Source organism: Crinia signifera, chromosome 7, assembly GCF_055691185.1.
Source record: "Crinia signifera chromosome 7, ASM5569118v1, whole genome shotgun sequence".
Taxonomy (NCBI): domain Eukaryota; kingdom Metazoa; phylum Chordata; class Amphibia; order Anura; family Myobatrachidae; genus Crinia; species Crinia signifera.
Genome location: NC_139223.1, coordinates 43461907 through 43606085, shown reverse-complemented (window position 1 = coordinate 43606085; position 144179 = coordinate 43461907). Strand labels below are relative to the sequence as shown.

Below are 144179 nucleotides of genomic sequence, written 5' to 3'. Positions count from 1 at the left end.
CAATATAGATCTCACTTTGAAGTAAAATGCAGTACTTGTTTCCTAGCACGGCGCCAGCGATTTTAATTGCATCCATCGGGACACAAAAAATCGCGTCGATCGCATCGCATGCAACCAAATTGCATGCGATGCGATCGACGCAATTTATTACATTGGAACCAATGTAAAATGGTCCCTGAGACCCCAATTTTCATTGTAAATTTCATTTCATTGTATACCCTCATGGGTAAAATGCCCCCCCCATTGTTAACGCCACCCCAAGATCAACGTCAACCCGAAGCGTGGCGAGCGCTGCGAGCCTGCGAGGGGCGGCGGTACGCGTCCTCCGAGCTTTTCATACCCCCACTATCCACGTCGGCGTGGAGTTGATTTGATATAGTGTGGCGAGCGCAACGAGTCCCGTGAGGGGCCACGCATTACTTCACAGGCACTACGCGTCCCCTCGTGGGGCTCGCTGCGCTCGCCACGCTTCGGGCTCGGTGGCTCGATGCGCTCGCCACACTATATAAAATCAACTCCACGCCGACGTGGATAGTGGGGGTATGAAAATGTCGTAGGACGCGTACCGCCGCCGCTCGCCACGCTTCGGGTTGGCGTTAATCGTGGGTTGCCGTTAACAATGGGGGGGGGGCATTTAACATTTATTTATTTATTTATTTGCAGTTTCTTATATAGCGCAACAGATTCCGTTGCGCTTTACAATAGTAAACAGTGATAAAACAAACTGGGTAACAACAGACAGACATGGAGGTAGGAGGGCCCTGCTGCAAGCTTACAATCTATATACACATTACCCATTAGGGTGCCTATACAATCAAAAATCGGGGCCATTGGCCCATTTAACATTGTTCCCTATGTAAAATCGCGTCGGTCGCATCACATGCCATTATAATGGTATGCGATGGACGCGATCAACGCGATTTTGTAATAGCCAGCTAATTTAACATTGCTCCCTATGTAATATCGCGTTGATTGCGTTGGTCACATCGCTTGCCATTATAATGGTATGCGATGGACGCGATCAACGCGATTTTCTCATTGCTGGCAATAAAGGCTAAAAATAGCCAAATATCGCGTCGGTCGCGTCCATCGCATACCTTAAGTTACCTTAACTAAAGGTATGTGATCAACCACGACGGGCGCCGTGCTAGGAAACAAGTACCTAAAATTCCACCCAAATCTAATTCTCTCTGCACATGTTACATCTGCCCCACCTGCAGTGCACATGGTTTTGTCCATCTAAGAAGGATTTTGTCAGAAAGAGTGAACCAGAAGGCTCAGGAGCACAGTTACATCTGTTGAGCATTTCACCATTTATTTTTGGTATTCTTCTAAAACAAGTCACTGCTAAAACTTCCAGAGTGGGATTTAATCCCCGTGATCCACCCCCTGGGTACAGCGAGGGCTTATTCTTGTATACTACAGTCATTGGTAAGCGCTGAACAACAAACAAAGGCTACAGATTTACCATCTATTTTTGGAGGACTTTTCCGCATTCACCTGTAGTCCCTCTTTGATTGGAGAAAAGTGGTGTTTTATCTTTCTAAAGGTAAGTAACTTCTGACAGATGTACCGATTCCCTCTGAGAAAAGGGTGCACAGTCAGTGCTCTGATAGTAACTAAAAAATTCCAAAGTGACCATCTCAGAGTGCTATAGTGCTATAATACATTGGTCCACTCGCATATGAAAAAACAATCACACTGGTCCTCACAGGAAAAAATAAAAAATAAAAATACATTTGCCCTCAAATGAAAACAAGAGACCAGTAAATAATGCAAAAACATTTTCACAAACTGGGTGGCTAAAATCTAGCACGCCCCTCACGTGTCAGGCTTCAAATGTGTTTGTTTGTGCTAATAGTCTCATTTTCATAGTGCACATAAACGTGCGAGTGAGCTAGGAAGTCAAACACCGATTCCCGGCCAGCTCTGGTGAGATCACCCTTAACATTGTTTTTACTGATGCACCTGTGACTATTAAAACTGGGCAAGGAATCCAGTGTTTAAACAAGGTTAATTAACAATTGCAATCTACAAAGTCCAGAGACATGTCTTCCATCATTTACTGGAGTACATCTGGCAAGGGTCCATTATTGTTACTTACTTTGCGACTAGAGGAGACCGACATGATGTTTATTTAGATTTTGGAACTGAATTGGATTGTTTTTGTCTTTGTTTCCTGCAGTATAATTTGGAAGCCCCCCCATCCCCCGCAGGCTTACCTGTCTGCGCGTCCCGGCTCCCCTCCTGGCTTTAATTAATTCTATGCAGACGGACCACGATAAAATGGGCGCCCCCATACCGCAGACAGTTTCAGAGAACTGTCTGCTTTATGGGGCGGCCATTTTATCGTGGGCCGTCTCCATAGAATTGATTGAATCCAGGAGGGGAGCCGGGACGCGCAGACAGGTAAGCCTGCGGGGGATGGGGGGGCGGGGGCATTACTATAGCACCGCAGCCCCGGCACCCCACATGCACAGCGCTCTCCTGCGACCGCGGGGGCTGCGGTGCTCTAGTTACGCCACTGCACACACACACACAAGATTACTTTTTTTAAAAGATAATGCTCAGAAGGGCTCCTGAGCGATATCTTTTAATTAACCATTTAGTGTGTACACTCAATATCATTGATGATGGCGCTACCACATGTATGCTCAATCAGTCCGCCAGTGGCCTATATAGTTTACCATATTGGCTGCGGTGCAGGTCGTCTAGTGCAGTGGTTCTCAAACTCGGTCCTCAGGGCCCCATGCAGTTCACATTTTTCAGGTCACCCGACAGGTGCACTAATAACACATTTTAAAGGATCCACAGGTGGAGCTAATTATTTAAATTGAATATGTGAGGAGACCTGCAAAACATGCACTGTGTGGGGTCCTGGGGACCGGGTTTGAGAATCTGTAGTCTAGTGTGTATGGGACTTTAGACAGTGGAATGATTTTATCAATGATAGAGCAGGTACATCAATACCAGTGACATCAGTAGGGGTGTGCAGGCTACACCATGGTTGCAGGAGACTCCCTGAAATAGCAGCAATCTCCCTCTCTCCCTCATTAGTCTAGCAATCTCCCTCATTTCACCTAGCCCACATTACACGGTTACATTTTGGGGGGAAAAAGGAATGAGAGATAGAAACATTTACATTGAATCATCAGCACCATTACCAGCACTTTACCAAGTATAGTATATCTTACTAACTGCTTTGGGGCTCATATACATGATGAGCCCCAAGAGGAAGATTATAGTTGGTAGTAGAATTTTGCACAGCGCCCCATTGAGGGGGCGTGTCATGCTCCACCCAAAGGGCTCTCTCTAGTTCCATGGAACTAGAGAGAGCCCTTTGGGTGGAGCATGACACGCCCCCTCAATGGGGCGCTGTGCAAAATTCTACTACCAACTATAATCTTCCCTTGGGGGAAAATTCGGTACTTGTTTCCTTGCAGGGCGCCCGTCGGGTCCCATCGCATACCTTAACTTAAGGTATGCGATGGGACCCGACTGACCCGATTTCGGGCTTTTTAGCAGCTTTCCCGACAATGTAAAAATCGGGTCCATTATAATGCTGTAATTGGTGCGATGCGACCAATGCGATGGACCCGATTTTACATAGGAACTAATGTTAAATGGCCCCCCATACCCGATTTTTCATTGTATAGCCACCCAGATGGGTAATTTGTATGTCAAATGCCCCCCCATTGTTAATGCCACCTCACGATGAAAGCCAACCCGAAGCGTGGCGAGCGGCGTCGGTACGCGTCCTCTGACTTTTTCATACCCCCACTTTCCACGTCGGTGTGGAGTTGATTTTATATAGTGTGGTGAGCGCAGCGAGCGTGGCGAGGGGACGCGTAATACGTCTGAAGTAATGCGCGTCCCCTCGCGGGGCTCGCTGCGCTCGCCACGCTTCGGGCGCAGTCATATGCGATCTATTATCCTCTAGAAGGTGCTAAATAAATAAGTAGATTCTGATTGGTTGCCCTTAGCAACATCCCATGTTAAATAATACTCCAATCTTAGTAAATCTCCCCCATTGGGTCCCATTTATCATTGTATATTTGGGGATAGTTGTGTGTTTACTGGGGTTAGTCTCCTTGGAATGTATGGACCCCTGGACCCGAGCAGGTCTTTGATACCTGCTGCGATCCCTCCATTCCTGCTTACAGGTTCCTATGGGGTTTGCAATGCTGCCAGAATGTGAAGCATTCCCGATATTGGTCCACACAGCCTAGGGCCTTCTCAATGCATTGCTGTCCGCCAGTGGCCGGTGTGCATTCCCAGACCCCTCAGCAGCCTGGGGAACACAGCATAGGGATGACCTTGTTTCGGAGCACCCTGTCTATTCCGATGGGAAATAAAGGAAAGAGCTTTAACCAATGTGGTTAAACAAGAAGGTAAGGGAAGTAATGTCAAGAACGAGGCGTGTATTTCAATTGAAATGGTCGACATACACATAAGAATGGTCAACACACACTAGGTTGACATTGACAGAAAATCAACACAAGCAAAAGTTCAACACGAGTTTTCCACATTTTTGGTGTCTACGTCGACATGGACACTGCATAAGTGTAGCGCGTCCTCTCGCATGGCTGGCTGCGCTCGCACATGCTTCGGGCATGGTGACTCACTGCGCTTGGCGCACTCTTATAATCCCACTCTATTCCCACTTGGATCGTGACGTAAGAACAAGTCGGTTAAAAAGAAATCATTAAAAAACGTGTGTCGACCTTTCCTGTGTCGACCATGCCCATGTTGACATTTTGCTTGTGTGGACCTTCTGTCAATGTTGACCTAATGTATGTCAACCATTCTTAGGTATGGCCCTTTTCACTGTCGACCGAGTGAATGTCAACATAGACATTTGGCAACCCCTGCATTAGAAAGTCCAATTAGTTTTGACAGCTGATCTCATTGTCACACGAGATGTTAGTTTACCACGTGTCCTTACTATCTTTGCACGGATAAGACTTTTTGGGAAACATGTTGCACACCTCCAGCATCTGAAGAGCAAAAACCGGTAAATATTACTATGCTAGTGGTTTATGTGCCCATGATGTTACCACGCTCCCGGCCAGATCATACGGAGTAATGTTTTGTTTCCTATCACCTCCTTTAATAAACTTTCCCATGGATGCTGAGACTTCCAGGTCCAGATGGGACAACACAAGGTGCAGCTGATCCCGGGACTTATCTGACTTGGGATGTTGTCTGAGTGATAAGACTCAGCCAAACAGATGTTCTGGTCATCTGTGCGTTCTGTACTTGCTTATCTCTGGTACACTTATGTATACACAGCCAGTTGGTAAATCTTAGCGTATCACAGAGAAACAGGGCTGGTCTGCTAAGTGATCTCGGGCCATGGTAAAACAGGTGTGCAATTTACTGATGTCTGGAATATCAAATCAGTACTTCAGGACCTGGAAATTTATAGAAGAAGTGCACCGAATATTATTTAAATTACTTGCGTTTTTAAAATTGTATAAGCACCCTAATGGGTTTTTTCAATGTTAAATGCACCCCCACTATCAACGCCAACCCGAAGCGTGGCGAGGGGCGGCGGTACGCGTCCTCCGACCTTTTCATACCCCCACTATCCACGTCGGCGTGGAGTTGATTTTATATAGTGTGGCGAGCCCCGCGAAGGGCTGCGTATTACTTTACATGCGAGTACATGTAAAGTAATACGCGGCCCTTCGCGGGGCTCGCCACACTATATAAAATCAACTCCACACCGACGTGGATGGTGGGGGTAGGAAAAGGTCGGAGGATGCGTACCGCCGCCCCTATACCATCGCATTGTATGGCATTGTATGCCATATACAATGGTATACAATTTTAAAATTGTATAACATTGGGTGCCATCGTGTCGCATCACGTAAGGTTTATGGTATACGATGCGATGGGCGCCGTGCTAGGAAACAAGTACCCTGCAGCCTAATTAGGTTATTGGTTAATCAGGCACTGCAAAGATCAATAACCTTGTAAAGCCATGCACTCATTCAGTTATTAGCCATGGTTATATGACCACTGGGTGGCACTGTTTCAGTAGAGTATATCAATGTTACAATACATCATTTTTAAGCCAAGAGAATTCATTAAGTTTATGGAACATTTATTTGCGTTGGGCACCACAATTCTCTTCAGTGGTGGGAAACAGGGAAGGCACAGTGTACATGCAACGTGAAGCAAGGAATTACATAGCAGGCTAGAACGACTGGACAGAAATTACTGTTCTGTACCTAAAAGCTTACAATCTAATGATCTTGCTTCCTTGTATGGCACGTGTGTGTGTGTGTGTGCTGGAATTCAGAGCTAACACACCTACCTGGGACCATTATTCCCTTGTGGTTGTCTGAACCTTTAAGAACCTACTGCTGGGCTGTTTAATCTGTTCCTGATTGTATGAAGGAATTCACTGTTTTGATGATCATCGATCTGTTTTGAATTTCATATCGGATTCTTGTTTAACTAACTCCTAAGAAGGAGATGCTCCCACCTACCCTTATGGTTACATCCATATTGACATCTTACTAGTATCATTCATTTTGAAACTACTATTCGCCCCTGATGAAGTCACCTAGTTGATTAAACGCGTTGGGCCAGATTCATATGTTTTGATCACATGCTGTGAATGAACCACATACAGGATACGAACTGAATTGTATTTGTTTGTTTTTATCTTTTATATACAAAATATTATAAAGGTAAAACCTGTTATAAATAAATATCTTTTCTATGATATGCATATTAGTATATCATAAGCGCACTCTGTACCCTCTCTTTGTTCATCTCTAAATTCCGGGTCCCGTCTAACAGGGGATCCAACACGGTTGCTGCTCCAGGATATCAAGGCGCAGATTGGGGTACACCCCCCCCCTTGTTTATATATATATATATATATATATAATATTATATGTGTGTGTTAAGAATATTTTTTTCTTTTACGTACGGTAAGTGAAAACAAAGCAATTTCCAAATATCGTGCATGTTCCGTGCAGTGCTGCTTATGGAAGGGACACTCCTTAAATGTGTTTGTCCTCTGTAAGAGTTTTTCTGTAAACACCTGTGCCTCTGTGACACCCGATAAATAGGGACAGGTACTAGACATTAACGTATGTGTTTTTTGTTTTAGGTTCAGCAAATCTTTGTGTTTTGGTTGACTTAGGAACAGCAATTGAATCTCCAATGACCCAAACAGGATCACACAGTTCTCATGTGCTCTGGTTTGTTCCTTTGGTTGACTCCACTTGTTCTTCCCCAGTAGAACAAAATACAGCATTTCCATAAATAGACCTGCACACTCCTGTGTGTCAATTGGTCATATTCATTATATTACATGGTGAAACAAACAAGTTTGTAAAAAAAAAAAAAAAGACTCCAGATACACAAAAGGGTGTAAAACACAGTCACTCCCGATCTGCATGTGCAGGAACCCCTGTATAATAAAAGGATAATGCTGCTCCTCACCTCTATGGGGTAATTGCAAGTGATTATTGATTATGTAGTTGGTTTAGTAATGCAAGTTTATTACGTAGTTGGTTTATTTTAAAACTTATATTTTATTATATCATCCCTCTAAAAAGGATTCTGTATTGCGGTACATAAACCATTTTTTTAAGTATTAAATATATCTCTGATTACAGAGAAGTGACCTTAATTTGTTGGAACAGTATTTCCCATAAGAAACATAGAATTTGACGGCAGATAACCATTTGGCCCATCTAGTCTACCCCTTTTTTTACCCTTCAGGTAATCTCAACCCTTTTTAATCCTTATTTCTTTGTAAGGATATTCATATGCCTATCCCAAGCATGTTTAAATTGTTCTACTTGGCCTCTACCACCTCTGATGGTAGGCTATTCCACTTATCCACTACCCTTTCTGTGAAGTAATTCTTTCTAACATTTCCCCTGAACCTACCTCCCTCCAGTTTCAGTGCATGTCCTCGTGTTTTATTACTTGTTTTCCTTTGAAGAAAATTTCCCTCCTGTACTATGTTAAAACCCTTGATATATTTGAAGATTTCTATCATGTCCCCCCTTTCCCTTCTCTGCTCCAAACTATACATGTTAAGATCTTTTAGTCTATCCAGGTAAGTTTTGTGATGTAGGCCATGAACTATTTTAGTTGCCCTTCTTTGTACACTCTCCAATGTATTTATATCCTTCTGAAGATATGGCCTCCAGAACTGGACACAGTATTCCAGATGAGGTCGTACCAATGACCTATAAAGTGGCATTATTACGTCTTTCTTTCTGCTACTGATTCCTCTCCCTATGCAACCAAGCATCTGACTAGCCTTCCTCATTGCTTTGCTACATTGCTTTCCTGCCTTTAAGTTCCCTGAAATAGTGACTCCTAGATCTCTTTCCTCCTCAGTAGTTTCCATTATAGTACCCTTAATACTATATTGGGCCTTTGGGTTTTTGAGTCCCAAGTGCATAATTTTGCATTTTTTAGCATTAAACTGTAGTTGACATGCTCTTGACCAATTCTCAAGTTTACTTAGATCATCAGTCATTTGTAAACGGGACATTAATTTCACCTCGTGATAAAGCGAATATATGATCAAAATATATTCAAGAGTAGTTGTCTTTACTAAATTATTTAAATCAAAAAGTTATATGTTATACAGGTCGAGTTTCTCTTACCCGTGTATTCTAGAAACCAAAATATTCCAAAAACCGTGTTTTTTTTAGAATATTTAGTTTTTTCCCTCCCCTTATTTTATACCTACCTCGTCCCCCGATGTCCATGGCGGCCTTCGGATCCTCTTCAGGGGCATCTTCGGTCCCTGGGGTGCATTGTGTGAGTGCACTGGCGAGCCGGTGATGTCACTGGCACGCCCGCGCACTCGTGCAATGCAGCCATGATTTAGACCAGAGATGTAGCTCAAGAGGATCCTGAAGGCCACCGTGTAGCCTGGGGGACACCATGGACGTCAGGGGACCAGGTAAGTATAAAGAAAAATATATATATTCCAAAATCTGCAACAATCCCTTATCCAAAATGCTTGTGGTCCCGAGCATTTCGGATACGGGATACTCAACCTGTATACTTCAAGACAGGAATATTAGAAGACAACTTATTCTAACTGACAGACCTCAGATCTGTGTCGATCCTGAAAGGTTTATTACGACGTACTTTAATATAAAGTAGGTAGTAATAAATACTTTCTCAGTGTTATTTTGTACTTAAGTTACAGCTCTGTACTTACGTGCTAGCAAGGATTCTGTTATATATTATTTTATAAGTAATACAAGTCTTGAAGTATATAATATGGAATGCTATGATTGAAATAGTTTTGTGCTATGCCTCAGCCGTCTTGCGCTGTGTAAATAACACAAATTTCTGAGTTCTCGAAACTAGAGTGTTATGGAAGATGTGCCCCAGGAACACGGTCTTTAGACTGCCCGCCAGTGCAAACACACAGTTTCATTGTTTCGTGGAACAGGCACGCCAGCCCAACCTACACGTATCTAAAGTTAATATCTTTTTGATTCAGGTTATTTTTGGTTGATCATTATATACTCTGGAAACTACTCATTTAAACTGGCAACTCCCCTTATAACCAGGTTATTGCTGGGTCAAGATGCATTGTGAAAGAACCAAAGTGAATAACCTGGGTCGAGCAAGCCGGCAATTCAACCTACGGGTTAAAAGAAGGGTTACATCCAGGTCACCCTGTGTATAATGGGCGACCCGCGTTCAGTGCGAAAAGGTGTGACCTGAATTCATCCCGAGCTCAAAATCCCGCGTCCGACCCAGGTTTGCGATGTGAAAGCAGTATTAGCAACTAACTCCGTTCCTGCTGCTCCTTATACCTGGCATTCTGCCCCCCTTCCATATTAGCTCCTCTCTCCAACAATCCATAGCAGTGTATAGAGTACTGTGATGCATGCGCAGTCTACAGATAAATGCTCAGCTGTGTGACCATCGGCATTGCGTACAAATCTCAATCAGGCTCTAGGTGTTTTCCAAGTAGACTTAATACCTGTGTCACATTTAAAGTAAACTGACTGCCCACTTTACATTTTTCATCCTATCAAAGAACACCAAAGGAGTGTGGGCAGGTCCGTGTGATGTCATAAATGCATGCAGTAGTCACTTAGTCATTGGGATGGCCAGGAAATCTCTGTGGGGTTCCTTTGGACCTTCTGGGTCCTAGGCAGGCGCTTAGATTGCCTTGTGAAAAATCTGCTCATTAGGTGTCGTAACAGGGACATGTGCCTTGTCCGTCCCCAATGCTTTCCAACTGCTGACCCATAGGCCATCTTGTGCCCCTTACCGGGTATCAGCGCCATTTTGGCTTCCTTAAAGTCACTGAGGGGAAATTTGGCTACAGGTTTTCTTCTAGCGGCCTTCCATTAACTCCAGCTAAATCCATAACTCTAATGGGTGCAGTGGGAGCGGAATGGGTCCAAGGAGGCCCCTACCACACACTGTGCGCACAGTTCAAAAGAAAATAACCTTCCTAGAGACCCACATAGGCTATAATGGGTTACCAAAATCCCAGAATGGCGGGAGCCCAGGGACAAGATGCGATGCTGCTCTATATTGATACAACAGACAGCATGACCTATAAACCTATGGGGGATGCGGCTGGTGGCGGAGCAGGAGGGATCCCAGCAGGGATTGGAGATACTTGCTGCGGTCCCTCCTACATTCATTCGGGGGATACCTAATATTTGCTGCTAACCCACAAAAACTATTTTTTTTTTGGGGGGGGGGGGGGGGGGGATTAGCTGCAAATATTATGTGATAATATCTGGGTTCGGTGTTGGGTACATTTTACTGCTATAGTATCTTTTAAGAAACGTCTAATATTCTTCGCATTAATGTAGACTTTGTATTCTACAATATATATTATAATATATTTATATATATATATTATGGCTGAGAGGAATGCCATGGTGCATGGGTCTTCAAACTCAGGCCCTCCAGATGTTGTGAAACTACAAATCCCAGCATGCCTTGCCACAGTTTTGCTATAAGGGAGTGTTAAAACTGTGGCAAGGCATGCTGGGATTTGTAGTTTCACAACATCTGGAGGGCCGCAGTTTGAAGACCCATGCCATGGTGGTTTGAGAAAATACCTTTTGCCACCCACCACTGTACTGTGTCCTGTTTGTAATTTACCATGTCTAAAAAGATTATGACAGAATGTACTGGCTGAGGCTATTACAGCATTCGTAGAATTTCTCTTTATCAGCTAATCCCTGATGATATCTGTGGAATGATACCACGAAAGAGGGAGCTGGACATTGTCGCCTTGTTTACATGATGCAAACAAAGAGGTCTGGCAAGATGTGAGGCCAGTTTCCGGTTATTTACACTTGTCTTCTCCTTCCCAACTTGCTATTGGAGAAATTAGTACTTGCTGGCCTAAGTATATATACTATGAGATATACACAATCGCAGTGCACATGGTTTTGTCCATTAGAGAATCAGATTAACCCACCTTGTTTGAACTGTTAACATATTGCGCACTGCAACCCGGGGCCTCAGTGACATTGTGGCACATTCACACTGTGACCCGGTGCATGTAAAGTCCCAAAACCATCTGTTAATTGGCTCTGCGTCCGGGGTCTTTGTTCTCAACTGCCTTTTAGATCTCTTAATGTGTGTATATATAAATATATATATATATATATATATATATATATATAAACAGGGCCAGTGCAAGGCGTCGAGATGCCCCAGGCAGCTCCGCGCGGGGGGGGGAGTTAACGCTCTCTGTCACCGCTCTTCTGCTCCAAGGCTGGTGCAGGCGCCATCCGCTGTTACCAAGGTCCATGGGACGGGACGGGGGGGCGCTACCCAGGGGCGCCGATTTACGTTTTTGTCGGTGGGTGCTCAAGGGGGCATGCTCAAAGGGTGTGGCCCTGCAATGGGCTCCCACAGACCCCCCCCCCAGTCCTGGATGGAAGTAGACGGGGATCCTGGCAGCGCCGCAGTGGGGTCCCGGCAGCGGATATGCTGTCAGCAGCAGGGTCCCTGCGGAACATGGGAACTAGCAGAGGTATTAATACAGCTACTAGTTCCCATCCGCCAGGATCCCCGACGGCGATCAGCGGGTGAGCTCCGGCCGTGGCACGTAGGTGCTCCTCACTTTCCATGGGTGCTCGGGCCCCGGAGCACCCACGGTTTCGGCGCCTATGGCGCTACCCCCCGTCTATGACACTGACCAGCTCAGCTCCACGTGACCGCTCTTCTGCTACAGGGCTGGTACAGGCGCCATTTGCTGCTACCAAGATCCACGGGACGGGGGGCGCTACCCCTCGTCGATGACGCTGACCAGCTCAGCTCCAGGAGGGGGGTGGTTGCTCCTCACCGTGACCTCTCACATGCTTCAGGGCTGGTGCGGGTGTCATCCGCCACTACCAAGATCCATGGCCGTTACGGGTGCGGGCGCTACCCCCTTCAATGATGCTAGCCAGCTCCAGGGGGGGGCGGGGGTTACCTGCTCTTTTCCTGAGGATGCATTCTTCCTGCTTTCATCCTGCTCCTCCGGCTACTTGGATCCTAAAACTCAGTACCGCCCTCTAGTGGCCTGCACCCGTAGGCAAATGCCTGAAGCTGCCTAGTGGTGGTGCCGCCGGCCCTGATTAAGCACTAGTTACCTTCCTGCCGAAATGACGGAACAACATACAGTAATGTCAGCAGATTATGTTTCCGTGTCATGTTTTAGCTGATGATCTTTGTTCTTTGATGAGTGATGTTTCCATTGATATAATTCCTGTATTGTGCACATAGATTTTACTGCAGAAGCTTGTGGGAAACCAAATGGATCCCTTTAATTGATGTGGTTATCTTCCAGTTTAATGATAAATTCCAGTATATCACCATTACCAGTATATCACCATTACCATTACTTACTGGGGGAAATGGAGAATTTTGCTCTATGGTTATTTAATTGCATACAGATGTAGCACCTAGCCCTTTATATATAGTTGCTGAATACACCGCACTTGTATACAGGATAGGCAGAGCCGAATTTCCCATTAGGCACGTGAGGCACGTGCCTAGGGGCGGCACATGTTTGGGGGCGGCACTTGGATGCCTGTGATGGTACTGTCAGCCCAAAGTGTACCAATAACTGCAAAATATCCACTGTGCTGTACAGTATTCCATCTTAAATAGAGTGTAAATGATAGGACATGCAGATACTGCCCCTGTAAACTGTCCTACTTAGTAATATGTATACACAATAAAAGAACGTCACAGTTAGTGGCTTTTTTTTTAAATAATCGTTTTTTATTGTTAGTGTTTTTTTTTTAAATAAATCCATTATATTGGCTATTATCAAATGAGGGCTTATAAGTAATCAATAAAAATAATATAATTAGACAGGGGGTAGCATTATTGTTGTGCCTAGGGGCGCCGTCATCCCTAAATCCGCCCCTGGACGCAAGGTGTGTGTATGGTGTGAAGAGAGCAGAAGAGGAATAAGTATGGGGAGGTGGGAGAATGGGAAAGAGGAACAATGAGTTATGAGGGTGTTGTTGGAAATGGTTGAATAAGGATGTATAGATATGATAGATGGGGCACAGGGAAAAAAGAAGGGGGACAGATACTCGGCAGAGAAAGGCGGGACAGCCAGATCTAGGCAGATAAATTGGAAAGCAACCAAATTCTGGGTAGATAGGGGGTGGCAGCAAGATGCTGGCCAATGAAGAGAGAAGAGGACTGATGCTGGGCAGAGAGAGGGAGAGGACAGATGCTGGACAGGGAGAGGGAGGAAATATCCTGGGCAGAGACAATGGGCAGATGTTGGGCAGGGAGAGGGAGGGCAGATGCTGGGCAGGAAGGGGGGGCAGATGCTGGGCAGGGAGAGGGGGAGGGGCAGATGCTGGGCAGAGAGAGGGAGGACAGATGCTGGGCAGAGAGAGAGGGAGGACAGATGGCCCTAACCTTTGCACAACTTTTGGTATACTTTATATAGAATAATTTATGTTTTGCAAATGAAGCTGAAAGTTGTCAGTACAGTCACACAGTAAGTCTGACAGCACATTTACACAGTTCTAACTTAATAACAACAAAATGAATATTGCGTTGGTCCATGGTGGCTGTGCCACTACCAATTCTTAAAGAACTGGTAACCCCATCGCCAAGGGGCCACGCCCGATAGCCATGCAATAACAGCCACGGGTGGGGGGGGAGGGGAGAGGGGGAGGGGGAGTGGGAGTGGGATGGGTTTCTTTTGTCTCAGGTTCCCAAGCCTGTATGTGGGTCTCTTTGTCTTAGGTTCCCAAGCCTGTATGTGGGTCTCTTTGTCTTCGGTTCCCAAGCCTGTATGTGGGTCTCTTTGTCTTCGGTTCCCAAGCCTGTATGTGGGTCTCTTTGTCTTCGGTTCCCAAGCCTGTATGTGGGTCTCTTTGTCTCAGGTTCCCAAGCCTGTATGTGGGTCTCTTTGTCTTCGGTTCCCAAGCCTGTATGTGGGTCTCTTTGTCTTCGGTTCCCAAGCCTGTATGTGGGTCTCTTTGTCTTCGGTTCCCAAGCCTGTATGTGGGTCTCTTTGTCTCAGGTTCCCAAGCCTGTATGTGGGTCTCTTTGTCTCAGGTTCCCAAGCCTGTATGTGGGTCTCTTTGTCTCAGGTTCCCAAGCCTGTATGTGGGTCTCTTTGTCTTCAGTTCCCAAGCCTGTATGTGGGTCTCTTTGTCTAAGGTTCCCAAGCCTGTATGTGGGTCTCTTTGTCTTTGGTTCCCAAGCCAGTATGTGGGTCTCTTTGTCTTTGGTTCCCAAGCCAGTATGTGGGTCTCTTTGTCTCAGGTTCCTAAGCCTGTATGTGGGTCTCTTTGTCTCAGGTTCCTAAGCCTGTTTGTGGGTCTCTTTGTCTCAGGTTCCTAAGCCTGTATGTGGGTCTCTTTGTCTCAGGTTCCTAAGCCTGTATTTGGGTCTCTTTTTGGTTCCCAAGCCAGAGCTGTTGCTTTAATTCAGACTATGATCCAGTGCCAAGGAAAGGTGAGAGCATTCCTGTGACTGGCACATCTCTCCTGCCAGGTTAGTTACTGTATCTGCAGGTTCAAGTTCTTCAGGGAGTCCAGCTTCACTATCAAGGTCCTGTGAAGCTTTATCAGCAGCAGTCTTAAGGCAAAATCGTCTGATGATGCCCAGTGCTATTGCAATGAACGCTAGACTGATAATGCCCAACGTTGAGCCGGTTATTATCAAATTATCGGTGTTCTTCCTATTCAGGGTTTTTTTCAGCTCATCGCTCAGGTCACTTTCTTCTGCTGCTTCTTCTGTAGGAGTTTCTTCTTTATAGTCTGAAGTTGGATTATTCTCCTCATGATAGATGTTAGTTATAGCTTCAGCTGCCCGAATTGGAGCTCCATTGCCCCCAGTAATCACTAATATTAGCAAAACGAATATCTGTATACACAGCATTTTCAATGCAGGTCTTATTCCTTGAACAACTTCCTTTCAAATGGTTCCTGATGCAGCCGATGACATCACAATCAGCCACAGCCTCATGATGAAATGTTCTGTAATGTCATAATGGAAACCAGGGAAGTGGCTGGAACCTTATTAGGAGGCAATTTGTATTATACAAAAGAAGAACTAGGTTTTGTCATCCATAGTGCACAAACTATTAAAGTTAAGTAAGTGAAATATTAAAATAAAGAAAAAAGTGTAAATGATAAAAGTTAATTATGTTTTATATATATATATAATAGTTATTTTTACAAATGTATGTAAAAGCAAAAAAAATAATCTCTTAAATACAAGTACAAGACCAGGCTGTGCAGCTATGGTCCTAACAATATAGGTGTTTTGTCAGTCACCCAAATGATGTAGAAGTAGAAAAAAATTGTTATTGTTAAACACACAGCATACATTTTATAACCACCGACTTGCTTTCCATTGTCCATTAAGTATAATTTGATTGGGTGCTATGGGTGACATCCAGTGACGGTTTTTACCTATGGGTTGCAGGACTGCAACCCCGCCCCCTGCCCAGGTAAAATCTGCCACTGTGCTCTGTCTAAGTGAAGCCAGATACAACCTGTGACATTACTCTGGCTTCACTGCAGCCCATATTATCTGCATACCCTCCAACATCTGAAGATTAGAAACCGGTACAAATTCGTAAAGGGGGCGTGGTCATGGGTAAAGGGGGCGTGGTCATGCTTCCTTCCTACACCTACAATGTACAGTTGCAGACCCAAAAAAGATACAGGCCATAAAAAATGGTGCTGTACATGACAAAGTACAGTGGTGGGTATGTATCAGAGGTATGTGCAGTTCAGATGCCGTTACTGCACATTCACCGTGCCTGTCATTTGCAGTGTACAGGCGCCGGGACAGTAATTTAGCATCTGTGGTCTGTTGACCAAACATGGCCGATTCAGTATACCATAACCACTGTCTCAATTACAGCGGTCACACTGAATTGCACAGTCTCGATGTCGCAGTGTCAAGGAGGGGAACGCGAGTTTTGCCCAGCTGTTCGGGGAGCGCTATGCATGCCCCCAAAATGTTGACCAATCAAAGGCATTATAGATAAGATCACAATATATACTCAGCAGGAGGCCATAAATGTGTATTAAGGTAGGACAATAATTATCCTAAAAGAATAAATTAGGATTCCATAGAGTGGTGGCGGGTCAGAGGACCATCCAGTGCTTATAGTAGTAATAATTCTAATTTCACTCTCTGGGCCTTATCGTTATTACAGTTTTACGGCCCCCACGGACCACCTTGGCTGCCGTCTGTTGGAGCTATGAAGCAGGGTTAGCTGTGCCTCCTGGATGAGATTAGCTCTTAGATACTTATCAGCTGTCTGAAGAAACTATTGTGGAAGCAGCCTCTATACTTGCAGTGAGATTGAGGTCAATGTCTCGGAGCGGATTCAGTCAGGATTCTGTTAGGCTCTCTCCTTGCCCATGATCCGGCCATCTCCTGCTCCCGTCCATACACTGACCTTCTGTTATACAGCACATATGGAAGCAATGTCAGATACTGTATGTTTCTGAAGCACAGATTTATGCTATACAGGGGCGAATTTAGGGGTCAGGCCTCCCCTAGGCACAACATTTTTGTGCCCCCCCACCCTATTTTAATGTAATCATATATGTATATACATTGTTATTAATATATTTCATTAAAATTTAACTGTAGCCCACCTTAATATTTCTTTAAGCACTCTGGACTGCTCACTGTACGGAGGACCCGGAGGGAGGGAGGCACTTTTTTCGTACAGTGATTAGCACAGTGTCTCCGTCAGTCTCTCTCCGGCTCACACACTGTGACTGACTGAGTGCAGGGAGGATCTGCGCGCCGCTCAGCTCAGCTGCTGGATACACAGCAGCCAATAGACTGTGTGTGTGTAGAGTAGCCAATGGGCAGGAGCCGGCAGCAGTGAGCCTGAGCCATTTCTGGACACGCAGGGGGACCGTCGGACCCAACCACTAAGCGGTGATGTAATGTGCATGACAGAGTGGGTGGGCAGTGGCGGGTGACGAGCGGCGCTGCCGCGACATATGATAATTCATGTCTGCGGCAGCGGCGCTCGTCACTCACCGATGCCCACCCGCTTTGCCATGCTGCTATTTAAGAGAATGTCAGCCTGCCTGCCGCCCTTAATTGGTGCCGCCCTGAGGCCGGTGCCTCACGGGCCTAGGCACAAATCCGGCCCTGATGCTATAGCACAGTATATAACTTGTAAGTAGTATAGGATGTATTATACAAGATGACCTTTGTTTTAGGCTTAGTGACTCGAATACTTACATGTATTACAGTACGTAGGGCCTTATTCTAGTTCCCTCTTTCTGATAAAATCCTTCTTAAATGGACAAAACCATGTGCACTGCAGGTGGGGCAGATGTAACATGTGCAGAGAGAATTCGATTTGGGTGTGATCTATATTAAAAGTGTAAAAATAAAGCAGTCAGTATTTACCCTGCATAGAAACAAAATAACCCACCCAAATCTAATTATCTCTGCACATTTTACATCTGCCCCCCTGCAGTGCTCATGGTTTTGTCCATCTTAAGAAGGATTTTGTCAGAAAGAGTGAAGTTTTATCGTTTGCATTGATTCTTAGATATGTCTTTACGGGTATGGAATGTATGGTCGACCTAAAGATGGTCAACAGTCATTAGATCGACACCACTAGGTCGACATACTGGAAGTTCGACATCGGTCTAGGTCGACATGGCACAAGATCAACAGGTCATTAGGTTGACACAGGCATTAGGTCGACATGGTCTAGGTTGACAGTCAAAAGGTTGACATGGGGTTTTTCACTGTTTTTTGACCCAAATGTCGACATAGAAACAGTTTTAAGTGCAGCGCGTCCCCTCGCATGGCTTTCTGCGCTCATAAAAACAGGGAAAAAACCCATGTCGAGCTTTTGAATGTCGACCTAGACCATGTCGACATAATGCTTGTGTCGACCTAGTGTAGACCCCTGTTGACCTTCCAGTATGTCGACCTAATGACTGTTGACTATTTTTAGGTCGACCAACTGACCGTATCCATCTTTACAATATACAGTAACTGAATGAATGACATTCCTATTCAATGTAGGGTCTGTTCTTCCAACTGGCAGAATATATGGTACTTATGTACTAACTGGGCTGCCGATTTTGAAATCGGGTCCATCGCATCGCATCCGACCATATCGCATGCGAATACCGATATGCGAATACCGTTCGCTCACCACGCTTCGGGCTCGGTGGCTCGCTACACTCGCCACAGGTTTATATCCAACTCCATGCCCACTTGGAAAGTAGGGGTATGAAAAGGACCCCTTTTTCCCATTGAATTCCATGTTAAAATGGACTCAGTCCATTTTAACATTGAATCCTATGGAAAAATCGGGTCATCGCATCGCATGCGATATGGTCATATGCGATGCAATGCGATATCGCATCGCATCGCATCTGATTGTATGCCTTAAGTTAAGGCATACAATCAAAAAATCGGCAGCCCAGATAATACATAAGTACCGAATATATTCTGACAGTCATAGGGCTATTTCACACGCTCCGGCTCCTGCCAGGTGGCAAAACCCCGCACGGCCAAAAGCGGTGCCGCACACAGTAGTTAATAATGGACATGATTCTGTCCATTCACACGGGATGGCCACGGCCCGGCCAACCGGTTGCAGACGGATCCCACCACTGGAAGGGACGGCTGCCAGGCTGCCATTGAAAACTTCGACGTGCGGGGCTTTGCCGCCCGGCAGGAGCCGGAGCTTGTGAAATAGCCCTTAAAGTCCCGGCATCGGCGAAAATGGACACCGATAGTCTGAAACGACAATCCAGGCTCTGTTTCCGACAATACAGATCCACCTCCATAGTGAGGCAAACCTGTTGCAAGCGAGTCCTGGACGGGATTGAATACTGCCAGCTGCTATTTCCACCTGGTGGAAATATCGACTGGGATTTCATATTTCCATTAATGGTTAATGATGCCTTTCATCTGTTTTACACACTATACTGTACGGTATATAGTGAACGATGGAGTCATTGGTGACAACTTGCAGTGACCTCTTTTGGTCACAAATTCAATTATATCGTAGCTGAGCGATTATCAACAGACTGTGTATGTCAGGCGTGTCCAAACTGTGGCCCTCCAGCTGTTGTGAAACTACACATCCCAGCATGCCTTGCCATAGTTGTAGCATTCCCAAATAGCAAACCTGTGGCAAGGCATGATGGGACTTGTAGTTTCACAACAGCCATAGTTTGGACAGACCTGGTGTATGTGATAATAGATGGAGTTAACCACTGCGCTGTGTTTGAAAAAGCTGCTCAATAGTTAATAATACAATAAAATATTATCTAATGGTCGATAGTGACTAAGTTGACACTAAGAATGGTCGACATTGACCGAAGGTTGACACAATCTTTAGGGCAACATGAGTAAGGTCGACATGAGTTTTTTGTGTCTGTGTCGACATGCAGGGCCGGATTTGTGCCTAGGCCCGTGAGGCATTGGCCTCAGGGCGGCACCATTTAAGGGCGGCAGGCAGGCTGACATTCTGTTAAATAGCAGCATGGCACAGCGGGTGGGCAGTGGCCAGTGACAAGCGCCGTCGCCGCAGACATGAATTATCATATGTTGGCGGCAGCGCCGATCGTCACCCGCCACTGCCCACCCACTCTGCCATGCACATTACATCACCGCTTAGTGGCTGGGTCCGACAGTCCCCCTGTGTATCCGGAAATGGCTCAGGCTCACTGCTGCCGGCGCCCGCCCATTGGCTACTCTACACACACACACAGTCTATTGGCTGCGTATCCAGCAGCTGAGCGGCGCGCAGATCCTCCCTGCACTCAGTCAGTCACAGTGTGAGAGAGACTGACGGAGACACTGTGCTAATCACTGTACTAATAAGTGCCTCCCTCCGGGTCATCTGTACAGTGAGCAGCCCAGAGTGCTTAAAAAAATATTAAGGTGGGCTAGAGTTAAATTTTAATGAAATATATAAATAATAATGTATATACATATATGATTACATTAAAATAGAGGGGGGGGGGGGGGGGAGGACACAAAAATGTTTTGCCTATGGGTGTCCTGACCCCTAAATTCGCCCCTGAGGATAGGTAAATATTACTGCTTCTATAAATACTTCCTGAAGCTCTGGTTTCTAAGAAAAATATCTAGATGACTAATAAAAGGAACAATTGGCCTTGGCATCCAATGTTATTTTTTATTTCCACCCTAGTTGGCAATTGGCACATGTTTTGTTTATTACTAAAACTGTCTACTACACACAATGGAGACAGACTTTACTGAGGATGAACAACAGTCATGAGAATACAGCCCACCACAGTGGTTCTGCTCATTGTCAGGGGCTCCACCCCTATCCGGATGCCTCCACTGCCGATTTAGGCTGCCTAGGACACCAGGATCTTTGCTGAAACACTGAGCGCTCCCCACTGGGCAAATTTTTTCTGGGGAGCGCTCCCTAAAAAAAACCTCCACTGTGTCCCCGGGTGAAACACCAATCAGGTGCTGCCCGGCCCTGCGCCCTTTCCCTGCCTGTGGCAACCCGACTTGTCACAAGCCGGTGCCGCTGGCTGTAATGGGGGGGGGGGGGTAGTGAGCCGGAGATGCAGCGGGGGAGAGGAAACCGGGCAGCGCTGAAACAAGCTGAACTCAGCAGCGCTGCCTGGCGCTAAACACTGGTAATCCCGAGAATTTTCTGGGTTTGCCAGTCTGGGCATTAAGGCATAGCCCAGGAAATTGTCGGGATTACCAGTGAATGGGGTTAAACGGATTATGGAGCAATTTTCAGGGGCGACGCAAGTGCAGCCATTACTCTGGGTATATGAAATATACTACAATAAGCAGTGCCTTCTTTTCCATCGGGCTTAATGGGCAGGGGCCCAAGGATTCTAGGGGCCCACCCCAATGGGGAAGAGGGCACTGCCATGGGGAGCTGCTGAGGCTGTTGTGGGGGGTGGCGGGCAGCGGGATTGCTATTTGCTGGGTGGCGGGCTGTATTGGAAAAGTTTAGCTGGATGCTGATTGGCTGAGAGAATTCAGCCAATCAGCGTCCGGCCAGTCTTTTAAAAATCAGCAGCGCTTCCCGCCTGCCACCCAGCAAATAGCGCTACAAGCTTCCCAGATGCATACCTCCCAACTTTTGAAGCTCACTAGTTTGGACGCCGCTGCTGCGCGCCGAAATTCCGGGGGGGCGTGACCTAATTTGGGGCGGCTCACCCGCGAGGCCACGCCCCCATTTTGCCGCTATGGGGGCATGACCCAGAGGCTCTGTGAGCCTTTAGCCATGCCCTAGCCCCCTGGCTGCGGGAATAGACGCTGTGCGCATGCGCACAGCGTTTATTCCCCGCTGCTTAGCAGCTGACAGGGGGGACTCCCAACAGCCCCCCGACACCGCGGGACACTGCCGCCCGCGGGTGGGACAGCGGGACAGGCCCTGACAATCGGGACTGTCCCGATAAAATCGGGACTGTTAGGAGGTATGTCAGATGCCGCTGCCTGCACGTAGGTGAGAAGGGGTCCCAGGTGACTTATTTTGCCATGGGGCCCAGGCTAATGTTAAGATGGCCGTGCCTATAATGCTGCCACGTGGCATCACAGGGATAGGGCTTTCTCTCAAACTCTGTCCTTGCATGACATAAGTGATACATCCATGCGATTTAATCAATTATCTGCCCGATATTATTACATGACACCCGTATCTGAGGATGCGGATTGTAAAAAATCGGTTCCTAAGTCCAACCGCCGTATTTAAATAGGGGCGGGGCTAAAACAATGTGATTAATGTAGATGTGCATTGTTAGGCCCCACCTCCTCATGGATTCACTGCATTTATCTCCCCCTTCTTCCCACTTCATTTGGAAGTAGGTAGGAGGGGTACCGACTATTTTGGGGGTGCGGGGGACTATCCAAAAAATGGTGTGTCTCCTGCAGGTTCCGGAAGAGTAGTCAAGTATGCCTTCAGCTTGTGCAGTGTCCCTGGGATGCTCCGGGTAGTGCTCTACTTACCAGATCTGGAGGCCCCGCCCCTTAGGTGATGTCATATGTTTAATGTCTAGGAGCAGACACAGGACACACCTGCACCACCAAATGAGCAAGTGGCGGAATAGTGCACTGTGCAACATAAGAACTACATACAATTAGACTGGATTACAACTGTTGGCGATACTGTGACATGTATTTATACTAGATATATTAGCGATATCACACAGATTACAGGCCCTCAGGAGATCCGGCCTAACAGCTGAGCTAAACATAGCATAATGATATTTATATACACACAGCTGGTCTGCTGGAACTATCAGTATCACACAGATATCAGGAGTTTATTACAGGTGTTTCTCTGTTGGGTTTGTCTGTTATATGTGAAGGGGAGCCAGAGGAATAAAGTTGCCATAGTAATACAAACATTCAAAGCCCTTATGATTAAAATAAACATAAGCCGCATGATCATTGGTTCTCAGTCTTCCAAATTCAGGGCCCTATTCAGTACTGACCGCTTATGTGATCAATGCCACATTTTCCCAATTATCTGGAAACTGTACATGCGCAGGACCCGTTCTGCACACGCCTGATTGACAGGCAAGATTGTCACAGCTGATCACCATACCACCATGGAAGAGCGGAGGATGCTGTCACCACCTCCCACCTGCTAAGGCGAGAAGCACAACTTAGGGGACTAATAGTGCCAGCACTGGCGCATTCATACTATATCTTTCACCTTTATTGTAATACCACTTACACCACTTATACCGCTTTCAGACCGCACTCCGAACACGGCATATTGCCGTGTTCGCGGGGCCTAAACACGGGTCACGGTGCGGTCTGAAAAGGGCAACACGGGTCGAGCAACACGGCTATTCAACCCTGGTATTGACCAGGGTTGAACACGGCTATGACCCGTGTCAACTGCGGTGTGAACGGGTGCCTGGGTCGAGCGACCCGTGTCCCGTTCACAGTATGGAGGAGGCAGCACTGTCAGCTCCAAGTACTGCCTCCTCCCGAGCCCCCGATGACGCGCCGCAGCCCAGCACCGCCCCATGTGACGTCACCGACTCGGCAATATGCCGTGTCGGTGTCGGAACTTTCAGACCGCATTGCCGTGTTGCTCTGGGGATGGGACCCGTGTCCTTATCCCATGTGCGACACGGCATTTGCGGTCTGAAAGTAGTATTAGCTGGGTCGCACCCGGGATTATGTACCCAGCTCCAACCAGCTTGTGACCCCCTTTACACTGCCGTCTCAACCCCCGTTTATTGGCGGCTGGGTGACGTCACCGGAGGCGGGTCCTGAGCCGGCACTGGGAAATCATTTCCCAGCGCTGGCTATTTCATTGCTGTGAACGGCCAGGTCGCACCCTCAATGGTGATATGGAATGTCACCATCGATGGATACAACCTATGCAATGGAGGACCACTGATGGTAATAACTGCTCTTTAACTGACTGGCCCATGGCCAATAAGAACCTGGGGGTGGGTTTTGCTTTTGTGCACCTTGTAAAAAAATAAAAAAATAAAAATACTGGGTTATGCTGTGCCATCGATATAGGGAAACCATCTGGTTCTCCCCCTTTTATGGCAAAAGTATTGGACAACTCCCAGAAACCATCGATGATTATGGAACATTGATGGTCGATGGTCATCCCATCACCCAAACAGTTGGAGCAATCCTTAGTAATATTTCTGAACATTATTTGTGTATGAGCTAGCGATCTCAATGAGGTGGAGCAGCAACAGACACTGACTGAGCAATACTCATAGGAATGCAGCTTATCAGCTTACTATGAGCCAGTGAGAGCACTAATGCATGAGAATGTTATTGTCAATAGGACACTGGTGACTGCAGGCATGAGAATGTAATCATAGCCCCAAGGGGCTGATTTATCACCATCCGCATCCTCAATCGGCCTGTGACATGTGCCGCCGCTGACATCACCACCGATATGACAGCCACCGGTTGTGACCTCTGGTGCTGTACTTGTGATCACAGAAGAAACAGTGAGCCCTAATAACTTGTAGCCCTCCCGGACCACCAATCACCAGGCCCTGAGCAGGTGGGTATATATTGTTTTCATCAGCTTGTGTGTCTATCGGACTAACATACAGTAGCTAATTACACTGGCCCCGTCCCTGCACTGCTTGCTCTACCTAGGGGCAGAGAAAGATGTGCACGAGGAGGGAATTCACAGCGAGTGCTGTGATTTGCCAGCTGAAGCTGCGTTATTATCACAGGGCTCACTGCAGCCTTTTTTTGTTTACTTTTTTTTTTTTCTTCTTTATTCGGCCAGATCGCATTTCCCATTCTAAGTATGGGAAATGCGATCTGGTTACTAAAAAAAATGTGAACTTAAGGGTTTGGAGCAGTTTTTCCAGAAAACAGCTCCAAAGACCCTTTAATGCCTTTAGGTGATAGTAAAATAATGTAGAATGGTGTGAAAACATTCATTTTCACAATATCTTAGTAAAAATTATTTAAATAAATTGGCTCCTAAGCTTCAAAATATGATAAAGTGGAAAGAGATAAACTACCAGTCATTCAGCTCCTAATTGCCATGTTACAGGCTGTGTTTGAATAATGACAGGAGCTGGTTGGCTGGTAGTTTATCTCTCTCTCCACTTTATCACTTTTTAAGTTTAGCACCTCTGGCCCCAAGACATGAGAATGTTATTACAGTTCCTCTGTGACTCCGCCATAAGCCCACTCACTGAGCCCTTTATGCTTAGTACTCAGACCGCACTATTTGCGCTGTATAGAATCACAGTTTGCAGAAAGGGCAAGTGCACTCCATTTAATTTCTAAGTATTTCCAATGGTTTTAGTCTATTATTGAATCAAGGAGTATCCACCTATAAAACACACACAGATAGTCACTACTACATTGTACATGTCTGGTGTGTATTGCTTCACAATGCCCAGAACTTTGCCCAGCAAGATCATGTGGTTAGCAGGTGGCCTGAGGAAGAAGGTTACTAGAACGGGCACAGGCTGCATTTTAACTATTCATGTGCGCTGAACTCTGTAGGTGTTCTCCCAGCAAGCTGTACCCATTTTTACATTTGAAAATCGGGATTTCCCTAAATGAGTAAAACAGTAGAGAGCAATGTTATTGGTCAAATAGATCTCCCTGCAGGACTCACATGTTCCACATACATAATGAGAGGTGCACAATTTAATGGACAACATATAAAGTTATCTTTAAAATATAAAGAAAGAAGCCTAAAGGACTCTATAGGGTAATAAAAGGAAAAGCTGGCGTTACCCTTCGCACTTCCGCATGTAAAGAGTATGTGAAGTTGGGGGACCGGGCATGTAAAGAGTATGTGAAGTTGGGGGACCGGGCATGTAAAGAGTATGTGAAGTCAGGTGTCACAGGTGGTGGATTAGATGGTATCGTGTGGTGCACAGGAACAGATGATTGACCAGAAGATGTAAGTGTAAGGTTTAATGAAAGAACTCATATATAAAAGACATGAACTTGAATCAAATACTTATTTGATGAGCAGTCACAAATCATAAATAATAAGTCTTTGCAATAACCTGAAAGAACTGAGAAACAAGTCTTTGCATAAATATTGGAATTGGTGTTTGAAGATTGATTGGACATTTGAATGATTAGACGATTGGATGATTGAAGATTGGACAATTGGATGATTAGAAGGTTGAACAATTGAAGATTGGACAATTGGATGATTAGACAATTGGATGATTGGACAATTGGATGAAGGAAAGATTGAAGATAGGATCTGGATCAGGAGGTAGAACCGTGATGGTCCAGTGGCTCCCCGGGAATGGAGGTGGATCAATGGACCAGATACCAGGAAGAGGCTGAGATGAGGTCAGAGGCCAGCAGGGACTACTGACTGACAGGACACAGTGAGCAGAGGCAGGATCAGGAGTCAGGATCTTTCCAGAGCTGTGTACTGCCCAAGAGACTCTTTGCACTGACCCAGGATAGCCTAGGCAGATCCACTTTATGGCAAGGGGGTTGCACCATTGGCCACCTGGACAGAGGAGGAGGGAAAGACCCAGACCTGGTCAATCACTGTTTTGCCCTTTTCCAAGATGGTGGCACCGGCCTCCCAGCACCTACCAACACACAGTCAGATTGCCACGCCTCCAACAAGCCTTTCAGAGCCAGCATCCTGAGCCGCCATGACCTACTGCCGCCAGCTCGACCGAGGACTCCGACGGACACATGACACCCGGCGGCAGACACGGACGGGTGAGTACTGTGCCCGCCATGTTGCCGCACGGTGGCGTGTGACAGTCAGTTGACCAGGCATGTAAAGAGTATGTGAAGTTGTTAGAACAGGCATGTAAAGAGTATGTGAAGTTAGGGGACCAGGCATGTAAAGAATATGCGAAGTCTGTGGACCAGGCATGTAAAGAGTATGTGAAGTTTGGGGACCAGGCTTGTAAAGAGTAAGTGAAGTTGGGGGACCAGGCATGTAAAGAGTATGCAAAGTTGAGGGACCAGGCATGGAAAGAGTATGCAAAGTTGAGGGACCAGGCATGTAAAGAGTATGCAAAGTTGGGGGACCAGGCATGTAAAGAGTATGTGAAGTTGAGGGACCAGGCATGTAAAGAGTATGCAAAGTTGGCGGACCAGGCATGTAAAGAATATGTGAAGTCAGGTGACCCGGCATGTAAAGAGTATGTGAAGTCAGGGGACGAGGCATGTAAAGCGTATGTGAAGTTGAGGGACCAGGCATGTAAAGAGTATGTGAAGTCAGGTGACCAGGCATGTAAAGAGTATGTGAAGTTGAGGAACCAGGCATGTAAAGAGTATGTGAAGTTGAGGGACCAGGCATGTAAAGAGTATGCAAAGTTGGGGTACCAGGCAGGTAAAGAATATGTGAAGTCAGGTGACCAGGCATGTAAAGAGTATGTGAAGTCAGGGGAAGAGGCATGTAAAGCGTATGTGAAGTTGATGGACCAGGCATGTAAAGAGTATGTGAAGTTTGGGGACCAGGTATGTAAAGAGTATGTGCAGGGGCATAGGGAGGGCGGAGCTGGTGGAGCACGAGCTCCAGGCGCCGAGACATTAAAGGGCGCCGGAGCCGTACAGCCCGCTCCCCTGCTCTGCCAGGTTGAGCTCAGCTGACGCCCTGTCTGCCACTATTAAGTCTCCCGCTGGACCACTAGCCAATAGCCACTTGTGCTCCAGCAGCCAATCAGAAGCAGCATTGATGGCTGCTGGACTGCAAGAGCCTATTGGCTAGCAGTCCAGCAGGAGACTTAAGCCGGGTAGAGCAGGGAGCAGGCTGGGAGGGGGTACCCTTGGCAATGAGCAAATTTTGTCCCCCTTGGCAATGAGCTAATTTAGTTCCCCTTGGCAATGAGCAAATTTAGTTCCCCTTGGCAACTAGCAAATTAAGTCCCCCTTGGCAATGAGCAAATTTAGTCCCCCTTGGCAACGAGCAATTTTAGTCCCACTTGGCAACGAGTAAATTTAGTCCCCCTTGGCAACAAGCAAATTTAATAACTCCTTGGTAATGAGCAAATTTAATCCCCCTTGGCAATGAGCAAATTTAATCCCCCTTGGCAATGAGCAAATTTAGTCCCCCTAGGCAACAAGCTATTTCAGTCCCCCCTGGCAACGAGCATGAAGCCCCTTGGCATCGAGCATGAAGTCCCTGGCATAAAGCATGAAGTTCCTAGCAATGAGCATGTAGGTAAGTGGCTCTTATGTGTCAGATGTGTCAGATGTGTATGGGCATTACGGTTTGTTATATACTGTAGTATGTAATGGGCATTACGGTGTGTTATATAGTATGTCATGGGCATCATGTGTGACCTTATGTGTAATTGGCATTACGGCATGTGGCTTTATGTGTAATGGGTATTACAAAGTTTGCTAAAATGGGCAATGGGCATTACGGTGTGTGGTATAATGTTAGGCCGCACGTCCTTTTTGCTGCTCAAGAGCCCCGTGTACTACAAATAGCTACACCACTGAGTATGTGAAGTCGGGGGACCAGGCATGTAAAGAGAATGTGAAGTTGGGGGATCAGGCATGTAAAGAGAATGCGAAGTCAGGGGACCAGGCATGTAAAGAGTATGTGAATAGTATGTGGGCCCTATGGAAGTGATAGTCTGCTAGGTAAGCCCCTCACATGGCCACCTATAATAGGATTTCTGTGTTACCAATTGACCTTGCATCGCTCTTGCCTAATGTAAAATCCTTGTATCTGCCTAACAGGCTGTGCTGGAGCTACGGTGATACGGTCCCATGGCACAGGTCCCAGCAGGATGTCTGTAGGTGCGGGCAGAGGACCATTGTGATTCCCATGATACAGACATATATGCACAGAAGCAGAGGACTATGGACGTGGTGTATGACTGGTCACTGACTGTATTACTTCCTACTCATTACGGACTGTGTTTATTATTTTACCTGGATGATCTCATTCTCCTATTCATAGATGTGTTGGCACCAGGTGCCTGTGGTCTGGGAAGTGACTAATAATAGATTATATTTAGGTGAATCATTTTTCTTTATGTCACCTTTATTAGATGTGATACTGAATAATAATGAGTATACAATACAAGGGGGCGGCCACACAACAGCAGGACTGTCCAACTTTACAGTAACCCGTCTCATTATTACAGTATGAGATACTGAATGACCACTTACCTTATACCAGCAGTCCTGTGCTGGCTGCCGTCTCTGCACCTATCCCAGGCAATAAGCTGCTTGTTATGTGCATGTGGTTCCTGGACGCCCCTCGCACCCCTAGGGGATGTAGTATTCACAGGGCCGGATTAACTATGGGCCTGATGGAGCTACAGCTCCAGGCCCGCTCTCCAAATAGGCAAAGATGGAACGTTTTCCCCATAGGATAACATGGGACCCGCTAATTCCGACCCCATCCGGTTCCAACGGTTGCCAGTTCCCCCTCCAGTATCACAGAAGCTTGAGGTTGATATCAAATTGCTTGGCCTTCAATCTGATACCAGGCTGGTCCATATGGGTTCATTGGTTCCAGAGATATTGCGGGTAAACCGATTTGTTCATTTCTGAACTGTAATTTCATGGCTGCTCATGTTGTTTGAGGACAGATTTCTCTGGAACCAAACGGCCCAGTTTCACGGGACCAAAACCATTCGAAGCCCACATGAAAATGGGTCAGTTGGTTCTAAAGATATAGCTAGTTGTTTAAGGGGGGGGGGGGGGTTCTCTCCCCCTCACACAAGACATATGTTAGTGCATATGTGATTAATAACAATGCGCTACCCTGGGATGTGTGGTGGGATGCACCGGCAAATATCAGTGCATCCTGCCCTAAGTATATAGTGTACTGAGGTATTGGGGGTAGTAAATACATACAGCGCTCCTCCGATTCTGTACATGTACCTCTAGCACACCTTACACTTAGAACACTACATACAGAGCTCCTCTGATTCTTTATATGTGCCTCTAGCACACCTTACACCTAGAACACTACATACAGCGCTCCTCTGATTCTGTATATGTACCTCTAGCACACCTTACACCTAGAACACTACATACAGCGCTCCTCTGATTCTGTATATGTGCCTCTAGCACACCTTACACCTAGAACACTACATACAGCGCTCCTCTGATTCTTTATATGTGCCTCTAGCACACCTTACACCTATAACACTACATACAGCGCTCCTCTGATTCTGTATATGTACCTCTAGCACACCTTACACCTAGAAAACTACATACAGCGTTCCTCTGATTCTATATATGTGCCTCTAGCACACCTTACACCTAGAACACTACATGTAGCGCTCCTCTGATTCTGTATATGTGCCTCTAGCACTCCTTACACCTAGAACACTACATATAGCGCTCCTCTGATTCCGTATATGTGCCTCTAGCACTCCTTACACCTAGAAAACTACATACAGCGTTCCTCTGATTCTATAAATGTGCCTCTAGCATACCTTACACCTAGAACACTACATACAACGCTCCTCTGATTCTGTATATGTACCTCTAGCATACCTTACACCTAGAACACTACATACAGTGCTCCTCTGATTCCGCATATGTACCTATAGCACATCCTACACCTAGAACACTACATACAGCGCTCATCTGATTCTGCATATGTACCTCTAGCACATCCTACACCTAGAACACTACATACAGCGCTCTTCTGATTCCATATATGTGCATCTAGCACACCTTACACCTAGAACACTACATACAGCGCTCCTCGGATTCTGTATATGTGCCTCTAGCACACCTTAAACCTAGAACACTACACACTGCGCTCTTCTGATTCCATATATGTGCATCTAGCACACCTTACACCTAGAACACTACATTTAGCGCTCCTCTGATTATGTATATGTGCCTCTAGCACACCTTATACCTAGAACACTACATGTAGCGATCCTCTGATTCTGTATATGTACCTCTAGCACACCCTACATCTAGAACACTACATACAGCGCTCCTCTGAATCTGTATATGTGCCTCTAGCACATGCTACTCCTAGAACACTACATACAGAGCTCCTGATTCTGTATATGTACCTCTAGCACTCCTTACACCTAGAACACCACAAACAGCGCTCCTCTGATTCTATATATGTGCTTCTAGCACACCTTACACCTAGAACACTACATACAGCGCTCCTCTGATTCTGTATATGTGCCTCTAGCACACCTTACACCTAGAACACTACATTTAGCACTCCTCTGATTATGTATATGTGCCTCTAGCACACCTTACACCTAGAACACTACATTTAGCGCTCCTCTGATTATGTATATGTGCATCTAGCACACATTACACCTAGAACACTACATACAGTCTGTCTAATTCTGTATATGTGCCTCTAGCAGCCCCTACACCTAGAACACTACATACAGAGCTCCTCTGATTCTGTATATGTACCTCTAGCACACCTTACACCTAGAACACTACATACAGCGCTCCTCTGATTCAATATATGTGCATCTAGCACACATTACACCTAGAACACTACATACAGGGCCTTATTCTGATCGGAGCGGCCAAACGTGCGTACGTTCGCTATTAACGTACGCTAGCCGTACGCGGCCGTTAGGGTTAAGTCCACCCACAAATCAGCCGCTTACGTACGGGCAGAAATACCGTAGAAGGGGAGTGGCGTACAAATGAGCGTACGGCAACGTACGCGGACGGGCCAGCCCTTGCACTCCGACAACTGGCGTACAACTGAGCGTACGGCGCCGTTTACGGAGTCTTTCGTCCGTCTTCCCACCGACTTCTTGCGGAGATCTGAGCGTACGCCAGCTTGCACGGACGGGTCCCTATTGTTTTCAATGGAAAACTCAGCTTATGTCACCACTCGTGAGAGTGAGCGTACGTCCGTGCACGCTGGCATACCCTTCACATATATGGACCTGCAAATCTTGCCTCTCAACTACTAATCTGACAATTGATTAATTAATCTATTTGTTATTCAATTATTGTTTTCTATTAACTCAATTGTCTACCTTAATAAAGACCTAATAAAACTACATTTGAACCCTCATTACATGTATATTTGTTATGTTCTAATGTGGCATTTTAATCACTATCTATGTGTCCCCATATTGCTGTTACTTTTACATCAAGTTATGTTGGTGTTTCTGTATATGTACTAAATTATGTCCATAATTACTTTGTCCACAATGTGTAACATGTATACCTACCCTGATGTTATGTGTGATGTTTTAATCTAACAACATTAAACATGCATGCATTTTCATTATGTGTTATTTTACTCAAAAACACACACATTCACACATCAATCATTACCCCTCACCTCAAATTACAAGTATAACGTACAGTACACATCTGTATGTACCTACCCTTACAAGCCCTCTAACATATTTATTAGTAAAAACACAGGCAATTTCGAACTGTACATAAACGTTTATTTTGGGCAAAAATAATAAGGGGGGGGGGGGATAAAAAAAAATTAAATGAGGTCGTCCAGTTGGGCAAAAAGAATAAATAAATATAGCAGGGTCAGGAATATTTCCCTCCGGATCCATGCCACCTCCTCCTGCTGCTGTTCAGTGTCTGTAGTGAAGGGATAAAACAAAAAAAATTAATATATAACATACACAAAAGTTTGTTGTATTTGTACATAATAAAAAGTTCAGAGTTATGTGTGAAGGCCACATACATTTGTAAACTACATTGAAGATGGGTCTGCTGTAAACACAGTACTAAAAAATAATATGTTAACACACACATACTGTACATAGTAAATAACATTAATTCAATTACTCCTTCATCAATGAATGTATGCTGTATCCCAATTGGTACTTTGGTTTTGGGGGACTCTCCTCTAACCTCACAATTAGCCTGTGCTATTTAAGGGTTATGACATTGTTGTGGCTTAAGCACTCCTTAGTATTTTAAATTTAGGACATTGCTGTACAAATTATAGGCCTACAGCTATGTTTGTAAAGCATGCATCCGCATGGCCTCACACACTATTACCAAAACAATCTCTACATTTAAGTTGCACCAGTGGCAGATTAAGCCTTTGGGGGGCCCGGGGTACTTTAGAGCGGGGGGCCCCCTTGCACTTGTCATTACTGGCCGCACACTGCATGGGCGAATATTATACTGTCAAAACACAGAGTAAAGGCAGAATAAACTTGGTCAATGGTTACCTGCAGGGGATATATATATATATATATATATATATATATATATATATACACACACCACATGAAAAGCCTGTGTTTGTCCCTCTGCCCCTTACTCTGGAGGAGACCTCACAGTCCTAGTGCTGCCTCTGATTAAAAACCCTCCTATGACTAAGCTGCTGCTGCTGTTCTCCATGGACCTGAGAAGCATGTAATGAGCTCCACCAATCAGAGCTCAGCACAAACTTCTCAGCCTCTGTCCTCTGGTGCAAAGTGTCATGGGACTTAGTCAACTCCCAGAAATGCACTGCACACTTGTGCAATCAGTGTGCCTTGGCTCCCGATGCTCAGCACCATAAATCATTGTCACATTGGCAGATAGGTGAAGCTGCAGCACTACCCCACCCATGCACAAAACATTTAGCTAAAAAAAAAACAAACATAACTTAAACATTTTATTTTTAAAAAATACACGACAACCACAGGGGGCCCCTAGCTAGAGGGGGGCCCAGGGGCACTGACCCCTTGCGCCTCCATTATAATCCGGCCCTGTGTTGCACATCATGCTGGGAACTGGAGTTACCCAACACCTGGAGCCACATAACTACCACACCACTAATGTCGGATATCTCATTGGATGTACTGTTATGTCAATTATTCAAGGGGTGAGGCATGGCCACACTCAAAAAAACCACCAAGGGGAGCCTTGTTCCTGGAGAAGGACAGGACACACCTCATGGTCGGCCGGCAGTGATATGTTGCAACTAATGTTGATGTTGGATACACATATGTGGTTGTTGTGATTGTTTATGTGTAGAAATGTGTAGGTCAACATTAGACACATTATTTACTTACGGCTACTTGAGCCATCCTGGTCGCCGCTGGTTGGCTGTGCAGTGGTTGGGGGGGTCAGGAGCAAGGGGGATGGTCCTGGAGTTTGGACCGAGGTAGTGGGTGTGAGTGGGGAGTGGAGAGGTTTAGGGGTGGGTGGTGGAGAGGTGTAGGGGGGTTGGAAATGGAGTGGGGAGGGGGGGGGTGGGGGTTGGGGAGGGGGGGGGTTGTGGAGGGGGTGGGGGTTGTGGAGGTGGTGGGGGTTGTGGAGGGGGAAGGGGATGGGGAAATTGTGTGGGTCCAAGCTGCACCCAGTGTCTCCAGTGTTGGGGAGGGGGAGGGGGTGTGGGTTGGGGAGGGGGTTGTGGAGGGGGTGGGGGTTGTGGAGGGGGTGGGGATTGTGGAGGGGGTGGGGATTGTGGAGGGGGAAGGGGATGGGGAAATTGTGTGGGTCCAAGCTGCACCCAGTGTCTCCTCTTCTTCCTCCTCCTCCTCTTCCTCCTCCTCCTCTTCCTCCTCCTCCTCTTCCTCTTCCTCTTCCTCCTCCTCCTCTTCCTCCTCCTCCTCTTCCGGCTGCTCCTGGGCTGCCTGGTCCCGGCGTGCCTGCTCCCGGGCTTCTCTGGCGGCTCTTGCCCGTGCTGAAATGTTCATGTTGATGGCATAGAAATCGAAGATTGGGTTTCATAAAAAAGGGGGAAAGAAAAATTCACATTAGTCATGCTCATAACCTTCAAAATTATCATTGCTGTGATATTTCAGACATTTATCATGCAAACTAATTGATATCCTACACCCAAAAACTGAGCAACTACTTAAACCCCCCCCTATACACCCCCTATACACCCATATACACCCCATATACCCCCCATATACACCCCATATACCCCCCATATACACCCCATATCCCCCCCATATACCCCCCATATACACCCCATATCCCCCCATATACCCCCCCTATACACCCATATACACCCCCATATACCCCCATATACACCCCATATACCCCCCATATACACCCCATATACACCCCATATACACCCCCATATACCCCCATATACCCCCCATATACCCCCATATACACCCCATATACACCCCCATATACACCCCCATATACACCCCCATACTCAGGAACATATTTATAAAAAGTACACAAAACATTGCTAAAAAACGCTGACATACTAGTAATCAAAACTTACATCGGGCAATATGGCGGCGAAGGCTGCTGAGTAACACTGGCTGCCGCCTGCGCAGGTCTGACCAGCGCCGCTCAACCTGCCCCAGGCTTCTGCAGACGCCGGTCGTCGAGAAGATCAGGCGGCGGGCAGCAGTATACGCCCGCCGCTTGTCCGCATTACTGACATATGGGCCCCTGGGCCCCAGGTGACGGTCCATAACTTCGACCAGGGCCAAAAGCTCAGAGGTGGAAAAGGGCCTAGCTCGAGGACAAGTCATAGTGGCAATGGCGCAGTTATTAATTGCAGGTACATATATCACTTTTGGTGCTTGCTGATTGGTCGAAAAAATTGTTTGTTTGGTATTAACTTTATTAATCCCTCTTACATTAACAAACTGGATGCGAATAGAAACTTACGCGGACCGTTCCGATATACACACACCACAACCAACAGCATGCATTCAATGAAGAGAGAAGTACTGTATTTACAGTGTGCGGAAAATAATACACGCAACCCTCTAGTCATAACTACGCTGCTTAAAGGGGGCACGATACACCGATATGCATGGAGAGGAGTACTGTATTTACAGTGTGCGGAAAATAATACACGCAACCCTCTAGTCATAACTACGCTGCTTAAAGGGCCACAATGCGACATGTTGCTGTATGACAATTTCATACACATTACATATGTAAGGAAAGCATTGTAACGTGATGTTTTGAAATGTGACTCACAAGGCATACACGAACTCCAACAGATACCAGCTGACAACACTCATCATTGGAATGACAGGTGCACACATTTCATGATGTAGCCCACAATGCTCCACAACCTGTGTATGTGCATATACAGGTGATTGATCAGGTGCGTTGAGACCTGCGTAATTTAAGCGGGAATTATCGGCGGGAAATATCGGCGTAAATTTGCATCTACATTGCGGGAAAAAATATACGCCCCCTTGTTCATGGCGGGAGATTAACATATAAATATTCAGTCAGATGCAGCCCACAATTGCTGCAAACATGTCTGACTCAGACGATTCCGCAGCTGAGGACGCTCTGCAGAGAGCTACAGCACAATCCCTGCTTGATGCACTGAACAAGAGGGAACAGGAGCGGAGAAGGAGGGCCCAAGAGAGGAGTAGCCTGCAAGATCAAGCGGGCCCCTCAGTAACAGGCCCTGGTGAACCTCCACCAGCTCCACAAGGGCCAAGCAACCAGCCAGAACAAGAGGTTACATCTCTCCAAACAGGTGTGACCCAGCAGGTGCATGGTGAGAGAACTGGGGCCACCAGAAAACGAGCTGCAACATCTAGGGTGAGGACTGAGCAGGATACCACCACCAGAAAGAGAAACCCTGCATTTGTAGAGGCCGAAATGCGAATTCTAGTGCCCAGGGCACGCGAATGGATTAAATTGGCAACCAGGAAGCCGGGTGCCAGTGCAAGGAGAAACCTTTGGGACAAGATCACAGAGGAAGTGAACCAGGTGTCACCAGTGGTCAGAACTTGGGACGCGGTGAAGAAAAGGTTAGTGTGTTTGTCAGGGCAATTTTTCAGCAGTCTCCAGCAGGAACTGAGGCCCTTATTCTAGTTCACTCTTTCTGGCCAAATATTTCTTAGATGGACAAAACCATGTGCACTGCAGGTGAGGCAGGTGTTACTTGTGCAGAGATAATCAGATTTGGGTGGGGTTTTACACCTGCCTCACCTGCAGTGCACATGGTTTTGTCCATCAAAGAAATATTTGGCCAGAAAGAGTGAACTAGAATAAGGGCCTCAGTTCCTGCTGGAGACTGCTGAAAAATTGCCCTGGTCTTTGTCCCCCTGATGTCATATGTGTGTATATATGTTACATGTATGTTTTGAGACTAATAGAAAGGTGTGTTTGTAGATAGTGCTACACTTCAATGTCACATGTGAACACAACCATGTCTAATAACCCACATTGATATATGAAACATGCACCATTGGTGTGATGTGAGGTTATGGGCACAGTTCTGCTCATGTGAAGTATGTGATGGGACAAGAGAAAGTGTGTTTTTGAAAGAGTTGTTGTAACATGTTCCATATGATGCTACTGAAACAAGAATGAGCAAACTGTGCACATGTAGCTGGTGAGAAACTACACATCCCAGTATGCCATTCCATAGTTAAATTACTCCATAATAACCACATTGTCAAGCTATGGTGGAATGTGTAGTTTCACACCAGGTGGAGGTGCCTAATTTGGCCATGGATGATGTCATTTCTGCATAGTGATGTATGTATGTGCATTTAGTGGCCTAATGAATGAGATGAGACACTGAAATGCCTCCTAATTTAGACATGAATGTGTGTGAGGGACACATATGGCAAAAAAACATAAGAGCACCCACACTAGGAAATGTCACGTAGCTAGGGGTACCACATAGTCTCTTTAATTCCGGACACATATTAATTACACAGGTTCTGTGGCTGGCTGACTTCAAGACTCCACTTCACCTAATTTTAAACTGCCACAGAACCTGTGTAATTAACATGTGTCCGGAATTGAAGGGACTAGGTGGTAACCCTACACGTAGCACAGTGGTGCACATATCTCATGGTGATATTTGTATTTTTAAACTTGTAGGTGGACTGACTTCAAAAGTACACTGAAGAGGAAGATGACTGACTGGTACAACCACAGCATGTCCACCGGGAGCGGTCCTATGCCTGACCATTTGGAGTATACCCCCCTGGAGCAGGACTCCGTGGACGTGATTGATGTGGGGGAGATCAGGGGGATCTCCAATATGGACAGTGAGCTCCCGGCGGAGGTCTTTGATGCTCCTTTTGATGGTAAGTCACAGTAATGCATTGTATTTAGAAAGATATTATTTATTGCGTATGTGATGGTGACATTGTTTTCAATTCTTATCCTAGCAGAAGCAGAAAGCCAGGATGTACCGGCAGCATCTTCCTCTGCAGAGCCACAGGTGGAGCAAGTGGTCCAGCCTCCACCAAGACGTCGCCCCCAGCCCCAGCCACAGGAGACATGGGATGAGAGCCTGTTGGTGACGCTGGAGAGGATCGAGCAGCAAGGGGTGGATGCTGCGATCCGTCAGCAGCAGGTGGCGGATTTTCTGGCGGAGTGGAAGGCCACAAACAACCTGCAGGTTGAGGCCTTGAACCGCATTAATGAAACTCTGGCGGCTGGCATAGTAAGCATTGGCCAACACCTCAGCCGCCAGAATGAACTTCTTGCGGAGCAGCTGTCCACCGCCAGGTCCCTAAGGGACAATCCCCCATCTGCTGCCCCACCCCAAGCTGCTCCCCAACCTTCCACCTCGGCTGACCCTCCTGTGTCGACTAGGGGAAGACGCCGAAAGCCAGCTGAGCCAAAGGCCCCTGTCCCCAAGGCCCCATCTAAAAGGGGCAAAAAAGGGCCCAAATGAGACCTGGTTCACTTCCTCTGTGGTTGGAGCCCAAAGGTTTAAATTGCACTGGACATCCGCTTCCTGAGTTGGCCATCGATCCATTTGCGTGCCATGGGCATGAAAGTTCGTATTTTGACCTCTACAAATGCAGGATATTTTTTTTTGGTGGTGTGTATCTTGCTTAGTATTCACCCTGGTTGTTGCAGTACGTAATCTGGTGTCCCCATTTCTTTCACCATTGCATTTGCAGGGTAACACATGTTTGGAGATATGCAACCTCTTGTTCTGGCTGTTTTATTATTTGTGTGTCTATTTTATTTGTTTATTTGATTTCTCACATTAAAGTGTCAAGCTGTGATGCTGAACAGCAAATAAATTTATTTTACAAATTAAATCTAAATTGTGGTATGTGTCATTTCTTGTGTGAAACAAATACTAGATTTATGTGTACTTACTGACTAGGGTATTTTTGAACATTTGTTGAAGTGTGGTCAAAGTTTCCCATGTGTAACCCTCTCCATGGCCATTCCCATGTTCCTATCCAACTTTTCCCTGCTAATTAGTTTGTGTCAGCACATGTGCAGAGCAACTTAATAGGTGAGAAAGCAGTTTGTGTGCAGGTGAGGTAGCTCCTACAGTAGTAGGTAAAAGCAGGTCCAGAACAATGCTTTCTTCATGGAGTGGGTGAGGCAGACAAACAAGGGTGAAAAGGTACATTTGTGTAGGAATGCATATGTGTCCTCCCTAAAAAAAGATGTGTGAATGGGCCAAACATGATAAATTAGCTTGTGAACAAACATGCATAACTTTTTAAATATATATGATTTTACAGTGTCATAAGCAGATGTAGGAATCCTTTGTTAGAGAGATGAGAGTGCAATAATGTGATTGGTAGCATCTTACATCCAGAGTGTAGTCAAATCCAAATCATAGCAGATGAGATAGTGGTACAGGTCATTATTTTGGGTACTATACAAAGATTGTGTGGAAAATAGTGGTCATGGGCTTCAAACATTGCTGAAACATCCTTTGTAGGTGTTAGATGTGGTTTATGTTATTCTATCCTAAATACAAAACCTATGTTAGTATTAGAGTGAACACGTTGACACATGTCGACTTGTGTAGATTGAGTGTGCTACTGCGTAAAGTCTATGAAAGCACGTAGTGAATGTGTCTAACTGTTTAGCAAATACCTACCTTAGCGTATAAAAAGATTCTTACCTTAAATTAAACAAACCTTTAAATGTGGAGAAGTATAGAAACATAAGCTTCCAATGTGTTTGCGTGCTGTGTGTGTGGCTTGCAGGCAGTGAAATCATGGTTTGGACTTAATAGACTGCAGCATTGCTTATTACATTCAGGTGTATGTGTTTGAGTAGTAATCAGCGTTAATAAGCCAACTCAGCCGCACGCTGGCATGCGGTATCTGTAGGGGTGGTTTGAGATGGCGGCTGGTAGCCGCCTGTTTTGTGTCCGAAATGAACGGTGCCTTAGTCGATCGTGCGGTAGTAGCACCGCTCATTTTTGGTGCACACCCCCGTGTACGCCCATATTTACGCCCATTTTCCCTCATTATTTCGGCCGCTCCCATCAACACGCCCCTATGCCGCCCCATTACCCGTACACTCGCGTACAGGTTTTTTCGCACGTTGAGACCCCGGCCGTAAGCGTTGTGGAGTGTTCGCGCCGGCGCATTAGCGTATCTGCACATGCGCAGATCATGAAAAACCCCGGGACGTACGCGTACGGCCCGGCCGCTCCAACCAGAATAAGGCCCACCAGAGTCTGTCTAATTCTGTATATGTGCCTATAGCAGCCCCTACACCTAGAACACTACATGTAGAGCTCCTCTGATTCTGTATATGTGCCTCTAGCACACCTTACACCTAGAACACTACATGTAGAGCTCCTCTGATTCTGTATATGTACCTCTAGCATACCTTACACCTAGAACACTACATTTAGTGCTCCTCTGATTTTGTATATGTGCCTCTAGCACACCTTACACCTAGAACACTACATGTCGAGCTCCTTTGAAACTGTATATGTGCCTCTAGCATACCTTACACCTAGAACACTACATTTAGGCTATCTGATTCCCTTACCTCCTTCAAGCGCTCCCTCAAAACCCACTTTTTTCGACTAGCCTATCCCTCCTCCTAACCTCTTTTGATCCTCCTATCCTGCCTCCGTTCCCCTCCGTTCCTACTTATCCTATTGTATTTCGTTCGTCCACCCACCTATTTTTAGTATGTTAACTCTTATGAGCAGGGCCCTCCTTCCTCACGTACTCACCCTACCTCATTACCTCACCTGTGCTCCTGTCCTGTTCTTCCCTTCCTCTACTTCATCTTCGGTCTCCTTGACTATTTTGACACCTACTTCTGAACTGATGCTGATTTTAGTTCTACCAGCTATACCCCTATTTATACTGTATCTTTCTACACACCCTGTACGTTACCTTGTAATTTTTTTTTTTTTATTTTGTTTGCTATGTACGGCGCTGCGGACACTTTGTGGCGCCTTATAAATAAACGTACTACTACTACTACTACTTAGCGCTCCTCTGATTATGTATATGTGCCTCTAGCACACCTTACACCTAGAACACTACATTTAGCGCTCCTCTGATTATGTATATGTGCATCTAGCACACATTACACCTAGAACACTACATACAGTCTGTCTAATTCTGTATATGTGCCTCTAGCAGCCCCTACACCTAGAACACTACATACAGAGCTCCTCTGATTCTGTATATGTACCTCTAGCACACCTTACACCTAGAACACTACATTTAGCGCTCCTCTGATTATGTATATGTGCATCTAGCACACATTACACCTAGAACACTACATACAGAGTCTGTCTAATTCTGTATATGTGCCTATAGCAGCCCCTACACCTAGAACACTACATGTAGAGCTCCTCTGATTCTGTATATGTGCCTCTAGCACACCTTACACCTAGAACACTACATGTAGAGCTCCTCTGATTCTGTATATGTGCCTCTAGCATACCTTACACCTAGAACACTACATTTAGTGCTCCTCTGATTATGTATATGTGCCTCTAGCACACCTTACACCTAGAACACTACATGTAGAGCTACTCTGATTCTGTATATGTATATGTGCCTGTAGCACACCTTACACCTAGAACACTACATGTCGAGCTCCTTTGAAACTGTATATGTGCCTCTAGCATACCTTACACCTAGAACACTACATTTAGCACTCCTCTGATTATGTATATGTGCCTCTAGCACACCTTACACCTAGAACACTACATACAGCGCTCCTCTGATTATGTATATGTGCCTCTAGCACACCGTACACCTAGAACACTACATATATTGTTCCTCTGATTCTGTATATGTACCTCTAGAACACCTTACACCTAGAACACTACATGTAGAGCTCATCTGATTATGTATATGTGCCTCTAGCCCACCTTACACCTAAAACACTACATACAATGAAAACACTGTCTGCTTCTCCTATATATTAGTCTGAGCTGCCAGAGAATAAATACGTTGGATGTTTTACCGATACCCTTATACAAAGACATTTAGAAAAATAACCTGCTGTAGTGGCCAAATATATTTACTATGGAATTACTTGTTAATAGAAAATCATCAATCTTCTTTACAGGACGACTGATCCTCTTCTTGGTAAGAACACCCTAATAAGTGTAGTGAGGTCCTACTCGGTTCATAAATAAGCAACCTGTCCCACCCTTGGTACAGAGAACATCAGAGGGTGGCGGGGTAAAGGATACAGTGGATATAACACATTGTGCCAGGCTATTGTTCCGTGTGTCCTCATCCAGATCCAGGTAGCTGACACATGAAACACTCGTACACAATACAAAGAACTTGTGGGAAGCTTAAAACAAACACACGAGTGAGTCCGAGTCAGCAAGTACTGGTGTGTTTTACAATACACAACCCGGATGAGTGACAGGGGAACATTTATGTCTCCCAACGTCTAAGAACTTAATCCAGGAGTTAAGGTACAAAGCTAAAGTTAATGTATAGTGATTACAAAGATGAGACTATTAGCAAAGAAAATGTTTGGGCTGCAAATGCCCAGAATCCCATGTTTACTATTGGCTCTTGTGTAGCACAAAGGAATAGTGGTACGGATGGTCATCGATAATTAAAAATCATTGATGTAGAATAGTTTTGCCATCGAGGGGGAGGGGGGAACCAGACGGTTTCCCACCATCGATGTCAGAATAGTTTTGTTTTTCTTTTTTCCCCAAGGGGCCGGGACACGGAGCAAAGTTCCGCCCCCGACACCCCTGAAGCCCCACCCCTGTGTCCCTCAGTTCAAAGAAAATGTATGACCATCGATAGGTAAAAACGTCAATGGTCATCCATTGCATAGTATAACACTACTGATTGCACTATTGGCATCGATGGCAATCCCTAAACAATGGAAGTAAATGTTTATATGTGCATGCATTGTTGGTGAATATGGACTACCCACTAACCACACTTCCGACTGCAGATTATATCGTACTTTTATACCTTTATTATTTTGTGTTGCATGACAGCAATCAGTGGGCCAGATGTATCAAGCTTCAAAAAGTGCTAAAATGGATAAACAACCAGCCAATCAGCTCCTACCTATCATTTTTAAAGCCCAGCCTGTAACATGGCAGTTAGGAGCTGATTCACTGGCTGTTTATCACTTTCCATTGTATCACTTTTTGAAGCTTGATACATCTGGCCCACTGGTTGTTAATATTAATCCTTATTGACTTGATTTTTAATAATCAACGCAAAAGACAAAAGTTTAACTTTGTTGAGGTTGGTTTTAACCTAGGTTCTCCCAGCATGAGACAAATACAAACAGAAGCAACACAGAGAATCGGAAGATGTTGTTGAGATTTTTATTTATTCCTGTACAGAAATGTGTGTCATTGTGAAAGTACATTCTTTGCTGTCATCACAGCTTAGTAAGGTGCCAACAGAATACATGGGCTGCCTGCGACTGCCAGGGAGAAGACTGAGTCACAAATCATGTCAGATTCAGGCCGATAATAAAAGCACAGACTCCGTAGCGCAGGCACTGTGCAAATATTGTTACTCTAGCACAGAGTACCATCGTACATTTCCAATGGTGTGTAATGATCTCCCTGGCATGGTTCAGGCCAGCACTGTGCGACTAAATAAAGGTGTGCAAGTTATCATTGCATCTTATTAACCCTTTGAATTTTAGACGGGTATTTTGCAAATATCTCACAGCAACGTTGGCACTGAAAGGGTTAAGCCCACTGTAGGACATAGAATGGATTAAGAACACATTGTACATATAGTATAAAAGTCACACATTTTGATTGATGTTGCTTTGATACAAAACCGCTCTCTGTACTTGTCTTCTGGTGTCTTTTCTATAGCCTGCACATTGCTATAGGCTGTCTTCCCTGCATTCAGCACCTAAGAACATGGCTTACTGGCTCCCCAGCTGTAGAACTGACAGCATGCCCTATCGGATGCGTGCAAGGCCATAAGTTGTCGGCACCTTGGCATAGATTGAGCAGCAATGGTCCCTGGCAGGGGCCCTTAAGTGTGCACCCTCAGGCGTCTAACAGTTCTATGGCTCCTCCAAGTGGCCCTAAATGTCCTCACCAGTGTAACAGTTCTTAGTATCATTCAGGTGGCCCCTAAAAATGTCCATTCTCAAGAGTCTAATGGTTCTTGGGCTCATCCACACATCCCCTCAATGTCCACCTTCAAGAGTCTAACAGTTCTTGGGCTCATTCATAAAAAGTAAAAAATGTTTGGGCTCATGCAGTTGACCCTTGACTGAAATTGGACCCTAAATATCCACCCTCAAGAGTCTTACAGTTATTGGGATCATCCAGGTCGCCCCTAACAGACAGAGGGGTGTAAATGTCCATCCTTATGCATCTAACATTTCTTGAGATCCTGCAAGTGGCCCCTACACAGACAGGGGCCTCTAAGTGTCCATCCTCAGGCATCTATCAGTTCTTGGGCTGATTCAAGTGGCCCATACAGAAAAAGGGACCTCTAACTGTCCATCCTCGGGCGTGTAACAGTACCTGGGCTCTTCCAGGAGGCCCCCTAGGACAAGATACAGTCCTGCTGCTTCCTACGGGGCTGCCGCCTCCTGGGCTCGGGCTGCGCGCTGGCTCTGCGCCTCTCCAGCGCGGGGCTTAGCAAGCAGGGCAGGTTGATCCTGCGGAGCAGCTCCTCGAAGACTTCCTGTACCTTATGGTTGACTTTTGCCGAGGTCTCCACGTAGCCACTGTCCCACTCCAGCTCGGCAGTGGCCGCAGCCTGCAGAGCCATCAGTTGGCCGGCCTCTGCCTCCAAGCCCGGGAAGAGGTCGGTCTGGGTGCCTACCACCACGATGGGGACGTCGACCTCCCCTTTAACCCGCACGATCTCCTCCCGCAGCCTTTCCACCTCCTGGAAAGAGTCCGGCTGGGCGAGGGAGAAGACCAGGGCGAAGGCGTCCCCCTGTTGGATGCGCAGCTTCTGCATGGCCGGGAACGAGTAGCTGCCGCTGGTGTCCACGATCTCGATGCGGAGTTGGGGCGAGTGCGGCTCGGGCTCCAGGCAGTACACCTCCTCCACCGTGCGCTGGTGCCGGGGCTCAAAGTGGTCGCAGAGGAGCCGCTGAATAAGAGCCGTCTTCCCTACCCCAGCTGCGCCCATGAAGACCAGGCGCACAGCGCCGCTGGGGGTCCCGGAGAGGGACATGGAGGTCCCGGCAGTAGCAGCCTTCTTATGGAGCATGGTCTATGCAGACTGCGCCTTGTAGTTAGGTGATCCGTACACAGCAGTAATGGGAACGCTAGTGGCTCTGCGTCTGGATGCTGCGCTCTGTGCCTTGCGTCTGAATGCTGCTGCGCTCTGTGCCGTGCGTCTGGATGCTGCCCGTCCTCTACTACAGCTATGATTCAAGCGCAGTACACTGTCCACTCTGCTCTGCTCCTTTCCAGCGGCTGATCAGCCTTATATGCCTCCCTGCAGCCCTCCCCCATGCCACCAGCAGCTTCTGATTGGAGGCTGGCACAGGACAAGTGCCAAGAGCAGGGTGTTGTGGCCCCCACCTTCCCATACACGTGTCTCCTGCGCTCAGTGCAGGCTGCAGGTATGGGAGGTGTCAGGCTGGGAAGGGTGTAATAACATCCAGCAGCAGCAACATCCAGCACTGAGAAGTCACGATTGCTTTCTTGTCTTTCGTTTGTATATACAAAGCCAGTGGTGTTCTATTTCCATAGGATAGAACTGTATGCAAGCTCAGTCCCAAATATACGGGAATTAAATAAGTAATAATAATGATAATGGTATAAATACTAAATCATAGTGAAACATTGCTCATACTAGTGCAAATTGTGCATGATAGTCACATGATATTCCCTTTAATTACTATTCTATTTATTATTAGAATGAAATGTGGTTACTGCATTGGCTGTAGTATTTGCCATCTTGCTTTACCAACATGAAGGAAGTTATAAAGCCACGCAGTTACAGCGCTTTAAATTGCACCACTGCTGTGTCGACATACTGGGTTTGACTGTTACACAAGGCGGCCCTTGCCGACAGGACTAGCCATCTCCTAGGAATGACTTGTAGATTTTGCTGAACAAACTTTCTGCATCCTGCAGAGTAGAGGACAATGCCAGTCTGTGATTGGTCGAGCACTTGTCCCTTTGTGCTAGGATGCACATGAAGTGTTGCAGTGTGCATTGCCCACCTTGGACCTTATTCTGATTGACTCGCAAGGCTGCAAAATTCGCTGCCTTGGGAGTCCAAAAGACGCCGGCCGCTGCCCGCAGTGCCGGGCGCCCCCCTCGCTCGCATGACCCCCTGCACGGCTACGAATGGATTTACATAATCATCCATTTGCAGGCGGGGAGAAATCATTCGATAGTTGCCGACCATCGAATAATTAATCCAGGGGCCACAGTTCAGAGACACCTATATAGTGACTCTGAACTGCGGGTGCCCTGTGCGAGGACAGGATCCGGTGATGTCAGCTGCCCGCCCCCCGCATGTCCGTCACAGCCTCATTAGCCTGAGAACGCCCAGCATTGTCATGGGAACGCCCATGATACACTGGGCATTCCCATATGCTAATGTTTACACATCTCATGATTGGCAGCCACCTGCAGTGGTTTTGTCTATCACATTGACCATAAATATTATGATTTGGTCCTTTACCACCAACCCAGTGCACCCCTGCAAGTACTCTGAGGCACCCCACGGAGCCATATCGCACAGATTGGGAATTATTTCGATAATCCCTCTCTGTGCTAATAACCACGAGTTGATGTGGGAAGCTCAGCATCCATTTGACGCCTGGATTCCAAGGCGCAAGTAACTTTGCATCTGGACAAACCAAATTGCAATCTAAAAGGGAAAAATTTGTTCTTCATTTTGCCTCCAGAGTAAATACTGTCTGCTTTCGCATGTAGCCCACAAATGCTGGGCTGCTTTAGATGGGTGTTAGGCATACTTGCCTACTTTGACATCACTTGGACCCATCCCCATGCTAAAAAGCTCTGTGATTCGTGAACTGTGGATCGGGGATTACATGACGCAAAATGCAGCTACTGCATAATTTAACCCCATCCCTCTCAGCGGACCTGTGATTTGTGGTAATCGAACCAGCGGGAATGGGGGGCGTGGGGGCTCTGGCCAGCAAGCGGGAGACTTTCCCACCTTCTCAGGGGGCTGGGAGGCGGACCCAACTTTCTGCACAGGTGACATCTGCCCCCTTCAGTGCAGCATGGTGTTACTGCTTTATTTTTTTCTTTGCTCTGTACTCTGACTTTGCCCAATGTCTTGTAACCTCAGCAACTGTTGGATATCTGAATATACTTTATAGATGTAACCAGGGGTCTAACCTAACATGTGTCAGCGGGCAGTCAGTGCTGGTTGCTACTGATGACTTTGATTTCCACCATATTCATTTATTTTGCACCAGTTCTTGCAATACATCTAGGGACTGTATTATTGTTATCCCTGTGTTATAATTAATTTGTACACCAATAAAATATTCTACAAACCTAAGAGTAACAAACATTTAGCACAATTTGCAGTGCAATCTAGGCACAAAACAGCATGTTTGAGCGGCTTTCAGCTCAAAGCCGCCCAGTGTGTATGGCCCGGCAATGAGCGGTGAGCGCTGGTACGCGATACCGCAACATCGCCGGGAAAGCCGCTCATCTGCTATTAATACCAGCAGATGAGCGGCATTGAGGACGGCTTTGCAAAGCTCTGAGGTATGCAACGCCGTCCTGCCCCCACTGTCGGCGCCGGGCAGGGGGAAAGCCGCTCAGTGTGTATGCACTTAGCGGCTTTCCCCGCAGCGGTGATTGACATCATCGCTGTCCATACACGCTGGGCATAGTCGCCCAGTGTATATGGACCTTTACACCTGAAAATGTTTGTTTTCAGGGAGATATCCACAAATATTGGTTAATTGATATTGGTTGGGCCCCACAGATTGCAAATTGCATAGATCCCAACATGATCCCATTCCAGGAGGGACAGAATGTTCTGTTCCTGGACTTCCCACTTGTTGTCTCCTGTGTTATGCTGGCCACACGTCAGACCAACTTTCCTCTTACCATACAACTGGTTGGTTGGATGGAATAGAAAAAATACCAGGTTTTTATTTGAATTTTTATAACAAATGTGAGCGATGCTGGTATTTTTAGAGGATATCTTGAACATCTCTCAAAGAGATGTTGGCACTCAATGGGTTAAACAAGCCTAGTTAGACAGTAGTAGAGGCTGGCAGCCTATGTCACAGCCCAGAGGTACAGTATGAGACTACCGTGTAATTAGCGACCAGTCTGGTGTAGGACTTTGCTGATAACCCAAACCCTATCCAGTACAGAATTCAGTCCTCTGCCTGGGGGAAGGGCTGGGATGGACAGAATTGATTAGTAATGCCTGGTTTCATCATATTTTTTACTGATCGCTGTATATTATATTTAGAAAATAAATAATGTTGTATAGTAATAGTAGATTTAAAAAAAAAATGTTTTATCATTTAATATTTGCAGCTAATTCTCCAAAAACATCAGTTTTCGGTGGTTAGCCGCAAATATTAAGTACCGCCAGCATGTATATAAAATGGGCCGCAGCAGAAATTTCCTATACCAACTGCGATCTCTCCTGTCCCGCACACAGCCGCATCTCCCATAAGTTTCTATGGGGGATGCAATGCTACCTGATGTACCAATATCCGTAATCTCAGAATGGCGGCAGCCCGTTGTGGCCTATGGAGTGCGGTCAGCCAGGGGTCATCGCTGGCCGTGCATGCGCAGAACCCCCCCAGCACAGCAGATTGCAGGGAAGATACATGCTGGGGATAGGATAGCATATTGCAATGTGATCCTGGGTGTATGCGATCCTTAGTAAATGGGCCCCTTGGTCTTTTATTTGAAGAATGTTGCACCAGGGATCTGTATGTATTTCTTATAACCAGAAGTTGGTGGGGCCCCATAGCAACAAATTACAGGGTCCCCTGTCCCGATGCTTCTTTAGTAACACTGCTCCGGAGCAGTTATACATTTTATGCCCCATAATAGTGCCCTAGTTAATATTCTAAACCATAGTAGTGCACAAGTGTAATATTATGCCCCATAGCAGTGCCATCATTTATTTTATAAACCATAGCTGTAGGGCTCCTAGTACACATTATGGCACACAGTACCCCAATTAACATTGTGCCACATTACGGTGCCCCCTGTTCATACTGTGCCACATTACAGCGCCCTCCAGGTCAAATTGTGCCACACTACAGTGCCCCAGCTCATGTTATGTCACACTATAGTGCCTCCATTTATTTTGTGCCACATTTTGGTTCCCCAGTTCTTATGATGTAACATAATAGCGACCTTAACATTTCAATGGGTATCCGTAAGACAGGTAGTTATATGTTGACACCGTATGGTCCACAAGCACATGGTTGACATGGTCAAAGTTCAAATAGTTGACAACATATGGTCAACACAAGTTTGCAGAGCTGAAAATGGGCATTCTGAGTAGCATTAGGCTTACTCAGATGACCACTGCCGTGACCAATGGCCATGATGATGATCGGATATTGCACTATGATCTGCGATGATGGCAGATCTGAGCGCAGCTTCAGCTTCTTTTCTCAGACTCCTACTGCAGCATTAGCAATTCTCCACGTTGATGCCACGTCCAATGACGTAGCAGCTACGCAAATAGTGTCCACCGCAAATTCAGACCCGAAGTGCTCTACATGTTCTGAAAGATGAAGTCCACCACCTGCACCACCAGAGGGCGCAGAGCACAACATGAACTAAAACAAAATTCTGTTTACCATTTCTCCATATGAAGGAAATAAAAAAACATCTGTGATGAATTTTGTACCAGTCCGCCTCAGTCACTTTTGAAAATGCAAGTCAGATTCTAGAAAATATTATTCAAGCAATGATTCCATAGTAGCTATTTCTACCATAAAAGTGTTTAGAGACACATATATATATAGGGAACAGAATATTAATGGTAGTTTATGTAAAACATTTCCAATCAATTTCCGAACTGTTCCAACCAGAATGGAGGAGTAGACGAGAGACGGAGGTTTTGATGTCGGAGGTGCACAAGTACATAGTCCAATACTTGCCTACTTTTGTATACGAGTTTCAGGGAGATTGTAGGTGATACCCTTGAGGGGGTCACATGCCCAAGGGGTGTGTCTAGCTCCACCTATGGGCATATCTGTTGCCACTCAGGGTTGTGCCCGGCAGTGAAGGGTGAAAACTATAGTACGAAGAGCAGAATATGCCAGAGCAAGTTATGTATTCAATGCTATCTCTGGTAGGTGGAGAAGCGGAATTTTCCTGCTTCTGCCAGCACACCTGCTTCCAAGAACTAATGAATAGGGCAATGATTTTTATATAACCTTTTTCAACTTGTGGCACACCAAACAAGATTGAATTGCAGAGGCACACCATCAGACACCCCACAGGAAAAAAAACACATTGGGCCCCCACAGGAAAAAAAAAATCCAATGGCCCCCCATATGAAAAAAAGAATCACACTAGTCCCCACAGGTAACAAAAACAAAATACATTGGCCCTTATATGGTATCAAGAGACCAGTGAATAACAATGTGGACGGAGACCCTTGAGGCCACATGGACAAAATGGATGCCACGGCACCGACGGGTTTAATCCCAAAGGTAAATGGGGAAGGATCTGACTCATGCTAGTGTACTTTTCTGCCACGGGATGTACATCTGCTTGGACCTCATGAGGTACTTGTTCTGGTATCTGAATGGTGCAAACATCTTTGCATGCTGTTTCCCTAGCAGTAGGGAAGAGGCTTTGCCAAATAAAAACCTTCTGCCTTAATACGTCCGCTTTATCTTGTGACCAGCAGGGGTACAGTATGCCAGACATAGCCCCGTTCTCCATCTGTTCTGGTTCGAGCCCAACACCTCCAAGCTCTGCCCTCTGTCAGCTACTAATGTAGAGGCCTGGTCTGTGGTCAGTGGAGGAAACAAGCCGACACCAGCCAGGTGTGTCAGCAGCATGTTGAAGCATACACTGCAGCAAGTGAGTAACCATGGTTTCAGACTCCATGTGGTAGGAGTCTGATGTTGGCAGTAATAGACCTGCCCACTGCATGTTGGGTGGATTCAGTACCAAGTGGTTACTGATGAGAAGAGGGAATACCCTATTGGCCAGGTCCCGTGAGACTAGAATCCCTATCTGCAACAGCAGGCGGTAGCCAATGAGGGCAGTCGTCCAGGCACAAACAGTTGAACTGGTGGAGGTGGCTATAAACTGGTGTGGACATCTCTATGTTTGGTGGCACATTTGAGTACAACTCAAGGCACATTAGTGTGTCACGGCACAGTGGTTGAAAAGCGCTGGAAGGGGGCTTGGATGGACTGTGTTTCTCCTTCTAGACCAGACATGTCCAAACTATGGCCCTCCAGCTGTTGTGAAACTACAAGTCCCATCATGCCTTGCTACATTTTTCTTATTAGGGAAAGCTAAAACTATGGCAAGGCATGCTGGGATGTGTAGTTTTACAACAGCTGGAGGGCCACAGTTTGGACATGACTTTTCTAGACGATTGGACAGTATGGAGTCTGTTTTCTCCTCAATACAGGCCTTATGCTGTAATTTGTAGACTCTTAAGGTCCATTCACACCGGGCTATTATGCCCAGTGTGTATGGACAGGGATGATCACTGTCATCGCTGGGGGGGAAGTATTCTCCTGACCACCGCCCTAACACACCTATGTCCCCGCCTATTTTTATTTGATGAATGTCAGTAACTTGCCATTTGTCATGGACTTCCAGTCATTGGCGACCACATGTATTTTCACCTATTAATGTTGCAGTCTACATCCAAACCTGTAATCTAGAAGTAATGTATTATTGCAGCAGTGTCAGTGGGACTCAGTGGAATTTTAAACACAGCCTCAGAATGGCTCTTGCACATTTTCGGCATGGAAGATGTCCAGACAACGATACAATTGTTGTGGGTAGTACTCTGACATTTCCACATTTAATGTCAGACAAAAATAAAAACAAGAGCAAGTGAATGGGTTACAAAACAAAACAGCTGAACGTGTGAGTGTACATTATATTCCAGATAAGCTGCAATGTTCCAACACAGCGGAGATAAGGTATTTGTACGCTGTGGAAATGCAGGACTGTTTTGAAGATAAAGGAATGCAAAAGGGCAGTTAAAGGTATAATACTGTATAGGGAGTTGATATAGGAGACACAACGCTAAATGTTTAGGCTTAAACTGATGATTTATTATTATATATTAAGAATCCTCATGTTGCCGTAGCTAAATTACGGATAGGATACAGGAGGATTCAGTCAGTCGCACAAGACAAAAGATATACAAGGGTGGACCCCCTTAGGTAGATTAATGTGTATATTTATAGAAATACAGATGCGGGGGTGTGCTACCATCGGACATAAAAATTTGCAAGATTTGCGAAAAAGAGAGGAGATGTCCTATGTCGGTGCACCAAACATGAAAATAAAATTTAACCTTTATTAGTTTCTTTTAAGAACTGCAAGATAAAAAGTACATATAACAACAAACAAGGGTGGGGTTCACACAATTAAAACTAAGGTGGCAGGCAGATGTTGCAGCAGAAATGATTGGTGCTGAAACAAATTTGAACAGTATACTCCTGGTCTGTTCAGAAAAATGTGATCTGTCAGGCCAGTTAGAAAGATATAGGAGCGGGTTTAATAAACCTCTTTGTGTTGTGCTCTGTATGCCGCAGGCTCACACGTGCATCTATAAGGGTCAACTCACCTTTAGGGTCACAATATCATTCGTAAGGATCAACATACACTGTAACAATTTCTGGTGTATGAGTGATAGTTTCACTATTAACTCCTTGGAGGATCCCTCTAATGAAATGACCTAATTTGTAGTGGCGTATGACAGAAATGCAGGTGGTCCTGTGTGTGTAGACACAGTACCCTGCGTGAGGTCACACTTCCAATTAGTGGTGTGGACCCTTGTATAGATGTGCTGCAATATAGGAGTCAGCAATGATATGGGTATCTGAGTGTGCTATTCCAGTGGAGTCGCCTCCAGGTGGACAGACACTGTTGGTAGTGAGCAAGCACCCTGACAGGGGCTATTGGGGCATATCACTGTTCAAACAGATAATCAAAATGCATAAATATAGAAAATAACAAAAACTGCAATCATCTGCCCGCGAACCGCTAGCCGGCACGTGCTTCGCAGATTTAGCTTCCTCTTGCTCACTACCAACAGTGTCTGTCCACCTGGAGGCGACTCCACTGGAATAGCACACTCAGATACCCATATCATTGCTGACTCCTATATTAGAGCAGATCTATACAAGGGACCACACCACTAATTGAAAGTGTGACCTCACGCAGGGTACTGTGTCTACACACACAGGACCACCTGCATTTCTGTCATACACCACTACAAATTAGGTCATTTCATTAGAGGGAGCCTCCAAGGAGTTAATAGTGAAACTATCTCTCATACACCAGAAATTGTTACAGTGTATGTTGATCCTTACGAATGATATTGTGAGCCTAAAGGTGTGTTGACCCTTATATATGCACATGTGAGCCTGTGACATACAGAGCACAACACAAAGAGGTTTATTAAACCCGCTCCTATATCTTTCTAACTGGCCTGACAGATCACATTTTTCTGAACAGACCAGGAGTATACTGTTCAAATTTGTTTCAGCACCAATCATTTCTACTGCAACATCTGCCTGCCACCTTAGTTTTCATTGTGTGAACCCCACCCTTGTTTGTTGTTATATGTACTTTTTATCTTGCAGTTCTTAAAAGAAACTAATAAAGGTTACATTTTATTTTCATGTTTGGTGCACCGCCGTACCTAAATTACTTAGCATTTTAAAAACTTTTCATATGGTAACCGGATTTTTAATAAACTATACCAAAACGGAGGCTTTAGCCTTGCACTCAGGTGTTATTAAAAACTGTAATGGTTCTTTCCCCTTTTACTGGGACAAGACCACTTTGAAATATCTAGGCCTTTATATAACTCCACTCCCTTCGGCATTGTATGCGGCCAATTATCCAACCATAATAAAGGTCCACCATACACACTGGGTAATTTTGCCCAGCGTGTATGGATAACAATGATGGGGAAGGGTACAGAAATCACAGTAACCTATTACAGGTTCTAGCATACTGCCGTTAGCTAGCTTTTCACTGCTTAATAAAGTGGCCTACAGTATATCACTGTCCTTTTAAAATCAGTGCGGACGGAGGAAAGTTCTGGTAAACGGGTTAATGCTGGAGATGTTTTGTTTTAACTTAGTTTTATGGAGATTAATACATATTTTACTACTATTGCTGTATATTAATAATTCTCAGTAATATTTTGTATGATACTTTAACTTTTTTATTTATTTATTTAGAGTGCTGTTTCATTAGTCCTTTTTGTTTTTTTGCCCCATACTACTAAAAAGCTTCTGGGTAGCGATACTATTGGACGGTAGATACAATTTAACACCCAGGAAGTTTGTTTTGTGTAGTTTTCACATGAGGATATCAATAAAACGCGTCCGTGCACTATGGGGGTTATTCGGAAAGGCACAATCATTCTCTAATGGACAAAACCATGTGCACTGCAGGTGGACCCACATTGTACTGACATCAATACATTTTCGTTCATCTATTTGCTATCAGTGTCCTGAAACTTTTGTGTGTGGAAGATCCAGTCCAGGATTTAGAGCAGCAGGGCTGGTAAGTACAGTTCGGGTTTTCCTAAGATGTATTGTGAATCACTGTCTAATTAACAGCACCTGTTCCTTCCTGTTATATGTTTGTCCAGAGGGTCAGTGTTCCTAATGCCTTTTATTGTCTGGGCTATAGCCTGGAAGGAATGTAGGGATTATTTTAGGGATTCTCTGGAGTACCCTTATTGTGAAGTCTCTGTGTGTTTGTTGCCTGCTGAAACCTGCTATTGCTGTAAGCAGGGGCATCTTAAGAGAGGAGGCGGCGGCACTGAGAGCAGTAGGGTCTGAGCGCTCTAGTGCTCAGACCCTACTGTGCATGCGCAAACCTCTGCTGCGTTGTACTGTCTGAGCACTAGAGCACTCAGACTCCACTGTGTATGGCGCAATGGCCATTCCTTTGGTGATTTCTGCAGCACTCCTGCCACTACCGCGCGACTCTGGGGGTAAGTATTTCCAAAATTGGTGCAGTGTGCACACTGCACCCATAACAGGTACTCCATTGGCTGTAACCTGAGAACTGCATTGCTCCAACCTAAGAATTGCCAAACTGTTATCCTGGTATGCTGTCTACCTGCTACTAGTAAAGATCCAGACTTTGTTTCAATCCAGTCTATGTGATTCCACTATATATGTGTACGTCTGTATATATAGATTGGGTAGTGCTGTATATTTGAGTGACTAAGTTACATACTAGAAACTTCGGGTGTCTATTCATTATCCATTAATTGCCCCCAAAACATTTCCATGGATAATAATACATTGTCTGATTTGAATCACATTTGAGTAAAAATAAATACTGAAAACATTTTACAAACATGGGAGATCTCTATCCACACTCTCCCTGTGACCACCCACTCATATTTAACCTAATGCTGGGTACACACCAAAACGATTTTGGCACAATCCCATCAATCTGGATCCAATTCAGACTGATTGGATGCAGATTGGATGCAGATTTGGTCAAAATCGTTTGGTTGGATCTGAATTGGATCCGAATCCGATCCTACCTGCTCCAGGTAGGATCTGTAAAAGATCCATTCAGCTGAATACAGAGTGGATTGAATCGTATGCAAATCGTATGTAAATCATATGCAAATCATACGATCCAATTTGCATACGATTTGCATCCAATCCAAATTGTTTTGGTGTGTACCCAGCATAATAACAGTCACCTGCTCCTTACCCAGAAGGGTGACTCTCCGCTCCCCTATACACACCTGCCAGGAATCCAGCGCTAACAACAAATATGTACTGGACACATTTTTGCTTTTCCGCTCTCTAATGTTTTGGAAACTGAATGTGGCTGCTTGTATCTGTGTAATAACATGGATGTAATGTAATATTTTGTGCTTGGTGAACCTTGGTTAAACCAAGTCTCCGTACTATCTGTGTTTGATTTTCCATGGGTGAATTTACATTTCCTGGCATAATGCTTCAATTGAAATGATTTACTAACAAATAAAAATAGAACAACTGGACTTTCATGAAAGGGTTAAAAAATTGTGGTCTTTGATTTAACTAAAGAACTTTTTTTTAATGGACAATTTTAATAATGTTTACACAGTTAATCCTGGTATTGACATTCGTAGACATTTAAGAATTTTCGGCGCCTCTCCTGGTTTTGGATATCTCTATGGACGAGATGTACTTAAAAAAAAACAAAAAAAAAAACGATGGGTTTTTAACGCATTTTCAAATTTACTAAAGCCCCTCCCGGCGGGGCTTCACTGCGGGGGGGTTACGCCAGCTCTAGTGGCGGGATGTAACACCGCTGCTTGGTACATACCGCTCTATGTAACATCTTATTGTAAGTGTTTTTCAAGAAATAGTAGGGTGTTGTTAACTGCCATCGCTGGTGTGAGCAGCAAGTTAATGCCACCCGCTTCATTCTCACTGTTAACCCTTCCTCTCCCCCATCCTGCTTTTGGACAGCAGTCGCCAGTCTAATTGTATTGGTTTTTCCATGGATATTCTGCTCCACCTTCTCCTCCCGTATTTACAGATCTGATGTTTGCTGTAGAAAATTAAAGCATCTGGCCAGTGTTTAATCTACTACTCTATGTGGATGGTGTACACAGACTTCTGGGGTTTTATGGTCCCCACTGTTTTGATATAAAATGCTGCCGATATGAGCTCAGGAGCTGGCCATGATGTTTATGTACGGAGGACTCACCTACTTAAAGCCAAACACGCACCATTAAAAAATCCATGCAGAATGCCCGTTTCCACATGTGGCAGAGGTGACGCCAGAGCTATACACAGCATTTACATTACATAATAATAATTTACATTTCTAGCAATATCGGTATTAGCGCAGAAAGGGGCGGAGGTTATTCCATTCAGTGGGTGCTTGGAATAAGTGGCACGCACATCTACACAACGCCTAAACAGTGCAGGGGGTGAGCCTGGGGGTAAACTGGGGACTAGAGTGATCATGAGACCTCTTCCAATCAGAAGTAGGGATGACCATCGGTGCAGTCACCATCGATGGTTGCCATTGATGGCGATTCTGCACTCAGCCATCAATAGTCAGAAACTATGTGATGGATAATCATCAATAGTTTTAGCTATTGATGGTTATCCATCACCTTTGACTGAATGACCGGAGGACCAATCAAACTATGGGGGCGGGGCATAACTATGCTCCGTGTCTCGGCACCTTGAAGAAAGAAGAAAATAAATATTGTTTCTACTATCTCATCGATGGCAAAAGTATTCAACTTCAAGCCTTAAACCATCGATGATTTTGAATCATCGATGGTCAATGGCTATCCCTAATCAGAAGTCAGACTACTGCCTTGTGGAAGGTAGTTTCTTGTACCCCAGTCTAATAATCAGCTGGTGCAGACAGCTGTGCGCATAGTGCTGTGTGTATGGGCGATCCACCGGCTATTCATACACCCAGCGCAAAAGCCGGTGGTGATTGACATGCAACTGGGCGGGCGCATGTGAATGATAGGGCAGCGTGTACGGAGAGTGTATAAGATTGTGCATACCTTCCAATGTGACCCATTCCAGGAGGGACAAAATGCTCTCTATTTGGACGTCCTTCTTAATATATGATTGGCGCCAGCAGCCTCTGTATTGCACAATGGGACAGGAATCAGGAGAGCTAGTTATGTCACAGTGCTCAGATAGGGGGCCCCCTGACAGAAGGGCCCAGCACACACATAGCAGATAAGGCTACAGTCACCATGTGATTTAATGGAAATAAGGGGGTGATTCTAATCCCCTTGGAACGGGGTGAATTTGGCCCCATTCTGATGGTTTAGAGACTGCACATGTGCATGGTATTGTATGGCCGGAAGCGGATGGTGGCGGGCTTGCCATGTGAACACCCAGCGTTTCGTGGGCGTTCCCAAGGGAGTGCGGGCGGGACGAAGTGTACCGGAGGCGGGAGGCTGACATCACATTAACTGCCCGCCCTGTCTTCGTCCAGGTGCCCGCATATAAAAGTCAGTTTCCAATGACTTTTATTTGTGTAGATAGGAGAAATCATTCGATGGTCGGCGACCATCGAATGATTTCTCCAGAAGCGGCGGCATGTGAGGAGATGTGTCTTTGTTACACATCCCTTTGCATGGTTGCGAGCAGAAACGGCGGCGGGGCATTCGTGCGGGTGGTGTCACGTGGCTCGCTAAGCAGTGACTTTTTGCTGCTGAGCATGTCAATCAGAATGAATGAGAGGTGGATCTTGTCACCCAAGTTTACACTCATAGGGCCTAATTCAGCATAAGTTGTAGTGGCGCATGAAATCGCGTCACTACAACGCCTTCCACTAGCATGCAGGGAGTGCCCAGCACAGGGCCAGGCCAACATTTCTCCCATCGCAGTGGCTGCACGTGTGGTCACGCAGCCGCCGTGACCCCCGACCCGCAAACAGACCAGACACACCTTTGTTGTCTGAACTGCGCCGGCCCATCCTCAAAACCCAAATTATAGTTGTAATAATTAAACTAATTAATTTTCCATAGTCTGGACACCAGGTGCTGCCTGTGTGAGTGACTCCGGTCATGCTGAGCAGGTGTGTGATGGACCCACTCCTCCACCTTTACGCAGTATATATAAAACATACACTTATTACCCCACACAGGGTCTCACCCGCTCCTGGCAGACTGATTCACATTCTCCCACTGACGGTAAGTTGCCACATGTGTCCTCGGTGCCTCCAGTGCAGGAGGTGCAGAATATAATCTATTTTACAGGAGCAGTATATGGAGGAAAGGGGTGCCCTGTATATCAGGGGGCACTATTTTGAGGGGTATAGGGGTGCAGAGTGTATATAGGGGCAGTATACGGTGGCGGAGGGAAGCATGATATGGAAGAGGATGAAGATGCAGTGTCCATAGGAGTATGTTTGTGCATGGGCTGTGGTATAGGGTTCCGACAGTCGGGATCCCGAATGGCTGGACTCAGACAGCATGGCGAGTGCAACAAAGCCCCCTACGGGCTCGCTGCGTACACCATGCTGCGGGCACGGTGACTCGCTACACTCGCCCCCTATTCTATTCTCCCTCTATGGGGGGTCGTGGACCCCCACGAGGGAGAATAGCCGGTGGCCGTCGGGAACCTGTCTGTCGGTGTTTTAACAGTTGGGATCCCGACGTTGGGTAAATGACTGTCGGGGCCCCATCCGGCACCCATGTGCGTGTGTACAGAACGGATAACAGTAATGTCAGCACCAGAAGTTGTGACCGTACGAACTGAACGAAACTTGAATTGCTCTGTTTAGCTCCATCTAGTTAGTGGCTGCTGGTTTGCAAAACACCTGAATTCTCCCATAAAGGTAAGGAGCAACATTATCCTTTAAGTATGCAGGATAGATATTGTTACCGCATGTATTATACAGGTCACCACAGGGTAAATTAAGTCCTCAAACACATGGGAACCAGGGCCTGACACCATTACATAATAGACACCTAATTATCAGTAAGTTCAGGGCAGCGAATGGAAATATACCCGAGGGTGTATAGTGTGACAAAAATGTTTTACACTCCGAATCTTTAATGTTTTCAGAATTTTTCATGCTCCAACAGGGTCATTGTGCCCGTGGACAAGTCATATGACCGAGGCCTGACTCCCAAAAAGCCTTCCATAATTTTATAAATGTTCTCCTGCTGCCTATACGCAGTGCTGTGCCAGTACATACACTGAGGTTTTCTTATACGGGGACATTGCCCATATTATAAACCGCATACTACAGTATACACAAAAACAGGAGAACATCAAATCTTGGGGCCGATTCAGACCAACTCGCACAGGGATACAGTCTTTAGGTCGACACTATAAAGGCCAATATACTTTAGGTCAACCACTAAAGGTCCACAGGGCTTAGGTCGAGAGGATTGGAAGGTCCTCACAAGCATTGGGTAGACCAGAGGTCCTCAAACTATTTTGCACTTGGACCCCGTGAGACAATAAAAAATAATACAGGACCCCAGCAAGTTATGGCAAAATGGCCGCCACATGTGAGGTAATTGAAGTGAGCGCTATATTGACAGGGAGGCAGTGGATAATGGTGGGATGGAAAAGGGTGACAGAGGGATGGAAGAGGGAGGCAGTGGGTGTTTACTTAACCTGTTCCCCTCACATCCACAGACATATTACAGGTTGAGTATCCCTTATCCGAAATGCTCGGGACCACGAGCATTCCGGATAAGGGAATATACCGGTTTTTGGAATAATTTTTTTTTAGCAATACTTACCTGCCCCTGGTGGGTCCCCGATGGTCCCTCGGCGTCCATGGAGTCCTCCGGCGTCCACGGCAGGCCACCAGCACCATCTCCGGCGTCTCCAGCGGTCCCAGGAGTGCTTTGCGCAAGTTCCCAGGCGCGCCGGTGACGTCACCGGCGCGCGCGCGCGCACTCGCGCAAAGCACTCCTGGGACCGCTGGAGACGCCGGAGAGGATGCTGAAGGCCTGCCGTGGACGCCGGAGGACTTGGTAAGTATTAAAAGAGGGTTAGGGGGGGGGGGGGGGGATTTTTTTTTTTTTTTAATTATTCCAAAAAAACACGGTTTTTGGAATAATTCGGATACGGGATGCCCGGATACGGGATACCCGACCTGTAGCATGATGGTCAGCAACAAGTCGTGACCCCCTGCTGAGGTGGTGGGGACCCACGTTGGGGTCGGGACCCACAGTTTGAGAACCTCTGAGGTAGGCAATGGGAAGGTCGACAGTCACAAGGTCCACATACGTTTTTCACCTGTGACCCATACCCCTCGCACAGGTCTGAATTCGGCCTCTCTTTCGATGGTGGGGGTCTGCACATGCGTATTGTCTCTAATGCACATGTGCAGGCCCCGACATCGGCAAATTTCCCCTCGCCGAGGCGCTCACAGCTGCATTGACATAAGTGATCTGCATCAGGGATGAAACCCTAAGTAGCCAATGAAAAGTGGGGAACTAGCTGAACAGTTTGTTATCATTAGTATAGTAGTCATCACACATTGAGCAGCAGCAGCAGCAGCAACATATACAGACAGCTGCAGGCATGTCTTCCACTGTTAATTAGGGATTGAGGTGGAGCTAATTATTTCACGTGAATCTGTGAGGAAACCTGCAAAACATGCACTGTGTGGGGTCCCAAGGACCGAGTTTGGGAACCAGTGAGCTATACCTTACACTTGTAAAAAAAATTATAATATTTAGTTATGCTGTGCCGTCAATGGAAGGAATGACTCTTGTTCTCCTCCATCGATGACAAAAGCATTGGACATCGGCAACAGACCATGCATAGTGCAGGCTAACGTGTTTTACACTACACAAACTGGTGCATCTCCAGCTGGGATTCAGGACAATAGACGATCAGTAAATTCAATAGGCTGCTAGCAACGGTCTTCTCACTGCGGCAGCGATGTCACGGTTCTCAGTGAACTAAATGGCTGCAGTCCCATTAATGCTGCTTAAGCCGACAATTTGGCAGCCTCCACTATGTGTACGTGACAGATATATGTATCGTGTCCTTATTTGGCGGAACATGACAGAGACTTCACGGCAGGAGACAGCAGTACTTTCTGTTTCTGGCATTCCGCTTGTACATTTTGAACTCATTTATATTTATTCAGCGGATCAGAGAGTGCAGCATCCAGCGCTGCAGTGGAGACGGTTACATGTATCTAGGAGGGGACGTACTAAGAGGCATGACAGTATGGTCTGCAGACTCTGCACACAAGGAATGCCAATTGCTATACATGGAAAAGATTGAATTTTTATGTATATATATTTCATTGAGTGTTACAACCAGGGCTATTTTTCAGCAGGAACCAGCAGGAACTCAGTTCCTGAACCTCTTATTGAATATAACAACATCAAGAGCTGGTTTCCTGATCTGTTCTGGGCCAAAATGTACTTTCCATTAGATAAGATTTATTTTAGAGTCACCTGTGAGTGCCTTACTTTCTAAATACAATATATACACACATCTCTCTCTCTCTCTCTATATATATATATATAATTTTGATTTCATCGATCCACCCCCAGATCTGGAGTACCTGGACCTATTTTTCAAGAAAAATAGTACTGGTTACACCTATGCACTATGGGGGTTATTCTGGTTGCCTTGCGAGTTCACCCAGTGGCGTAACGAAAACTTTTGCTCCCCCCCGCCAGGACAATTTCGCCGCCCCCCCCCGGGACAATTTTGCCGCTGCCCCCCGTTAAAAGACCCCCCCGGGAGCTGGCAGGGGGGTCCGTGCGGCGTGGAGGTACCTGTATTCAGGGAGAGCCTGGAGGTCCCTGCGCCTGCGGCGCTGAGTATGATGTTGCCGGCCGGGGTACCTGCAGTGAAGTGGAAATAACGCGCGATCTCCGCCGGAGATAGCACGTTATTTCCACTTCACTGCAGGGACTCCGGCCGGTAACATAATACTCAGCGCAGGGATCTCCAGGCTCTCCCTGAATACAGGTACCTCCGCGCCGCACGGACCCCCCTGCCAGCTCCCCGCTGCACCCACAAGCAGTGGGGAGCTGGCGGAGAAAAAATAGCGCCCGCAGACCACCGGCGCCTCCCCGCCACCGCGGGGGGCTGCGGCCTTATAGTTACGCCACTGAGTTCACCAAACCCCGCCAGGCGAATATCCGTCTGCCCGTTTCCCCTCACAGCATGTGTTTGCACGAACTGAAGGGATGTTTAACATGAACATCCCCTCGCAGGCTGTGGGGCAACACCAACATCATTCGATGGTCGAAGGCGCGGGCATATAAAAGTGGCTCCAAAGTCACTTACATAAGCGTGGACCAAAATGATTCATTACGGGCATTAAATAATTTGATATTGATATAAGTGCAGAGTTAATGTAGTTTATTTCCGCGTTCCATAGGCCGGCAATGATATAATCGGAGCACGGTGTAACAGTATACACTCAGCTACATCAGAAAGTGATTCCTTTTTCTTTTATTAGTTCCTGGTGATAGAAACCCGAATAGAAGTTGCACAATGGCGATTTCTGTGCTAAAGTATTATCATAATAGTCACACCGTGACTTCCGCGTTCCAAAGGACCGGAAGTGACGTTGACCCGGCGCAATAGGCTGTCTGTGCGTAATGTCGCTTCCGGATACGGCGCAATAGATACATAGCCCGATTTCTTTCGTTATAGATAACGGATCTGTAGCAACTAACTACTTATATTAGAACTATTAAGAGATTATCATTTCTATTATGTTAGAATTATTCTTAGTAGATACTATTCCATTTGAGGTCTCCTGAGATCAGTGGTTCCACGTGACCCAGGAATGACCCGGAAATGAAACAATGAGTGTGGATTTATTAAAGTGTTTTTTAGATTAATTCTGGCTTTCGTGTTATGAATTTTTTATTATTATAGATGACATCTGTGTAATGGGATTCTGTCTCCGAGTATGTATTACTATTATTTAGTTGAATATACATGTGAATCAATCAATTATGCTTATGACCCAACAGAAAGTTTGGGTATAAATAACAGCACAGGCACAATAGTGAGACACCTTGAAAAAGCTGACAATGCATTCAGCGAAACGCGTTGGTGCCATCCGGACCTTTTGAGTCGAGGACTCACTCCTTTCCTGCTCATTCATATGGACAGACTGAACCTTTGGGAATTGCCATCTTTCTTCCCACCTGGACATAATCCGCAATCTGGTTGAAGCTTTGTGAAATTGGTCACCTTTGCTTGGACCAACAGGATAACATCTCCAGCGGCATCCAGGACTTACCATTTGGTTTCAGGACATACAACGATCCAGTGTAGGTTTCATTTACCACTTGAAAATGGTCCTTGATCCATGTTTTTAACTTGCTCAAACTTTTGTATTGCTTCTTGTGCCATTAAATCATTCTAATAATTGATTCACTTGGTTATAGTCATTTTTATTGTGTAGCGCTGCTTACCACCCTTTTTTTCTTTGTTACTTCTATTAGGGAGCTGAATACTGCCTTCCTAGCAGCAGCTATTTTTGAGTTAGCAACAGGCTGTTGGTGTTCCTCCACCAACAATTGCTGACAGTGTAGTGTTGCTAGTGGACTCCTTCAAGTTTATAGGAACCACAATCTCCCGGGACCTTAGATGGGGGCCCAACACTGATACTATTGTAGGAACAGCGCAGCAGAGGCTATTCTTCCTTAGGCAACTGAGGAAGTTCAACATCCCACAGAAGCTTCTGCTCCTCTTATACTCTGCAATTGTGGAGTCTGTACTGTGCTCCTCAATACTGGTCTAGTACGGCTCCGCCAGCGAGAGAGACAAATGCAGACTCCAAAAGGTAGTCATAACTGCGGAGAAGATAATCGGGACAGACCTTCCCTCTGTCCAGGACCTGTACCTGTCCATAGCAAAAAAGCGGGCAACGAAGATAGTCAAGGACCAACTACATCCTGGCCATGGCTTGTTTAACCTGCTGCCATCAGGCAGACGCTACAGGGCTATTCCCACCGGGTCCACCAGAAGCCTAAAAAGTTTCTTTCCTCAAGCAGTTCACCTGTTGACACGTGAACTCATGAACACCTCACTGTCTAGTCGCGCCATAACCCTTAGCACATAATCTAACACGGTGTCCCCTCTTAATAACTTTCTGTATGACTGTACATGTTCCCCCACCTGTTTATATTGTTTATACTGTATGCTGTTTACTTGTTACCCACCTGGCTGCTGCACAGCAAACCGAAAACAAATTCCTAGTACACGCAAGTATAACTGGCCAATAAAGCTAATTCTGATCTGACAAGCGCTCCTAAACTAACAATTAGTTTTTCCTTGTTATGTTTCCAGTATGAGTCCGTGAACCTGGCGTATCTTCGAGACGCGGCTCCATCAGCAGTGCGCAGCAGGTGGAAGATAATATCAGAGTATAAATTAGCATTTGTTTTGATGGCAACGAGTCCTGACCTGAGGTGGCTGAACCCTCCAGTCTGAGGTCACTCTACAGCCCCCCTGTAGCATTAACTCTCATTTATTCCAGTAATTAAACCTTTTATGATGGACTTCAAGGCCTTCCTCGCAAGTAGCAAAGAAACATGCAATTTTGTAATTAAAACAAAGGCCTTATTCAAATCTGAGCTCAGTACAAATTTGTCCGGAAAATGGGCAAAACCATGTGCACTGCAGGAGGAGAAGGTGTAACCTGTGCAGAGAGAGTTAAATTTGGGTGAGGTGTGCTGAAACTGAAATCTAAATTACAGTGTAAAAATAATGCAGTCAGTATTTACCCTGCACAGAAACAAAATAACTCACCCAAATCTAACCCTCTCTGCACATGTTACATCTGCCCCACCTGCAGTGCACATGGTTTTGCCCATTTCCCGAACAAATTTGTACTGAGCTCAGATGTGAATAAGGCCCAAAGTGCTTGTGTTTTCAAGTGACTACATCACAGGTTGTAGGTTTATCTGTTATGATCCTCTTCCTTATAGGCATCTTCACAAATCGTGTCATTTTGCCTCATTTCAGCCCCGCCACCTCCTCGTTGACCCATGAATCTCAACATTTGCTGTAATGGCGGCAGAACTTAATGATGTCAGGGTCCATTCCTGCCTTTCCAAGTTGTGATGACCGTCTCCTTTACGGGCTTCTCACAAAGGGGCCTGTTCATCATCAGCCCCCAAGACTTAAGAATCCAAATTGTAGAGATGCAACAAAAAAAATCAGCTGTCCCCGCAATGCCTACTGGAGACAACTCAGATAATAGGTGGCAGAGGGATCCACTTGCTCTTCCCAAGCCTGGACCTCCTTTCTACAGGAAGGAGCAGGATTTAAAGATAGCATTGGTTACCAATATTGGAGGTCACAACATATAAAACCCAAGAGCCATACTTGCTAACTTTAAGGCAGCACTCTTCAGTTTTTGGGGGAAAGTAGGAGAGATTTCATGCGGACGTGCCACAATCACGTCAATGTAACCCCACTATGCAAAGACCTCATTACCGGCTTTGCAAAGAAGGAGGCGGAGCTTCAATGATGCAATTCAGCATGAATAGCGTCGTCAAGCCACCTGGACCACCCACAGAAAGTAAGTTGCAGCATTAAGGAGATGCCAGGAGACTTGTTGTAGCATGTTGTTTCTGTAGCTACTCCTGGCCTGGCACAACATGAGGCAGGCAGCTGGCAAGCACATGGAGGGCAGAGCAGTGTTACTGAGATAGGCTGCTCTGTTATTACTTCTCTGACAGGTCTGGGAGATTGATGGTATTTGGGGAAGTAATCAGTGTTTGTGGAAAGGTGGGGACAGAAGCTGGGAGGGATGTAGCTGGTAATTAGAGGGTGGACATGGGAAGAGAATGGATCAATACTCTTATTTGATTTCAGTGTGTGTGATTTTTGTATTATTAACCTATTGTCCTATTGATATAATATATATTTGTGAACATCTTAAAAGGGGGAATTCAATTGGAAGCTGGGTTTAGCAAGGTAAAAAACAACAACTTGCGTCCGATTTTTGATTACTGCGGATATGCTCACTCCCGGTACGTGCGGCATCCAATTTAAAAATAATTTAGGTGATTTTTCTGCGTGGAAAATAAGAAAAGATATTCATTGATTTGGGGGTCTCCGCTGCTCCCAGTGTTCTTCGCCCCCATCTTTCTACTGTGTAGGGGGCAGCTGGGAGGCTCCGGTGATGCTGAGAAGCACAAGAGCTGCTGGGAAAAGTTCTCCCACATAGAGGGGTAGATGTATGAAGCAGTGATAAGGGAGGAGAAGTGGTAAAGTGGCTGATACTTTATCACCGGCCAATCAGCTCCTGGCTGCCTTTTTAAACCCAGCCTGTGACTTGTTACCTAACAGTCAGGAGCTGATTGGTACCAGGCACTTCATCACTTCTCCTCCCTCATCACTGCTTCATACATCTACCCCAGACTCACAGGTTAAATAATTAGATCCTGTGGTCTTTTAAAATGTGTCAGTGAATGAGTGCACCTGTGTACCTGCCGGGTGACCTGGAAAACCTGCACTGTTGGGGGTCCTTGAGAGTTTTTTTCTTAATTTCTAATAAAGTGTCATAATTTGTGCTCATTGTATAAAATATCAATGGTTATCATTCAACATGTACCTTTTATAAACACACCCAAAATATTATATTATCCTACAGCCAGAGCAACAGAGTTTGGTAGAGGGGGATTGCCACCATCGCTCCACGTGTGCAGCGGACCTGAATCTGCCGACCACTGTGCCACATTTTAAATGTGGTGTCCGCAGTAAGCTAATCATGGCTGGCGACAGTGAGCCTATGGTGGCTCACCATATGATAGCGGACAGTCTGACGGCCAATAAGAAGTAATGAAGAGCTCCTAAATACTAAAGACAGAAGATAGCAGAAGTCCTCAATGGCGGTGGCCATTGCAAAAGAGATTACACAGGCTGCTCCCCCAGATGGGATATGGTTACTAGGTCGACCCTATTCAGGTAGACATGCACGTTTGTTTTGAGCTGACATGTGCCGACAGGCGGTATTCCATACCCTACCATCCACTACGGCATGGTGGAAGATTAAAATAATGCAACGAGCGGTACTCTTTACCTAGAAGGGCGCCAGCGATTGAAATCGCGGTCGTCGGGGGTAAAAATCGCGGTGATCGCGGTCATCGCGGGCATCGCGGGTAAATCGGGATGGCCGCGATGCCCGCGATCACCGCGATTTTCCCATAGGGAACAATGTTAAAACGGCAGATTGACCGCGATTTTACTGTTAAATGCCTCAATGGACCCGATTTTGGGCCAAATAGGCCAAATTAACCCTTAAATGTCCCCCCAAATTTTTAACGCCACCCCACGATCCACGCCAACCCGAAGCGTGGCGAGCGCAGCGAGCCCGCGAGGGGCGGCGGTACGCGTCCTCCGACCTTTTCATGCCCTACTATCCACTAGGGCGTGGTGTGAGAATATAATAGTGTGGCGAGCGCAGCGAGCCACCGAGCCCGAAGCGTGGCGAGCGCAGCGAGCCCCGCGAGGGGACGCGGATACCTTCACAGGTAGACGCGTCCCCTCGCGGGCTTCACAGGTGTCCGCCTCGCCACGGACACCTGTGAAGCCCGCGAGGGGACGCGCATAACTGTGAAGGTATCCGCGTGCGCTCGCCACGCTTCGGGCTCGGTGGCTCGCTGCGCTCGCCACACTATTATATTCTCACACCACGCCCTAGTGGATAGTAGGGCATGAAAAGGTCGGAGGACGCGTACCGCCGCCCCTCGCGGGCTCGCTGCGCTCGCCACGCTTCGGGTTGGCGTGGATCGTGGGGTGGCGTTAAAAATTTGGGGGGACATTTAAGGGTTAATGGGCTCTGTGGCCCATTTAACATTGATTCCTATGGCCAAATCGGGTGGATTGAGCCATTTAACAGTAAAATCGGGTCCATCGCGCCTTTTAACATTGATTCCTATGGGAAATCGGGAGCATCGCGTCGCGGGCATCGCGGGTACATTTATGGCCGGCCGCGACGCGACCGACACGATTTCCATGTTTAACATTGGTTTCAATGGGAAATCGCGGGCATCGCGTCGCGGCCATACATAAATGTACCCGCGATGCCCGCGACGGGCGCCCTTCTAGGTAAAGAGTACCCAACGAGCCATGTGTGGGGACACGGGACCCTTTACAGTGTCCATGTCGATTATGTCGACGATCGGGACAAAGAAATGTAAAAAATTCATGGCAACCTTTTGACTGTCAACCTTTGCATTGTCGACCTAATACTTGCATCGATCTTCCAACCATACTTGCCTACCTGACCCTCTCCATGCGGGAGAAAATGCTCTGTTTCTGGACTTCCCTGGTAATGTATGATTGCCATCACCTGTTGTGAAACACCTTTACCTAGCTCCCCACAGGTGCTGGCAATCATACATTACCAGGGAAGTCCAGAAACAGCATTTTCTCCCGCATGGAGAGGGTCAGGTAGGCAAGTATGCTTCCAACCCTGTGGAACTTAGCCATGTCTACCTATTTCATGTGTCGACATAAGCCCATAAGTAGTCGACCCAATGCATGTTGACCTAAATTGGGTCGACCGAATGACCCATACCCCACCAGGTGGAGATGAAAGAGTCAACGCCGCCAGAAGTGGGGTCGGTGAAGGCATCAGAATCCCTGCGGCAGCGCTGTGACACAATAAGTAGGGGCGCTGAAGGTTCTGGGGGGGGGGGGAGGGGGGGGCGTAGGCCCTATAAGGGGATGGTATTTAGCCACTAAAGTAGGTGGCATTAGGCCAGTGTGCAGAGGGCACAAGGCCCAATAGGCAGCAATAGATTGGGGCACCGTGGGCATTATTTCCCATAGCATTTGTATATGACCCAGCTAGGTAGGCAATAGGCCCAGGCAGCAAAAAGGTGCAAGGCACGGTGTGATCATTGGATTCTCAATCATATTAAATTGGTGCAAGTTGTGGCATTGTTAATCCAGCATTAGCATACCTCCCAACATGACCCATGCCAGGAGGGACACATTACTCTGTTTCTGGACTTTCCTCTTATTGTATGATTGCCGTCACCTGTTTTTGAACAGGTTAACTAAATTAACAGAAAAGTCCAGGAACAGAGCATTGTGTCCCTCCTGGAGAGGTTCATGTTGGGAGGTATGTATTAGGCCGCAGGCACTGTTACTGCTAGGTCAGTGGTAGCCAACCCTAACCCTCGAGAGCTACCAACAGTTCACATTTTCCAGACAACCTAGCTGCTGCACAGCTGCACTCATTAATCACTGACAGATTTAAAAGATCCACAGGTGGAGCTAATTAGCTCACTTGTGATTCTGTGAGGAGACCTGCAAAACATGCACTGTTGGTAGCTCTCGAGAACTAGGGTTGGCTACCCCAGTGCTAGGTCATACTTGCCTAGCTGCCCCTCTCTTTCAGGGAAAAAATAATCTGTTCCTGGACTTCCCTGGTAATGTATGATTACCATCACCTGTGGTGAGTTAGGTAATTGATAAGAAAAGCGTCACCACAGGTGATGGCGTCGGTAAGTCAAGCACAGGTGCATCCAGTGTTGTCTCAGACACACCTGAGCCTACTTCCCACTTTTCCGCATGTAGCCCTTCCAGTCTCGATTGGTGGGCTTTCAAAGGTGGTTTTAGGACACGGTAAAGGGACAGGGCTGTTCAGCACATCCAAAATTCTGAACAGGAACCCATGTATTTGTGAACATTTGTCCTAATGACACTGAGTTGGGAGGTATGGCATGAGGTACGAGACATGATGTAAGAGGTATGATTAAACTTAACTCCCCCCATTCATGTAACTTAGTATTTCCGAGATATAATAATTGACTTTATTACATGTCCATTTTCTGTCCAGTATGAAACATGTGGATTGTGGACAGAAAGAGCAGAAGGGGTAACATAAAGGGGTAACATAAAGGTAGACAAAGGGCCGTTCTTACACCTGCTCTGAAATAGAATTTCACTAACCAGAACACTAACATCAGGTGTCGACATTCCAAATGTCGACCTTCAGTACATGTTGACAAATTACATACCTTTTCGCCCCCATACATTGGGTACAAGATCAGAGTCATCCCCCCCCCACCCCTTCCCCATCCCACAACACATTACTGCATTCTCCTTCAGGCTACAGAAAAATGGCGTTCTCTTGCCCACAAAGCTACCAATGTCCCCCACCTCCCGTAAAAAAAAATCTGGTACACATACAGGCAGAAAGATTTCAGATGCTGTGACAACACTGACTCTACACTGTTTCTAGATCAAGCAATTTTTCCAATCTTTGGACAGGAACCCAAACATTTGTAATTATGTCGTTCTGAAATGCCTGAGGCGTATGCGGAAAATCTAGCACTTCCAGTCATCAGCAGCTGGGACATAAACCTGTACCGGAAACTTCCTGGAACAGTTCCACATATATATCAGCTACTGTGCGCTTCCCTAGCTGTGGCAGATAACTGGTTAACTAGTAGGGCTGATATTGGTTTATTACACTAGTACCAACCACACAGAGCTCTCGCTCTGGAACCACCACTATCAGTATAATCAGGATCCTGTTATGTTGCCTGTGTTTAATCTGCGACCTATATTCTTCACTCATTGACAGACAGTAGCTGCAGAATCCAGGTCACAAATTATATGACTTTACTTTGGGTTTAGTCTCGTCATGCGGTGTTTGCCTCTCGTAATCTTAGCTGGTCATGTGTAACCCTTTCTGTGGCTCATCGCCATATTAGGGGCCTAATTCAAACATGATCGCAGCAGTGTGAATTTGCAGAGCCCTGCAATCATATGGTCGCCGTCCAGACAGAGTGAAAACCCACCCTGTCATCACTGATTTTTGTCGCTGTTTGGCTTTATTTTATTTATAGTTTCTTACATAGCGCACACATATTCCGCAGCGCTATAAAGAGTATAGTTGACCATTCACATCAGTCCCTGCCCCAGTGGAGCTTACACTCTATATTCCCTACCACATGTGCATGCTCACTCAGACATTCTAGGGTTAATTTTTATTGGAAGCCAATTGACCTACCAGTATATTTTTGGATTGTGGGAGGAAACCGGAGTAAACTCACGCAAGCACGGGGAGAGTATACAAACTCCGCAGTTAGGGCCATGGTGGGTATTGAACCCACAACCTCAGTGCTGTGAGGCAGTAATGCTAACCATTACACCATCCATACTGCCCTGTATATATAACACATGGTAGGAATAGAACCCACAACCTCAGTGCTGTGAGGCAGTAATGCTAACCATTACAGCCAAATGTGTACTGCAAACCACTTGCTAATTCACACAACAGCAATCAGCTCTGATCCAATCTGGAAAGGCTACTGAACCCCAGGGATTAGGAACCTATATATGCCCTGGGTCTCTTTTGGTCCCCAAAAAGTTGTTGTTTTGTCCAAAAACATTTGGACATCTTGTTAGGGTTAAAGTTGTCACTTTTGACATTAACTGGGTCACATAGGAGGCTAAATGATCTCTCAACCTGGGGAGTCTTGATACTGATACACAAGCATCCACATCTATTTTTGAGTTAGACTTTTAATGTCTGACTCCACTATTGATATTTCATACAATGTCTACTTTTCCTGCCATTTATCCTTGCAAACGATGGCCCTCCAGCTGTTGTGAAACTACAAGTCCCATCATGCCTTGCCACAGTTTTGCTATTACATAATGCTAAAACCATGGCAAGGCATGCTGGGATGTGTAGTTTCACAACAGCTGGAGGGCCACAGTTTGGACATGCCTGCTTTAGGGTCATTTAGAATTTTTTCTGTGGGTCATAGAAGCAGGACAGTGATGAATAGGCCCCAGCCATGTATACAGGATAGCAGTGCTGCTTAGCGTGTCCTTACAGTAAGTCTAGCACAGGTGCATCCTGGGTTGTCTCAGACAGACCTGAGCCTACTTCCCACCAGTCCAATGTGAGAGGTATGATTAACCTGAACTCCCAATATTAATGTCACTTTATGTCAATAATGAGATGTAAGAATTGGCTTTATTACATGTCCATTTTCTGCCCAGTATGAAACATGTGGATTGTGGACAGAAAGAGCAGAAGGTGTCAGGATAAAAGTAGACAAAGGGCCGTTCTTACACCCGCTCTGAGCAGACAGAACAATCAGGTCCTCTGCAGGCTGAAAATAGGATTTCGCTAACCATAACACTAACATCAGGTGTCAACATTCACAGTGATGACATATTGAATGTCGATATTCAGTACATGTCGACAAACTACATACCCTTTTGCCCCCATACATTGGGTACAGGATCAGTCGTCTCCCTCCCAAAACATATCACTGAATTCTCCTTCAAGCTACAGGAAAATGGCGCCCCCTTGCCCACAAAGCTCTACTCCCTGTCTGCGGTGTTACAGTAATGATTTGTACTTATACTATATACTACTAGTTGTTTGGTTTCCTGACCGCGTCACATTATAAACATAACCTTGTCCTGTGCTGCTGTGTATGTATTTTATATGGTTACATAAGACACAGTGTTTGTGCTGCAACTTGGGTTCCCCCCCCCACCCCACCCCACCCCCACATGGCTGTACTGATCTGGGGGATGATCACTGGGATGTTCAGGACAGGTAAACATACATTACATAGTACCCTCATAGGAAAGGACACAACAGATTGAAGGGAGATATTCTCCTTGGACTTGGAACTGACGTCAGCTGCAGCTGCCCATGAAACCCAACCCTGCCTGACTGAGACGGAGCCGCGCAATCATTCCCTGCCTATGAATCTGCATCAGGACCGGCTGCAGGGTCACTCTCTGCGCACAAAGCCGGTGATGTAACAGTTTCCCCAGTGGGCAGTATCAGGTCCGGGAAAACATTTCCTATTAAATATACAATCCGTGACCCCTTATAAGGGACACTCTTCAAGTACTAGCTGTACTCCCCCACCCCCCCTTCCCCCAATACTACTAAATCCCCCTCAGACCTCTCTACATTCCATAAAACAATTAGGGGCAGATTTATTAAGCTTGGTGAAGTGATAAACTGTCTGGTTTTTATCACCGGCCAATCAGCTCCTACCGGCGAAGTTACAGGCTTGGTTTGAAACATGACAGGTAGGAGCTGATTGGCCGGTGATAAAAACCAGACACTTTATCACTTCATCGAGCTTAATAAATGTGCCCCTGAGTTACAAGTAAATAAAGAAAATACAAAAAAAAAAAAATTCAGAGAGTGTCAAATACATTTTAAAAAATGTGGCATTGCCCATGGTCCTGCCCCTTGTCCATCCAAGCTACTTCTGATTGACAGCCACCAGCCGTGCAGAGGAAAGTCATTGAAGGGGGAAGTGACAGGGCTAGAGGTGGAAAGGTGGTGTGTGTGTGTGTGTGTGTGTGTGTGGGGGTTATAGGCACACATGGGGAGGAAGTGGTCAGAGGCACCTTTGGGAAGAGGGGTCAGGAGTCGCCCATTAGAGAGGAGGGGGGTGGGGTCAGAGGCACACACATGGCATACTCCCCGTAAAGTCTGCAATGGGACTCTTTGTATTGGGTATGGGTCACGGAGTCGACCCAATTTAGGTCTGCATTGGTTTGACCACTGAAGGTCGACACCTGAAGTGTATCATTAATGGGGTGTTACCGCCAACAGAACTGCAGCTCTCTGGGGTCAGGTTTGCTGCTATGAGAGTGCTAAGGATTACACCTGCCACTAATCAGCGGATCTGCAAAGTGGTCTGGACCAAAAGCCTCCATCTCTAAATCCGGCCCTGTGTGTTCAGATAAAGGTGCAGGTAGGTGCACCCGAGCTAGTAATTAATCAGCAAGTAGAACGCCGCATTCAGATTGGCCGGTTTGGGCAATAATTAAGGCAGGCATGTCTAAACTATGGCCCTCCAGCTGCTGTGAAACTACACATCCCAGCATGCCTAGCCGTAGTTTTAGAATTTCCTAATAGCAAAATTGTGGCAAGGCATGATGGGACTTGAAGTTGCACAACAGCTGGAGGGCCGCAGTTGGGACATGCCTGAGTTAATGCTTTTATGTTGGCATGAACAGCTGGAAGTGGGCAACTAGCCTTCTCAGCAACATCATCAGGCTAACAGCTGACATTGTCCATACACCTGCACCCTACAAGCTGGCATACATTGAGGGTATCAATCCCCCCCCCCCCCATTACCCAAACTCGCAGTGTAATGTTCTCCCCGTACGATGAATTTACTTTAGCTGTATTCCATGTAATCAAAGTAAAGCTGACATTTCCCGATGTTATTATTTAATGGCCGGCATAAGGAACAAGTGAGGGCATGGGCAGACTCATGAGGGCACGATAATACCTGGCTACTATACAAAGCTCTGGTGTTTGTGTTGTATATAGAATTAAGGACAAAACCCTCACTTCCCAGTTGGAAGATAAGACAGACCTTACGGGAAAGGTGACGCCAGCGCGCTCCTATTTTGAGGCAAATGGTTATTCATGACTGTTACAAGAAGTGATTACTATTCATGTTTGGATTTCTCAGCAACACAGAACTCCCAGCGGGAACGACGCAACGAGAAAGCAGATAAGACAGACAAGGGAGCTACTGCTGGTGTTGCCCATAGCAACCACTCAGATCTGTCTAGCCTCTCTTTGGGCCTTATTCTGGTCGGTGCGGCCGGAGCCGAATATGCGGCCAGGACCGTGCGTCCTTAACCCCGCCTTTCGTACGGATCGCTCACTCCGTCCGAATGCGGTAATCCGCCGACCACACGGAGCACGAGTGAATTTCTTACAGATACACCTCCTCCATCTCTTGGAACCTCCCCCATCATTCGATGGTCGCAGAACATCGAATGCAGGACGAGTGGTCCGCCAGCTCCCGCAACCTCAGACCACACGGACATTTTTCCGTGCAAAAGCAAGGATCTGGGCGGGCAGCTGACATCCGGCAATGTCATATGTCCGCCCCCTACACGTGCGTCACAGCCACATTACCATACGTACGCCCAGCGTTTTCATGGGAACGCCCATGAAACGCGGGGCGTATGCATATGGTAATGAGCCCAAACAGCCCTTCTCACCCCTCTCCACCCCCTGTTCGTTGTGTACACATTTCATGCGGAATGTGGCCGTGCGTCCCGCTCGCACATGCGCAGAGACGCCTCTGCACATGCGCAGACACAAAACATCTGCGGCACGAACGCACGCGGATATTACCGCACCAACCAGAATAAGGGCCTTTATCTTTATTGCATTCTAGAAAATTATAGAAATCAAACCTCCTCTTGTATGTGATTGAAGCTTTAGTAAATCTACACCATACATAGGTACAACAAAGTGTATTCCTCACACAAGAGACTGGCTGGTGAGAATAACACTCCCGCACTGTGTAACACGCTCAGGCACACTTGTACAGGCGCGGCCTCTCCTCCCATGTGTGTTTAGCTGTGTCTCCACCCTGGGTAGCAGGAAGGAGCTTGTGCCCCCAGGCTACTGTGTCTGGAAATTACAGTCATTTGGCCAAGGAAGATGGCACCGGATTGGATAAATGCTCTTAACGTGTCACCAATATCCATAATAACGTTAAAATCATGTCAACACTATGAATGTCAACATGGCATTTTAAGGTGACCGGAACCTTAAGCTGAATCGAATCCAAAAACGGACTATTGACATTCTGAACGTCAACATTATGTCCATGTCAACATCCAAACCATGCTGACATTCTGTGTCAACATAATGGGGTGAATTCAATGCTGCCTGCTCGCTGTCACAGCTTGCAGAGTCAGTATTCAACTGACCTTCTGAATACACGGTTTCCCCCTCGCTCTGTTTTTGGCGTATACGGCCGCTAAAACAGCGGCTAAATGCAGCAGGCTCCCTGCATTAGCTGCGAGCCTCACTGTTTGGGGGAATCCTTGCCGTCCTCTGACAGCGAGGATTCCTCCGGAACGTTGAATAGGGTGACTGGCCGGCGCGGGGATTAAACAGCGAGGATCTCTCGTTTTTGGCGATATCCGCCGTTTAACCCCCCCCCCCCCCATTGAATGGCTGCATACCCTGTAGCACAGGGGTGGCCAAACCAGTCCTCAAGATCAGCCAATAGTCCATGTTTTCCAGGCCACCTGTAGAATGTGTCTGTTAGTAATGACTGCACCTGTGCACCAGCTGGGTGGTCTGGAAAACTTGACCTGTTGGTAGATCTTGAGGACCGGTTAGGCCACCCCTGCTACAATACAATAGTTTCCAAGTCCAGGTAATGGTCTTTTTGGAGCTCTAGATCAGCAATAACAGCTTGGGAACCGGAGCGACGTCCCAAATACCTCCTACCATGTCTACAACTTTGCTTGCTCTTAAAAGACTTATCAAAATGACATGTAGTAATACAATGTGCATGTACACGTTGAATAGGGATGGAAAAGGTTTTGCATACAGTTTAATCGGATGTCACCAAATGGCTCGTATGCCTAACACAGCCACAGTAACTCATAACGGAGCACGCATGCTCTTGAGCACATGTAGTCATACTGTATATGCTGTAGATTCCCACAGTGATCATTCCTGGCATTGGAACTGGAATGGTGAAACTTGGAGATGCCAACTCTTGCGTCAGCCATCATGCACCAACCTCCCCCCTGGCATTACTGCAATACAAGCCAGTGCTTCCCCAGTTATAGCTGGGTATAAGCGGAACTCAATGTTACGGTTTTATATGTAAACTACATATAACCTAGGAATGAATACACTGGCACTCACAGGGGGCCTATTAAAACACAACCAGGTGTCAACACCAACCACACTAAGGGCCTTATTCTAGTTCACTCTTTCTGACAAAATCCTTCTTTGATGGACAACACCATGTGCACTGTAGGGGGGGCAGATGTAACATGTGCAGAGAGTTAGATTTGGGTGGGGTTTTCTTCAAAGTGAGATCTATATTGCAGTGTAAAAATAAAGCAGTCAGTATTTACCCTGCACAGAAACAAAATAACTCACCGAAAGCTAAATCTCTCTGCACATGTTACATCTGCCCCCCTACAGTGCACATGGTTTTGTCCATCAAAGAAGGATTTTGTCAGAAAGACTGAACTAGAATAAGGCCCTAAGTGCCTTATTCTAGTTCACTCTTAGAGGTAAATTCCTTCTTAGCTGGACAAAACCATATGCACTGCAGGGGGCAGATGTAACATGTGCAGAGAGAGTTAGCTTTGGGTGAGTTATTTTGTTTCTGTGCAGGGTAAATACTGACTGCTTTATTTTTACACTGCAATATAGATCTCACTGAAGAAAACCCCACCCAAATCTAACTCTCTCTGCACATGTTACATCTGCCCCACCTGCAGTGCACATCGTTTAGTCCAGCTAAGAAGTAGTTTGCCTCTAAGAGTGAACTAGAATAAGGCCCTAAGGGCTTGACTCAGACCTGTTTGCTGATTGGACGATTTTGCAGAGCCTTACGATCAGATATACGCTGTCCAGACTCTGCGATAGAAACATTCTTATCACGGTCAGAGCGGACGTCACACGCCCTCCCGGGAAACGCCTGGGCAGGCCTGTGTTTTTCCTGACACTCCCTGAAAACAAACAGTTACCGCCCACAAACAGTGACTTCCTGTCAATCAAACTGCGTCCAGGTTCCGAATACATAAATTGCAGATTTTTTTATGCTGATTGGCGGTACTCATGCGTACTGCAATCCATACACATGCGCATTTGTTTGATAATCTATCGCAATGCGAATTTGCACAACAGCAATAAGCTCTAATAACCCCCTAAGTCTGCAAACCGGCTCTGAACTCCTCCTTAATTAAATGAGTGCACTGAATTTCCCTGCAGTATTTCTAAGTTCCAGCTAAGCTTCTGTTGTGTAGCCGGAACAGGTGCGGGCTGGAGATGGCTGTTGCTGGGATCACCACCTCTCCTGCATAAAGCCAGTGAATATGAGACCTTACCACCCCCCACCCCTGTGATTTACTCAGTAACAATGACTACAAAGTCCCAGCATACAGTCAGGTAGAGATCACCTGGAACAGAACAAAACAAAAAAAATATCAAAATCATCAGCCCGTTCTGTTTATTTATGCTGTTAGGGTGGGCTAAGCAGCAAGAGGATACAAACAAGGGAAGGGGGGGGGGGGGGGGGGGAAGAAAACAGCATTTATTAAAAAGGTGGATGTCACTATAAAGGCCCCATACATTACTGCGACTTGCCTGACCTGCAAATCGCATCAGATATCCCTTGAACTTCCCCCGGTAGCCCTACATCCGATTTGGCACTTCATGTGCCATTTTTTTACATGCGATTTACATACATACTGTACGAGCATGTGGAGGTTAGATCAGGGCCGTCTTTCCCATTGGGCTTAATGGGCAGTTGCCCAGGGGCCCAAGGGTTGTAGGGGCCCAGCCCAATGGGGAAGACAGCACTGTCCTGGGGAATGGCGGCGGGTGATGGGAAACCAGGCAGCGACTGTCAGAGGTGACGCAACAGCGGCGGTGATCCAGGCAGCGGGGGGCTTGATGTAGCAATCTGGGTGGGTTGTGTCGGGGATCTGGGCAGCAGCTGTCAGCGGCGAGTCAGCAGTGATCCAGGCAGCGGGGGGCTTGATGTAGCAATCTGGGTGGGTTGTGTCGGGGATCTGGGCAGCAGCTGTCAGCGGCGAGTCAGCAGTGATCCAGGCAGTGGGGGGCTTGATGTAGCAATCCGGGTGGCTTATGTCGGGGATTTAGGCAGCAGCTGTCAGCGGCGACTCAGCGGTGATCCAGGCAGCATGGGCTTTACGTAGCAATAAGGGCAGCGTGTGTCTGGGATCCAGGCAGCAGCTGTCAGTGGCTGTCCAGGCAGCGGCTACTCAGACCTTGATGTAGCGCTATTTGCTGAGTGGGAAGCGCTGTTAATTTTGAAAAGTCTGTCCGGACGCTGATTGGCCGGATGCTCAGCCAATTAGTGTCCAGGCAGTCTTTTCAAAATCTGCAGCGCTTCCCGCCCGGTGGCAAATAGCGCTACTGTACATCAAGGTCTGAGCGAGCTGCCTGGATGTCCGCTGACAGTGGCTGCCTGGATCCCCACCACATGCCGCTTGGATAGCTAAATCAAGCTCCCAGCTCTCTCACTGCCTGGATCACTGCTGGGTCACCACTGCCTCTGCCTGGACGTCCGCTGACAGTTGTGCCTGGATCCCCGCCACATGCTGCCCAGGTAGCTACTTCAAGCCCCCAGTGCCCCCTGATGCTGCTACACATAGGTGGGTGGAGAGGTGTTGTGAGGAGGAGAGGGGGGCCCTAAAAAATATTTTGCCCAGGGGCCCACTAGATGGTTAAGACGGCCCTGGGTTAGATTAATGCGGCCAGCCCTGGACAGATTAATATGGACAGACCCCCCCCCCCCCCCCCCCCCGGCTGCTCACTTCCTGAGTGTGGGAGACTTCAGGAGTCTCCTAGACATTCCGGTTATATAGCCCCACCTTTGTGCTTATTACTAATCCTAACACAATGCACACTGTAAATCCCAACCAAGACATGAAGATCAGCCGACAAACTGCTGATAATTCCTGAAGAGATCAGTCTGTGGAAGCCAGCAGGAGTCCTGATATATTAATGCCCCATAGAGCTTACAATCTGCAGAAGAATCTGAGTGACCGCTCGCAAGCAACCTGTGCACAGCATGGAGGACAACCCGGCGTGTGCTGGAAATATACTGGCACCTAGTCTGCCCTGTATTAATCCCTGTCCGTGCACCGATATGTTTGTATATTATAAATCTGTCAGCAGCAGGAAAAGCAGAAGCATAAGCTGACATTTACAAGAAATAATACGAACACTTTATCATTGTGAGTCTTATCACACCCACACAGGGATGTCATTGCTGGGAAGCAATAAATTACCACTGGCTGCTAATCGCTTATTTGTATTGGATAAAGCCTAAGTTTGGGATGGTGGATTTTGAGCACCTTCTTGGTGGTCTGTACCCGTCGGGTCGCCATTATCTGGCTTGCCAACATTGATGCCAGGGAGGTAGCTGTGCCTTTTTATAGTTCGTCTGACCACTTCTAAGGAAATAAATTGGGCAGTGCTCATAACTATTCAGGGGCAAATGTATTAAGCCTAGTGAAGTGATAATGTGCAAGGTGATAATGCTCCAGCCAATCAGCTGTGTTTGGAAAATGACAGTTATGAGTTGATTGAGTGGTGCAATCTTACGTTTTATCTCCTCATTATCACTTCACCAGGCTTAATATGAAGCAGTGATAAGGGAGGAGAAGTGATAAAGTGCCTGGTACTTTATCACCGGCCAATCAGCTTCTAACCCTTTTTAAATCCAGCCTGTAACTTAACAGTCAGGAGCTGATTGGCCGGTGATATTGGATACAATAATTGTAACGTATATGGGCACCTTAAGGCAAAAAGCATTCTACCATTTCAAAGTGGATTTAAGGAGCATACACATGCTGGGATTTTAGCATACAATTTTGACTTTATAGTCAAAAATGTATGGAAAGCCAAAATCGTACAGATGCGCACCTGGCGAGGTTGGTATCGCAAGGAGAAATAGACAGTCATAATCGCAAGCGCACAAAAATCAGATCCATGAACTTCAAGGGGAAAATTGCAGTGTCAAAATTGCCCTAGCCAGAATGCACCCTGTGTATGCACCTTTAGGGGGTTATTTTGGTTCACTCTGACAAATTCCTTCTTAGATGGACACAACCATGTGCACTGCACGGGGGGGGGGGGGGGGGGGGGTTTAACAGGTGCAGAGAGAATTAGATTTGGGTGAGATATTTTGTTTCTGTGTAGGGTAAATACTGGCTGCTTTATTTTTACACTGCAATATAGATCTCACTTTGAAGTAAAACCCCACCCAAATCTAACACTCTCTGCACAAGTAACATCTGCCCCCCTGCAGTGCACATGGTTTTGTCCATCTAAGAAGGAATTTGTCAGAAAGAGTGAACCAAAATAAGCCCCTTAGGGCTTCAAGTAAATCTTTTTCAATACTACTCTTCATCGCAATGAAAAGGCAGCTGCCAATCACTGCAGACTATAATGTACGAAGGTAAAATAGATCTTCGTTATAGTGCATACCCCTAGACATCAATAACCATCTGTAACTTTGCTATTGAATATTCATAGATGTAGCGGCTCTAAAACCTTGGCATGTTGTGACATGCCATCGTGCCCAGGAATAAATTTCGGAGGCCCAAACCATAAATGACTGATTGTATTGTGAAGTGGTTTACTACAGAGATAGGCGACCAGGGGCTGGTGGGGTACAATGTATCACAACACCGGGACAGCTAGATCATAGGATGGGAATATAACACACAAATACACTTCATGCACCTACATGTGTTATTACAAATATAACAGAACTGAACAGCATATGTAAAGCAAATATTTATTTTACTGACAAGTGCTAATCTAGTGCAATGCCGGGGTGTTGGGGCACTGCAATGCCAGGGTGGTGCACTGGCTTCGAGGACTGAGCTTTGACGGAACGGTTATGACAAAATCAGATCTCAACTTGGGACAGGAACGCTGCCTGGAGTAGAGGAGGATAGAGAGGGGGTTGTAATAAATAAATAGTAGGGGAGCTTTGGACCAAATGAATGCAGGATAAAGGTTAATATATACATGTACAAAATAAAAATAAAAATGAAACCAGCTGAGGGGGAGGGAGTGACGCCGGCATCTATATCTGCGTCAGCGGCAGGAACTTCTGGTAGTAACTCTTGGTGACGTCAATCATCAGTTCCTGCGTGCATTCTGGCAGCTCTCCGGAGAACAGGCCTAAAGGGTTAAACACAAGATATCAGACCGAAAACTCAAAGTGAGACTGTGGGCCTTATTCTAGTTCACTCTTCGAGGCAAATTCCTTCTCACATGGACAAAACCATGTGCACTGCAGGGGGGCAGATGTAACAGGTGCAGAGAGAATTAGATTTGGGTGGGGTTTTACTTCACAGTGAGATCTATACTGCAGTGTAAAAATAAAGCAGCCAGTATTTTCCCTGCACAGAAACAAAATAACTCAGCCAAATCTAATTATATCTGCACATATTACATCTGCCCCCCTGCAGTGCACATGGTTTTGTCCATTTGAGAAGGAATTCTCCTCTAAGAGTGAACTAGAATAAGGCCCTATATACTGGAGCTGGGTATTATACTGTGCCAGGCAGTGCACATACACACAAGAGGTTGTACTGAGGATTGGCGGGAGACTATGGGGAACTGCAAAATCTGACAATTTTCTGCAATAAAATTATTGTCCTAGTATAAACCACTGACAAGACTCAATATCCAGCCCTAGGAGACTAATAGCTGAAATGTAATCCGTTTAGAACTGGGGTAGCCAACCCTAGTCCTCCAGAGCTACCAACAGTGCATGTTTTGCAGGTCTCCTCACAGAATCACAAGTGAGCTAATTAGCTCCATCTGTGTATCTTTTAAAATGTGTCAGTGATTAATGAGTGCAGCAGCTAGGTTGTCTGGAAAATGTGCACTGTTGGTAGCTCTCGAGGGCTAGGGTTGGCTACCACTGGTTTAGAATGTAAGCTCTCACAAGCAGGGCCCCTCTTCCTTGATGTGTATTTCCTTCTCTTACTTAAACCATCTTTGATGGCACCAAATCCTGTGGTTTTCTGTAATGCTGATACTCATCTCAGTATCCACTGCTGATGCAGCTATGGTTATGTACCCTGTACTTTATTGTATTCAACTGTAATCTATGTTTTGCTTATGTACTCTGTAATTGGATGCTGCGGATCCCTTGTGGTGCCATATAAATAAAAGGATGATAATAATAATAATAATAATAATAATAATAAGTGGTATCCATAGAAACAAGATAACAAGATGAGAATGCCATCAGGTCAGGTGATTCCAATTTCAGTGACATCATATTTTCCATGTAATTAAGGGGGGTGGGGGACATTAAGCTTAGGGGCTGATCCATAATGTGTCACAGGTCTTGGTGGCCAATTGTATTTGCTAGAGTAATATTATTCCCAGTTATTTATATAGCGCACACATATTCCGCAGCGCTGTACAGAGAATATTTGAACATTCACATCAGTCCCAGTGGAGCTTACAATCTATATTCCCTATCACATGTACACACATTCACACAAGGGTTAATTTTGTTGGGAGCCAATTAACCTACCAGTATATTTTTGAATTGTGGGAGGTGACTCACATAAACACGGGGAGAATATACAAACTCCGCACAGTTAGGGCCATGGTTAGAATCGAACCCATGACCTCAGCGCTGTGAGGCAGCAATGCTAAGCCTTAGATGTTCTCCTTGTGCTCCGACCTAGAAATGGTTTAACGCTTCATAATGTCCTACAGCAAATAATCAGAGCGCACTGGGGCCGATTCAGACCCATTTTTTATGGGCCAAATTTGGCCCCATCCCCAATGTTCAAGGTTTATGCATACCCTTGGAGCGACCGGCTTTGACGCGTTTCACACTCGCCAAAACGTTCGCTCAGTAAGGGTAGGGAAGGGGACAGCAGAAGGCGAACACTTAAACTCCATCAAGAGAAATATTTGAGCTGATTAACTTGCCCTAACTTCTACCTGAGTTCCGATTTCTGTGAAACTTCAGGCGGCTCTCTGCGGCAGCGGCGGCTTCTGTTGACCTCATTCAGATCTCCAGCTTCTACTTCAGGACTACGGGCAGTAGTTTCTCCTCGGGGGGTCCCTCTTTATCGATCCTTTTTATGGATCGATAAAGAGGGACCCTCTGAGGAGACACTACTGCCCGCAGCACTGAAGTAGAAGCCGGAGATCTGGGTGACGTCACCAGAAGCCGCCGCTGACCGGCAAAGACTCTGCCGCAGAGAGCCGCCTAAAGATTCACAGATATCGGAACTACATGCTAGAGAAGTTAGTCAGCTCCCCACATGGACCCTCTCAATATCTCGAAAGAGAGCTGCTAAACATTATTTGTACATTTTATTATTTTTCATTTATTTTCTATTTTTTTTTTCCGTTTTTTATTATTTTCATTATCTCTTCATTTTGACCTCTATGCTATTAGATCTACTTTCATCTTGTCTTATACCTGTATTGTTTAGCCTCTTGTAAACAAGCGCCTAGTATCTACCTTTGCTTATAGCAAATATTTCTCTTGACTAGTTCTAACTACTGGGCAGCTCAAACACTAAGCGCAATTTCGTTTTTACGATATTGTCCCTCATCCCCCTACACTCCATCATTACAGTCCATGTTTTAAAAATATCCATTCTTGAGCACAGATGACTTCATTAGTACCTCAGTCATTTGACTTCATACCCAAGCATGGAATTCCTTAAACCCTGGACTGTAATTGCACAGGTTTGGGAATCTCTGGCTTAGCGTATATCAGGGAAGCCCCACGGCTGTACAATCAAATACAGACTCTTGCCTCCACTATATTGACGTCCCTCCGCAAATTCACTTACCGGGGCATCCGGAAAACACGGTGAAGGGAGGTACCACTGTTTCAGGAGGCAAAACGGTGTTGTCCAAAATCTTGCAACAATCCTTCAGGACGCACCGGCGGCCCTGTATAGAGAGAACATAGAACATGCAACATGGCAGTAACTAGAATAAAAAGGAAATTAACAGCAATTCATTTTCAGTGGTAGCATACATAGTAACGAGTATGGGTCATTGGGTGGACCGCTAAAGATCGACATGATTTGCTCAAACACTTAAGGTCGACATGGCTAAGGTAGACACAGATGGTCGACAATGGAAATGCCGACATGAGGATTTCACTTTTGACCCAAATGTCAACATAGTCGACACGGACACCGGCAAAGTAAACCACTGCGCTGGCCATGCTTTGGGCACGGCGCCTCGCTGTGCTCAGCACACTATATTATTCTCCCACCAAGTCATAGTGGACAGTAGGGTGCGAAATACCGCCTGTCGGCTTATCATAAAAACATGAAAAACCCATGTCGACCCTTTCACTGTCTACCTTCCCATTGTCGACCTAATGCTTGTGTAGACCTTTCAACTGTGTCGACCTTAGCCATGTCAACTTATTTCATGTGTCATCCTAAGCCATGTTGACCATCAATAGTCAACCCAATGCATGTTGACTTAAATAGGGTCGACCATGTGACCGTATCCCATAGTAACATAGTTGATGAGGTTGAAACTTTTATGGAGCCAATCTGCACATCTGCAGAGGGGTTCGGTATGATTTACCTACAATTAAAATCCTGACGGTCAAAATTCCGCCAGCAATTGACCAACAGTCAAAATACCGACCTGGTCAAAATAGACAGGTCAAAAATTAGACAAATGTTTTTCATATCCTTTTGGGTCTGTATGTTGACATAGGTCGACATGAACCCCGTGCTTCAACTCATGTTGACTTTTTAACCTGTCTACATTCTATATGTCGGTATTTTGACCCGGTCGACATTTTAAATGTCGGTATTTTGACCGTCATCGATGGTTGTCGGTATTTTGATTGTAGGTAAATTGACTGCATCCCCTGCAGAGCAAGACTGCCTGTCAGCCACACTCTTCCTGTCTATTTAAAGACACCTATCAATGTAACCAGCGGCAGAGCGTAGTGGATAGGTTAGTTACAGCAAGGTGGGCTACACATTAATGTCAAACAATGTCTTAATTATTTAGTAAAGGAGACTGGAAGTGATACTTACAATAACGCAGTTCTTCCCTATGTGTACATATGATCCTATCTGTGCTGCATTGACAACACAGTCTTCTTCTATGAAGACGTGGTCTCCGATATGCAAGGGGAAAAAGGCCACCCTGTTGAAAGTAACAGAAAGACACAAATCTACATTAGTGGAAAGGGTACTGGTAAATGTAGTGGCGATGTGGATGTGGCTGACCTACATTCCCCATAGTATGGCTTTAGCTTTGCCGAAACGCACGTTAGCGTCACGTGTGCCTATCGCAGCCTAATGGCTGGCGGCATGTGTACCTTCCCAACGCAAATTAGGCCTCTAATTATCTGGAACCGCTTTTCCCTGAACAAAAGCGCTCTCTGTTTTAAAGAGCAAAGTAATTTTCTGTCCCTTAAATGGTTTTGTGTGTGTGGGTGTGTTAATTACAAGTTGTGGGGAAGAGGCAGGTTCGCTCAATGACACAGGGAAATCAGAGACCTCGTGGCCGCATTCACCTCAATTACACACTGAAAAGGCAGCGGCGAAGCCTGCAATTAAGGCCAATTTCAGAGCATTAAGAGTCATGTAATATGAATACATTTAATAGGCAGCAAGCAACATTGGATCATCAACACCTGATCTGATATGAAAAAAAAACGAGGCAAATAATTCTCGTGATTTTAGAAATAACAGCATAATGCTTCAAAATTATACTAGGCATATATATCTTTTTTTAACCCCTTGAGTGGTGAGTGACAGGGGTTGGGGGGTGCCCCTAGAGGTGGTATGCCAATGGTGCACAGCTGGCGGCACCATTGGCTAACACCTCATTATCGGTGGTTTGCCTGGACATTTTCCGGGAGAGCCCAATACTGCGGCGCAGCTCAGCCCGGGCATACCATGTGAAGTGGTTACAGGAGGACAAAGCTACTCAAATACAGATAGGTGACCTTATTGGCTGCATTCAGTTGGAAAGCTCTGGGACCCAGTTTGTGTTGTCAGACAGGTACTGCAAATGCACAGAAGGGCTGACATACCCTTACACAAGGCTTTCAGAAGCGACCAGATTATTTGGGAGTATTATAATGATGAGGTTATCTTTGCTCATCCTGGTACTAATGACATTACTGGCCTGTGTAACAAGCATTATTTATTAGAGATGTGCGGTTAGTATTTATTCAGATTTCAATGTGAGATTTTATTGGCTAGCCACAACACGTGACAGCCGATAGCGAATAAGATTCGGATTTCAAATCCGAACCACACATCTCTATTATTTATACACATCTCACTTCTCCCTCATACACCAGGGATGGGTACAGATCAATGGTCTCTCCCAATGTCCGCTTGTCCTACACTCTCCTGCCAAAAGCAGACAGGTGTATCTAATGTCACATGTAAGCACCCTAGTGGTACACATTAAAGTAGGTCTGCAATGACAAGCTGCTGCCATGTAACGTGGTCACTGGATCTTACCTGTGGCATATAAGAACAGAACTACTGAGCCATAAGCATAGTACTGACCAGTAACGCTGCGCTATGTATTTATGGTTTAAACCAGTGGTTCACAATCTCAGTTGTCAGGTGTCCCTGACAGTCCAGGTTTTCCGGATAGCCATGTTTAAAAACAAATGTAAGATAAATTATATACTTCTAGTGCAAACACTTTAGAAACCTCTGTACAGCAAAAGAAAAAAGGGGGGGGGGGGGGGAGGGGATCACACCATTCACCCCCACAAACTGCATATTAGCACGCTTTCTACAGCAGAACATTTAGCACTTCCAGAAAACATAAGAAAATACGGTACTTGTGTAGTTTCACGGCGGCACTTGCGCAGTCAGTGTAGTGTCCCTGTCACCATCAGCGCCGATCCATTGACCGTGCCAGAGGAATAAGTGTTTTTGACCTTTCTGGGACTTGTTGTTCTAAGCTATTATTTAACATTTATCATTGTATTTCTTATTTTTTCTTTAGGTCAGTAAAATCCATTTGACAGTTAACATGCATCATCATTATTGTTTCAGATGGATGACATGACAGGTGTGAATGTGTTCCTGAAACACCCCCACTATCCACGCCAGCCCAAAGCGCAGTACGCATCCTCCCGACCTGTTCATACTCCCACTATCCACGTCGGAGCGAAGTTTATAAAGCGTGGCGAGCGCAGCTTCAGGCTCATTTTACGCGGGGCTCGCCACACTTTATAAAATCACAAACGTGAATAGTGGGGGTATGAACAGGCTCGGGAGGACTTGTACCACGTCTGTTAAGGTGGCCATACATCAGAAAGATATTGTACCCAATCATACAATCTCAATTGATTGTAAGATGGATTGTATGCAGATTGTGTGCACATCTTGTGTACACAAATCATACAATCAATCATCAGATGGATTGTATGACTGATTGTATGATGGATTGTATGCAGATTGTGTGCACATCTTGCATACACAGTCATACAGCAGATGGATTGTATGACTGATTGTAAGATGGATTGTGTGTAGATTGTGTGTCCAAAAACCACCAAGGACTGCCGGGGATTTCAAGGGAAATTGTACACAATCATGAGCGCAATCGATCTTAAGATCGATCTTTCTGATGTATGGCCAGCTTTAGTCACGCTTCGGGCTGGCATGTATAGTGGGGGTTTGAAATGGAGGCATTTGCCAGTATGTAACATGGAGCACTGGCAAATGTGTCCTTTACTGTGCATGGGACGCACTTGTGCCCGCACCCCCCCTTTGTGCACGAGACGCGCACGTGACCGAACCCCTAACCCTGACCATCTCCCTGAAGCGGACACGGGCAGGGTTGCCGTACCCTGCCACAAGAATTACTGAGACGCTCAAGCATATGAGATGCTCGTGCGTCTCAGGCAGATGGACCACCTCTCCGCCGGCGTCCGCATGATCGCCTCTCTGCCGACATCCGCCAGCGCAGGGGATCTGGCGGTTACCGGTGCTGTGTGAGAGCCGCTCACTAGGCTTGCCGGGGACAGAGCTGCAGCTCGCGGAGACAGTACGGGAAGTGGTGTTGATGTTTACTGGAATCACTAGATGTTATGCTATTGAACACGCTCTAACATGCTTGGACACAGGTGATTTCATTAGTACATCAGTCAACTTAATTTAACCATCTGTTCTCAACCAAGGATATCCCTAAAACCTGTACCTTTAGGGAACCCTGAGGGCTGAGTTTGGGAACCTTTGGTCTGAACAGCAGTTAGTGAGCACTGTTATCAATTTCACACCAGAAAATGCAGGGCCCCAGGCAGTGGCAGACCATCAACAGCGAGGCAGAGACTGGCGGCTCCCCCAGTGGCGCAGAGCGTGCGGCGCTCGCTTCCAGCACCGCGGCCAGGATAGGAAAGTCGGGTAAGTACATTTCACACCGGCCTGTATCCTGGGCTGGTCCCGGGAGCAACCCTGCTAGTGTGTGTGTGTGTGTGTGTGTGTGTGTGTGCACATCATCATTACATGGACTTATTTCTAGTGTCATTAAATCTTTACTAAATGAATCCATGCAACCATACCAGTGATAACCAATATAAAACCACCCAAAAAGACAATGAATTACCTGACACTACATACAATACACAAGCAAGATTAACATAAAAGAACAGAGTACAGCATATCATTATAAATAACTATATAGCTGCTCCTCACCCTTTGCTGAATTTCTTAAATGGCGGCCTAATCACACTTCGGCTTTTGATGACGCAGTGTCTCCCGACACGGACATTTGCCAAGTCCCCCCTGATAATACAGTCATTCATGACAATTGTCTGAAAGAGAGGAAGGAACAGCAGATTGGGGAAACCATAATGCAGCACTGGGTGACATACTGTACTAGTTACCCCTTCACAATGCATTACATCCAATGGCGGACATGCCGGAACGGAGGATCAGGGAGTGCAGACAGAGAAATATTTATTGTTTTAAATTGTAACCTAACTCCATGTAAAGATAAATGGTTACATTATTCTTTGGTACAGTGGTTGCCCTCCAGTTGCCACAGATTTTATATAATGGATTGCTAAAACTGTGGCAGGGAATGCTGGGATGTGTAGTTCCACAACAGCTGGAGGGCCATGAGTGTACATCAGGCATGTAGGATCTGTCCCTCCAGCTGTTGTAAAACAATACATCCCAGCATGCCTTGCCATAGTTCTAGCATTCCCTAGTAGCAAAACATAATGGGACTTGTAGATTCAAAATAGCTGGAGAGCCGCAGTTTGGACATGCCTGGTCTTTCTGGTCTTTCTGCTTTGACCGAATGATGTACACCATAACACTGCTAAAAAGGATGCTGTATTGATATACCACAACGAAATACTTGTAAACTGTGCATGCATATTGTGTCTTAATGGCAATTTAAATACAGTTGCTTGTATTGCTTTAGCACCCTCTGAAACACTCCTTTCTTGCAGGAATAGGCCACGCCCTGTGCTAAAAGGCCACACCCCTAAAATATTGGGCACACACACACACACACAGTCCTCCCCTCCCTTCAATACAGTCCAGTCAAGACACAGTAGGAAGACCTCAAAAGACTTTAGGCTGCAATCACATTACAAATATGCAAGCGCTTTGCAGAATAGTGAATCGCTTGTATAACTAGGGCAGCTCCCCACCTGCGCAGCATAGGCAGGCACTATGTCGCTGCATACAGCCCCAAAACCAGATACACCCCCATTGTCCAGACTGCAGCCTGACAATTCTGCGTCACATCCCCCAGCCGGCACTAAGACTTATCCAGAATGCAACTGCAGTTCTAGGGATCGCGCATGCACAGAATGGCGAACAAATTGTCCAATAACGAATTTCGCTATGCAGCGACTAAAGCTGAATTACCCCCAATGGGGGATATTTACTAAGATGTGTATTCTACTTCATATATGATGTTGCTATGGGCAACCAATCAGAATCTATGTCTTATTTATTGAGCACCCTAGAAGATAGTAGACTGGATCTGATTGGTTGCCCATAGCAACATCATATGTGAAGTAGAATACACATCTTAGTAAATTTCCCCCATTGGGTCTAATTCAGCTTTAGTCGCTGCAATTCGCTATTGGACAATTTGTTCACCATTCTGTGCATGCGCGATCCCTAGAACTGCAGTTGCATTCTGGATAAGTCTAAATGCCGGCTGGGGGATGTGACGCAGAATTGGCAGTTTTAGTGGATTTTGGCCCATACCCTGTGTCCTGGTGTGAATATGGGCCCATACCCTGTGTCCTGGTGTGAATATGGGCCCATACCCTGTGTCCTGGTGTGAATATGGGCCCATACCCTGTGTCCTGGTGTGAATATGGGCCCATACCCTGTGTCCTGGTGTGAATTTTGGCCCATACCCTGTGTCCTGGTGTGAATTTTGGCCTATTCTGTGTTGCATAATGTGTAAGGGGTATATTGCACTGGGAGGGGAATATTTATTGCCCATGGGGGAGATGCCGGTAGATCATTAAGTAAGTATACAAAAAGTAGATCCCGGGTGACAAAAGTCCAGCCACCCCTGATGTAGCGGATACAGCCAGGTAATTTGTGATAGGCTGCAGTAGTTGTTTTTGCAATAAATGTTCAATTTCTACATTTTATTCAATTTATTGTAATCATAATACACTGCTGTGGCGTCCCCCCAATATATATTCTAATACATATACTGCTGTTCCTCTGAGGAATACGTTTTAGGATCCGCACCTACTAACATGTATATGTGAGCACAGAAATCATCAGAGAAGGAGCAGAGATGGCAGCAGCAGTGACAGATAAAACCACTGGGCCCAGCAGCAGCACTGAGATGGCTTCAGTACACGCCCCAAACCCCCCTGTTCTTTCTGTGGTGACTCCTGAGCACTAATATGGCACTTTCCACTGATTCCCCAAATGTGTTACTGTGTAATATTAGTGGGAAGATGATGCTGGGTATAGGGCAGAGAGACCAACTGCCATTTCCAACCGCCGCCCGCATGCCACATCCCAGGTATAAAACCTCAGTGCACTGGCCTCTCACTGGCATTTCTTGAGCAGAGGCAGAGGAGAGCGCAAGAAAAAAAGACCCCCCCCTAGAGAGAGTGAGTTGTTTACAACTTTACTTTTTACAGGAGATCAGTGATCAGAGAGATCAGGGCACATTAACACCTGTGTTTTCTTTCTTTTTTTTTTTTCTGTGCACCTTTGGTGCACTTTACCACCAACAATGAGCCGGAGGGAATTGGCCCAGTTATCTGGAACTGGGCCATATCCGAACACCTCGTGGCTACGATCAGGACGCCGCAGACCATCTTCAGGTGTCCCATCTGCAGCAGCCCAACCAGCAGCAGACCCATCATCAGGAGGAGCACCAGCAGTGGCAGTACCATCCTTGGGAGCACGGAGACCAGCAGTCATTCTTGTCCCCCTTCCATCCTACAGGAGGTGCACCTTAACAGAAGGAGGCGCTGTAGAGTCCTGCACCATCTGCATCTCCCAGTATCGGATTGGAGAGGAAGTGGCGGTCACATCCTGCAGGCATGTTTTCCACATCTCATGCCTGACACAGTGGCTGCACATCAACAGCATCTGCCCCCTGTGCCGCGCCCGATGCTTCGACCTGAGCAGATTTTCCCAGCGTCATCTTTAGAGGAAACTGAGAACATCATTGCCCCCAAACATCCAGGGGTGCGATTCAAGGACGTAAGTACTGTTGTATCTGGTCGTGTCCTTGTTGTCTTGTCTCCCCCTGTCTACCCTACTCGGGGACCAGCCACTTGCTGCTGTTGTCAGCAGAAGTCTTGAGGGATTTTACCTTTTACCTGAACTGACGGACTTAGGGGGAGATTCAATCACCGTTGAGCATCTCCCGTGGGGGAGATGCTCGACGGGCCCTATTCAATGCTGTCTTCCCCGACAGCATTGAACAGGGTTTTCTGTCAGAACGAGCCCGACATCTCTAGCTGTCGGGCTCGTTCTGCCGAGAACAGCCGGGAAGTGACGAGCTGCCGGCTGCAGCTCGTCACTTCCCGGCCGCAACTCGCGGCCACGCCCCCTTCTCGCCGCTCGGCGGCCGGGACATTGAATCCCGACTGCCGAGCTCCAGTCGAGGTAAGCGAGAACGGGACAGGGGCACGGCTGTCGCGCTAGCTCGACAGCCGTGCCTCTGACATTGAATACCCCCCTTAATTTGGCTCATTTCAATTTGGCTAATTGGCAACAATTCAAATTCCTCAGTCCCTCAGCAGGATTTTGGTTTCACCTCTTGCCGAGTTTTACATGTGTTATCCTTGCTCTCCCCCAACCCCCTCTCCCCTCATGTGTCTCTATATTGCTTCTGATTGGCCCTGAAGCTTGTTTTAATTTGGCTAATTGGCATTCAATTAAACAAAATATGTTTTTTTATTTTTTTGGGCAGATCATAATTTTATTAAGATTTAATAATTTGGGAGCTATTCATGAAGGCGTGAAAAGAGGGGAGAAGTGTGGTTGCCGTGGGTAACATCTCCACTGGCTCTCCCCTCCACTCTTCTCACTGCTTCCCGAATAGGCCCCTTTGCCACCAAACTTTAGTTTATTAAACATATTTAAATATTCAGGCGACCACCTCCCCCCGTGGGGAGATGGTCGCCGGCGAATGAATACCCCCCTTAATGCGTTTTAAATAAATACCACCTTTTATTCTGCCAAATACATGTCTCCGAGTCTTTATTTATATTATGGTTGCTTATGAGTGTGTGATTATATGGTATACTATATATTATATGGTATATACATGGGACACCCACAGATGGTTACTTATGAGTGTGTGATTATATGGTATACTATATATTATATGGTATATACATGGGACACCCACAGATGGTTACTTATGAGTGTGTGATTATGTGGTATACTATATATTATATGGTATATACATGGGACACCCACAGATGGTTACTTATGAGTGTGTGATTATATGGTATACTATATATTATATGGTATATACATGGGACACCCACAGATGGTTACTTATGAGTGTGTGATTATATGGTATACTATATATTATATGGTATATACATGGGACACCCACAGATGGTTACTTATGAGTGTGTGATTATATGGTATACTATATATTATATGGTATATACATGGGACACCCACAGATGGTTACTTATGAGTGTGTGATTATGTGGTATACTATATATTATATGGTATATACATGGGACACCCAGAGATGGTTACTTATGAGTGTGTGATTATATGGTATACTATATATTATATGGTATATACATGGGACACCCACAGATGGTTACTTATGAGTGTGTGATTATATGGTATACTATATATTATATGGTATATACATGGGACACCCACAGATGGTTACATATGAGTGTGTGATTATGTGGTACACTATATATTATAAGGTATATACATGGGACACCCACAGATGGTTACTTATGAGTGTGTGATGAAGTGGTATACTATATATTATATGGTATATACATGGGACACCCACAGATGGTTACTTATGAGTGTGTGATTATATGGTATACTATATATTATATGGTATATACATGGGACACCCACAGATGGTTACTTATGAGTGTGTGATTATATGGTATACTATATATTATATGGTATATACATGGGACACCCAACAGATGGTTACTTATGAGTGTGTGATTATATGGTATACTGTATATTATATGGTATATACATGGGACACCCACAGATGGTTACTTATGAGTGTGTGATTATATGGTATACTATATATTATATGGTATATACATGGGACACCCACAGATGGTTGCTTATGAGTGTGTGATTATATGGTATACTATATATTATATGGTATATACATGGGACACCCACAGATGGTTACTTATGAGTGTGTGATTATATGGTATACTATATATTATATGGTATATACATGGGACACCCACAGATGGTTACTTATGAGTGTGTGATTATATGGTATACTATATATTATATGGTATATACATGGGACACCCACAGATGGTTACTTATGAGTGTGTGATTATATGGTATACTATATATTATATGGTATATACATGGGACACCCACAGATGGTTACTTATGAGTGTGTGATTATATGTTATTACTATATATTATATGGTATATACATGGGACACCCACAGATGGTTACTTATGAGTGTGTGATTATGTGGTATACTATATAATATATGGTATATACATGGGACACCCACAGATGGTTACTTATGAGTGTGTGATTATATGGTATACTATATATTATATGGTATATACATGGGACACCCACAGATGGTTACTTATGAGTGTGTGATTATATGGTATACTATATATTATATGGTATATACATGGGACACCCACAGATGGTTACTTATGAGTGTGTGATTATATGGTATACTATATATTATATGGTATATACATGGGACACCCACAGATGGTTACTTATGAGTGTGTGATTATATGGTATACTATATATTATATGGTATATACATGGGACACCCACAGATGGTTACTTATGAGTGTGTGATTATATGGTATACTATATATTATATGGTATATACATGGGACACCCACAGATGGTTACTTATGAGTGTGTGATTATATGGTATACTATATATTATATGGTATATACATGGGACACCCACAGATGGTTACTTATGAGTGTGTGATTATATGGTATACTATATATTATATGGTATATACATGGGACACCCACAGATGGTTACTTATGAGTGTGTGATTATATGGTATACTATATATTATATGGTATATACATGGGACACCCACAGATGGTTACTTATGAGTGTGTGATTATATGGTATACTATATATTATATGGTATATACATGGGACACCCACAGATGGTTACTTATGAGTGTGTGATTATATGGTATACTATATATTATATGGTATATACATGGGACACCCACAGATGGTTACTTGTGAGCGTGTGATTATATGGTATACTATATATTATATGGTATATACATGGGACACATACAGATGGTTACTTATGAGTGTGTGATTATATGGTATACTATATATTATATGGTATATACATGGGACACCCACAGATGGTTACTTATGAGTGTGTGATTATATGGTATACTATATATTATATGGTATATACATGGGACACCCACAGATGGTTACTTATGAGTGTGTGTGATTATATGGTATACTATATATTATATGGTATATACATGGGACACCCACAGATGGTTACTTATGAGTGTGTGTGATTATATGGTATACTATATATTATATGGTATATACATGGGACACCCACAGATGGTTGAGGGCTTATGGATCTTTATGCTTTGCCACTATACAGTTCTTTAATTGATTTACTAATAAATAAATAAATAAATATCTGACCATTGCTGACTCCAAATCACTGTGTCAAAATCTTTTAATATAAGTTATTAATGTTATTTTAGTGTTTAGTGGTAAATAGAGATAAGTTATTATTGTGTGGTTGGCGCAGGGGACACCATCAGATTACCAAATTAGTGTAACACATTTATGTTTAATAATCACAGAGGACGTGAAGCAGCCACATCTCCAATTGTTCTCCCTGAACCTGTCTCTGAGTCAGACAAATGCATCTCAATGGGTCTGTGGGCTGTGTGCACAAAACTGACACACATCCTCTAGTGGCTACATAGGAGTCACTGGATGGCAGTGGGGTATTTGCACATGGGGCCCGATTCAGACCTGAGCGCTGGGCAGAGGGTTTTCAGAGTCCAGCGATCAGGTAAACTCCATCCCACCCCACACAAGCGAATTCCCACCATGTGCACCATGGAATGGTCATCTTATCACCTGCTACCTCACCCCCTGTCATCTTATCACCTGCTACCTCACCCCGTCATCTTACCACCTGCTACCTCACCCCCTGTCATCTTATCACCTGCTACCTCACCCCGTCATCTTACCACCTGCTACCTCACCCCCTGTCATCTTATCACCTGCTACCTCACCCACTGTCATCTTATCACCTGCTACCTCACCCCCTGTCATCTTACCACCTGCTACCTCACCCCGTCATCTTACCACCTGCTACCTCACCCCGTCATCTTACCACCTGCTACCTCACCCCCTGTCATCTTATCACCTGCTACCTCACCCCGTCATCTTACCACCTGCTACCTCACCCCCTGTCATCTTATCACCTGCTACCTCACCCACTGTCATCTTATCACCTGCTACCTCACCCCCTGTCATCTTACCACCTGCTACCTCACCCCGTCATCTTACCACCTGCTACCTCACCCCGTCATCTTACCACCTGCTACCTCACCCCCTGTCATCTTATCACCTGCTACCTCACCCCCTGTCATCTTATCACCTGCTATCTCACCCTCTCTCACCCTCTCTCACCTTGCCCTTTATTACGTCCTTCCATCACCGACACTGCACCCCTTGACCCTGTCATCACATCCCCTGTCACCTCAGCCTCTCTTACCATGCCCCCTGTTAACTCACCCCCATACATATATATGCATATACACACGCACACATACATACAGATGGAGCCAGTTTTATCTATCCGGCCGGCGCACCACCTTTCAATCTTGACGCGCCGGTTGCCGAGACGGGGACGTGCAATTGTCTCACATGCACACGCATCCCATTCTCATCAATCGGCGCACCAAGACAAAAGTATATGGTGCTCTGGCTGGATAGATGAAACTCACTCGATCTGTATATAGGCCACAACCCATTTATAAATGGGGTGTGGCTTTCTGGGAGCTATGCCACACCCATTTTTGAATGGTTGCGGCTCTTTGTCATTACAGAATTTTTTTTGGGGCTCTTTGTCTCAGGTGGGTTGGCCACCCCTGCACTATATGCACAGCTAGTTCTTATGCACACAGCTAGTTCTTATGCACTATATGCACACAGCTAGTTCTTATGCACTATATGCACACAGATAGTTCTTATGCACTATATGCACACAGCTAGTTCTTATGCACACAGCTAGTTCTTATGCACTATATGCACACAGCTAGTTCTTATGCACTATATGCACACAGCTAGTTCTTATGGACTATATGCACACAGCTAGTTCTTATGCACTATATGCACACAGCTAGTTCTTATGCACTATATGCACACAGCTAGTTCTTATGCACTATATGCACACAGCTAGTTCTTATGGACTATATGCACACAGCTAGTTCTTATGCACTATATGCACACAGCTAGTTCTTATGCACTATATGCACACAGCTAGTTCTTATGCACTATATGCACACAGCTAGTTCTTATGCACTATATGCACACAGCTAGTTCTTATGCACACAGCTAGTTCTTATGGACTATATGCACACAGCTAGTTCTTATGCACACAGCTAGTTCTTATGGACTATATGCACACAGCTAGTTCTTATGCACTATATGCACACAGCTAGTTCTTATGCACACAGCTAGTTCTTATGCACTATATGCACACAGCTAGTTCTTATGGACTATATGCACACAGCTAGTTCTTATGGACTATATGCACACAGCTAGTTCTTATGCACACAGCTAGTTCTTATGGACTATATGCACACAGCTAGTTCTTATGCACTATATGCACACAGCTAGTTCTTATGCACACAGCTAGTTCTTATGGACTATATGCACACAGCTAGTTCTTATGGACTATATGCACACAGCTAGTTCTTATGCACTATATGCACACAGCTAGTTCTTATGGACTATATGCACACAGCTAGTTCTTATGCACTATATGCACACAGCTAGTTCTTATGCACACAGCTAGTTCTTATGCACTATATGCACAAAGCTAGTTCTTATGCACTATATGCACACAGCTAGTTCTTATGCACTATATGCACAAAGCTAGTTCTTATGCACTATATGCACACAGCTAGTTCTTATGGACTATATGCACACAGCTAGTTCTTATGCACTATATGCACACAGCTAGTTCTTATGCACTATATGCACACAGCTAGTTCTTATGCACACAGCTAGTTCTTATGCACTATATGCACACAGCTAGTTCTTATGGACTATATGCACACAGCTAGTTCTTATGGACTATATGCACACAGCTAGTTCTTATGCACTATATGCACACAGCTAGTTCTTATGCACACAGCTAGTTCTTATGGACTATATGCACACAGCTAGTTCTTATGCACTATATGCACACAGCTAGTTCTTATGCACTATATGCACACAGCTAGTTCTTATGGACTATATGCACACAGCTAGTTCTTATGCACACAGCTAGTTCTTATGCACTATATGCACACAGCTAGTTCTTATGCACTATATGCACACAGCTAGTTCTTATGCACACAGCTAGTTCTTATAGACTATATGCACACAGCTAGTTCTTATGGACTATATGCACACAGCTAGTTCTTATGCACACAGCTAGTTCTTATGCACTATATGCACACAGCTAGTTCTTATGCACTATATGCACACAGCTAGTTCTTATGGACTATATGCACACAGCTAGTTCTTATGCACACAGCTAGTTCTTATGCACACAGCTAGTTCTTATGCACTATATGCACACAGCTAGTTCTTATGCACTATATGCACACAGCTAGTTCTTATGGACTATATGCACACAGCTAGTTCTTATGCACTATATGCACACAGCTAGTTCTTATGGACTATATGCACACAGCTAGTTCTTGTAATGATGGCGTTAAACTGTTTCAGAATGTAAGCACTCACGAGCAGGGCCCTCCCCCTCATTTGCTTTTCCTACTCTTACTTAAACCATCCTTGATGGCACCAAATCATGCGTTTTTCTGCCAGACTCATGGCCCTAGAAACATAGAATTTGACAGCAGATAAGAACCACTTGGCCCATCTAGTCTGCCCCTCCAGCTGTTGTGGAACTACACGTCCCAGCATGCCCTGCCACAGGTTTTATATAATGGATCGCTAAAACTGTGGCAGGGCATGCTGGAATGTGTAGTTCCACAACAGCTTGAGGGCCATGAGTTACACACCACTAGCATAGAGGCTCTAATTCATGGTTACTTCAGATTGGAATAAAACTATTTAATCAACATTGAAGTGATCTCTGTAACTGTAGCAACAGTGCCACCATACAAACAGGTCAAGGAAAGAGTTGCATTTTCATTAAAAAAAAAGGCAGTTTTATTTCAATCCTGCATACTTATTTCATAGGGGTGGAAAGTAGTTTTGACTGTGTTACTAACTTTGCCATTCAGCACGATATTCTGGCTGCCGCAGAGTACGGACTGTCGGCTCACTTTGTTTCCGGAAGCCTGCGAATAAAGGACATAAGTATAATGTTATGTGATGTCAGACAGGCACACAACCCATCTAACCTGTCATTACTATGGCGATCATCCTCCGTCCCTGTTTGAGCCTTATGATATTACTGGCTCCGCCCTCTAAAAAAAAAAAACCAGGGTGACTTGCTCCGTTTCTAGAATCCCAGCCCTCTCTTGATGTCTCTGTCTGTCAATTAGGAAGCTGCAGAGGTGAACTTTATCCAACAGTGTAAGGCCCATTGTGCAGTCACAAATTCCTGATAATCCACCTATGAATCACGCCCTTAGGCACCACTGCTGCTTGAAGTCTATTCTGCAATTTAATACCCCTTTCACACCAGCCAAAATTTCCTAGCTAGCAGGGTTGAAATCCAGTTCAGTAGCGCTTCCATCCGTCAAATAACGCTACAAGCTCCCAGCCGCCACTGCCCGAACCCTGGAAACCACTGCCTGGACCAGCTGCTACACATAAGTGGGGAGGGGATGGTTTCTCTCACACTAGAAAATGCAGGGACTAGGCCGGTGTGAAAGGGGCCAACCCAGGAATGTCCCTGCTTGATCCCTGGACTGTATTCCCGGGTAAGTCCCTGCATTTTCTGGTGTGAAAGGGGTATAAAGTACCTTTCCTTATAGCGGTTACCCTCTAGATTTTGTGCATGTCCTCTAATACTATACATTCTTCTCCCTCTGTAGCCAAGCATCCCTACGTTTGGCTTCTTTTGGGTCCCACGATGGGATGCAGAAAACTAAGCAAATAGCTTAGTGGGCGCCCAACTAACATATAAGTATGGGCCTGATTCAGACCAGATTGCTGCTGGGTGATTTTGCACAGCCCTGCGATCAGATAGAAAACCCTTCCACAACTGTGTGCTAGAGACAGGCTGATCGCAAGCCAGCGTTGACATTACCAACCCTCCCTTAAATGCTTGGGCATGCCTGCTTTTTTTCTGACACACCCAGAAAATGGCAGGTTGCTACCCACCAGTCAAATTGCAAGGGGACTGTAAATGGATTCTTTGTAGTTTTTTGTCGGTTTGGCCTTGCGCATGCGTACTGTGATCCCTACTCCTAGCCAATAATTCGCACAACAGTGATCAGCTCTGAATAGCTCATAGTAATAACTAGAGACAGGATTATATGCAACATAAAAAGCTTGAAATATGCATGCAAATATGCATGAAAAATACTTAAAATATGCATGAAAAGCGTTAAAATATGCTACATCAGATATTAAAAAAAAGTAATTTTTAACTTATTTATTTAAAAATCAGCATACAATTTGTTGCAAATAAACCTCAAAAATAGGCCCATTAGGCCCACAGCATCCGCAGATGTCTAGTGCTGTACACAGGATTTTTTTTCTTCCTGGCTGCTACAGCAGACCGCAGCGTCTAAAGCTCTTCTTGCATCAACTACACGGACCCTCATCTCCAGCGCCGATGGATCAAATGTCAGCATAGCGTGTGAGGGCGGTGCAGTGGAAGGCTTCCTCCCTGCGCCGCATACTCACTGTGACACAGCATTTCCTCCGCGCCGCGTGATGTCACAACCCTTCCACCCGCCTCCTCTGCTGCAGAAGTCTGTCTCTTGGTGTAAAGTCCCAGGCCAGGGGCAGGCAAAGGTTCAGGAGCTTCGTAATGGCATCCCCCCGACTGACTTTTATCAACATGGATTGGCAGCCTAGAGCAGTGTCAAACATAGCGTACATCCAAGGTTCCCCACACTGTGCACATATTGCCCCAGCCTGCACACTACCACTACCTGGCCAGCAGCAGCAGGGCAAAGCAGTGCTGTGACTCGCGGGTGGGAAGAAGGCGGGACCTAAAATATGCACCATCACTAGATTTTAGGTAAAATATGTAATAACCAGTAAGAATGGGCAAAATATGCAAATGCATATGCAAATATGCAAATGCATATAATCCTGTCTCTAGTCATAACATACTGATTCCGTGCCGTGTTCCAGCGCATTCGCACCTTGTTGAGATGTTTATCACTACAAATAGAAATAGTGCGGTATCCAATTAGCCGTGGTAATTTACCATAGCTAATTGACATGCCCAGGGCTATCCTATCAGCCCCGATACTGGCAGCTATCAGGGACTAGGTGCCATGTGCTAGAATTGGATATCCCAAAAATGACTAAAGGCATACACTATGCGACCTCTCCTATGGGACAAGTCACATCTTCTGATTCCCCTCAAGCCTTCTAAGACCATCGTATGCGACCCTTCTGCATGTTATCCAGCCTCCTGCTGCTGTCAAGGGCTTCGCCCCAGCGATCATACGTGTAGCATGTATGCTTTCCAGTTCCAATACAATGTGCACTGGACCTCACATCGGATATGTTCAGATCCCAGACATGCTATTTGGTCAGATCCTACCCGATTCCTTGGCCCCATACAGCATCAGATTTTGAAGTTTTTGTCAGCCATGTAAGCCAATGACAGCAAATTGTATACATTACAAGGCAGCAGATGGGTGCAGTGGACGTTGGGTAAAATGCTTTTGCTTCATGCTTTCATAGCACAGATATCCACCATTAGAACCTTATTATACTGGGAGGGAATCCCAAATATTCTGCTGCGCTATATCAAAGAGTACAGTAGTGACAGCTCCAGTCCTATCTGTAGGTGGGACTCCCTAACACAGGCAGGCACACATGCATACAAAGACATGCACGCACATACATACATACATACATACATACATACATACATACATACATACATATACATGCACATACACGTATGCACACTTACAGTCTCTATGTACTCGGACTTGTTATACAGAAGCTCGCTCAGCTCCATAGCTGCTGCTGCTCCTCCCGGCCGGGTCAGACGTCACTTCCGGTTAACGGAGTCACGTGACTGCCGCTGTCCCAGGCGCCGGGCCCGGGTGAGGTGAATCACGTGATGAACGTGCACCCGTCGCTGGCCGCGATTCCCTGCGTGTGTCCACACAGTACGTATGACCCACAGCACCCGGCGCCTGCTCACCCCGCTATATATATGTGTAGTGCGGGTAATAATGTCAGCATTATCCTGCCCTGATCACTGGCTATGCAACATGTGGTGTCCCAGCCTGTGTATGTGTGTGTGGCATAGTGCCCTCTGCCATGCTGGTAGTTATAGTACCCCGGATAGCTACAGGACAGGTAGCAGATGTTCCAGCCTGTATGTATGGCATAGTGCCATCTGCCATGCTGGTAGTTATAGTACCCCGGATAGCTACAGGTATCAGATGTTCCAGCCTGTGCGATGTACCCTGCTAGCATCTGCCATGCTGAGACAGTCAGAGTAAGTGGGGGCCCAGGTTGTCAATGCCTCTTGCCTTAGGGGGCCCTTTGGCCTTAGTGATACTTATTTTCTTCTAACTCAGCATATTATATGTAATAATAAATGGAATGCCTATGCAATAACTTCCAAATGAAATGTAACCATATTTACCTAGTTTTGAGTGTTTTTTTACGGACATTTTAAATTGGGGGGCCCTTGGGTAGGCCTGGGAAGGTAGCACCTAGAAGCGTAGATGTGCACTACTACATATGAGAGGCATGTCAAAAAATAAGTTCCATCCACATGTAGATGAGCCCCAAAGCCTTAAGGTGCTTTTTCATCTTTGGGAAGAGGTGAAAGTGACAGGGCGCAAGGTCGGAGCTGTACGATGGGTGTGGCAGAACCTCCTTGAATTGCAGGCGCTGCAACCCTCTTCCAAAAGATGACAGCACCATAAGGGTCAACACTTCAATTCTGAAGATGAGGTGAAAGCTGCCATTGGGTCCTGGTGTCGAAAATAAACAGACTGACGGGTTTGCCCGGCTCATCAAGTGTTGGCGCACATGCGTGGAAAGGGATTGGGACTATGTTGAAAAGTGAATAGGGCATTACATAGATGATAAACTGAGTTATCACTTACAAAAAAAGTGTTCAATTGTGTTCAAAAATAAAAAAACTTATAGCCATGGAGGGATTACTTTTCCATCCAGCTTCCTGATGCCGCCTCTGAAATCAGGTTGCCTATCACTACTATACAGTTAGCACCATGTGCAAGCCAGTAGTGATTTGTAGCGCACCTCACACACATACGTCACACACCACATGCAGTACAACACACACACCCAAAAACAGTACAGAACACACACACACACTTAAACATTGCACAGATGCAGAAACACACAGAACACACGCACTTATAATAATAATAATTTTATTTATATAGCGCTCTTTCTCCAATAGGAGTCAAGGCGCTTAACAGATAGAATGAATGTAATACAGTACAGGAACAATAAAGTACAGAAAAGCTTTTCATAAACAATACTCAAGGGAATGAAGGAGATGCTTGAGTAAACAGGAAAGTCTCAAGTCTGTTTTTGAAGCATTGTAGAGTGGGGGCCTGGGGTACTGTGCGGGGAAGTGAGTTCCATAAAGTCAGAGCTACATGGCTAAGGGCTCGACCCCCAGATGAATTATGGGAGATCATAGGTACTGCTAAAAGTCCTTCATCTACAGATCGCAGTAATCTGATGGGACAGTATGGAATCAGAAGCTGCTTCAGCCATGTAGGGCTTTGCTACTCAGTAAGTTGAACTTGAAAATGATTTGCCATTTTATGGGCAGCCAGTGAAGGGAGTAGAGAGAGAATAGGGGTTATGGGGCTAGAACAGGGGTGTGGTACAGGGGTCCGACAGTCGGGATCCCGACAGTCATTAGCCCGACGTTGGGATCCCGACTGGCCGGACCCAGACAGCATGGTGAACGCAACTAAGCTCCTTGCGGGCTCGCTGCACTCGGCACGCTGCCTATTCTATTCTCCCTCTATGGGGGTCGTGGACCCCCACGAGGGAAAATAGCCGACGGCCGTCGGGAACACAGCTGTCGGTATTTTGACAGTCGGAATCCCGACGTCGGGTAAATGCCTGTCGGGACCCTGTCCGGCACCCAGAACGGGGCTGGTTGGGTATCAGCCTGGCAGCTGTGTTTTGTACCAGCTGTAATCTGTAAACAAATATTTCATTGCTGTCATTCAATTCAATCAATTTACAGCACTTTTGGAAATGTAAAAACCCCAAAGGATTTCCCGGACAACTCCGGACTGGTCAGCTAGTATTCTATAAATACAAGAAAGTGGGTGCGGGGTATGGCACCAAGCTCCAACTTGAATCAATGGGCCTAATTAAGACCTGTTCCCTAGGCTGCATAGTAAACAGGTCAGCACCACCCTGACGAACTAGTCCTGCAGTGTCTATGCGACTGTACACATGGGCTACTTCTGGGGATGGCCGCCTTCTTATCTCCAGCAGTGATAAGTCAAAATCGCCCATCCTCCAGCCCATGTGTACCCCCTTTAGGGGGTGATTGGCTGGTGCATGATCACCTTCCACTTTATCTCTTTGCCAGGCTTAATACATCTGCCTCTGAATGAGAGTTTTGATGATAACTCTCAAGGGTGTTTGGCTAGCAATCTTATTCTATATCCATCCAAAGCTGATATTACAAATTATAAATATATCATGTGTTTTATATATATATATATCTTTTGCCTGTGTTTAGCGAGCCATGGAGAGTTTGCAGGAGAAAGGACTCACTTTGGATGAGAAATCAAAGGTAACCAGCCAGGTCTTACGGTGTATATAGTACCCATGCCATGTTTACATCATCACTAACATTCTGGTTCTATTCATTTCACCTAAGCTGAAAGAACGGCTCGCCTTGCTGAAAAAGGAATATAGGAGAACGGTGAACCGGTTACAGGTAAGAGCCTCTGTGCATCAGTGCATGTGGGTACACCGGGGAAGGATACATGGGGCCAAATGTAATAGGGTGAGAGTTTCAGAAAGTGAGAGATTTTGGGAGAGTTTTCCCATGTTTTTTAAAGCAGCAATCATCTACACTGCAAAACCAGGTTGATTTTGCCATGTAATTGATTTCTTCTTTAAAAACATGGGAAAACTCTCCCAAAATCTCTCACTTTTTGAAACTCTCACCCTATTACATTTGGCCCATGGTGTGTTCTGTGGTAGGCTGTAAATTCTGTACAGGTGAGAGCCTCTGTGCATCAGTGCGTGTGGGTGCACCGGGGAAGGATACATGGCTGTGTTCTGTGGTAGGCTGTAACCTCTGTACAGGTAAGAGCCTCTGTGCATCAGTGCATGTGGGTGCACCTGGGAAAGATACATGGCTGTGTTCTGTGGTAGGCTGTAACCTCTGTACAGGTAAGAGCCTCTGTGCATCAGTGCATGTGGGTGCACCGGGGAAGGATACATGGTGAGTTCTGTGGTAGGCTGTAACCTCTGTACAGGTAAGAGCCTCTGTGCATCAGTGCATGTGGGTGCACCGGGGAAGGATACATGGCTGTGTTCTGTGGTAGGCTGTAACCTCTGTACAGGTAATAAATATATATATAATGGCAAATAATTTCATATCTTGCTAGAACTTTTGTGAAAGTATAATAGGACATGATGCATTAAGTTTGCTTTATATACCAACGACTCTGCCCTGCTTCGCAAGGGTACATGGCCGAGCACCGACTTCCTCGCGCTTTATATACTGTTGCCGAAGCACGCGCCAACGATAAACTTGGTTCACTTACTGTAAATCATTATTGCTGGGCTCCCATACGCGATAGGCCGATGGGTATTATACCTAAACCTTGAGAACCGCACTACATAATAGTGAAATCTACACAAAAACTTTTCGAGATTAGCACGTTCAGACCGACCGACCGTCACACTTAGGGGACTTTCTTTTATACTATGTAAGGATATAGGCTATGTGGCCAGTATGACGGCATCGCGACTTCCATCAGAAGACTGGCTCCTGGGAGGGGTTAGGTTTAGGCACTAGTGGGATACTTTTGGTTAGGCTGCAGGGTAAGAGTTAGGCACCAAGAAGGGGGATATTGTATGTATCTGATAAAATAATAATGTATTTGACTATAATTATGAGTAAAAATCTTTTTAACCTTCTTTTTCAGAGATCACAGAGAGCTGAGAGAGTGAAGTCACATGTGAAGAAAACCATTGAGGAGCAGAACCGGCTGCTGAGCCAGGAGTCCGCCCTCGTGTCACAAGGTCATTTACACCATGGTTACGAATCACTTGTTGGCTCTGGCTAATCTTTATGAATTTATGCAATGCTATAGCATTGAAGGCTGTCAGATCCGACTTTTTTTTAAAGTCAGATCTTTTTTGTCAGAAACAGCCATGATTGTCGAATTCACGTCCGTTTTCGCCGATCCACGGACTTCCCGACACTTGACAGCCATACAGAGGCTGTTATGCAGGGACTAGCTAGTGCTGTGTACGGTAATTCACTTATGGGTTGTGGAGTAAGTTACTGTAATACTGGGATTATGACGAGGCCCTGTGCCATTGATGGCAGCTGCAATGTTATTTCCCTTACTTTGGCTTTGCAGTGGGGATATTTGGAATCCAGTGACATTAATAGACGCTCCTCACTGTTTTAGTTTGTTTGTTCTTCTAACTACAGATGGAAATTGAAAAATTATTATTTTTTGAAGTTGGAGAATGTATACAAATGTTGTAACATTGGTCATATATCCATGACTTTTATTATTAAATCTACATCCGTAAATGGAACCGTGCGTAACTGTTGGTATTGTTTCATAGGTCTTGGTGTCAATGCCAGAAATGCTTCAGGAGATGTCGGGGAGTCGCAGAGAAGTGCCGGGACCCACATCGTAGACAAAGAGAGGAAGATATGCGTCACCTTCAACCTGGAGCCTGAAGTTCTCCATGCTGGCAGCCACTCTCCCCCATATTCCTGTGGTGAAAGCAGCGGCCGAGGATCCGATACAACAAGCATAGGAGAGGGAGATGGGGCGATTACTCCCAAGCAGAAGAAGAGGAGTCGGCTGAAGCTAAGCAGATCCTTGAGGAGAAGCGGCCTTTCAGCCTCACCGTCTACAGATGTCATTCAGCTCAACAGTAATATTAATGGCCAGCAAACCACTGCAGGGACTGAAAGTTTGTCACCAATGTTTAAGAAGTGCCTTAAAGATGACCTTACCGCAACCATTGATACCACTGTGAGCTCTTCTTCTGAGAACACAAAAGCTGTACACCTCTCTCCTGAGACTGGAGGGAGTCCTGGTGTTGGAACATCACTACTAGCCACAACAGATCATTCTCCAGGTGACCGAATGCAGAACCACAGCACCAAAATGCAGACCAGTAGCACTACATCTATTTTATATGACAGACTGGGAACCGAAGAGGTGCCTGATAGGACATTTAATGCCATTGAAACAACATCTGTTACACCACACAGTCCTCTTCTGTGTTCTGGCATCCAGACTCCTCGCAGGGTTAATTTCCACAGAGAGAACCCCGAGAGGAAAGAAGAATGTAGCCCACTCACCTCCTGCACTCTGGTGGACGGGCTGCTGTTCCCTGTGGAGTATTATGTAAGGACAACGCGCCGCATGACTAGCTGCCAAAGGAAAGTGGATCTTGATGCTGTTATCAACAGCCACCTGGGCTTGGCCAAGAAAGGGACAAGAGGTAGACAATGGAAGAGCAGGATGTCTTTGTCCCCTTCTCTCACGAGGGAGGACAGCCCGAGCATTCTCAATCACCTGACTGTCAGTAACAGTGCTGGGGGGGTTACACGATCCAGACGAGGACGGGGCCGAAAGTCTTGCCCTGCAGTAATGTCTTCTTCTGGTATGAAGGACGTATCAGTCCAACTGGAATTTGACTCTGAGGCCAAACTAGCATTGTGCAGCCTTAAAATTGCCAAAGAAAAGAGTGAAACGGAAGCACCCAGCAAGGTGGATTCACACAAAAATGAGAAGGATTTCGGTGATATAACAGAAAATTCACAAATGAAAGAAACTTTGAAGCCCAGTGAGATTTTTGAGTCAGTCCCATCTGAGAGGAAAGGGTACAGTCTAAGACCTCGGGGTGCTGCAAACCTTTCTTCACCGACATTGCCTGATGACACAGAAGAATTTGATGCTACCCCGTACATCCTCAGGACCTCAAAGGAAACCAATGAACCTACAGGTAGGAGAAATGACTCTCAGTGCTTGGTTAAGTAAAAAAATTGCTGGCTGGCATCATGATAGAGAAAATAAATGTATCCATGGACAGTGGATATAATACTGGGTACTTCCTCATCTTTGCAGCCACGGCTTACACTACAGAACTTACGTAGTGTAACCCACACCACCCTGGGTCCACGCCACCCTCCTGTGTCCACGCCACCATCAATTACCTTTAGTAAAGTTGTGGTGAGCGGAGCGACACACCAAGCCAACAATGGTGCTATTCTGAAAGCGGATAACGTCACTGGCGTAAGCTGTGGCCACAAAGATGAGGAAGTACCAATACTGTAATCCTATGAACCAGGGGCTTGACTTCAGAGGGAGGGTGAGGTGACAACAAACTCCAAAATGCCTCCCGGGGACTGGGGTTAACTTGCACCACTGATGTGAACTAAGCTGTCAGCTGTGATTATGGGACTGAATACTCAAATATGTATATTTGCCCATATACAGAGCTGAACAGCTTCATGCGCTTGGACTGCTGCTCTCTCTACACTTATCTGAAGACTGCAGCAATTGCACATATGCACAGCTCCGCCTGGCCCACCTCCGTTCCATTTGTACGGCCTCTTGTTTGCTCACGTGGAAATGCGTAATAACCTTCTAGTTACCTCCTTTAAGTCACAAGTGGTGCCACGGGCCGAGCTTTATGTGACTGTATTTCTCGGCCTTCACTACAGACACAGATCATACGCAGTGTGATAACACGCAATAGGGCAGATGTATTAAGCCTTAACAAGAGAAAAATGCAAGGGTGATAATGAGAGATACAGTAAACGTCCAGCCAATCACCTGCTAACTGCCATGTTACAGGCTGTGTTTGAAAAAAGTCAGTAAGGAGCTGATTGGCTGGACGTATATCTCTCTTTATCACACTTGCATTTATCTCTTGTTAAGGCTTAATACATCTGATTAATATCTCCCATCTCTCTCCTGTGTTCAAGTCTGCCTCAGCCCCAGTGTAGGCAGCCTATGTGGGCTAAACCACTGACCATTAATCAACACATAGAATTCCTATGAATGAGCAAGGTCTCCGTCTGCTTATAAATGCTATTGGTGGCAGCGTTCACTTTGTTTAAGCAACAAGAGTGCTTTATGCATAAGAGAAACAGTCGGGAACCATTTGACGCATCCCCTTTACTTTCTCCATATTATCATACCTGGGATCGCCCCTTTAGAGACTGATGGTTTCTGCTGTTGTGGGACTAAACAGCCCAGCATAATAATCAGTCTCTCGTCCTCTAACGTCTGTAGTGTTTACAGGAGCAGAGGTCCAATGCCGGCTCTTCCAAAGCTTCAGCTTGACGCCATGGCACCTTCCCTGGGCTTGGAGGTAGGCGCGAGGCTGCGGTTCTTCAGCCACGTATGGGATCATTCTTACCAGGATACCTGGGTAAGAAATGTTATATCCCAGGGTTACAAGTTGGAGTTCTGCACTTGGCCCCCTTACAGGTTTTTCAAATCGGGTCTGTCGGGGTCTCAGGACACCTGAGATACGCTGTTGGTAGCGTTACAGAAGTTGGTTCGTAACCCTGCCACAGTCCCCTTGGGGTGGAGGGGGCAGGGTTACTACTCAAGCCTGTTTGTAGTCCCAAAGCCGGACGTTCTGTGAGACCCATCTTAAACCTAAAGTCACTGAATTCTTACTTGAAGGTGTTCAAGTTCTGTTTGGAATCCTTGCGAGTGGTGATTTCAGGTTTGGAGAGGGTGGAGTTACTTTTATCTGTGGATATAAAGGATGAGTACCTACACATTCCAATATGGCCTCCTCATCAAATATACCTCAGGTTTGTTCTCTTCGATGAGCATTACCAGTTTTAGGCTCTGCCGTTCAGGCTGTCCACGGATCTGAGGGTATTCACAAAGGTGATGGCGGAGATGACGTTGCTGCTATGTACGCAGGGGATCAATATTATCCCATATCTGGATGATCTCTTGATATAAGCGAGGCCCAGGTAACTGCTTTTGGTCAGCATAGATCGGATAACTCAGCTATTGTTACGTTACGGTGCCTACCCAGAGGCTCTAGTTTCTGGGAATGGTCTTGGACATGGTGGCCCAAAGGGTTTTTCTAGCACCGGATAAAGTGGAGACACTTCAGGGAAGTTCTGAGACTGGACAGGGTCTCAGTCCACCTGTTTACCCATCTCTTAGGCAAGATGGTTGCGTTCTATGAGGCAATTAATTTAAGCCGCTTCCACGCCAGGGGTTTCAGTTGGACCTCCTGCACAAATAGCCGGGTTTGCATCTACAGATGCATTGATTGATTTCCCCTCAGGCCAGGATATCCCTGATGTGGTGGCTGCAACCGTCCCACCTGTCGGAAGTGGCAAAGGTTTGGAATCCAGGATTGGATTCTGCTTACATCACACGCAGGTCTGAGAGGTTGGAGGCAAGTGGTCATGCCACGAGTCCATTATTCCAATAAATATCTTGAAACTCAGAGCTATTCAAGAGGCCATTCTTCAGGCCTCCCTTCTATCCCTGAACCAAGCTGTTCAGGTGCAGTTGGGCAATGCTACGGCTGTAGCGTACATAAATCGTCAGGGAGACGAAGAGCAGGGCCTGCATGAGAGGTGTCCAGGATTCTTGTCTGGGCAGAAAGAAATCTAAGGGCCATATCGACCGTCTTCATACCGGGCTTGGAAAACTGGGAAGCCGACTATCTCAGTCGTGACATGCACCCCGGAGAATGGGAGCTACACCCTAAGCTGTTTCGTCTGCTCACAAGTTGGGGCTGTCCAGATATAGACCTGATAGCATCTCGGCTCAACAAGAAGCTTCGACTCTATTGTGCCAGAACCAGGGACCCTCAGGCTGTGGTGGTGGATGCACTGTCGACACCATGGCTGTATCGGCTTGTTTTCCATTTGCCCTCCAATACTGTTGTTGTCTCAGGTGCTCCGCAAGGTCAGGAAGGAGAAGGTGCAGGTGATTCTAATCACTCTGGACTGGCCCAGGAGACCTTCTGGCCATGTTGGTCTTCTACAGCAAGGCCCCTTCGTTTATCCAAACTTACAACAGCTTTGTCGGCTTGGAGGTTGAGCGGACTATCTTAGCCAGGAAGGGTATTCTCGACAACGTGATTTCAACTATGATCCAGGCTAGGAAGCTGGTTACTTCCAATTATGATACATGTCTTGGTATGAGGGGAGAAATTGCTCTCCCACTGTCTTTCATCTGGGCCGGTCCCTGCGGTTTTTACAGGCTGGAGTGGATATGGGCCTGCGTTTGGGCTCCATAAAGGTGCAGATCTCTGACTTAGCTGTCTTTTTTCAGAAACAACTAGCCTTGTTGCCGGAGGTTCAGACCTTTGTACAAGGAATGCTTAACATTCAACCTCCCTTTGTACCCCACCCCATAGCTTCCTGGGACCTGTCAGTGGTTTTTTACATTTCTGCAGTCCTCCTGGTTTGAGCCGTTGGACTCTGTAGAGGACAAGTTCCTTACTTGGAAGATGGTAATGCTTTTTGCTTTGGCCTCCGCTAGGAGGGTTTCCGAATTAGAGACCTTGTCATTCTAGAGCCCATATTTGGTCTTTTAAAAGGATAGAGCGGAACTCAGGACTTGCCCGCAGTTTCTGCCTAAGGCAGTTTCGGCGTTTCACCTGAACCAACCCATTGTAGTTCCGGTGCAGTCTGGTTCATCTGACATTCCAAAATCTTTGGATGTCGTGTGGGCCTTGAAGATTTATCATGAGAGAACGGCAGGTATCAGGAAGACGGATTTCCTTTTTGCGCTGTAAGATGCTCATAAGAAGGGTTGTCCTGCCTCGAGGCAATCTATTGGCAGATGGCTTTGTCTGACAGTAGGCTCATACATTGGCAGCTTTGCCAGTTCCGCAGTCTATTCCAGTTCACTCCACCAGGTCTGTGGATTCCTCCTGGGTGACTGCCCAGGCAGTTTCAGCATTGCAGCTCTGCTGACCTACTACTTAGTCTGGGAATAACACATTTGTTCTTTTCTAGAAGTTTGATACCCTGGCCCATGAGGATACCCAGTTTGGGCAGATGGTGCTGCAGACATCTCACCACGTTCCTGCCCGTTCTGGAAGATTTGAGACATCCCCATCGTACCCCAGTATCCCTTATGGATGATCGAGAAATAGGATTTTAAATTCCTACCGGTAAATCCTTTTCTCTGAGTCCATAAGGGATACTGGGCACATCCCTCAGTGGTTTGCCGTTCTGCAGGTAGTATTGTTGACTTACCTTGCAGTGCCAGTTGTGTAACAACAGATTTTTGTTTTCTGTTATGTATGCTGTATTGGTTGTTTGTCTCACCACTATACTGGGCTGTGGGAGGGGGCAAACGGGGAGGAGCCAGCACATCCTGTTAATGTTTTTTATGTGCACTTGCTCCTTTGGACCCCATCGTACTAAGAGAAGTCCAGTATCCCTTATGGACTCAGAGAAAAGGATTTACCGGTAGGCATTTAAAATTAATTTTCTGAATTGGGTAAAGCAAATCCGAAACCCTATTGCATCCCCAGGTATATGTGTGAGCCAACCAGATTTCAGTGCCAGGGAAATCTTTAATACCCACTGGTATTTGAGTTTGCATTTAAAAACATAAAACTCCAGTGAAACCGCATCAATTGCTTGTTGAACACATTGGTATGAGAAGGCAGCCAAATGCTTCCATAGGTGTGAGCTCATTTCCAGCCCAATTTTGAGCATCTTGCTAACATTAGAAAGTTAGTACAATACCCAAAATTGATGCTAACAATATGAGTCTAAGGCAGGTCTACCCAAACTACACCTCCTACTGTATAGAGCGGCAAATCCTGGTTGTTCTAGGAGCCAGAGATGGACCCTTAATGCCGACACAACTGGAGGAGACTGTGGGGGTATATTCAATGTCGGGGGCGAGCTGTGCTGCCTGCTTGCTGTCACAGCTCAGCCTGTCAGTATTCGACTGGCAACACTCCCCCCCCCCCCCCCCTCGCATACGCCGATTCCCACTCAATCCATTTTTGGAGCGAGGGGTAATCGCCGTATGTGGCCGTAGAAGCAGCGAGACGAAATGCAGCAGGCTCCCTGCATTATCCACGAGCTGGTTTTCGGCAATCCCCGCCGTTTAACCCCCCTCGCCAGCCGCATTGAATACAGGCCTATGGATAAAACACTAGATCCAATCAAAACTTTTTTTTATAAAGTTATCCTTAATATGTGGTTAATGTGGATATAGATGTTTTTCATATTCTAACTACATATTTTGTTTCTTTTATCTCCTTTCTGTCTACAATCGTTCCCTGCAGGCTCCTCCCCATTTCCCTCTTTCAGAGGCAGGATCAGCCTGGAACATCTAGTGCAGCGTGTAGACATTACAGATTTCCATTTGCCTGATGAAGAGTTTGGTTCCCTGAAGCTTGAGAAGCTGAAATCCACTAGTCAACTGGAATCATTTGTTCCCAGAGCAACCAAAGTAAGAAGGAAATCCGTCCGGACTCGAGGAAGTCACCACGGAACATTGGAAGACCACTCAGCTGTGCTACACGGAACACTGGGAGATTGTCTTAGCGCATCTAAACCAGACTTGAAACATTTACTATTTCATAAAAACTGTCTGAACAGTGATCAGTCTTCTGATAGCCAAGGGAACACTTCAGGGATCAATGTTCCGTTTTCCATTGAGGCATCCAAAAATGTTCTGACCATATCTAAAATTTGCCTTAATAGTGACCCAATAAACGCATTTAATCTTTCACCAGAGATCTGCAGACCGGTGGAAACTTTTGATTTTCCATGTTCCCCAAAAACGTGTCCGTATCCTCTCCACCAGCCACTTTCAGGAGCGGGTCTTGATTCCACTGTGGCAACAGTGGAAGAAAAGCTTTGCAACAATGACACTGTGTCCAAATTAGACTCACAGACTCCATTTTGTGCCTTAAGTCACGATGAGCCAAATCTTTTTGTGCTTAGGACGGATGTTTTGGGAACACTTGCACAGCCTGAAAGCGTTGGAGACAATCCTCTTGTCTTAAGCAGAGATATGGAATCTGTTGTGGATGCACCCTCTCACACAGATACCCCCTCCAACCTGTCTTCTCCAAAATGCAGTGTCCTCTACTCCACCTCATTGTGCTCTGTCCCTCTAGACAGTAACAATGAGTGTGTGGCACCAGACTGCACATCACAGTTTCCTTTATTGGGGCAAACCCCTGCTGCCTTCTTGTCCCAGTCCGGCAACACTCCTGTGAACACATGTAGGCAGCAAACTATCTTGAAAACTGCGCTCTTACTTCCCGAGGCCTCTGGAAAAGACTCCCATGAACTCACATCCGCGTTTAGTGAGGAGAGTGTTGTACTGGGCGAGACTGGTGTCAGTCAGTTCAGTGGAGTATTTTCCCTGTCTGGTGATGTATATGAACTGTGTGATAGAACGATTGCACACAAGCAGTGTGATAATACAGAAGGTTGTGGAAAGAAGAGTCTGCCAGCTGTAACTCCCATGATCAACAAAGAGGGAGAGGTTGATGTAAGTTTTATTTTATCACTGAACATTGCATGTGCAGTATTTGGCTTTTACTGTTTTCTATTTCCTCTACACCTCCATTCAGGTTGTTATTTACGCCGTATAATATAACATTGCTGGGTTATGTGTTCTAAGTCAGGTCATCAATCGCAGAGACAATTTCCTTGTTTATACTCAAATAAGCATGGTTTGCAGACAAGGAATACCCCTTTCACACCAAGTCTGTCCATTGATACCCGGGAGGGCACCTGGGTTCATTGTGGGCAGACAGGGGAGTGGCCAACGCTGAGAGTCCAATGTTTCTTTTATGATTTAACCCAAGATAAGTTATCTGTCTTCCTTCCAGGTAACTGCACCCAGACCGGATGATGATAACGCAGAATTAGGGAATGGATCGCTGCGCCTCATCTCAGAAATTCAGGTCAGTAAGGGGTACATTTACTAAGTTGGGAGTTCTACTGAAAATTAGATGTTGCCCATAGCAACCATTTGGATTCTATCTATTATCTTCTAGAACAGACATGTCCAAAGTCAAGCCCGGGGGCCAATTGCGGCCCGTGCTGTCATTTCCAATGGCCCGCAGCCTCCAGCTGGAAGCGGGCAGAGCATGAGATGTGGGAAGCACAGCACAGGACACTAAAGGTGGGGCCCCGGCAAGCGTGCCTTTACCTTGCTGTCTGCTGCAGTGAGGAGGTGCCGGCCGCCACAGTCAGATGTGTAGTGTTCACTCTAGGATTTTTTTAGGGCAGGGTGCTGACCACCGAGCAGGGCACATTTTTTCAATCGGGGGGGCACATTTTTCAATCGGGAGGGCACCCCCCCACGACACACACACGCCCTAGACAAAATGCCCACAGTAGCGCCCTAGACAAAGTGCCACCAGTAGTGCCATGCTGCCAGTATAATTGACACACATAATTATTAGTATAATGCCCCCCAGCAGTGACACATATGCAGTTTCCCTGCAACACTCACCGCCCCAGCTTGGCCTCTTCTGAGAGGAGAAGCGGAGATCACTTCCCCCCCCTCACTGCATGACCCAGCTTCTATTTGAAATATGGCGCCAGCTCCTGAGCCTGGTAGCCAATCATTGACCCCACCTTCTGGCACCCATGCTCTGATTCCTGGGAGGTGGCGCATTTAAAATGTAGAAAATGCCTGCAGTCGGCAGAGCCAGATTAAGCCCTTGGGGTGCCCCCCAGCTCTGCCCCACACTCCATAACCGTACCGGCAACAAGCAGCATGGGCCGGTCTCACACACAGTAGTCTGTAATTGCTTATTGCCCAGGGAGAGGGGCACATGGCCTGAGGCAGACAAAGAAGGAATTATTGCCATCACATTACATTAATGATCTCCAGGACGAGCTACTATCGGAGACCCCTTGCTCAACCAACAGTGCAAATAAATAAATCTTTATTAATTGGAGCTGGACGCAAATGAAACCTACTAAGGTGACTCCTCCCTTTAAAGAAAACAAAAACATTTCCCCCTACAGTAAAAAAACGTATATTATATCCCCCACAATAACCCACATATTATTACCTTCAAATAAAAAGTAAACTGCAAGGAAACTAAGATGTTACAGACCGTCCCCATGTCACACACAGCAGCAGCACAGACCACTATGCAGGAAAGTACAGCTACTTCCTGCATACAAACAGTTAATGAGGAGTCTGCTTTCCGGGGCAGTAATAAATCACTGAACGGGACAAGGGAACAGTGAGGGTATACCTGAGTAATGCAGGCTGCTCCTGTCATTGCTACAGTCACAGCTTTGATCACATAGTGCACATCGCACTGATCAATGCTTTCACTTTTGAACTTGCCGCCTCTTGCTCTCCCGAGTCACGGCTGTTCCGGACCATCACGCTACCTTTCTGTAGCGCTTAGCAGCAGCTGTCCGGGGCAACTTTCTACGTATATATGTGCTGCTGCTTTCAGCCTCCCCTTGTCTCACTGTGCTGGGAGCCCTCTCTGCTGCTGCATAATAACAGCAGGACAAGGAAGGGGATCTAGCCTCTACCCGAGTGACAAAGTGGACACACTCCGTAGTGGTGAGCGGCGAGGCGAGGGGGAGGAGGGATGCTTCCTGGTAGAGCTGTCAGCCGCTCACATAAAGGAGGTGAGCAGCCTGTCAGCGCGGCTATGGACGCTGGAGACTGCAGGGCTGAGGGGACTCAGTATCCACACGCTGCCGCGCTCAGCAGTGTGTACACTCAGCGGGCGGGTACTACAAGCGCGGCAACAGCCGGGGAGGGACACTGACAGTAATTTCTCAGCGCATATTAACTGTACAGGGCGGGCAAAAACGGGCAGGGCGGATTTCGGCAGCTTTTAAAGGGGCAGGGCGCAGCGCCCTGCAAAATAAGCCTAGCGGGAACACTAGATGTGTTTGGCGTCCTACCCCTGCTGCTGCAATCGTATATCACCCTACTCCACAATCACAGTGACAGCAGTGTTTGGGAAGGGGGGCAGCAAGGCTTGCTCCCGTAACATGCAGAGCGTAGGAGGGCAGCAGCTGGAGCCCAAGCATCTCCTGTCCTTGCAGTGCCTGCTTTGCCTCTCCTTCCTCTGGCTTACACAAGGAGCTGGGAAACATACAGAGAAGGGAGGGTGCAGAGTGGGGGACATACAGTGAAGGAGGGTCAGGCTGGGGGACATACAGTGAATGGAGGCAGTGATGGCCATTCAGAGAAGGAGGGGCAGGGGCAGGCTGGGGGTCATACAGTAAAGGAGGGTCAGGCTTGGGGATATACAATGAATGGAGGCTCTGATGGACATTAAGAGAAGGGGGCAGAGTGAATGGGTGCAGAGTGGGGAACATACAGTGAATGGGGGACATACAGTGAAGGAGGGGCAGTCTGGGGGAAATACCTTGAAGGGGCAGGCTGGGGGACATAGATTGAATGGGGGCAGAGTGGGGGACCATTTTGATGTAATTAATGATTCAAAGAATGTCAGGCTGAATGGTCGGCCCCCACACATTTACACTTCACCAAATCTGGCCCTCATCGCAAAAAAGTTTGGACACCCCTGTTCTAGAAGGTGCAAAATAACTCCCATTTTAGTGAATTTACCCCTACATCTCTCACTCCTCTGTGGGTTTTTGTCTTGCCACACCAGATCACAGTTCATGTGCCATCACCAGAAGGGCTACGAAGGGTAACCTAACAGTATTACGTGATACTAATCTCTGTTACAGGCCCATTTATCAGGAATTGCATTTGCAGTGTGATCTGGCTGCAGTGCAGGATGCAACAATCTGTTCCAGAGGGGGTCCTTGCAAAGTGTTTGCATGGTTGCAGGGCTCCTTTCTATACACCGTCCTACTGACCAGGCATGTGGTGGCTAATTATGGCACTTATAGGCTACAACAGGCTATAATGCCATCTTCTGGTGACATTAGCTGCAGGGGACAATCTCTGGAATGTTCCCCATTCCGGATGTTTATAAATCTGGCATCATCACATCCGCCATAGAAACCTACTGTATAGAGATTGCAGCTGTGCTCTGGAATGGAGGGTTCGCATCCGGTATTAGAGATACCTGCTGCGGTGTATGTATGATATAGTAATGTGCTACTAAATATTTGCAGTTGCTTCCAAATAATGGGTGTTTTCTGATAATAAGCCGCATATATTCAATGATAAGTTAATGAGCCCTTTTTTGAGAAGTTCTCAGAGTCTAGTAGAGTGCTGGCTAACCTTAACAATCCAGCTGTTGTTGAACTACACATCCCAGCATGCCCTGCTACAGTGTTACTATTTGGCCATGCTAAAACTGATGCAGGGCATGCTGGGATGTGTAGTTCAACAACTGTTGGAGTGTCATGGTTAGCCATCACTGGTCTAGTAGGACAAGTGTATTGGAGTATTTGTAGATACACTATGGGTATGTTTAATTAGCTATAAGTGTCTTATTACTTTGGGTGTGAGTACAAACCATCCGCCAATGTGGTCATTGGCTAATTGAACTAATTAGTCCCTTATGGGAGACGGTTGTCCAGTGTCAGTATGTTATTGGTGCATACCTGCCAACATGACCCATTCCAGAAGGAACAAAATGCTCTGTTCCTGAACCCTATTAATATAAGATTGCTGCCACCTTTGTTATCAATGAACGAGTGTAACACAGCTGATGGCAATTCTAAATTAAGAGGGAAGTCCATGGACAGAGTACTTTGTCACTCCAGGTTGTGAGTTCAGATTCACCAGTGTGTTCTCCTTATTCTGAGTACTGTAGCGCGCCCTTTCCAACAATATTCCGTCTGTCCGTCCTGATGAATGTACACTGTAGACCATGCTGTGAGTACTCTAATACCTTTTTCAAACCGCAATTATTACCGGGTAAAATCCTGTGTTTTTACCGTTTCAAATCAGTAATATGTGCGGTGTGAAAGGTTTGTTTTGAATTTACCGGTTCAAGAAAACCGGTAATTCAAAACGGTAAAACAGGGTCCTATCAGTGTCCCTGTGTAATGTGAAGGGACAAAACGGCATTGAAATGGTAATACCCCTTTCAGACGGCTCTTAAACGTGTAATATACCATTTAAGATATGCGGAGTGAAAGGGGTTAAGGCTGTCTGACCCATTTTTCAAAACGTTTTCAATTACTGGGTCAATGGCGTTTTTGCGGTGTGAAAGCAGTATTACTGATACAGGAGCATTGGATAGCATTAATAACGTTCACTGCTGGGGCTCTGCTTGCAGGACACCTGCGGGGGAGGCTGCGTGGTGGATCTGTGCTCTGTATGGTGGGAATTCTACGGCTGCACTGACCTGTGCATTGTGTCAGCGGGTGAATCCTCAGTCTGTCTTTGGAGGCCCCAGGCAGCAGGACAGTGGAAATGCGCTCACACCTGGAATTTCCTAGAGGTAAGTTGGTGAGAAAAATAAGTGATATATCAGTATATACAGAATATCAGCTGTACACTGGAGCGTGGTACTTGTGTGCAGGACCAGACACCTGATACTGTGTTTTGATTCTAGATACCAGTTATCCAGATTTTACCTTTATCCCAAGAAAAAAACCTTTTGTGTGTGGCCTTGGGGAATCTAGAAATTGTGGAAATTTGGTAAGATTGCAACTAAAGTAAATAAGACTGTGCTAAAATGAGAACTATTTGTAAAAATACATTGGTGACACCTGCAGGTTATAGAGTGCAACTACCGAAAGTACTGAGCATATCAACCTTCACAACCATAACATGCTGTTCTGTTAGTAAGGCACCCCATGTCTTCCACCAGAGTTAAGGGTCCTACACGGGCCGACGAGCGTTCTGAATTAAGCTACTACGCTCAGAACGCTCAGTGTCTGTGTGCTGAGCAAGGGTCGGGCAGTGTTCTCCGTTGAGAACACCGGCCTAGACCGATTAATAACCTGCGTGGACCGGCGAGCTGCACATTTAAAACACTGTGCTGTACACACACACACACACACACACACACACACACAATGATTTACATGCATTTTCTGAGAGATTTAGTAAAATCGCTAAAAAAAAATGCCTAAATGTCGCCCCGTGTGTAGGGCCCATAAGCGGCTAGACTTTGGTGTAAGATTACATTACTCATACCTGCCTACTTTTTATAGGCTATTTCACATGCTCCGGCTCCTGCCGGGCGGCGAAACCCCGCACTTCCAAATGCAGTGCCGCACACAGTAGTTATTAATGGACACGGGACGGCCACGGCCTGGCCGCACGGTTGCCGCCGGATCCCACCACTGGAAGAGATGGCTGCCGGGCTGTGGCCATCCCCTCTATTGTAAACTGCTATGTGCGGCACGGCTTCCTGGCCGTGCAGGGTTTCGCCGCCCGGCAGGAGCCGCAACGTGTGAAATTGCCCTATCACTCCTCTCCAGGAGAAGCCCGGAGAGGAGTGAAAGGGGGGCAGGACGAGACTACGTGGTCGGGGGCGGGACGAGGCTGATGTCACCAAGCCCCATCCCCATAATAGTCATCCGTGTTAAACATCTTCGACGGCCCATCATCTGTGTATGTTGGGGGGTCTTCCAGCTTTGATATACTTGTTTTGCTCTGTAATGTTGCACAGGGTGCTGTTGTCACATCCAACATGCCAGAGGTGGGAGAAGCAGTTGGTCAAATGTGGGAACATCAAGACTGCTCAGGGGCTGTCCAGGTACCGGGTGGTCTGCAGCAGCGGAGTGGGAGACGGTCAAGTGGTGGAACTCTGGCAGCTGTCAGAGGAAGGAAGGTGAGGGAAACGCTTTCCTAAACATACATTCTATGTCTACCTACCTGTCACCTCAGGATGGGCGCCAGCGTAACGTCACTATGTAGGAACTTTTCTGAAAATATGAAAATTGCATTATATTGCGGGATACGGTCATTTGGTCTACATTATGTTGGTCGACAAGCATGTTGGTGGACATGGTTTTAGGTCTACAGGTCATTAGGTCGACACAAGCAGTAGATTGATTATGAAATATAAGTATTGTCAGAATAATCACACCGATGCATCGTTTGAAATGGCTAAATCTTGTTATTCTATTGATATAAAATAGATGACATTATACATTGTATATGGATGCATACAAATCCTTTGATTATATGGACATAGAGCTGAATTGCATCAATTATGGATAATACAGATTTTTTTAAATGTTTATGTAGGAACTATAGTTTGTGATAGGATAGGGATAAATATATCATCATTGATCGATTAATTACATTAGATGTCTTGAGCAAAATGATCTCATATGTATAATACAGATGAGTCTTTAATTATATCCAAATGTCCTCAGATGTCCCAGGCAAAATGGTGGTGCACATATTTCCACCAACCGGGTTTAGTCAGAATCCTGATAGAAAGGCTTTATACCCACTTCCGCCAACCACATGAACCGGAATCTCGGTAAAATTGCGATAAATACACTTCCGCCAACCATAGTGAGCCAGAATTGCGGCTCATATTGTTTCTGCCAATTCTACTGAGCCTGAATCCTGGCGAAATGGCTACAGATGCACTTCCGCCAACCACAGTGAGACGGAATCCCAGCTCACAATACTTCCGCCAATCACTGCGATAGATCTCCGCTCTACACTGCGATCATGCCGTATACAGAGACTGCAGTGGGGATCGGGAGAAATAGGCGCATTTACAGGAGATGATACACTCTGTAAAGAAGGTATTATTGATGTTTACTCTCTTTATGATAAGTTTACATGTCCACTCTGTCTGGATTAATTATATGATCATGTGACAGCTCCCGGTCACATGACCATACAGATCCCTGTTATAAACCTATGTTTTTTGGTTCATTCCTTATAAAAACTATGAAATGATATAAATGTCTTTAGACTAAGATGACTTTATATAGGTATGTCTTTATTTAAGTAAATTATACACCGCTAGGTACACCTGTAAATATTTTTGTAATTAGCCTGGAGGTATGTATACAAGCCCCAGGACACCATTGACTCATTCTGCTCCTGATGAAGACGTGGGCACTTCCACGTTGAAACGCGTTGAGCCTGTGAGCCTATCTGAGCCTGCTTTTAAATTGACCCCTTACCTTTCATTTGGACATTGAATCTGCACACTAAGGATACTATTCCATCCAATTCCGGACCAGCTAAAAAGAAGGACTTCCAGGATCCATTTATTCCTACACGGCAATGGACAGCTTCCACTAATTCCATCTCGTAGACCCCTTGCATAATAACACCATCGAGTTTGTTTGAATGCGGATTAAAAATTTGCCTGGACTCCAACACCCCCCCAGCTGGACATTAGACCGGACTTCTATGTGGCCTCTTCTGTACCCACAAATATTCGTGTGGAGGTGCAGTATATATATATATATATATATATATATATATATATATATATATAAAGCAGTTGTTTATGAATGTAAGGCTCAATTTACCAATTATGCATGCTAATAAATTTTAATCTTTATTGTTTACCAGTAAATTTTTGTTATAGCTAGCCGTGGTGTTGTTTTATACATCAGTATAACATCAGCGCTGTTCCATTTCCTTTTCCTCGACACAAGCATTAGATCGACAGTGTCAAAAAGTCCACATGGGGTTCTTCACAGTTTTTTTGAGCCAACGTGCCGACAGGCGGCATTTCATGCCCTACCATCCATTATGGCATGGTGGGAGAATAAAACAGAATGGCGAGAGATGCGAGGGGATGCGGTGATCTGGAAACTGTGTCCACGTCGACTGTGTCGACATTCAGGGGGAAAAAACAGTGAAAAACCCAGTCGACATTTTGACTGTCAACCTAATGTTTGTGTCGACCTATTGTCCTGTCGACCTAGACCCAGGTCGACCTTGTCTCAAGTCGACCTAGAACAGGCATGTCCATCGTTGGCCCTCCAGATGTTGTGAAACTACACATCCCAGCATGCTTTGCCACAGTTTTGCTATTAGAGAATGCTATAACTATTGCAAAGCATGCTGGGATGTGTAGTTTCACAACATCTGGAGGGCCAACGTTGGACATGCCTGACCTAGAACCATGTTGACCTTTCTCCATGTCGACCTAACGGTGTCTACCTAATGCTTGTCGACCAACATGCTGTAGACCAAACGATCCCAACCCTATATTCCATGTTGGCAAGAAAAAAGCCATATAAACAGCCATTCTGTGTAATTCAGAGGTGAGCGCAAGCTCACTGTAGCTGTGTCTTTGTATACAGCTGATGTGCAAAAATATAACTAAAGAAAAATAAAACCTTTCTTATGGGTACTAAGGAGAGATGCACTAGCTGGCATTCAAGGGCCGACATGAAATTTAGAAAAATCTCAAAATGGAAAGCTTGTTTTCTATAGAAGCCTTGGTACTTGTTTCCTAGCACGGCGCCCGTTGGGTCCCATCGCATACCATTAGTTAAGGTATGCGATGGGACCCGATCTGACCCGATATTAGGGTTTTAAGAGCTTCCTATTCAATTTTAACATTGCGTCGCAACGCATGCCATTACAATGGCATGCGATGCGACGCAATTACACCCGATTTTACATTGTACAGGCACCCTGATGGGTGATTACTATGTTAAATGCACTCCCATTGTTAACGCCACCCCGAAGCGTGGCGAGCGCAGCGCTATGCGTCCTCCAACCTTTCTCCTTCATCCACTAGGTGTCACTGGAGTTACACTGGGGAATAGAAGGCGACCACAGGGAGCATGGGCACTTTAAAATAATTAATCAGTGTGACCAACTCCTCCCCTTCTACTTCCCCTCCCAGGCAGTCTTAGATCGTGCCCAAAAGGGAGCAGGTCACATTTGGCTCATCTCCTGGGCTTTTTGTAATTAGGGCATAAAGCAGCAAGTTTTGCCTTTGAGGACAGGCAGATAGTTGCTGCTACTATCTGCCTGCGACGTGGGAGCCTGCCGGAGGGAGCCGGCTGCTGCTTAAGGGTTTGCGCCCGGCTCCCTGGCTGACAGAGACCACCGTCTCTGGAGCTGTAACGGGCGCCGCTCACACGCAGCGTGCACCCGATCCTCCCCCAGCCCCACCGCCGACGGCATGGCCGCAGCACTGTGAGTATTACCCTGCCTTCCTATTAGAGGAAGGTCAGGGACACAAACGGCGGTGCAGCAGAGGGTTTTTTAAACCTGGCGCCATTATGGGTGACGGAGCTGCCGGGCAGGGGGCGGAGTTACCGCGCGGTACTTCCCAGCAGGCCTTGGCATACCCCAGCGTTCCTTGAAGTCGCGGCGGCCATCTTGGACATTTGGCGCCGTTTGAACACGCTGCTGGAGGCTCCACAGTTGCGCTGCAGATCTATCCTGACTGCAGTTGGGCGATCCTTGTCCCCTGGTGACCGTCCTGCTGAACGCTCTATCCGGTCTGTGAGTTACAGTGGGGATTAGAGCTAGGTGGAGGCAGTTTGGGCTGTGTCTCAAATTAAGAGCTATAGCGCTCCTAGGTATATGCCATAGCGCTGTACAAAGCTCTGTGACAGCTCTTTTACTTTCACTGTCTCTCCCTTCCAGCATAATATATTGCTGCCTATCCTGTACCTACTATCTGTGATCAGTCTGGTAGTGTGTGGTGATTGCTGGGTGTTCTGTTGAACCATGGCAGGGGGTAGCTCCAAGAGGGTTACTTGCAAGAAGTGTGCTGTTAAATTTACACCTTCTCAGGAGGGTGACTCTGTATGTGATAAATGTGCTGCTTTACCCCCAGCTCCAGAGTCCCCCGTGCATACCCCTGTTTGGGCATCACAATTAGCTGATGTAATGTCTCATTTAGCTTGCGAGCTCTCTGCAGCTCAAAAGGACAGAGAAACTTCCAGAACTCAACAGGCTTCCTTGACTTCTGCTGTGCAGAGCTTAACAAAGGCCTTGACACCAGCAGAGGGCGCCATTGCTTCATCTTCTAGGCAAAATCCCCCTCCCTTACTCAGGAAAAGGGTATTACAACCCTCTGGGGATTCTGGGGAGTATGATGATATGCCTGATCTGGAGGAGGGCGAGTTTGCCCTTCCAGATAATTATGATGATGATGATGAGGATGTGGAACCTGAGGCTCAGGCGTTAGTTATGCAAGAGCCGGCCCCAGCCACTCCAGGTCTGGAGGACCTTATACATATGGTAAAGGTTGCCTGCAAGGTGTCAGATGACACAGACATTCCTGCTCGTCCTTCTTTCTTTGGAAAGAGACAAAGGCAGTCACCCACCTTCCCCCCAGCGGAGGAGTTGGATGAACATATATTGCAGGCTTGGAATCATCCTGATAAAAAATTCCAGGTACCTCAGAGGTTTCTGGCTGCTTATCCTCTTCCACCAGAGGGTAGAAAGAGGGTTGAGATACCTCCAGTAGTGGACTCTTCAGTCTCTCGACTGTCTAAAAAGACGGTTCTCCCGGTGCCGGGTGCAACCACTCTTAAGGATACTTCTGACCGTAAGTTGGAGGTAACCCTTAAGAACATTTTTTCAGCCGCTGGTATTATTCAGCGTCCGGCCCAGGTCGGGTGCTGGGTAAATAAAGCCATGGGGGTATGGGCTTCTCAGATCCTAACAGAGGTCCGTGAGGGCTCTGACCCTTCTTCCATTGTTCAGCTGGCTGAACAGATCCAGGAGGCATCCAATTATTTAATAGAGGCCTCTTCTGACGTATGCATGGTTGCAGCCAAGGTTTCGGCCTTATCTATATCAGCTCGCAGAGCTCTCTGGTTACGCCAATGGCAGGCTGACGCAGAGTCCAAGCGTGCTGTGGAGGCCCTGGCGTTCAATGGGGAGGTTCTTTTCGGGCCAGAGCTCGACAAGTGGATCTCCCAAGCAACGGGAGGTAAGTCCCACTTCCTTCCCTCAGCGGCTCCTCCAACTACACGCAGGACCCCTCAAAGGCCCTCCTTTCGGTCCTTTCGGCCTACGACCAGATTCAGAGGTCGTTCCAGAGGCGGAGCTCCATCTAGAGGCTCCAGAGGACGAGGCAGAGGCGCCTCGGCAGCTGTCCAGGAGCCCAAGTCCTCCAAGCCAACCGCATGACTGTCCACGGTCCCATCTGGGGGATCCCAGAGTCGGGGCCCGACTGCTGTCCTTCTGTCACATCTGGCTGCAGTCTTGTCAGGACTCGTGGGTAAGGGATCTGGTAACCCAGGGTTACAAAATCCATTTCAGGTTAGTCCCTCCAAACAGGTTTTTCAAGACCGGTCTCCCAGTCTCAGGAGACAAGGCGCAACTTCTGTTGTCAGCAATCAACAAGCTGCGGACAACGGGAGTTGTGATTCCAGTACCCGAGGATCAGCGTACTCAGGGATACTACTCCAGTCTGTTCCTTGTGCCGAAGCCGGACGGCTCGGTAAGGCCTATACTAAATCTAAAGGATTTGAATCCGTTTCTACAAGCGGTCAAATTCAAGATGGAGTCCCTGCAGTCGGTGATTCAGGGACTGGAACAGGGAGAGTTCCTGGTATCCTTGGATATCAGGGATGCATACCTGCACATCCCCATCTGGCCCCCTCACCAGGCCTTCCTCCGGTTCGCTATACAGGAACAACACTGGCAGTTCCAGGCCCTGCCGTTCGGCCTCTCATCGGCCCCCAGGGTCTTCACCAAGGTGATGGCGGTGATGATGGAGGTCCTCAGGGCACAGCGGATTACCATCATCCCCTACTTGGACGATCTTCTTCTGAAGAATCGTTCGAGGGAGGCCCTGTTGTCCAACATACGACTCACCCAGGAGACTCTCATCAGTCATGGGTGGATTCTGAACTTTGCAAAGTCTCAGCTACAGCCGTCTCAACGTCTTCTCTTTTTGGGGATGATTCTGGACACCCAGCAGATGAAGGTTTTTCTACCATCCGACAAAGTTCAGTCCCTGCAGGTCCTGGTCAGGTCGGTCTTGCGACGGCCACAGGTAACGGTGCACCTTTGCACCAGACTCTTGGGGAAGATGGTGTCTTCCTTCGAGGCGGTACAATACGGCCGCTTCCATTCGCGCCAATTCCAGTTGTCTCTCCTTCACCAGTGGTCAGGGTCTCACCTGCATCTTCAGCAGCGGGTGACCCTGTCTCCTCGAGCCCGTATGTCTCTGCTGTGGTGGCTCAACTCCGAAAACCTGCAAAGGGGCATGAGGTTCGGCATATGGGTGTGGACTCTCCTCACCACAGACGCCAGCCTTCGAGGCTGGGGGGCGGTAACGCTGGAACACCAGTTCCAGGGTTTGTGGACGAGGCAGGAGAGCTTACTCTCCATCAATGTGCTGGAACTCAGAGCAGTCTACTATGCTCTTCTGCAGGCGGGACACCTGCTGCGGAGCAGAGCAATCAGAGTTCAGTCCGACAACGCCACAGCCGTCGCCTACATAAACAAGCAGGGCGGCACTCGGAGCAAGGCGGCGATGAAGGAAGTAAGCAGGATCATCCTCTGGGCTCAGAACCATGCTCAGGCCTTGTCAGCGGTGTTCATCCCCGAAATAGACAATTGGGAGGCCGACTTTCTAAGTCGGCAGCATGCCCACCAGGGGGAGTGGTGCCTCAACCCTCAGGAATTTCAGTCCCTAATACATCGTTGGGGGTGTCCTCAGGTGGATCTGATGGCGTCCCGCCACAACTTCCAGCTCCCAACATACTTTGCGCGGACTCGAGATCCTCAGGCCGCAGGGGCAGGGCCGGCTCTACCATTAGGCAGCTTTAGGCAACTGCCTAGGGCGCCGGGATCTGGGGGGGCGCCACCAAGTCTGCAAATCAAAAAATCAAATCTGTCTATGAGAATCCTTGTTGTACTCAATGCAGGTGGTGACTGTGGAACTTCCAATACCTCACCTTTATACTTTCCCTTGAGACACACTTCGTTACATTACTGCCCCCTCCTCCTTGTACTCTGTTTGGGTGGCAAAGGGGAGGGTGCAGAGGGCCTCCGGGGGGCTGGGAGGACCACATGATTTATTTTTTTTGGTGGGGAGGGTGGGAGTAGGTTGAAGTTTTGCCTAGGGTGCTGAGAAGCCTTACACCGGCCCTGCGCAGGGGTAGACGCTCTGGTCGCTCCTTGGCCGTTCCAGTTCGTTAACCTCTTCCCTCCCTTTCCGCTGATCCCTCGGGTGTTACAGCGCATTCGCAGGGAGGGGGTAACAGCGCTTCTGATAGCGCCGGATTGGCCCCGGCGCTCGTGGTACACCAACCTGACGGATCTTCTAATCGACGAGCCGTGGCCGCTACCTCATCAGGAGGACCTCCTCAGTCAGGGTCCCTTCATCTACCCAGATTTAGGACGTCTACATTTGACGGCGTGGCTGCTGAGAGGTCCATCTTGAGACATGCAGGTATCCCTAGGGCGGTGATACCCACAATGATGAGGGCCAGGAAGGAAGTCACCTCCAGACACTATCATCGGATTTGGAGATCCTATGTGGCGTGGTGCGAAAGACGCAGAGTGTCCTCTACTCTGTTCAAGAAGGCTCGACTTCTCCTGTTTTTACAGGAGGGGTTAAACTCTGGACTTAGGCTGAATACACTAAAGGTGCAGGTTTCAGCACTCTCAGTTTTTTTCCAGAAACGTATAGCTCTCATTCCGGAAGTCCACACTTTTTTCCAGGGGGTGCTGAGGCTTCAGCCCCCTATTCGTCCGCCTACGGCTCCCTGGGACCTAGAGTTGGTCCTCAGATATTTGAGGTCATCAATATTTGAGCCTTTAGAAGAGGTGGATCTTCGATATCTCACTTGGAAGGTGGTTCTTTTTTTGGCTCTGGCATCGGCCAGACGTGTTTCGGAATTGGGTGCGCTTTCTTGTCGCTCACCGTTCCTCCAGTTTCATCCGGACAGAGCGGAGCTCCGTACCAGTCTTTCTTTCCTTCCAAAGGTGGTCTCAGCGTTTCACGTGAACCAGCCCATAGTGGTTCCAGCATTCACAGAGGCTTCACCTGAGGATAGGTCCTTGGATGTGGTGAGGGCCCTGCGGATCTATGTCTCTCGCACGGCTTCTCTTCGCAAGACGGATGTCTTGTTTGTTACCTACGACCCAGTGCGTCGTGGATGGCCAGCTTCAAAACAGACGCTGGCCAGATGGATCCGTCTGACGATTCGTCAGGCATACCTTGCTGAGGCTCAGACGCCTCCTACTAACATAGGCGCGCACTCCACCAGATCGGTGGGTCCTTCATGGGCGGCTACCCGTGGGGTCTCCCTGCAACAGCTCTGTCGAGCTGCGACATGGTCAGGTCGGCACACTTTTGTGCGATTTTATAGGTTTGATACCTTTGCGGCACCAGCTTCTCAGTTTGGCCGCTCTGTTTTAAGGGGATCTCAGCGCTCACCCACCCGGGTTGAAAGCTCTGGGACATCCCCAGTGTAACTCCAGTGACACCTAGTGGATGAAGGAGAAACAGGGATTTTGTACTTACCGTAAATCCTTTTCTCCGAGTCCACAGGTGTCACTGGACGCCCGCCTCAGCGCTGTTCTCCTCCTGTTATGTGCAGTGTTAGGTTCCTATTGGGTAACCTCTGGAGTTTTCCCTTGTCAGGGTTATTTAAACATGGTTATTACACACCTGTCTCATCTGGTTTGACTCTGTGTGTGTGTGTTTGTTTTTTCATATATATACATTCTTTTTTTACTATTTGTATTGAATGATGTTATGTTGTGATGAACCCCCTCTCGGATGTGTGTTATATCTTTCTGCTCCCTTTCGGGCACGATCTTTATGACTGCCTGGGAGGGGAAGTAGAAGGGGAGGAGTTGGTCACACTGATTAATTATTTTAAAGTGCCCATGCTCCCTGTGGTCGCCTTCTATTCCCCAGTGTAACTCCAGTGACACCTGTGGACTCGGAGAAAAGGATTTACGGTAAGTACAAAATCCCTGTTTTCATACCCCCACTATCCACGTCGGCGTGGAGTTGATTTTATGTAGTGTGGCGAGCGCAGCAAGGGGACGCGGAATACATGTGAAGTTATCCGCGTCCCCTCGCTGCGCTCGCCACGCTTCGGGCTTGGTGGCTCGCTGCGCTCGCCACACTATATAAGAACAACTCCACCCCGACGTGGATAGTGGGGGTATGAAAAGGTCGGAGGACACATACCGCCGCCCCTCGTGGGCTCGCTGCACTCGCCACACTTCGGGTTGGCGTTCATAGTGGCGGTAGTGTTAACAATGGGGGTGCATATAAAATAGTAATCACCCATTAGGGTGCATGTACAATTAAAAAATCGTTTTGATCGTATCGCATGCGATCAAAACGATGGCATAAGATTAAAATCGTGGGCGCCTTGCTAGGAAACAAGTATCGAAGCCTTAAATACAACAGGGTTGATGCATCAAGCAGAGATAAGAGTGAACCAGTGGCAGCCAATCAGCTGCCATGTAGCATTTATCAAGTACATTGTATAAAATGATAGATTGTGAGCAATTTCTCCACCGCTCCACTTCTACATTCTTTTTAATGCTTGATACATCAACCTCAAGTTATCAGTTACCATGGCAACTAAGGTACCTGCCAGTCAGATAACTGCAAAGTTAAGGGCTGTGTTTGTTAAATTACAGTTAAGAGCTGATTGGTATTTTATCGCTCTCCACTTTATCTCTCCAGTGCTTAATAAATAATATTTTATAGTGACACTCACAGGTGATGTGCCGCTGGATGTCACTGTAATGTGTGGCTTGGCACATATTTTCCTGTTACAGTAGATGGAATATATTTCTTTGCGAGTGATTACATCCATTCTGCCGGAACCCATTACAGAAGCTGTTTAGTTCTATATAGACAGGAACATCAGCTGCTTACATATGATGTCGCTGTACACAGAGGTGCAGGCGCAGTGACACTGCTACTCGCACAGGGTGGGGTCATTAATGTAATTGGGTGTATACGTTGGTGCAATTTAGATTATAGAAACAAATGCCCTGGGTGGCATTATTATCTTTCCACTTGGGGCAGATGTATTAAGCCTTAACAAGAGATAAATGCAAGGGTGATAAAGAGAAATAAACGTCCAGCCAATCACCTCCTTACTGACTTTTTTCAAATACAACCTGTAACATGGCAGTTAGGATGTGATTGGCTGGGCGTTTATCTCTCCTTATCACCCTTGTATTTATCTCTTGATAAGGCTTAATACGTCTGCCCCAATATAACTTACTGAAACTTAAGGCACCCATACACTATGCGATTTGGGCCCGATTTCACCTGATTCTGGAGAATTGGGCAGAGAAATCGGGTGAAATTACCCAAATCGTGTAGGGTATGACATCCGATGCGCGGTCCCGTGCGCATCGGATTAGATCTTGATGTCGGACGGTCTGCACATAAGTTTAATCGGCAGGGAGCAGGTCCGGGGCAGTGGGGACCAGAGAGCAGGGTCCGGTCCGTGGGAACTGCGCTAGTGGAGTAGTGAGCTTAGCGGCAGGAGAGGTGGGAGAGAGCGAGTCTGGTCCCGCTGCAGGGGTAACGGGCTAGCGGCAGGACTGGAGAGGTAGCGGCAGGTGGGGAGCGGGGACCGCATAATAGTAACGGCGGGAGAATAGGGAACATCCTATTCAAAAGACTGGGCAGGCAGGGTGGCCGCTGATTGGCTGAGCTCTCGGCCAATCAGCGGCCGCCCAGTCTTTTGAATAGGATGTTTCCTATTCTCCCGCTCGCCGCTACCCGGACTCTGTTACCTCTCCAGTCCTGCAGGTAAAACTACCCCTGCAGCTGGACCGGATCCCGCCCCCCGCCATCTGATGCCACCCCGCCTGTAAGCTCCCCCAGACCCTGCTGTCCTGCAGCTCACCCGGATTTACATGTGATAAATCGATATGATTTATCACATGTAAAAAATGGCACATCAAGTGCAAAATCATATCAGGAGCTGCCGGGGGAGCTCAGTGGTAGTCGGGGCCAACATTAGGCTGACTTATCCTTAGGACAAGTCGGCCTTTACTGTTAGGACATGTTGCTATGTGAGTCACTTCTATAAGGAGCATTTAGTACTTGCCATTTGTGTGTTGGCTTAAGATTCTTTGGACAAAGGTTAGCACTTTCCACGGTCCATTCGCACGGGGACCGATTTTCGGCGCATGTGCAGCCACGTTTCAGACTGTTCGCCGGGTGCACGCACCTAAGACTGCAGGCGGGGGTGTGGGTCAGCAGTGGGTATTCGTGCCCATGGGAATGCCCAGCACTCCCATCGAATGATGTGGGTGTTCCACCACAGCCTGTGAAAGGCCGTGCGAGCGTACAGAGCCTTGCAATCAACCAGAATAACCCACTATGTGTCTGCATTGTGCTCAGTATCTCTGTAACCTATAGAGTACTGAGGGGTGAATTTATGAAGCTTGGAGAAGTGTTATCTATCCCCATAAAGAACGTTATGAGCAAGGTGAGAATGGTTCAGCCAATCAGCTACAATATGTAAATTGACAGGTAAGAGCTGATTGGCTGAACCATTATCACCTTGCTCATAACGTTCTTTATGGGGATAGATAACACTTCTCCAAGCTTCATAAATTCACCCCTGAGTGCTGCGATTCTATGTCATTTGCTGCCCTTAATCATTTCAGAATCTCCCTATAATTGTTTTTGTGGTGATATTTGGCGCTCACCCCAGAAATAATAATGATCTATAACTGTGATTTCCCCTTGCTGGCTTAGTATAGAGGCTGGCAGTAACTTGCAGTATGTGTGTATCTTCCTGCAGTACGGTGGGGTCTCTTACACTGGTGGCCCCCAGGGGCAGCATTCTGGCCTTCTCTGAGGTGGAGGGAGAGAGGAATGCTCTTGTTGGATCCACAGTGGACAATAACCTGGTTGTCTGGTGAGTCTGGTCTTTTATTAATCATTAAGCATCCATCATTTATTTCAGGGGAAGGCAACCTGCGGCTGGGAAACTACACACCCCAGCATGCTCTGCCACAGTTTTGCTGTAAGTATATAGCAGAGTTGTGGCAGGGCATGTTAGGATGCGTAGTTCCGTAGCAGCTGCAGGTTGTCTGCTCCAGATTTTATTGTATTGAAGAACGGTCATTGATGTGCTCCTTGTTTGGCTTTACAGGAACTCTGTGACTGGACATCTATTGAGTGTTATTTATATTGGGGATCTCTGCTCAGACGTCGTTTCTCTCCATGCAACATCTGACTCGGTGAGGAGCCTCCCCTGTTCCCGTACTCCCTCCTCTGCTCCTGCACCCATCCTCTCCCCACTGGTACCGGTATCCGGACTGGTCATAGACGGACACATCATAGACAGTCATATGGTCTACAGGGTCAAAAGGTCGACATGGTTTAAAGGACATCAGGCAATTGGTCTACATGGTCAAAAGGTTGACATGCTTTTTTTTTTTTTACTAAATTTTCAGCCAACATGTGCCGACAGCCGGTATTTCATGCCCTACCATCCACTAGGGCGTGGAGGGAGAATAAAATAGTGTGCCGAGCGCAGCCGTACACTTAGACCGTGTCCATGCCGACCTATGTCGACAGACACATTAAAAACATTGAAATCTCATGTCGACCTTATGACCATGTCTAACTTTTCCATGTTGACCTTTTAACCATGGCGACCATTTTACCATGTCGACATTTTACCTGTTGACCTTTACACCCTGTCGACCTTTTGACCCTGTTGATCTTGTGACTGTCGACCGTATGACCGTCTATGATCAGTCTGTCTATCATTTATACCATAACCCTGGTACCATCCTTTCCATACACACACAAACACTGCTCCCCTTATCTCCCTACAGTCCCTTCCTCCCCCCCACACTGCTCCTGTTCCTGCCACCCACTGCTTCCGTCCTCTCTCCACTGGTGCCGTCCATTGCTCAGCCCCCCTCCCCCACTGCTCCCCTTATTTCCCTATGTCCCCTTCCACCCCACCACCTCACACTGCTCCTGTTCGTGTCACCCACTGCTTCCGTCCTCTCTCCACTGATACCATCCATTGCTCCCCCCCCCTCCAAGCGCTATAGAAGTATTAGTAAATATTCTTGTTTCTGTACACATACTACATACGCATATTCTTCCTGCTCTACCCACACGCCTAATAAATGAAGTAGCATTGTATTGTGTTAAAAATATCGGTACTTATATGTTAGTTGGGCACCCGTTACATAGTTTGCGGAGTGGTGTATTGAGAATACCAATACACCACTATGCTGGCTACGTAAACTATGTAACTTACGCAAATGGCGTGAGTTAAGCAAATTCCGTAACTGGAGCCCTGCTAACACATAAAGGATCATATGCCCACTATCCACGTCATGCCCCCAGTGTCCACGTGAGTGTGGAGTTCATTTTATAAAGTGTGGCGAGCTCAGCGAGCCACCGAGCCCGAAGCGCGGCGAGCAGACACAGATACGCATCCCCTCGCGGGGCTCGGTGGTTCGCTGCGCTCGCCACACTTTATAAAATTAACTCCACGCCCACGTGAACACTGGGGTTATGACGTGGATAGTGGGCATATGATTGTGTAAGTGTGTGTGTAGTGTGTGTGTGTAGTGTGCATGATATACTTACCATCCCGGCGTCTCCGGCATTCGGCTTCCCGCAGTCCCGGCCGCCCCAGTCCAGCATCTCCGCTATGTACACTATTAGCGTAGTGCCGCTGGGGGAGCTGGGAAACCATGTGATGCTCCCCCAGCGGTGACTACGCTAAAGCGCCGCCATTGTTCCCCGCCGCCTACAGACTTCGCCGCCGCTGATTCCCCACCACCGGTAATATGTAAGTGAAACCGGTTACAAAAGTGACCGGTTACAAAAACACATAACAATAGTAAAATACATGAGATGCTGTATACTATAAAAAAAAGAAAATCAAATTGACAATCATACCTTAAAGATTTTTAACAATATCACACACAATAAATCAGTATGAAATATTGGGATAGAGCTTAATAACATTGATATGTCAGAATGGGCGTCCCTTTAGTATAAATAAACACAAATTCAATTCATTAAAGTAGAGTTAAGTATTGCACCCAAAAAAAGAACAGTCGCTGTGAGCAGCGCTGGCATTGTTAACAGGTATTTTGAGTATCTCTCACAGCAACGTTGGCCCTCACAGGGTTAAGGATGTTTCCGTCAATCCATAAAAAACGGATATGAGACCCTGGGATGTGATCACATTTAATTTTCTATCCATAAACTTTCCTTTTAATTCTGGGCAAATTACAGTGAATATGTGTGCGCTATATAAATACCGGGTATTCAGTAAATACATATAGAGGTTAAGGTAACGCAATAACACATACATATAGGTTGTGCACAAGAAATGAAATGTGTAATAGAAAGAAACCAAAGGCCAAATTGCAATAGTTAGCATGGCCAAATCAACCTGCTTTTTCAGTGTAAATGATTGCCGCTTTAAAAAAATGGGGAAACTCTCCCAAAATCTCTCACTTTCTGATTCTCGCACCCTATAACATTTGGCCCCAAGTGTCCGCTTAGTGTGTCTCAGCTGTTAAGCTGCCCATACACGCTGCTAAGCTTGCTGAGCCGATGTGTGCTTTGAGGTGCGCGCTCCCGCGGCACCTCATCGCACAGTACAAAAAGTATGTGCTTGCACATACTTTTTGTACTTAGGTTTCATCAAATTGCATCGCATTGCATGCACATGCAATGTGATCCCTGCTATTGCAGCCCACAACGCACGCCCGCATCGGGACGTGTATGGGCTGCTTTAGTGCCGTTACCATATAGCTGCTTTATTGTCATCAGATGCTGTAGATCACACATCCAGTGGTCCTGGAATTGCCTAACGATGTATAATCCCCCATGTAAGACAGGAGTGACTTGGGTAATATGCCTCCATAATTATTGACGCTGCTATCTTTAAGCTAGTGCACCGGACAATAGCGCTGAACCGTGAAAAAATCAGGTTTGCATACATCTTTGCATCAGGCCAGATATCTTTAACACATTTGATTATTAATTATTTATTACATATAGGAATAAAGGTTTACATACTTTGTCTATTTATGGGGCAGATGTATTAAGGCTTAACAAGAGATAAATGCAAGGGTGATAAAGAGAGAAAAACGTCCAGCCAATCAGCTCCTTACTGACTTTTTCCAAACACAGCCTGTAACATGGCAGTTAGCAGGTGATTGGCTGGACGTTTATCTCTCCTTATCACCCTTGGATTTATCTCTGTTAAAGCTTAATACATCTGCCCCAATATTCCTTGGTGCGGTTATCCATTGCCTTTTTGCACCAACCCACACACGCTCTCCCTCTTACTGCATGTAGGTGTTTTCCTCCAGCAGACGAATTTAAAGCTACAACTATTACTGCTGGACTGACACTTCCATCTAGAACAGGCATGTCCAAACTATGGCCCTCCAGCTGTTGTGAAACTACAAGTATCATCATGCCTTGCCACAGTTTTGCTATAATTGAATGCTAAAACTATGGCAAGGCATGCTGGGATGTGTAGTTTCACAACATCTGGAGGGCCAAAGTTTGGATATACCTGATCTAGAATGTAATGTGCTTTTCTCTCTCTCTATGTAGAAAGTGAAGACTAACTCAGTATTATTCTGCTTTGTACCAGGGCCTGTTGTTTTTGGTCGTGGGCAGCCTGTTCAGCAAAGACTGCAATGCCACTGGCAGCTGTATATTCAGTCTAATCGCTGCCAATGCCCGGGGAGGTGCCAGTGCTCTCGTTATGTCCTATATCATCCCAGGGAGACTCAACAGCAGGTACCAGCTTTTTATGGACGTTATTTCTAGGTTAAACTTTTATACAAAGTTCCATTATTTGCATATGTGTCCTGTTTACATGCTGACACCTATTTCGCTGGCCTCCTTTTTATTCTTATTTTAAGATCTACTTTACATATATGTACGTATACATTTTTACATAACACACTTCACTAGTAGGGAATAAAATATTATACTATTATTGGAATCGGTTGTAAGATTATAAATACGAAAGGCAGGGTGGTTAACCCTTTGAGTTGCCAACATCTCTTTGATAGATGTGCAAAATATCCGTTAAAATGCCGGAGTCGCTCACATTTGTTATAATAAATTCAAATAAAAGATGTTGTGTAAAAAAAGATTATATTTCCTATATAAGGGAAACATTACAGATCATTATGATGAATAAAAATTTTGCATCTGATATTTCCGGTGAATAAACTGATTTGTTTTGAAATGTTTGTATATATCTAGGTACCTAGAAGGAGATGTGAAAAAGCAAAGTGCAGCAGCTGTATTGACCTGTGGAAGCATTGCATTATGGGATCTACCCAGAAGTCATTGCTCTACTGTGCTCCCCCCCAGCTCAAATACACCATGGTGCTTGGTACGATGGGGCCACAGGCCTTCCTGTTTGCTGACGGGACGGAAAGACGGAACTATCTTTGTCTATGAGTATGCAGAGCAAGCTGTGAGATAAACCCGAAGGAATTCCAGGGAAACTATGAAAGACGTTAATAATACTTAATGTTCCTGTCACCTGCAAAGAATGGAAGCTGCCATTTTGAGTATTTTTAAGACTGCAGACGTTCCGTTTACTAGAAGCAAATAACATAACTGAGATTTGATGCATGTAGTGCCCCATGCCTTAGTGATATCACTGGCTTCCAGTGAAGTAGAAAAGCATTTTCTAAATATTGGCTCGGTTCATACAATGACTGCGTATACTATATTTTGAATTACCAAATATACATAAATGGTGCCATAACACTGTTTGAAATGTTTTCTTAAATATAAGTATGTTATAAATATTGTTCTATATTAAAGTACAATCAGACCTAACATACTGCACGACTTCTTCCTTATAGCTATATGGGATCCAGATGCTTGGACACGTGAAAAAGTTAAAAGTGTATGCACAATTTGAAAACCATTTTTTTTTTACTTTTTCCAAACTTTAATATCCATAACAATTGTCTACCTATTTTGACCAAGTGCATGTCAAGTTTTTGTGTTGGCCCAGGCATTGTTTACCCTATGATACATACCCAGCTATGCAAAGCAACATCAGCCTATTCAAGGAAAATGTATATAGGTCATGCTATGTGATGCACCTAGGTCTCCCACTACTGTGTCCTGCGGTATCCCCATCTCATCACGAGCCTGCCATGACTGGTGTGGATCACTGGGTCAACCGTGTGTGAGGGAAAGATAACAATATGGATAAAGGTATGTCTATATATGGAGAGAGGAGCGAGGAAAGTTCTGAGCAAATAACATATGTATCTGCTCGTATATTTATTTCGTACATTAAACAGTAATTATAATGTTTTAAGTAACTTATATTAGTACCCAATTATAATAAAAGTGACATACATATGTGCCTTCAGTCGAATTTGACATTTTGTTAGGAGGTTGAAAGCTTTAAATGAAATAGAACATTGGGTCTAAGGGAGCACTAGTGATAAGTGCGGTGTGATCATGATGTCATGCCTTTAATTCCCTCTAGCCTTAAGTGTTTATTCCCTAGGTCTAAATTTTACCCGGTCTCTACCAATCGCTATAATACAACTTTTTCTAGAGTGTAACATGATGAGGTCATAAATTACATTAAACATACTGTATATCCGAATGTATCTGTGTCTGAAAGGAGTGCACTGACGGACTTGAGTAATTGTGATGAGATCGTCATACGTCCATCAGATAAAGGTGGATTAATTGTAATTCTTAACAATGATTATTATAAATCTGAAATTTATGAACAGCTGTCCGACTCCGATACTCACAATCCTACAGCGCAATATAAAACTGAACTAGACAGGTTATTGTGTGATTCAGTGAAGGAGGGAATCATTCCGGAGGAGGTGAGGAATGCCCTTACTGTTCAGTTACTCTTCTTTATACTTTACCAAAAGTAACTTACATAAATCATTGCAGATACCTCCTGGCAGGCTATTGCCATTTTTTACAGCTTGTCATTCAGTATGAATCCACGTTTTTGAAAGACACAACTACTTTGTTGAATGCACTCCGAAATTTACCTGGGCTACCTAGCGGTTGCTTGCTCCGCACAGCCGACGTTAAGAGCTTATATACCAGCAAACCCCATGGGGACGGTCTGTCGGCTGTGGAACGGTTAATCACTGACAGTGTATGGTATTCGGGGCCTGATATTAAATTTTTCATGAAATGATTTACTCTCACCTTAAATGTAACTACTTTTAGTTTGATGGTCACTTTTACCTTCAGCGGACAGGATGTGCCATGGGATCTCCTGTGGCACCCTCGATCTCAAATGGATATGTTTTCTATTGAGAAATGTATCTTTTTTTTCTGATCCGGAAATTTGAAATATCTATAGATGATTTATTCATCAGTTGGTCTGGTACAAGAGAGGAGTTATGGGCCCTACACATGGAGAGATTTGTGCCAGAGATTCATAATGGGAGATTCGGCATGAGAGATTTAAAATCTCTCCAACTTCAGGGGAATAAGAAAAAGTATTAAAAATTTAATTGGTTGGAATAAAGCCTGGGGGAGGGGAGGGGGGGGTGTCATCTTCTTTGTGTATATTAGAAAAATAAATTATGTAAAATGGTGGCGTGGGTTCACCCCCATGAGCATGACCACCCGCAGGCCCTCTGAGCCAGTCCTGGTTTTTCGAATACCAGAGGAAAAACTAAGGTCCCCCTATATTCAAGAAACCAGCACCGGGCTCTTGGACCTGTCCTTATTCCCAAAATGAGTGGAGGGTCCTGCATATTTTGGGGACCAGCACCAGGCTCCTCTAGCAAGGGGGTGTAATGCCAAAGCCAGGGGACTCGCTTGACAGGGTCCAGTGGCCAAAGCATTACCCATCCTAACTAGTCAGTCGAGGCCGGGAGTTTTTGGGGAGGTGGGGCCCTACACAAATAAAGGGGTGCCTGGGCTGAAGCCTGGAGCTATCCCCCCGCACCCATGGGCAGAGAGTGCGGGGTTGATAAATAGTTTTACCAGTAATATTGTCCTTTACAGTAGGACTACAGGTCCCAGCAAGCCTGCCCAACATGCTGGTACATGGGAGAACCACAGATACCGGCATGTGAGCATTAAAGGGCCGCTGGTACCTATAGCCTCTTCTGCAGCATCTTCACCTGGAGGTGGTGGCCTTTTAAGCTCTTTTGCATGGCAGCTGCCTCCCAGGACTTGTTTTTCAGGCGCTCTGAATGGACCTCTCTCTCTGGCTGTGTTGCTAGGGGGAGGAGGATTTTACCAGCTGGGTCCAGGGCCTGGAGCCTAAGAAGGTATGATAGGGGGGAGAGGGGGAGGCATCTGCAGCAGAGGCTGCGGCGATAGAAGCCCATAGGTGGCGATACCCTGCACGGGGAAAACAGGACGGCCGGGTTTATTACATTTGAAAATGCAGTAAAACATTTTTACCTTAGTACATCCCGCCCCCAGTCTGCCTCTGTGTAGTTTCTCAACATGTAGGATTTGCGCAGTCTAATGCCGGGCAGCGTCTGAGCACCCTCTCAGACGCTGTCCAGCTTCTCCCATCCGCGGCAGTGACCTCTGACCTTGTAACTGCGCAGGCCACACAGCCTGGCCGCTCTGGCCTCCCACCGTGTTTATTGCGTACTGCCCGGCTCCAGGACAGACAGCCGGGCAACCAGCCGCACCACCTAGCTCCTCACTGCACCGCACATGTAAGTAAATATGCGGGGTGGGTTTTTCTCCTTCATCCACCAGGTGGCACTAGAGAGCACAGTGGGGATAGAGGGTGACCATTAGGAGCACGGGCACTTTAAGAATTTTCCAGTGTGGTAGGGATGGCCATCGATGGTTTCCATCAATGGCAGTATATCCAGGAACCATCGATGGCTATAAACCATTCTATCGGTAGCCATCGATGGTTCCCACCATTGTGTACTTGAGCATGCGCAGAGGAAGAACGGGGCAGACGCCGCCGCCGGGAGGTGCGCGCATGCGCGATGGAACTATGCCTGACGTGCTTGATAATAAGATTTCTTCTGTGCATGCGCACACCGCACACATGGCCGGGTGCGTGCGCATGCGCAGAAGAAACCTTATTATCCAGTGCGTCAGATTAGTTGGTTCTATCGCGCATGCGCGCACCTCCCGGCGGGCCCGTTCTTCCTCTGCGCATGCGCAACTGCGGAGACGATGGGCACCATCGAGAGTAGACCGGTCGGCTCTGCCTCCTCCTGGTTCTGTCCTGCTCTGGACTCCCAGATGCAGGTCACCACCATTGCGCGCATGCACACAACTTCAAGAGACAGTCCCGACTCCCAGTGCCGCTGTGGTTGCGCCGCATGACATAATTAATCTATTCAGAAAGTGAGTCACAGTCTAGGACTCGGAGTAGCCGGGCAGCTGGCCAGCAGGGTAAAAAAAAAAAATATATATATATATATATATATATATATATATATCGACATCGGATGCCATCAAATTACTCGACCCTCATATATCGATGCCCAAATTATCGAGCACTAGGGTCCCGACCATCGATGTTTTGGGAACATCGATAGTCGATGGCCATCCCTACAGTACAGGGATGTTCTGGAACATTCTAAAGGTTATAAATAAGGGTGCCCAGACTGCTGGTTCTCATTCTGTTGCAGCCTCTTGACAAGACAAGTCACACTGGAGCAGTCAAAGCAGAACTTACTTTTACAAGAGTCATTGTTGTCATGCCTCGTGCTGAAGTGTCAGCAATACCATACTGGCCTCAGTATCGGCCTGTGGTAACCAAACATGGGGTGAGAAGGCACCCAACATCTGAGCGGGTCTCTATATTTACAGACCAAACCCCAGCCAAGGTTAAGCTGGTGACCCAGGGCAGAGCCAAGCTGGCAAACCCAGTGAAGCCGGCAGTCCCAGTCAAGTTGAAGATGGCAGTCCCGGTGAAGCCGAAGCCGGCAGTCCTGGTGAAGCCGGTAGTCCCGATGAAGTCAAAGCCGGCAGTCCCGCATACTGCCAAGCATGGTCCTGCCAAAGCCATCAGTCATGGTCATGCCAAAGCCATCAGTCATGGTCATGCCAAAGCCTTCAGTCATGGTCAAGCCAAAGCCATCAGTCATGGTCATGCCAAAGCCGTCAGTCATGGTCATGCCAAAGCAGTCAGACCTGCTCATGCCAAAGCCGTCAGTCCTGCTCATACCCATTCCAGAAGAGATGGAAAATGATGCTGCAACATGCACACCGGGTTCCCCAGCCGAGCAGATGAAACTTCGCTCACTCAGGTTAAGGGTCTCCAAAAAGATGAGAAGTGCATGGTGCTGTGGGACGACAACTGACTCAGATTTAAACCCCCCCCCCCCCTCTCCCCCAACCCATCTGATGAGACTACTATGCTAATCTATGCTGTGCTTAGCTATGCTATGATAAGACCATGTTCTTAGTACAGCTTAGCTAAGCACAGCATAGCCTAGCATAGATAGACTTATGGGGCCTACACACATACCGATTTTGAGCCATTTTCTAAGCGATTTGTCTAGGTCGCTTAGAAACTAAGCATACATCGGTGTGTGTGTGGAGGCTATATCTATATAGATGCGCGGCCCCGCACGTCGGTATCGCTGTAAGAAGAAGAATGAGCATGTCCCATCAATCTAGTAATATCGCTTAGCAAGACCCTGCATATCGGGCGCCTTTTGTGTGGTGTCTTTTTTTTGTGCTCAAGTGACCAGCGATTTTCCTCATCTGGACCTGAGCCATCCTCTCCATTCTCCACATGCTGATGAAGCCAGAGACCACGGGCTGTGAACCCTCCGGAGCTGGTAAGTACTATGCTATCCACTATGCACCACCAACGCATGA

The 144179-nt window shown here is 46.3% G+C and overlaps 3 protein-coding genes across 4 annotated transcripts; 1 reads left to right on the top strand and 2 right to left on the bottom strand.

Annotated features, from left to right (window-relative positions):
* Positions 1 to 43358: 43358 nt before the first annotated feature.
* On the bottom strand, positions 43359 to 45487 carry LOC146020106 (ras-related protein Rap-2c-like). The gene has a single exon (XM_083152942.1). It carries the CDS (start codon positions 45243 to 45245, stop codon positions 44568 to 44570), a length of 678 nt encoding a protein of 225 aa, XP_083009068.1. The 5' UTR covers positions 45246 to 45487; the 3' UTR covers positions 43359 to 44567.
* A 36503-nt stretch (positions 45488 to 81990) lies between these two features.
* Positions 81991 to 103418, bottom strand: DCTN5 (dynactin subunit 5). The gene is made up of 6 exons (XM_083152941.1): positions 103252 to 103418; positions 100412 to 100480; positions 89911 to 90029; positions 86275 to 86386; positions 85054 to 85156; positions 81991 to 82396 (listed from the first exon to the last, which is right to left on the bottom strand). Exons 1-6 carry the CDS (start codon positions 103297 to 103299, stop codon positions 82299 to 82301), a joined length of 549 nt encoding a protein of 182 aa, XP_083009067.1. The 5' UTR covers positions 103300 to 103418; the 3' UTR covers positions 81991 to 82298.
* Positions 103309 to 139203, top strand: PALB2 (partner and localizer of BRCA2). Of its 2 annotated transcripts, none has more exons than XM_083152940.1 (14): positions 103309 to 103453; positions 106042 to 106095; positions 106183 to 106242; positions 107465 to 107561; positions 108120 to 109517; positions 114819 to 116038; positions 116382 to 116456; positions 120747 to 120911; positions 121026 to 121111; positions 122091 to 122252; positions 134137 to 134253; positions 134491 to 134578; positions 137989 to 138137; positions 138612 to 139203. In XM_083152940.1, the coding sequence occupies exons 2-14, from the start codon at positions 106048 to 106050 to the stop codon at positions 138835 to 138837; spliced, it is 3891 nt and encodes a 1296-aa protein (XP_083009066.1). In that variant the 5' UTR covers positions 103309 to 103453; positions 106042 to 106047; the 3' UTR covers positions 138838 to 139203. The 2 variants fall into 2 exon arrangements, with proteins under 2 accessions (XP_083009066.1, XP_083009065.1); XM_083152939.1 differs by lacking the exon at positions 103309 to 103453 and adding an exon at positions 103735 to 103788.
* The last annotated feature ends 4976 nt before the right edge of the window (positions 139204 to 144179 follow it).

Bases quoted from the DNA above. Each gene is read 5' to 3' on its own strand.
- LOC146020106 (XM_083152942.1), bottom strand. From the start codon at position 45,245: ATGCTCCATAAGAAGGCTGCTACTGCCGGGACCTCCATGTCCCTCTCC.
- DCTN5 (XM_083152941.1), bottom strand. From the start codon at position 103,299: ATGGAGCTGAGCGAGCTTCTGTATAACAAGTCCGAGTACATAGAGACT. The intron at 100,481-103,251 runs GTAAGTGTGCAT...CTTTATTCGCAG, and splicing joins AGTCCGAGTACATAGAGACT to GCTTCCGGAAACAAAGTGAG. The intron at 90,030-100,411 runs GTTAGTAACACA...CCTCTCTTTCAG, and splicing joins ATATCGTGCTGAATGGCAAA to ACAATTGTCATGAATGACTG.
- PALB2 (XM_083152939.1), top strand. From the start codon at position 103,750: ATGTACCCTGCTAGCATCTGCCATGCTGAGACAGTCAGA. The intron at 107,562-108,119 runs GTCATTTACACC...ATTGTTTCATAG, and splicing joins GTCCGCCCTCGTGTCACAAG to GTCTTGGTGTCAATGCCAGA. The intron at 116,457-120,746 runs GTCAGTAAGGGG...CTCTGCTTGCAG, and splicing joins GCCTCATCTCAGAAATTCAG to GACACCTGCGGGGGAGGCTG.